Source organism: Acomys minous (genome assembly GCF_964271855.1).
Source record: "Acomys minous genome assembly, chromosome: 2".
Lineage (NCBI taxonomy): Eukaryota > Metazoa > Chordata > Mammalia > Rodentia > Muridae > Acomys > Acomys minous.
This window is the reverse complement of record NC_140484.1, coordinates 77528957-77673135: the sequence shown is the minus strand read 5'-3', so window position 1 is coordinate 77673135 and position 144179 is coordinate 77528957. Positions and strand designations below refer to the sequence as shown.

General features: G+C 44.5%; 1 protein-coding gene across 1 annotated transcript; it reads left to right on the top strand.

The window, feature by feature from the left end:
• Nucleotides 1-27086: 27086 nt before the first annotated feature.
• Nucleotides 27087-142457, top strand: HS3ST2 (heparan sulfate-glucosamine 3-sulfotransferase 2). Its single transcript, XM_084772838.1, has 2 exons — nt 27087-28013; nt 141024-142457. Exons 1-2 carry the CDS (start codon nt 27529-27531, stop codon nt 141640-141642), a joined length of 1104 nt encoding a protein of 367 aa, XP_084628964.1. The 5' UTR covers nt 27087-27528; the 3' UTR covers nt 141643-142457.
• Nucleotides 142458-144179: the final 1722 nt, after the last annotated feature.

Genomic DNA, 144179 nt, shown 5'->3' with positions numbered 1-144179 from the left:
TGCCTTAGGAGCTGGTAGGCAACGGGAGGGCACAGAGACTTCTGTCCTCCATTTTCTGGGAAGATAGTGACTCAACTGCTGAACTGAGAAAGACAGATGCTGAAGATCAATGGGCTGGTTTTGAACCTGATATATCTGGGCGTATGATTTAGTTAGAATATCTATAGCTATGATGGGAGACTGTGACCAAAAAGCAGGTTGGGGAGAAAGGGGTCTATTTGACTTATACTTGCACATCATAGTCCACCATTGAAGGAAGCTAAGACAGGAAGTCAAAAAGAGAAGAAATCTGGAGGCAGGAGCTGACGCAAAAGCCATTGGCAGCGGTGTGCTGCTTACTAGCTTGCTCCTCTTAGCTTGCTCAGCCAGCTTTCCTATAGACCCCAGGACCACCAGGCCAGGGATGGCAGCACCCACAATAGGCTGGGCCTTCCTCCATCAGCCACTATTTAAGTATGTGTCTTATTGGCGTGCCTACAGCCAGATCTTACAGAGGTGTTTTTCTTAATTGAGATTCCCTCCTTTTTAGATAACTCTAGCTTGTGTCAAGTTGGCATAAAAGTATCCAGCACAAAGCAAGACTAAAACTGTGAACTACACTCCTAACTCTACTCTTCTGAACCCCAAACTCACCTCATAGCCCTCAATATCTTCCCATGCCTTTTCCCTAACCTTCTAGAAATGCCATATCAGAGTCAATCAATACCTAGTATTCTCTACTCCCAGACTGACTCCGCCTTAATCTGCCTCATTACAGTGAATGACTTCTCCACACTGGACCCCCTTTATATCTCAGGTAACAGCACCAACCCAAAGCCCCAAAACCTTAACATCCTTACTTATCTTACTTTTTTTTTCTAACATCACGCTCAACTGTCCAATAAATCCAGTGGGGGTCTACGTACCTCACTCAAAATGAAAAGATCTCACAAGCCAAAGTTCAACTCCCTTTCCTCCATCCACGTTGGCTTCTTGTTGTTCTTCAAGGACTCCAGTCACACGCCCACCACAGGACCTTGGCGTCAGCTCTTTCTTCAGTCTGGGACACCTCCCTCCTTAACCTACAGGATTCCTGAGTTCCTCTCATTGTCCTTCAGGTATCATCTGGTCAGCAGAGCACCCTCTGATCCGACATGAAGCCATGCCCACCCCATCCTCATCACCATCTGGCAGTGCTTTTTGTATCTTTGCTTGCTTGTCTGTCCTTGCTGGCTGGCCAGTCCCCCGAGACTGTTGTATTAATTTTGTTCACCGATGTAGCCACAGTCTAGGACAACGCTCAGCTGTGGCAGATGCCAGATCAATATTGTTGCTGGTGACCAGGAGTCAAATGATCTGGAATTTAGTTTTAGTTATTACCTCAGACAATCTCGGTGTTTTAGATGTGAGGCGGGGGCCATAATATCCACTTTGCCTATTTTGTGGGTATCCATAGTGATTAACTGAGCTGCTGTCCCATAATGACTTAACTGACAGACAGAAAGGGTTTGATGTTTCCATAGACTGTGACCCCATGCCAGAAATGCAAAGCAGAGTATGTAATACCCAACAGGAAAATGGGGTAAGGCAGGACTCCTAAAGCAAAGGTATCTGATCTCAAACCTTCGTTATACAAAAGAAGGACGCAAGGGGCCTAGGAAGATAGCTAGTAAAGTGCTTGCTGCAGAGGCATGGGGACCTGAGGTCTGGTCTCTAGCACCAAAGTGAAAAAGTAAGGTGTGGAGCAGGTGTCTATAATCCTAGCACTGGAGATGGGGAGACAGAGAGGTGGAGATGGGGAGATAGTCAGGGGCAGTTCCTGGAGCTCACTGGTCCAGTCAATGAGCTCCAGGGATAGAGAAACCTTTATTAGTATTCAAAGAATAAGGTGGAGTTTATTGAGAAAGACACCTGATATCAATCTCTATTCAAATGTGCGCACACACACACACACACACACACACAGACACATACACACAGACACACACACACAGACACACACACAGACATGCATACACAAAGACACACACACAGACATACACAGACACACAGACACACACACAGACACACACACACACAGATACACAGACACATACAGACACACACACACACAGATACACAGACACATACAGACACACAAACACACACAGACACACAGAAGGACTTAAAAAATGAAAGGTGAAGGCACAACGTTATAAGCATTGGCTCAGAATGGTTACAGGGAGGCTGTGTTAAAAAAAAAAAGAGCTACGGTTTGCAAAAATGTTAGGGACAAGAAAAATTGATTTGAGGGCACATTTGAAGCAAGAAGATAGATGACAGGATTGTGCCAACAGATGACAGATTGGAAGCAGAACTTGGATTTTAGTTGCTTCTAACAAAGAAAATGGCCTTCTGATCTGAAGTAAGAAATTTTACCAAACAAAATCTAAGAGCAAGAGAACACCAGGCACAGTGGTGCATTGTCATGCCAGCACTCAGGGCTGAGGTAATGGAGTCACAGGCTCAAAGACCAGATGAGCTACAAAAAAAAAAAGCCAAGGATCAGAGGAGCAATTTCATAGATGAGCCCTCAGGTAGAGGGCACAAGGCCCTCTGTTCCATTCCCAGCACCACAATGGGTAAGGGAGGTGTGAGAGAGATGGAGTTCTGCCTTGTTAGATGAGGAATTCCCAAGCCCAAACCCAATGTGGTTGTGAACCTGATCTCTTGCACCATCCCATGAATTCCTAGATTCTTCTCCAGCCTTGGACCCATGCTGCCGTCCAGCTGTGGGCACGTTCTCACTGAGTTTACAACTTATTTTGCTGTGAGAGATGGTTGTGGAGCTACTCTTTCCAGCCTTGTACCTGCCATACACATGGGTCGAGACTCTGGGAGACTGGAAAGAGAGGCAAGATTTGGCACACTACTATAATCCTAGCCGAGGCAAAAGGGACCGTGAGTTCAAGGCCAGCCTCAGGGACATAATGAATCCTGCATTCAAGGCAGAAGTTAATGTTTGGTTCTAACAAAAGAAAAATCAGAGCAGCTAAAGAGAGAGTTAAGTGACCAGTCCCTGGGTGCTTTGTGAATAATTGAGAAGGAATTATGTGGTCACCGAGGAAGTCACATGAAATTGACCTCATCCCCGATCCCGAGGGGATTAATCTCAGGAGTGCGATGTAGAACTTGCATAATTCAATTGTTCTGCTGTATAATGAATCTACTTTATATTGCAGCAGAATAAATAAAACATTAAATTTACCTTCCTGGCCATTTTTAAGAGTTCGTTTCAGTGACAGGAAGACAGGCATGCTATTGTACAAACGTCATCACTGCCTATCTCCAGAACATTCTCATCTCTGGAACTGGAACTCCACCCCGGGCATTCCAGACCCTGGTAAACATCATCTTCCTTTTCTTTAAGCATACCTGGTGTGTGTGGACATTCACATCTGGGTATGGGTGCACGTACATCACGGGGCACATGTGAAATCAGAGGACAACACCAGGTATTGGGACCTGCCTTCCACCTTATTTGAGCAGGTCCCTTTGGTTTTCCTGTGTTGGCCAAGCTGGCTGGCCCATGAATTTTTAGGGTATCTCCTGTTTCTTTCCATCTCCCTAGAGCAGTGCTGGGGTTACAGATGCAAATGAGTGTATCTAACTTTACATGTGTTCTGGGGATTTGAACTCAAGTCTTTATATTTTCTTTCATGGCAAAACGTTAGCCACTGAGCCATCTCCTTTCCCCTCCATTCTTGCTTTATGACTATATAGCAACTCTATACAGAGAAAGCCTTCATCTGCCTTTTGAGTAGGGCATAGTTAATTTAACCTAACGTCCTCAAGTTTTTTGTGCCATTAAGGCTGTTCATTTTTGCCTTACACTATTCTGTAGATACACTGTGGGAATGTGGACCAAGGAGTGAGAAGCCAGAGCACCACAGAATCTCTGTTACTTGATCCACGCTGTCTCAGAAGTCCCTCCACACCTTTGTTCAGACTGCTCCTGACTGTGTGTTTCTAACAGTAACTGTAGTGAACACACAGTAGGTAGCCTGAGAATAGTACACCATTGGGCAAAACAGCTCTTCTGTTGACGATGAATATGGGTTCAAAATATGCTGTGCTCTAAAATGACATCCTGAGACCAAGGATGAGACTTAACAACATCAGTGTGTTAGGCTAAAATTAGGCTGGATAGCACACGCACGTGCGGCCACACATGTACACTCACATCAGCCACAGCACAGGATGGAGTGAAAGTAAAAGCTGTGTGAGCAGGGATTGTGGTTCTTAATTGACCACAAGCTCAGTCTGAGACAACAGCGGGATGTGGTCACTGAATAAATGACTAATGCGATCCACGGATGCATTAAGAGTTGCACTGTGCAGGAAGTAGCTCCTCTGTACCCTGGAAGACCACACCTGGAATCCTGTGTCAAGTGGGCTGGCAATCTGGAGGACATTTAGCCGAGGGTGAATGGCACCCAGATCTGGAGACGTAGCACCACTGCAGAGGAGCAAGGAAGATGACTTGGAAACCAGTAAAGCTTGCTTTGCTGTGGGGTCAGAAATCAGAAGCATAACTCAAGGATGAGAGGTGTCAGAAGGGAGGCGTCTACTTACCAGAACAGAGTGTCTTTATGGTCGAACTTCTGAGACAACCTAATGCTGCTTCAGAGTGAGCTCCCTGTCTCTTGAGGCAATTAAGAGTTGTTTTAGGGTTGGCCAGGCGTAGTGGCACATGCCTTTAATTCCAGTATTCAGGAGACAGAGGAAGGCAGACCTCTGTGCGTTTCAGGCTAGCCTGGTCTACATAGTGTGTTTCAGGCCAGACAGGGCTGATGGCTCAGTTAGAAAAGTACTCACTGCACAACATGAGGACCTGAGATTATATTCCCAGTGCTCATTTAAAAGGTAGGTTAGGCAGCAGCACGTATGTATGTGCAGCCCCAGCAATGGCAGGTAGAGACAGGAGGGTGTGGGCTGGCCAGCCAGGCTGACTCTCATTGCCGAGTTGCAGGTTTGGAGAAACCCTGTCAAAAGTAAGACAGAAAGCTAGGTGATGGTGCATGTCTTTAGTCCCAGCATTTGGGAGGCAGAGGCAGGAGACCCTCTGAGAGTTTGAGGCCAGCCTGGTCTATTATAATCTCAAAATTAATTAATTAAATGTGTGTTATAAAAATGGGAAGTGATAAAGGAAGACACCCAGGATGATCTCCGGCTTCCTCAACTCATGTATAAGACATGCAGGCACAAATGCATGCGTGCACATGTGCATACAGAGGTTTTTTGCTTTTTTTTTTTTTAACTTTTATTGAATGTCTATGATTTATACATCATACACCAAAATCCCTCTCCTCCCCCCAGTAAAATAAAACAGACAAACAAAATATCTTGTCACAGAAGCTGTAGTGTATCACGCAGTGTAGCCTTTTGTCCACATATGTTTACTTTCATATGTTCATTGCTACGAGTCATGGGTCTGGTTGGAGGTCTACACTGTCGTTACCGGATCCTCATTGGGACAGCTGTTGGAAATCCCGTTGTTGCTGTGTGTCAAGGAGATTCTTAATCTTTGAATCTGCAGGTCCAGCCCCTTCATGTGTCCCAGCATGCCATACGTGGGGTAGATGTTGGGGTGAGGTTGACTCAGCCCTAGATCATCTCATGTCATCGTGACAGGGCTGGCTCTTCTGCTCCCATATCCTCAGGGTAGGGCCAGCTCTCCTGCTCTCGTGTCCTCAGGGACAGAGTTGTTTTAGAAAGGAAGATGTGAAGGGATTTTTGCATTCCCCCTCCAGAGGATATTTGCCAAGGTTTTCAGACAGTGCTGATAATCTCAACTGGGGGAGGAAAGAAATGATTGGTTTGTAAAGGAAGAAGCCAAGATGTTGTTCAGCACCCTACTATGTGACCATCCACAGCGCTGAACCCGAGAAAGCACAGCTATGGATAGGGGATCATGGAGCTGCTAGAAGTTCTAGAGCGAGGAAACTTAAAGTCCAGTAGGTAGAACTACCTTGAGTCAAATGATGTAAGTAGTCAAACAGGCATCATTCTCCAGAGACCCAAACTTGGGAATATTTAAAATAAACAAAGACTGAGCCAAAGCAGCCATCCATTGTTCCGAGTATGGAGAGACTTTATCCGAGGAGATGGGAGGATCACTTCCAAACGCTCAAACCCAGGTCCCTTCCTAGAAGACTGTAATCCTATAAAACCAGGTGGGGGCTGAGGAGGTATAAGTTAATTTTCTTCCTCCCAGATAATACTGGCTTGTGCTACTCAGGAAGAACCAAGTGAGCTAAATGACCTCCAAAAAGTCTGAAACCTCAACCTTGGCAATGACTCACTCCTGTCCTCAAAAACAAATCTATGTAAATCCTCAAGTACACCCTGAAATAGAAACGGATGACCTGACCGCTGAGGGCTGGGAGCAGCTCCTTACAGGCAGAGATGGGTTACGCTGAAGTGGCAGGCTTCTCCAATTCAAGGGGCGAAAGGAAAGATTTTTCCAGCTCTTTTTCAGATGCAGCCAACATGTGATGTTTGCTTAAACGACCTCAGAAATCAGCTTATGTGCTTGTGTGAGATTTCTTAGCATCAAGCAACAGATACCAAAGCTGCCTGTTTAAGCTGGAAAGAAACCTACTAAATGGATACTGGTACAATGTAAGCGGGTTTAAACTATGCCTGCCTTCCGATGCACCAGTGCGGTGACTTATTAGACAGCACATGGGAACTACCAAACAGATTAAATTTGTATTAGTATACAAAATATATTATACTATCTAATATAACAGCACATATATCTAAATATAAATATTACATATAATAAGATATAATAATGCATAATATAATATAACCATAATATAAAGGTTTATGAGACAATCAGGTTATGCAACAGGATTGGGTTGTGATTGGATTTGCTTTTCTAATACCATACATTTATATTTATTTGTATGGTTAGATACAAGGCAGAATGAAGCATCTCTCTTTATATATAAACTGTAGTTTTACCTACAAAACTCTTAGAACTATTGAAACATGGTCAAAAGAATGACCCATTGAGAACAGTGCCTTGGGGAGCTGTTAGAGAGGCTCCCGGAAAGAGGCTGAGGCCTTTTACCTCAGGTGCATTTTGTTTCCTGGACTGTCCTGGACGTGATTTCATGCCTCCTGTGACAAACACTTCATGCAATCTATAAGACATGCTTATTCATGTTGGATGTCAGAACACAGCTTTAGAACCGTCTGGTCAGTGTGCCCTGAGTCTGGGCCTGGCCTTCTGCCTGGCCTTTGTGCTTTCTGAGGTATGATCTACGGTGCGTGCCCGGTGGTTGTGTTTAAATTGGTCTGTCCTGAGAAAGTTCTGGGAAAGGGCTGCTCTGTTGATATCTAGTGTGTGCTTACTGGCGTTTACTTATGTGTTTTTCTGAACTCAAACCACCTTTCTTAGATCATTGCTTCTCTTGCTACATCCGTGTATACAAGTACACTGAAATGGAAGTAAGATTGTCTACAGCATTAGAGTGGAGTCTGCCCCGTTCCTTCAGGTACGGCAGACACGATCTGCACAGGTCAAGGAAAGTCAGCAAACACCAAGAGCATTTGTCTATAAAAGGAAAAGCTGTTGAGGTTGATCTGCCAAAGTGCCAAAGACTTGCTCTTCAAAAGACTCTAGGAAGGAACTGGAGAGATGGTCCAGCAGTTAAGAGCACTGGCTCTTCTTGCAGAGGATCAGGGTTCAAGTCCCAGCACTTACAGTTGTGTCTAATACTGTAACTCCAGTTCCTTGGGATCAGATACATTCATACTCCTCTGGCCTCCTCCAGCACCGGGAACACCTGAAGTGCAGACACACGTGCAGGCAAAGCTCCAGGCACATAAAATACAAATAAAATAAAAGGCCCCTGGGAAAAGACAAGTTGCAGACACAAAGGGAAAACACGCGCAAACAACCACGTGTCCAGCAAATGACCAGTAAAGAGACTATAAAAAAAAAACTTCTTAACACTACGAGTTAAAAAAAACAAAAACAAAACAAAAAAAACAACAGACTGGAGAATTTAGGAAAACCCTTGAGCATTCCTGACTACAGAGAGGCCAAGAAAGTAAAATGTGACACTTTCCTCTTACAGGACAGGGTGGATTTTGTCTGCTGCCCACATTTGTTGTATGAGGAAGTCCATTCTTAAAGCTGGGCAGCAGGAAATAAGAGGACATGTCCACTGCCGTGGTCCTCACTGGAGCATTATCTGTGGTTCACTCAGAGATTCATGAATAGCAATGACGGCATTGACACCCGGGGGCTAAGCACTCGCTTCTGCCAGAGCTGGGCAATCTCTTGGCCTCCGTCCTTATTTAACTTTCATAACAATTCCAGTATGTAATCCTCATTGTTATTATTACCCCCAGCAGAGATTAAGGTTGAGAACCTAAGAGATTCTATTAATATGGTCAGGTCACCTGGGAAGTAATAACAGACTCTGAACTCCAGTTGGCCAGGCTCCTAGATCCATAGGCAGGACGGCGGGGCAGGGCGGGGAAGGCAATAGATTGGGAGATGACTTTGCTTCTGAACATCAAAATTTATGTCCGTCCCTGAGAACAAATCCTGGCCTCTCATGACACAAATGTCAGGTCTGAGTCAAGCTACCTGCTAGGGAGTTCACTGCATGGTGTGTCCCTTGGGGCAGGTAATCAAGATGAATTCAAGGTTATTTTAACACTGTTGGCTTGCCTGCTTTCCTCTCACCTGGTCCCCCACTCCCAGGATTCACAAAAGTGTAATAGGGCTAGAACTAGGGTTAAGGACTCCCAGGCAACCAGAAACCAGCACGGCAAGAGACTGGCACGAGAGACTCATGTGGCTGTTATGGTAGAGAGAATGCTCTCTCTCTCTCCCTCTCTCTCTCTCTCTCTCCCTCTCTCTCTCTCTCTCTCTCTGTCTCTCTCTGTCTCTCTCTCTGTCTCTCTGTCTCTGTTTCTCTCTGTCTCTCTTTCTGTCTATCTGTCTCTCTCTCTCTGTGTCTATCTGTCTGTCTGTCTGTCTGTCTCTCTCTTTCTTCCTTCCCCCTTTTCCATGCCTCAGGTATAGGTTGAAGGTCAGATGTTTCTTGGGGTCATTAATATTTCAGTTTCCACCATTTACGGCTCAAATACTTCGGACTAATTTGGTCTCATGTAATTATTTCCTCATCTCTGTGACCAAATCCCTGAAAGAGCACAAAGAAGGAGGGCTTAGTTTGCTGAGGTTTCTAGAGAGTCTAGTCCCTGATCACTGGCCCTGTGTACTTGAGCAGGACATCATGGCAAGGAGTGTCCAGCAGAAGACAGCTGTTCACTTTCCTGTGGGCAGGAATCAGGAGAGGATACAGGAAGAGAACTGGGAAGAATCACCCCCTGTGACATACTGTAATGAGGCCACACCTCCTACCTTTCACCATCACAGTACAATATCATCATAGGAATGCACCCTTGGATGCATCTGGTTAGAGCCCTGGGGACCTAACGGACTCAGGAGGTACATTGCAGGCATTAATCTTCTGATTCTCAGTTTCATGATGTCATCTAATCATGACTCACAGTTCCTGGGGCTTTTGAGCCGAGAGCTTCTGGGGAAAGGGAGATGACAGAGGAATGCCTAAGAGAACAGTCGCCTAGCTTGTCCTCACAGCAGGGTACTCTTCAGAAGCTCAGCACTGAGCTGTGGTCCAGGCCTGCAGAATTAGAGCGTTTCATGGAGAGATTTTTTTTGGTGCTAGATGGTTGATTTGGCTTAAAGGCAAAAGAATCCCAGATCCTATTCAGGCATACTTCTGGATACAGCTCAGACAGGGAAATGGGCAGGCAGAGGACCTCACTAGAAAGAGAAGCAAGTATTGGGATGGCGTCTCCAAATATGGAGTGCACCAAACAAACAAACAAACAAACAAACACAAAACCCAAAACAACATCAACAACTAGAACCACAAAACAAAACAAAAAAAACCAAAACCTAAAACAAAACCAAAAAAACAAAAACCAAAAACAAAACAAAAGGAAAAACCAGCCACCAACTGCAAAGAAAGTTGCTCTGTTATAAGCATCTTTCAGTGCTTGATTGCTTCACAAGATATTAACCTGGTACTAAAATATAATTTCTTCCCCCCACCTTTGCTTATCTGCCTTTTAAACAAAGAGAGATAGTTTCAAACCCAGCCCGCAGCAGGCAACAGTGTTTAGAGAATGACACAAGGCTGTTTGGTCTGTATCATATATATTTTTAAACTTACCTTAAAATTTGGGAAATGACACCACTCTTTTGCTTTTACTAATACGCATATTTATGCATCCTAGACAGCTTTAACTGTCAACTTAATAGCTTAGCGTCATGCGAGAAGGGGATCCTAGTTGAGGGAGTACCTACGTCCGATTGGCCTGTCGACATGTTTACCAATGATTGTCTTGATTGTTAATTGATACAGAAGGATCCAGTGCCCTGTGGGCAGCACCATGCCCTGAGTCTGGGATGTACAAGAGAGCTAAGCACAGGTCGCTTACCAAGCCAGCAAGCAGCAGCCTGCAAGTTCTCGCCTTAACTTTCCTCAATGATGGGCTGAAACCTAGTAAGCTGAAACAGACCTTTCCTCCCTAATTACTTTTGGTCAGAGTCTTTTATCGCAGCGGCAGAAATGAAAACAGAACGGCATCTACACATAAAGAATGAGGCAATAGCCAACGGTGGCACAGGCCTGCAACCCCGGCACTCGGAAGCTCAGGAGAGAATTGCCGTGAGCTAAGATAGCTATCTTAGCTACAGTCCTCTAGCTGGTCCACAGGTGGAGCAGCTATGAGGTGCCCTGTGAATGACTGAATTTCGGGGACACTGCCTTGGGATATTGGGATTCCTGCATTCCATTTCCTCTCGCTTGGGGGGGTTTTAGTGAGGCGAAAGTGGCACTGAGCCTTAGACACCACAGTAAGCATCATCCATGTATTTCCCTCTTCTTTTGCTTTGTGTTCAGAAAAGGGCTTGAGATGCTAGTTCACCCTCCTTTAGTGTGATAGTAGCATCTGAAGTGAACCACAGTCTTCCAGCTCACGTCCATGGACAAGGAAAGGCAGGGTGTGTGTGTGTGTGTGTGTGTGTGTGTGTGTGTGTGTGTGTGTGTGTGTGTGTGTAAGGCAGATAGAGATTATGGAATGGATAGCCACTGATGAAAGTAGAGAAGCATTTTCAAGGTCCGAGGCTAAGCCTCAAGCCATCACTATGTGAGCAGGGAGAAGCAGAGAAGTTGTTTGTGTGAAATGGAGTGTAAACTGCCAACTTGTTATTGAGGTGGAGGAGAAGGCAGCAGAGACTGCAGGAAGGTTAGAAATAGACTACAGGGACAGAAGGAGGTACCCACTTAAGGAGAAGTAGCCCCCCACAAGTGGGAGACTCTGGAGGAGTTTGTCTGCCTTTATTTATACAATACCAGATAACGCTGCAGCTCACACTCTGTGTTTGCCGCCGCCACCCCCATCAACAGATGGAGATAATAAAGAGGCTAAAAATGGAAACTCCAAACTGTGTGTAGCTTTGTTATGGCAGTTTGTCACAGAACAGTCAAGAATCCTTCTCTAGTAAGTGTGCCTGTCAAGGTCGCCCATGGCCCTTTTGGTACTAAATCAAATAGACACTTGGCTGGTGGGGCACTAGTGTGTCTGGGGAAGCCAATCTCTTGGGGGATAAGATTGGCCACTGCCCGTTTCTGATCAGCCAGGCTCAAGCAGTGGCCTGCCTTCCCTGGGGTTTCTTGAGGGCTGTTATTTGTAGTGTTGGTCAATAGCCTGTATAATTAATCAACTAAAGGGAGTTCTGGTTAGCAATGGATCTTGACCCTGGCTGCACATAAGAATCATCCAGGGAGTTTTAAAATGAAGACTAACACCCCAGGCCTCCGCTAGGACCAATTGAATCAAAAATCAGTGGAGCCTGGGTTTTTAAAAAACCTCTCCTGGTAATTAAAAAAAATTTTTTTTCTTTTTTCTTTTTAAGTGTGTGTGCATGCATGCCTGTGTGTGTGCGCATGTGTGTGTATGCATATACAAGCATGCCTGTGTGTGTGTGTGTGTGTGCGTGCGTGCGTGCGTGTGTGTGTGTGTGTGTGTGTGTGTGTGTGTGTGTGTACATGGGTGCAAGTGACCACAGTGCCAGTGGATCCCCTAGAGCTGGAGTTACAGAGCATTGTGAGCATCCTGATACCTATTGGGAGCTGAGGAGTCCATGCTCTTATATGTAGAGCCTGCACTCCATGGCTTCTCCAGGCGATTTTAATGTGAAGCCAGCACTGATGACCATGAGGCTGGCCCGTTAAAGGGACAAGTTCAACCGCGCTTGCTGAATACCACTCTCCTTTTGTGTCTAATCTGTGATCTGCTTTTTCATGGTCAACTCTGAACTGGGGAAAAAGAGAGCAATAGACCACAAGTCAGTCAGGTAAAACTCCCCGAATGCAGCAGTACATTAAGCACTAAGATGGCTTCCGATTACACGGGCATGCATATATGACCTGAGAAACCACCCATTTATACACATTTTGTGCATGTTTAGAGCCTGTTTTCTTAGAATTAATTTCTATTCTTGGGTAAAAAGCTGCAGATACTTTCTAAAGTTTGTGGTACTCACAGACAAACTGTCTTCCAGAACCGCTGTTCTGATGTAAATGTCCCTTTCTAAGCACCCCACCCCCACCCCCGTGAGCCTGTTGCTTGTCACTTAAATGACATTAGCCAGCAGGACAACTGATCAGCTCTATCTAACAAGTATTTTGTAAAGTCAGTGCTGCTTCTTTCTACTCATGCGTTAGTCAAAAAAATCAATTCCTGTGTTTTGGCTATTTTTCCCCACTGTGTTTCATTGTTTCATATTCATTTTTAAAGTATATATATTGAGGATATTAGAGCATTGTTTGATATTTATGGCTGTCATGGTTTGGATATAAAGTATTTCCTCAAAAGGCTCAGGTGTTGAAGGCTTGGGCTCCAGTTGGAATTTTAGAAGGTGCGGTGTAGCTGGAGGTCTAGGAGAGGGATCCTTTGAAAGGAAGACCCTGGACTCTGACTTGTTCTCCTCCTCCCTCCCTCCCTCCCTCCCTCCCTCCCCCCTCCCTCCCTCTCCCCACCCCTCAACTTTTCTCCACCATGCCTTTCTTTCACCACAAAAGTGCTTCAGCGCCCCCAAGGCAGGAGCAGCAGAGCCAGGTGACTCCAGAGCCCACATGAATCTTTTCTTCTTTAACTTGTCCCCCTTGGGAGTTTGTCACAGTGACAAAAATATTGAATACATTTGCTTTAAATGTTCATGGGAGGCTTTTTTTTGTATTTACTTTGTTTAAATACACAGATAGAAAACACTCTCTTGGCCAAATATGCCACTTTTATCTTTCACTGCATCTTTAGCTACTGTGTTTACAATGTTCTTCATCACAAAATGTTCTTGAAACTATTTTATGGCTTCGTGGCTTAGTTTTTCATACCAAAGCTTTAATTCAGGTGGGATTTGTTAGGCGGACATGCTGCACCATCTCTAGCTAACCTCTAGCCCATTCCATCCCACACTGAACAGGAAACCCTGTTTCCTTTATAGCTTTGATCTCTCTCTTGTCTTGGTCTAATCACATTGCTTCATTATTGTAACTTTATCCCTGAAAACCTGGTAATAACCACATCATTCTTTTCAGAGGGTTCTTTGATTATTCTTTATAGCACCTATTTGGGTACTTTTTTGGACTCTTGCAAAGATTGCTGTCAAAACAGGTGAAGGCAGTATTATTTGTAAATATTGATGCATAGGGCTTTGGAATCAAAGAGTCAAGGATAAGGCTTGGAGCATTTTCATTCAGTAAAGAGAGATGGTCTTTCAGCAGTTGATCTTGGACAATTGCTTATTCCATTGGAAACAATTGAGACCATCGTCACAGATTGCATGAAAACATAAATTTCGGGAAAATTGGCTGAGTCAGTGAAGAGAAAAATTGCAGACAACCAAATTACAAACATTTAAACACATAAAAATGGCCTTACTTTCAGCAATGGAGGAGTAATAATAAAGCCAGTGATTCCATGTAGACTGTTTTCCACAGGACTGGCATTTGCAGCTCTGGGGATCCAATGAGGAACTTGGCACACTCTTGAACAGAGCACTACCATTGAGCTGTGTCAGGAGGCCTTGATGTTCTGAGACAGTCTCCCTGTGTAGCCCAGGCTTGCCTGAAACTCTGTATGTAGCCGAGGATAGCCTTAAATGTGAACTTTCCTTCCCTTTCTGTTGGATTGCTGAGTTGCAACATGCACCACCACATCCAGCTCAAAATTATATTTTACGTCTAAGTTCTTAATTTTCCGAGTTGAGATTGGATGGCATTGCTGGGGTATTGTGGCTTAACATAGGTACTTTGAGAGAAATGATTTGAAACGTGCACATCACACACTGGGAGCAGTAAATGCGCTTTACTGAGGAAGTGTCTCGTCTATGCCCAGGGCAAGCAGAAGCAGGTCTCCATGAGTAGCGTGACTTCTGTCTGGCTACAGACAGCCCTGCCCTCCTGAATGTGCTCTTCAATCCTTATGTCTCAGGCCACTTTCCTTCAGTCCCAGGTTCTCATGGGACCAGCCCCTATGCTAGTGACCAGCACATAGGGCAAGTCCAGCGCTAGGCAGGGGTCTGGTCTAACTGGCCGAGATCACTTGTCTGATTTCTGTGCCAAAAGAGGTTCCCCAAAGCCTCCTAAGGATTAGAATCTGAAGAAATTGAGACAGAAACTGCCACTTGCTTTCTAAATATCTACTTTCTTTTTTGATCAAACAAACAAACAAACCAGTTGATATTTTTTTCCATCAAAAGAAGCTATATCCTAACATTCAGCCAGGTGTTGCTATGTGATTCTTTAAATTAAGAAAAATACGTTTATGTATCTATGCATCTATCATCTGTGTGTGTGTGTGTGTGTGTGTGTGTGTGTGTGTGTGTGTATGTATGTGTGTAATGGGGATACAAATAAAAAGAGTGATTACATACAAACTATTTTCTATATGACTGGCATTTGCAATTCTGAGGATCAAACCCAGACCCTTGCACACTCTTGGAAAGAGCACTATCATTGAGTTATGTCAGGAGGCCTTGAAGCAAGGAGAGCACCCAGCCTCCAAGCCACCATTGCATTGGAGATGCAGCTTTTGAGAGCCTTGGTGCTTGTCTTCTGTGAGGAGGTGGGATACATCCAAAGCTACAGAGAGCTGGAAGCAGCTTGGGTGGCTGACACCTTTATCAAATTCCACACAGACCCAGACTGCCTCCTATTGGACAATCTTGAAATGAGGCAAAGTTATATCTTATTCAAACTGCTGTTGTTGGGGGTGGGGGTGGTGGCAGTGGCGGGTGTTTCTCAGTCAGATGCAGCTAAATTTCATCCCAATTGTCATCAATTAGAAGCAGCAAATCTGTGGTGGAGTGTCTTTCAGTTTATAGGTGTCAGCAGGCTGTGTGAACAAAACAAGCTGCAGAGCACCATAGCACATGCATGTGTCTCAAAACCCCCCAAACACAGAGATATCATCCCATTTTCTTGTATACAAATTTTTTTAAAAAGCATAATTATGTTACCTAAACTGTGATAATATTAAAAGTTTAGGGGGTGCTGAAGAGAACACATACAAAAAAAATATACCGGTGAATGGTCAAAATTCATCATATCTTTACCTGCACTATTCTACATTTTCACCTAAGGAATGACTCGTGTACTGTTTGTACAGTATGAATTAATTAAGTCTCCAATCTGCCCAACTCCTGACCTCCCTTAACTGTTTTCATACCTGCTGCTTGCCACCTGTGGAGACCATAAAACTCCTAGGGCTGGAGACTTAGATGTGAAAAAGCAACCTCTTTGTTGGCGAAGTTCAAGGCTTTTTTCAGAAGCCCTCTGTCATGTGCATTGTGTTTTCACAATACCACTGTGTCAGAAAAAGGGAAAAGAACGGATTAATCTGCAAGGAAGAAAATTGAGAGGGCACAACCACTAAGACGAGATTACAATGGAAAATTGGAAGCAAGATCGGGGAACAGCAGAGCCAACAAAGCTGCCACCACTACCTGGGACAGGAAATATGTCTTCAGACAATTATCTAAAAGGTTCTGCGCCTCATATGGAAAGCAGAAGAGGTATAGATTGAGAAATGACCAGACTTACCCTTTAAAACTGATAAAAAATTAGTTAAAAAGAAAATACATCCTTGGGCGGGGTGGCCCACACCTACAAGCCCAGTACCTAAGAAGGTAGAGACAGGCAGATCTCTGTGAGTTCAAGGTCTGGTCTACAAAGTGAGCCTGGGACAGCCAAGGCTACACAGGGAAACCCTGTCTCAGAAGAAAGAAGGAAGGAAAGAAAGAAAACCCATCAAAATTCAGTGTATCATTTTTCTTGATACTTATGCTACCTCTCAATTTATACAAAGCTTTATTGATTTTAACTGAGCAGGTAATATTTAGCTTATATAATCTGAAATAAAAGTATCTTAAAAAATATCTTAAAGTGCTTGTGTGTATGTGTGTGTGTGTGTGTGTGTGTGTGTGTGTGTGTGTGTGTGTGTTATGTGCTTTCAAAGGTATGCTGATAGCTCTCTGTATGTATGCAGGTGAGTGTGTTTGTGTATACAGGTGAGTGTGGGGGGGGGTAATAGTGTTGCTCCACAGAAGCCATGCACATTTGTTGTTGCTGTTTGGTTGCTTTGTTTTTTTAATAAGATGGAGTCTCTTACTGGGATCCGTGGCTCTTTGTTTATGCTAGGCTGCTCAGCCAGCAAACTAGAGGGGTCCTCCTGTCTCTGTTTCTCTCCCACTAAGATTAGAAGGACATGGTAGTATACCTGGATTCTCAAAAACGATTACATATGTTAATTTGGTGTGTGTGTGTGTGTGTGTGTGTGTGTGTGTGTGTGTGTGTGTGTTAGCACACAAGATATGACACACATAGGGAGAGTAAAGGACAACTTTTGGAGTTTGCTCTCTCCTTCTACCTCGTAGGTCCTGGGGACCACACTCAAATGGTCAGGCTTGGCTGTAGGTGCCTTTACCTGCTGAGCCATCTTACTAGCCCCACACTGACTTTTATGTGTGTGCTGGGAATGGAAGGCAGGCCCTCACATTTGCATGTTAAACTCTTTACCAACAGAGCCACCTCCCCTGTGCACACTAAGTGTTTTCTGTACCTGTGTAATTCTATTAGCATCAGTAAACTTGATCTTCTTAAAAAACAAAGAGCAAATCATTCTGTTTACTCCTGGGTCTTGTGGCAGGTATTTCTGCTTATTTTTAATTTTTTGATGGAAATGCTTTTGAGTCTGCTAGTTGTCTGGGAGATTGTGGGGACAGAGTAGAAATGGCCTGGGAATCAGGCAGTCCCTTGACTTACTGTATTAGAAGACTTTCAGCCTTACTGGCAAATCTTTAGCTCTAAGAATGGAGTTTCTGAGTGAGCTCAGAAGCCACAGACAGCTTTGAATAGACAAACCCACCTTGCTTTTGAAGTTGGACTTAAGAACTCCCAGGGGCTCTGACACCATCCATCCAGAAAACAGCTCTGGGTACTTCAAACTATAGAGTTCTGTGTGGGGGAGCAAGATCCAAAATGATGGAAGAGTTGGAGGAGTGAAAAGAAAAGTTTGAGTTACTTTAAAAACATTAAGCACTGCAGGAATTACGCCTGGGCTGTGGGAACAGAAAGGAAGGTGATGTTAAAAGCCCACACTGGCAGTAGGACGTGATTGCCGAAGGATACACTACTGTTGCCATGGTCACGCTGTCTGAGGGACTGCTCCACTGATGGAGCTAAGCTTGTGAATTCTGTATGGCTGAGTCTAAAGGTATGCCCATGCTATGTGACCATGAGCGAGAGCCAGTGCTCCATCCCCACTGCTGTTACTGATGATGTCATGTATAAACAAGTCATCCTTCCTCCTGTCTGTCTATTATCCTGTCTCCTTCCAGGAGTTTCTTTTAATGAACCTTATTAGAAACAACCTCACAGTGGATTCTGGGAAATGCAGTTTTCAGAGATGCAGCAACTTTAGAACCAAAGGGCAGCATGGAAGAGTGGGAAAAGGGGAGGAAGAGGGATGATCTTACAGCACTGCCTGTGGAAGTCAGAGAGGAAAGGATGATGGCTTGAGTGGGATGGTAGCAATGGAGGTGGTGATGGTCAGCCATGTTTTGAGGGGAGAATAAATGGCACTTGTGGACAGGTTACATGTGGGGCATGAGAAATAAAAGATTCAACGGTGAGTGGCGTTGTCTTGGCTTCGACAATGAAAAGACGACAGTATCTGTTTACTTAGGTGACCACAACTGAGATAAAGTCAAGTTGTAGACAAGACTAAGAAGACTTCAGTTTGGGACATGCTTAGTTTGAGATGTTTGTTAGAAATGCAAGTGGAGAGCTGGGAAGTTGGCGACTCGGAGGGGAAGGGATGCACGTTTTGGGTTTGTTAAGTACATAGGTGACAGTCGGGTGTGGTGGCACACATCTGTAATCCCAGCACTCTGGGAGGCAGAGGCAGGCAGGTCTCTGTGAGTTTGAGGCCAGCCTGATCTACAAAGCAAGTCCAGAAAAGCCAAAGCTACACAGAGAATCCCTATCTAAAAAAAAAAAAACCTAAAACAAAACAAAGTACATAGGTGCTTATCAAGTCTGGCAACATACACTGTCACTAAAAGTGAGCCTAGATAGAGAAGGAAGTGACACTCCCAAACTAGTCTCTAGGATAATCCAACTTAGAGGTCATGGAAACAAAAGAAAACCACGGATGAATACTTGGAAGGACAAATGGAGAGGATGTCACAGACTGAGCATTCCACAGGACACAGCCAGGGAAAAGAGAGTGCCAGCTGTGCCAGATACAGCTTGTAAGTAGCATCAAAAAAAGACTAATGACAGAGTGGAGGCCTGGGGCAGAGTGCTTGCCTAGCGTGAGGCCCTAGGTTTGATTCCTACCTAGCACTGTAACAGTGAAAAAAAACCTAAAAAGTATTAAATTTATCATTATAAGAGTCACTGGTGACCTTAAAGAGAGCAGTCTTTTAAGACAGGGGCAGGAGCAGTAAATGCTGGACCAGAATGGGCTCCAGGGCCAATGGGAGGAGTCAGTGAGCAGAGATGATTCTAGTAGGAGAGCTGTCCAGGGAGCAGCCCTGGGAAGGAGAGGTGAGGTCAAGACAGGCTAGTTTCTTTTTAAGATGCAATAAATAGCCCCACACTTGAATGCCATTGGGACCAGTCCAGGGCCAAAGGGGGAAAAAATGATGATGCAAAAGAGAAATGGAAAGATGGCTGGGGTCATGTCCTTGGGAAGACAGGAATAGATTGGATGTGTGCACAAGCAGAAGGGTCTTATCTAAAAGCACACAGTAAAATCACATTAACAGGACAGAAAAGAATGTCTCCGGACATAGGCGCTGGCAGGTGGGGTGGGGTGAGGGGACACGTTGTCTTCTGCTTGCTCTGATTTCCCAGGGAAACGGGATCAAGGTCAGCAGCCGCAGGGCACAGGAAAGGAGGTGTCAGGGGTGTGGGGAGAGGGTGGGAGGGCCTAAAGATGTTCTTGCGAGGACTTGAGATTGAATGGGCTAGGAAATGTGGCATGATTGTGAGGAAGTGTTGAGCGGCCACTTGAGACCAGAAATGATGAATTTTAAGTAGGACTAGTCAGGACACTTCTGCACTTGCTGTATTCAACTATTGGTGAAAGCTTCGAGTGGGAAGAGAGGTGATTTCAGCCAGGAAATCCAGCAGAGGGATAGAGGGTCAAAAGAGGGTCAGCCCAAGCAACAAGATGGCTATCTTGCTTATCTGAGATCCACTTATTATCCAGGCTTAGTAAAGAGAGGAGAGGCCCTGAGACGAGGGACAGACAAACAGGCAGCTTAGTCCTTTAATGTAAATGCATCAGGTCCTCGTTGCTAATGCAGTTGTCCTTTCGGCAATGGGCCTTTTGGGGATGTTATTTGCCTCCTTGTCCAGGAAGAACTTACTGAGCACGTGCCATGAGCTGTGTCTAGAGAGGGCATCGGGTTACTTCCATGGGGATATTTAAAGTACTGGGGTTATACAATGGGTCCACGGAAGGAGAGCTTATTAGGTGATTTTGACAGTCAAACTTGAGTTTGTTACTGATACAATTTTCAGGTTGGTTGAAAAGACGCCTGTCTCCCTGAAACATGCATATTTGTATCAATCAAAATAACTCAAGGCAAAAAGAGAAGTTATTGACCTATGTGACTGGCAGCTCTCAGTAGAGTCGCGGCCAGTGTTCACAGAGGCTGCCCGCTAGAGTGATTCCATCCTAAAACCATTGCACTGGTTGTTGTGTTTAACCCAGAAGTGAAGCCGGTGAGTGGTCAAGCTTATGCAGTCTACTCTCAGGGACTTCACTCGCAACCACTGTGCTTTGCTGTCTCTTTAAACGTCAGCTTCAGGCCGAGCAGGATCCAGGGATCCCCACTTTCTCACCGGGACCAGGTCTTTGTTTTCACTTTGCCTGATGCATGTGCAGCTGAGGCTTCATCCATCCACAGCAGCTGCAGGCTCGTGCCATTCCCACACCCAGCATCCCTTAGAGAATTTCCTCTCTCTGAAAGCCTTGTTACATAAATCTGTAGTTAGTGATATGAAAGGGATTCACACAATGCTATGAAGTAAAAGAAAAAGATGTTACAAAGCAGTAGAAAAGACCAGATCCATAAACAAATAGGTAAGTGAATAAATACACCAATGGGAAAGATACAGGCAAAAATCTTAACAAAATCAACAATACACAAAATATTAACAAGTTTCTGGAGGATGTTTTTCCTTCTTGGTTCTTGGCATTTTTATTTGTTTCTATATGTATCACCTAGTAAAAATGATTTTTAAAAAAAGCACAGGAAGTGAAGACAGGAGAACCAGTGTAATGCTGAGGCCAACCTGGGCTACACAGAAAGTTCGAGGCCAGTGTGGGCTCTGTAGTGTGACGTGTCTCAAGAAAAAAAAAAGGAAGGAAGGAAAAAGTTAAAAGAAAGTGTTAAAAATTCAATACAAACTGACAAGTATAAAGAGATCTTTACACTGCTCTCTGGAACTTTCTTGCATTCATTCCTCCTATACAACTGTGGTCTGCATCTTGGAAAATTGGTGGAGTGAGGCTTACCAGTAGTGTCATTTTCATCTTCTTGCATGTTAATGCAAGGGGCCTTTCCTAGTGAGCTGTGTCATACTATTGATCAAATGAGATTTTAGCATCTTCCATGACATTACACTTCAGGTACATTTTGAAATGAAATGTTTAATCCTTGGATTAAATCCTGGACAGAAGTCACATTTAGTGGTTGATCAAAAGGAGAAGAGGCCTGAAGAAACCAAGAATACCTTACCATGAATATGTAGCCCAAATTCTGAGTACCAGGCTGAGTTGGAAGTAGCTGCATAGTTGCAAGAAAGGGAAAGGAGAGAAAAGAGGCTAAATAGGGTAGGACCTGAGAGACAAGGTGCTGAGAAAAGATGCTCAAGTGGGTGGGGCTGGTGCTAACCTCCCCATTCATGCCTCTGTTGTATATTCCCCTGGGCTGCAGCATCTGGGAGAACCCCTTGGAGATTGCTTCCTTATTTTAAAAAAAGGGTCGTAACAATGTCTGTGGTATTGGCTTATTGAAATGATTAAATTAGGGAATGCATCTAAATGCTTAGCCTTGTACCTGGTGCAACAAATGGTGTCTAGTAATAAGAGTCACAAATGTGGGGAATAAAAAAGTGTTTAGAGTCTTAGTTCTTAAGATCATCAGTGTCTCTGGTCTTCTGGATTTTTCTTCTGTTTACAGCACATTCTGTTTAAAGTACCTTGATCTTTGGGGTTTATCCAGACAATGGAGCAAGATTGAAAGTTTCCCTCACCTCCTCCTAAATGTGGGATGTTTATGGCCACCCTCCAGGCTCAAAAGTGAACTTTCTGTCTCCCAGAGGGCAATTGACAGAGCACATGACTCCACTGCACAGCCCATCGCCCCCTAGGAATCACACTCTCTTTGGGGATATATTCTTAACATTTTACAAAATTCAGCTCACAGGGAAAGATTTGAAACCTACTCTCGAACAAAACTGAATAATAAGACTTGATTAGGTCCAAAAATGTAAGGAAAAGAGAACCTCCTTGTTTTATAATTTTAAATTCAAGGTGTTCGATGCAGGGCATGAGCGTGGGAGGGGAGGATCATTACAACAACGATGCAGAGACAGAAGGAAGAGGATCCATCCTGTGCCTGCTGCCGCATTCTAGCCCAGTACCCGACCCTTCTAGTCCCTTCTGACTCTGGGATCTATTCTGAGCGTTTGCCCTGTGGGAAGCTACTCACTTTTAGGCTTGTCTTAGCCAAAGTTGCTTTCTATAACCCTTGCTGAGTACACAGGGAAACAGAGAAGTTGAACAAAACTTCTGGACCCATGATTGTCTCAGATTCATGACAGTTTCAGGTTTTGGGGGGAGTCCTTCAAGACCCTCACCATCTCTGTCAGTTTTTATCAAAGTAGTCCCTAAGTCTTAAGTCTATGTGACATTTTCTTCATTGAGGTAGGAGGGTCCAGCTTGCTGGGGATGGCGTCACCCTTGGGCAGGTGTTCTGAGCAAGCCATGGGGGAGCAAGGCAGTAGGCAGCATCCCTCCATGGTCTCTGCTTCCCGTCCTGCCTCCAGGTTTTGCCTGGCATCCCTTGATGATGGATTGTAATCTGTAAGGTGAAATATTTTCTCTCCTCCCCAAGTTGCTTGTGGTCATCTTGCTTATTGAAGCAATAGAAAGCAAGCCAAGACAGCACCCTTGATAGCACATATGACAAGTGGAATTGAAGCTCTTTTTTTTTTTCCAGTTTCTCATAAAGAAGGAAGGGTTTCCATAAAAATTCTGTGCCTAACTCTCACTGGAAGATTTTGAATTGCTTAAATTTATAGAAATACAATTATAAGACAATGGGGTTGGTCACACATCTTATTAAAATTTATATTCAGCCCACACAAGCTACACAGAAAATTTTTTCAATGTAGTAAAGATGATTATTTGTTTTTTAGGAAGGCACAGTGCTATAGAAGTAGTTGGGAGTTATATTCTGATCCACAAGCAGAGATTGAGACTGGGTCCCCCGACACTTAGTGGCACACTTCCTCCAACAAGGCCACACCCTTTAATCCTTCTAATCCTTTCAAATAGTTCCGTTCCCTGGTGACTAAGCATCCAAATGGGGGCCATTCTTATTCAAACCACTATAGCCCCTGACAATGCTGATCAACTGTTGGAGGCAATAATGCAGATGATCCCCATAGGGATGTCCTTAAAGGGAGATGGCCTTCATTTCCCCATCCTTTTCTTCCTGACTAACAATCAGAATATGAACAAGTTGTCACAGGTGGTTAAGTCATCACAGAATATGGGGTAACTTTATAATGGACAAAACATAGTATCCACATGGTATCCTGGGTCCTGCCATTGAGGAGTTTCCATGCCAGGCCTGAGTCACCTTCATCTGGTCTTGCACATGATAGGGAACCAAAAATGTACCTAAGAGAGCACAATCTTCCTGGGCACTTCTGCGGGAGAATCATGTGCTGCCACCTCCATTTCCTCAGAAACGCTATCACAGTCATGACCATTATTCTGGTTAAGATTTGAAGAAGAAAAAACTCACCTGCTTCTTCTGGTGTGTCTGAACTTTTAGAGTTTATTAAAATATATAAAATAAATTAAAAATGGAAGCAAGCACAAAATGACAAGGACTAACCATGTCCAGGGCTTTTTCCCCCTATGGAAAAAGCATGCCAGGGTAGATTACACTACATTCAACTTGTGGTTTTAACAATGGAGTACAGAAATTTTAACAATGGAGAGCAGGCTGGCAGTATAAAGAACTGTTGAAAGCCTGCATTAGAACTCCTTTCAGCATATCTGTTTTGACATTTTTATTAATGATTTGAGTGAAGAATTAATTAAGTTGTAATCAGATGTGGAGGTGACATGATGCCAAGAGACCAGTTCCTGCTTTGGAAAATGAAATCTTATGACTACAAAATTACAAGAGTAGGAGGAAGAGGCTTTATGGGTTGCTTATAGCTCCCCATTTTACAGATTACAGAAACTGAGGCACTGAGATGGCAAAACGCCTGCCCAAAATACACAAAGAATCAAGAGTAAAAAAAGAGTAAAGGCAAGAGCTGAAATGTAACTCAGTGGTACAGTGCTTTCCTACCTGTACAAAGACCTGGGTTTAATCTCTAAGACCCTCAAAAACAAATAAGTGTGGATTCAACCTTTCTATTTTTCTAGAATATGAAAGCTAAATCATGACTTGAGATTTAAGCAGGCATTTGAAAAAGCATAACCGTAGCCATGAACTGATGAGATGAGATGAAATTTAATCAGGTCAAATGTGTAAAGACCTACATGTCAGGCCTTTTTTTTTAAGTCCACTGTTCAAGCACAGTAGGGAGTAGCTATGCCTCAATCATCAGCACTTGTAGGAAAACACTTAGAGACTCTACTTGGCTGAAAGCTGGAGATGTCGGCAGTGTGAAATAGCTACAAAAAAGACACTGGGGTGTTAGGTGGCATTGCTAGAAACAGAATTTATCAAAGGGGGCGTGTCAAGGACCCTGTTGAACTGCTCATTCTGACCTGGAAATACCACCCAGTCCTGGGTACCAGATTTTAGCAGCGATCTAGATAAGTCCATCCACATCCAGGAGAGGATCTTGGGATGGAATTATGTGAATAATGCTCAAAGGAAGTTTGAAAGCTTCAGAGCTTTATAATTAAAATCTTGAATCTTGGAGCCAGACTGTCTGGGTTTAATCCTAGCTCTGCCAATTACTGGGTATATGTTTGTTTAACCTCTTTTCACTCTCTGTAAATTAGGACTTATAATAATGCCTATAATAATAATACCTATCTCCAAAGATAAATGAGGTAAATCCTTTTAAGTAGTTTGCACATTATAGCACAAAACAAGCACTTGTTACATGTTAGCTATTGCTAGAATTAAGATTCTAAAGTGGAGAGTACACTTGGAGATACAGGCATCCATTTGTGAGGCTCTTAACCTTGGTCTGAGATGGTTTTGTTCTGTTTCAGAAGGCAGCGATTAATACAGAGTCTCCTAATTGGTCAAAGTGTTGGGAATAAGTGACTATGAGTGCTCACTCCTAAAAAGGACATCTATGTCACATGTTTCCCAGGGCTCAGAGAACACTGTGGAAGCAGGGGAGCAAGAACGTAAGAGCAGGAGGGTAAGGAATAGAGCTGTGAAATGACGTTTTCTGAACACACCAGGCCATTGCACTCATGAACTCACATCGGCAGCAGCTATCTGCACAAGCTCTGCCCAAGATGAAGCCAGGCAACACCTCAGCACAGAGGGAGAAGGAGCTCATGAGGCCCCACCCCTGGCTGAGGCACTCTTGGCAGTTAATGGCTGCTGGGGGAGTCCCTGCTCTTTAGAGGTGTGGTCACTGGTAAGTTGATCATACCCCAATGGATGTAAATCACTAATCGAACTCACTGGGTTATTTTATTTTTTGAAGAATGAGAGAAGAAAGAAGAAGAGAAAGGGAAAGAGGAAGAGGAAGAAGAAGAGGAGGAGGAGGGGGAGGGAATGAAATTGGGAGGAAACATATTAGAAGGTTCTGGGAAGAGCTTGGATTGGGAGTAATATGAAATTCTCAGAAGAAATAAAAATACTATTGAAAAATTATCCAAAGAAGTGTGAGAAATGGTAATAATATGGTAGGCATTAACAATTACTAAACATTTTAGCACCTGTTAACTAACTAGTAGCTAGTGCCTACAGTAGAGATTAGACTATGTTTTCTCAGAACTTGGCTTGGAAACAGAATGTATTTCCTAGTTTGAGCAAGACTACACAGACCTTGCCCTGAAGTCATCCCAGTTCAAGGTGAGGGTGAACGTCCTCACTCTGAGAACAGGGGTCCAGGTGATATGGGATGGCACTCCAACCTGGGATGCAGGGTTCTAACCAGAAACTAGTGTGATCTCTAAGGACAGCACGGGTTCCTCGTGCAAGCACGTTCTGTGGATAGTCACTCACCGGGAGCTGTTCTTCCAACAGCCTAGTGGCAATCATTAGAAGTGGAAGTGCTGTGTCCTTTAACTCTCCCTGCCTTGTCTCTGTGAGGAAACCAATTACACCCTGGCCCTTGGAGCGTCTAGTACCCTGGACAGCTCCCTGGGGAGCAGTCTACCGCTAGGGGGCGGCAGCCAAGAGATGAATAAGTCTGTTGCTCTGGGGCTAGATTTCCTTCCAGGCCCCAGCGGGGAGGGGAGATGAGGTGATGTGCGAATCAGGTGGAGGTTTGTGCTCCGTGGGTGCGAGACAGAGCGAGCCTCCTGGGTGTGAGTCAGTGCGCGGGTGCTAGGGGGCTTGGTAACTAACTAGTCACGGAATCTCACTTTCGCTTCGTTCCTCCACCCATCCATTTTACAATGTGCGCCCGCATACCAGGGGTGTGCGCACACTGCATGGTGTCAGATTCCAGCCTGTGTGTATTGGTTCGGAGAGGTGGCTGGCGTTGGGGTGTGTCCTTGTTGTATTCCTATCCTCGGGTCAGGAGTAGTCTTCTCCCCACCCTCTGTGGAGTGTTGGGGTGTGTCTGGATGAGAGTGGGCTTGCTCCTGTGCTAGTGCATGTGTGGATGAGTGTAGTGGAACCGAGTATCAGGCTTGGGTGCTTGCATCAGCACCCGGGTCTATGCCTGAGGTGGGTGTTGGCATAATCTCGACTCAGGTGTTCAGAGACCAGAGTGGTGGGGGTGTCCTGTCTCCCGCAGGAGTTCACGATGTACCTGGCCACCCTTCTCTTGCCGCCCCAAGCTGCTAAGGCTCTGTAGGAAGCACTCCGCATGGGGAGGATCGGGGCGGTGTTGAACCTGAGAGGAATAAGAGAGTGGGGGTGCAAGGGGCGGGCCAGGTCCCCGGGCGCGGCGCGGGCTCGGGGGACCCGCGCGGCTGACGTCAGGCGACTCCTTAAATAGAGCCGGCAGCGCGCTCCACTCGGCATTTCCCGAAGAGCCAGAACGCGGCTGGCGCCAGCGCCACCGTCCGGTCCGCGCATCCTCCCACCCGCACAGCCGCGCGGCCACAGAGCGTCCCCTGAAAGGCGCTCCGAGCATCCGGAATGGGGCTTCGGGCGCTGGGCGCGCTCCGAACCCAACGCGAGTGAAAGCCGAAGAGTGCCGGGAGCCGCCCGGCTGCCCGAAGTCCCCACCACCTAGCACTGAGAGATGCTGGCAATGCATCCACCGGGTCCCAAAGGAGCCACCGTTCCCGGGACCCCTGGGCACGGTGCTTGCCAAAGCCAGCTGCCCCCAGAGGAGACGGCGTCCCCTACGCCCGACCCACACGGAGGGAACAGCGCCACGCGAGCCCTCTAGGCAATCGCAGGGCCACGCAGCATCTCCTCCGCAGGTGCTACCTCTGAAACCATGACCCCCGGCGCGGGCCCATGGAGCTATGGCCTATAGGGTCCTGGGCCGCGCGGGGCCACCTCAGCCGCGGAGAGCGCGCAGGCTGCTCTTCGCCTTCACCCTGTCCTTGTCCTGCACTTACCTGTGTTACAGCTTCCTGTGCTGCTGCGACGGTCTGGGCCAGAGTCGCCTGCTCGGCGCCCCGCGCTGCCTCAGTGGCCCCAGTGCAAGCGGCCAGAAACTTCTCTCGAAGTCCCGCCCGTGTGATCCCCCGGGACCGACGCCCAGTGAGCCCAGCGCTCCCAGCGCGCCTGCCGCCGCCGCGCCAGCACCGCGCCTCTCCGGGTCCAACCACTCAGGCTCCCCGAAGCTGGGCACCAAACGGCTGCCCCAAGCCCTCATTGTGGGCGTCAAGAAAGGGGGAACTCGGGCGGTGCTGGAGTTTATCCGCGTGCACCCGGACGTGCGGGCCTTAGGCACGGAGCCGCACTTCTTCGATAGGAACTACGGCCGAGGGTTGGACTGGTACAGGTAAGAGGACCACTCTGCGCAATGAGTCCGCTCCATCTCTGGAGCCATCCCTTTCCTTTCTTAAGTGGGTAAGTCGGGTATGGGGTGATTACCAGAACTTCCCCGGAGACTAGTTATTCATGAGGTTAGTTGACGAGCAAAAGGAATGGGCATTCACTCTTATTCTTGGGATCCCTCTCGTCCCTGGAAGGTAGGGGACATTTCCAGTCAAACGTAGGTGCTGGCTGGAGGGCTGGCTTCTGTGTCCAGGTTTCAGGGCGGATGGGATTGGTTGTCCAAGGCAGGGGGTTGTCTGACCACAGAACTACTCTAATCTGACCGTAAGCTGGCCTGTGGCACCTGACGCTGCGAAAGGGAAGCCACCACAAAGGCCCTCTGCGGTGGTGTGTGTGTGTGTGTGTGTGTGTGTGTGTGTGTGTGTGTGTGTGTGTGTGTGTGTGTGTGTTCTGCCTGGATAGGTTCCCATACTTAGGACAAAATGAGAGTGTGGCCAGAGTTCCTGCAGTGAGAAAAAGGAACAAGATCTGACCCTTCGAGAGTGCCAGTCTCAGCTACAGATGTTCACTACTATTCTGGGGCTCCCTCAGCCTTTCTAGTCCTGGGTTAGTGAGCTTGAAGTACAGGAAGGAACCTTGGATTTTAGTTGTGCCTCTGCCACTTAGACTGAGCAAGTTCCCCAAACTCTGCCAGCCTCCTTTTCCCCATCCATTACAAAAGGCAGGAAAATAGTTCTTGCCCTGTTTACTTGCCAAGGCTTGTTCAAAGTGTTTGAAAGATGTAAAACATGACACTCAGCATTGGGGGTGCTTTTTAAAATAGTAGCCAACAGGATAGATTTGGAAGACAGGCTGGGACTTTAATGGAAGTCTAGGCAGGATCCTAGGAATAGTCAGACATGCCCAGAAAGCCATTCATTGCTTGGACTTCTGCCAATGAGAGTGCCCCTACCTCAGTGGATGGTGTCTGGACACAGAGCAAGGCTTCATGAGGCGGCAGCCTTCACTCCCAGGTGCCTTCAGTGTCCATTGGTCTTCCCACCCTGTGAGGTGCTGAAGTGCAGGATAGGTCCATAGAGGGTCTGAGTCAGAACCTCAGAGGTGTCACAGGATCTACCTGAAGACAATCTAGACAGTTCTGCACGGTAAGGGGAGTGTGGAGGGATGCCACAGTAGCTGCCACAGTTGCAGGGGCGACTTCTTTTATTTTTCATATAAAAGGAGAAGCTTTAGTCAGCCAAGTCATAAGTGTACTGGATGGACAAAGGATAATTTCATCAGAAAGATCATCCTAATGGACGCATAACCAGGGGTTCTGGATTTTCAGAGAAGGGGGATCCACAGGAATCCTTGTCACCCATTCCAGCTAGCCTGAGCTAGCAGGAGCTATGTCTGTTAGGAGCAAGGGATAGGACGTGTGCTGTCCCCAAGAGGCAGACACATTGTCTGTAGTGGAGGGATGGTTGGCACACAGTCAGATGTGGCCTCATGCCATCGCTGATGGCCCACCATGCTTTCCAAGCTGTGAACCATGAGTGTTCCATCTAGTTGCGTGCAAACGCTGTCTGAAGCAGACTCCAGGGTATGAACTGCAGAAGCATTGTACACCAGCGTCCTGCTCGAGGTCAGCCACAGCCGTGCTCATTGCTCTCCAGGGTTTCCTCGATGGAAAATATGAAGATCCTCGTAGAACCCTTTGCCAGTGTGAAGTGCTTGTTAAGTGCAAAACAGCAAAATTCTGAGCATCCAGCTTTTAGGTAATGCACCTCCCTCTCGCCCCATAAACACCTCTATGTTGAGCCCAGGCTCTCCTTCCCTGTTCCTCCCTCCACCAAACAGCACACCTCAGGCTTCCTTTCTGGAGCCTGTGTCATTCAGGGATGACTGCTTTTTATTTTTAACCTTGGCATGTGTGATTCTAAGCCAGCTTAGCTGTGAACCTTGGAGATGGGAGCCATGCCTTTTTTTTTTTTTTTTACCCTAGCACATTTGGATTCTGCTAAAATTCTCAGCTGAATCTTGGTAGGTTTTATTTAAAATGAAGCACATTGACAGCTCCACTTCTTTCTCTCTCCCTCCCTCTCTCCCCTTTCCTTCTCGATGTTTCTAAAGGAAAGATTAGCATGGAGGTCTGGTCATAACTATGACACCCATCACTTTCTCAGGAAGGCTGGGAAGTCCACAGGACCCAGGAAAGGTCTGTGTATTTTATTCTCTAGGAGGTAAGGCAGGGAGAGGCTGCAAGCCAGTACCCTCTGGGGGCAAGTATTTCACAGGAGGAATGCTGTTTCCACAAACGGTAATATGGTCCCCTACTCGGGCACTGTTTCTCTCCATTTTATGCTTTATCATCACTTGAGTAACACGTAGCAATTGCAGAAACTATGAGGATTCCTGGGACTCCTGACGGTGTGTGTTCAAGAAGGCTTCCACCCACTGTTGTGGCTTGAGCTTCCCAGGGTGGAGCTGCGCAAACTTAGTAGAGTCCTTGATACCCTGCCCATGTGGAAGCCCTGGAGCACTTCTTAGACCAGATTGTCTAAATGCAGATAGACAGTGGGAAAATAAGAATCACCACTGTCCATCCACAGGTGAGACTTCTCCATGAAGGCAGAGTTGATATAGCCAGAGAGACACCATCAGCAAAAGGGACAAGCCTACAGAGCCCTCATCTTCTTTGTTCCTGGATCCTAATCCCTTCTTGGGAGCCACTGAGGCAGGCCACCCTCAGAGCCCAGCTCTCTCTACAGGGAAATCCCTGAGATCTTCTGTGAGCTCATCCCTGGCGCTTACCTCACCTGTATGTCTGACCTGAGTCCACCTCTTCAAATTTCTTCCAAGAGTCAGAATACGGACCCATGGGGATGCAGGGTGGGAGCCACTAGCTGCTTGGAAGAGGAAAAGTGATATTAGGTTGGTGACGGTCACAGGGCGGAACCTACTGTGTCAAAGACCAGAGATGACCTCTTTAGATGCTGTGCATTTTGGAAGAAGGTGATCACCTTGGTCTCAGCTGCCTTCTCATGGAATGAAGCCCATAATAATTATCCTGGGCTTCAAGAAAGCATGAAACATTGCATATGAAAATGCCACGGGGAAAAAATTTTGGTATATAAAGATAAGCCAACGATGTTAGTACCGTTGCCACAATTACTGCTGTTTTGCTACCAACACTCCTATTATTGCCATTAATGCTCCTGCTAACACAACTGTTAGAGCTGCGTCTGCTACACAGCCGCCAAATGGGGCTGGGAAATACAATGCTAAGGAAATAGTCTCAAACTTCCTTTTTTGCCTGTGTTTGGTCTATGTGTGTGTGTGTGTGGGGGGTCTATAGATATATGTGAGTACACATGTGGAAGACAGAATCTAAGTTGTTTTCCTCCTTGTTTTTTGAAACAGAGACTCTCACTGAACCTCACCAATTCCACTAGGGAGGGTGAACAGTAAGCTCCAGAGAAATGCTCCCAGCAAAGAGACAATAGGCACTTGCTATTGGGGACCTGAACTAAGGACCCTCATGCTTGTGTGCACTACAAGCGCTTTAGAAACTGAGCCACTTGCTCATTCCAACATTTTCCTTTATCTGACTTCCTTTCTGCACTCCTTTCTTCCCTCTCTCTCTTCCTTGCTTCTTGCTCTCTCTCCCTCCCTGTTGTCTTCTCTTTTCTAACTTTGATTGATAAATTTTCACCTTATATTTCTGCATCTCTATTTACCCACCTTTAAAAATGAGAATGATGCCTGACCTGGTCTTTTACATCATATGAAAACCATGTATGATACCTTATGTGGAAACACTCAACATACCTAAGATTTTATATATGATACTGGGTTTTTTTTTTTGTTGTTGTTTTTAACCAAAGTTTGCCCCAGACATAGCCTATTCTGTATGCTCGCCATTTATAGAGAAATGTAAGCAGTATTGTGTCCTGGGGTCTTTAGGGTTCAGGAGGGAAGAGGGTTTTGTTCCCAGTGTATCAGTTTTGCCATCACTGAGGCTTGGCCGGGTGCATGTGTCACGAGGAAGGAACTCTTTTCTAAATGCCTTAAGACGCCAACAGGAGGGAGCTAATACATGATCATTTACTCTGCGCTGGTGTCCAAATTTTAGACCCCATCTCACATCTCTGTCTACTTTCTTGCTCAGCATCAGTGTGCTCTTGGGACTGCATAAGACAAGCAGGCACAGGATTTGCCTCGGAGGCAACGGTCTCTGTAAGACAGAGAAGGGAGAGCACAGAATGAAATCTACCACATTATCAAGCTCATCTAAATCAGTGACTCATATGTAACAGCAAAGCCAAACTCTGGCACAGCAAGCCTTAAAAGGAAGCCCACAGGCAGGAGACAGGGGCCTTCTGCATGAGGAAGAGAGAACACAGAAGCCTTTGCCATCTTAGAACAAACCGATTAACATGCAAAACAAACTGACCTATGCTCACCTTGTCTACAAGTGATCCGTGACCCCCCCTTCCCCGACATGTGAGGTCTCCTGCTCATCCTTTTTGCAGACACATCCTTGTAAAGAGTTTTCCTGCGTGGGTCCAGGGGAGTGTGACACACTCTGGTTAAATGAAGCCATTGAGTCTGGAAATCCCCCATCTGTCATCCTCGCAGCACTCAGGAAGTATATTCGTTAGTTCCAACATAAGTACCGTGTTTTTCAGTCACCGAGGAACATTCAAAATGGGCCAGCGGAACTGTTGTTGCTTGGGGGAGGGCTTGGGGGGTGTGCTGGTCTCACTTCTCTCTGGAGCTTCGAGAGAGTGGACGAGCTGGAAACAAAGAATGAGATTTCTTTCAAAGCCTTTGCTGGAGCTTGGGAAGTGAAGAAGACCCCGACAGGCCCTGAGATTTTCACTGAGTTCACACTGTTAATATTGTTTGTGGTGTTAAAAATAGAAAAAAAATATTGCTTAATAGAGAAAGAAAGTAAGAAGCATAGCTTTTTTTTAAAAAAAAACTTTTCTGAGATTAGAATGTCTTGCGATGAATGATGGATGTCCTGGCTTCCATGAAACACTCTGCTTCCACCTTGGTTGCAGAACCGCTCCTCACCAAGCTGCCTTTCACCTTGAGAGTGTGGCTTCACCAGTCACCCTGAAATTCATTAATCTTCCAAAGAACCACTGACTACATAGAAACATCTCCAACACGGCATCTCCATAACCAGCAGCAGGGGCTCTCTGTTAGGAGCTGTACCCATTTTGAAGTTTCAAGGGTTGCCCATGCCATCTCCTTGAATACATCTTTTTTTTTTTACTACTTCGGAAGGTGTGGGGCAGATGCCCACCAGAGATGAGCTGCTGCTGCAATGTGTTCCATGGACATCTGTAAAGAGGCATGTCCTTACGTAGATTGGTAGGCTCGTCCCAAGAGCTCTTATCCATTCTGGTGAGCAGTCAGTGCCAATAGGTGCCATTTCCTGAGGGAGGTATTGTTAATGTTCTCCGCATCCAGTGCTCGGCAGTGTTGAATAGCTTTCTCCCCTTGGCTAGCCCTCCATGAGTCATTTCTGAATGATTGAGTGACAGAGTGGGTGTGGAGGGGCGGAAGCACACAGCTCCCTATTGATCCGGATCTGCTGGAGGACTCGGAGGGGAGGCCAGCTCTCTGTGTGATGGCTCACAGCCAGTGGGCAAGGAAGAGGAAGGCAGAGAAGCAGACACTAGGGCTGTGAGTCAGGCCAGAGGGTTCTAAAAGGTCACGCAGCCAAGCTAAGTCTGTGGCACCCACCATTTCCCCCAGAGCTAACCCTGAGGTGGGTTAATCCATTTATTTGTCAAACGCCCACCATTGGCCAGGCTCAGTGCCAGGCTGCTGTGGGCTGGCTCTGCTGCCACTCTTTTCTCCTAATGGGCTGCACTGATGGGCTGAAGTGCTTTGTAGTCCATGAGCAGCTTGACAAGGTGGGTAAAAGCCACCAGTGAGTGGAAATAACTTAGCATTTCAGAGGTAATTGCTGCCTGTCAGGCTACACAGCTGGGCTGTTGGTCCAATGCTTCACTCCCCAAGGCTTTCTCTGTGGGATGATGGGACAGGGTGAGGAACCGAGGGCTCCGCATGAGCACATCCTCCTGGGAGACATGGCCAGATGGGCTGGTTTGGTCAAGGGGGATTTGGCATCATGTAGGGTTCCTAGGTACACACACATTAGCTGTTGTGTCTTCTCAAACTTCCAACCAGAGGATTTGACAATGGTTGCTGCTCAGTGCCAACAGCTCTTGTCTCTGCTCTAGGTTGAGCCTAGAGGGACTCCCCACTACTCTCTTCCTATCCATAGCAGCGCTCCCATTTTGGAGGGATGAATCCAGCATTTTCTAGACTTCAGTCACTACAGTGTGCAACTTCTACTATGATTTCTTAATATTTGTTGTTCAGTGATATCATTTAAGATCGTAAGGATGTTTAGCTGAGGCTAGGTGGAGTGCAGACGAAGGGGGTTGGGTCGAAGAGCACTAAGTCATAGATAGGAGCACAGGTTCTGATGAGCCAGTGCACTGTAGAGTGAATGAAGATAACAGAAAAAAAAATGGGAGAGCTTCGACTGCTCCACGATAAAGAACTGATAAGTGTTTGAGGAGACAGATATATTAATCTGACATGCGTGTGACTCACTGTTTATGTGTGTTGAGATATCAGGTGGTAATTAATCACTTATGTTAGGCTTTGACCACTGTATCAAAATACCAGAGGGAAGCAACTTTAAAAAGGAAAATGATAGCTGGGCGTGGTGGTGCACGCCTTTAATCCCAGCACTCGGGAGGCAGAGGTTGGCCTGCTCTACAAAGTGAGTCCAGAATAGCCAAGGCTACACATGGAAATCTTGTCTTGAAAAACTAAAACAAAAAACAAAAGAAAAACAAGTTTATTTTGGCTCATAGTTTTAGAGGCTTCAGCTCACTATTGTACCATTCTTAAGGAATGGGGAAGGTGGGGGAAGCCCTAACCTCATGGCTGGGACACATGGCAGGATGGCAGGGACCTTCCACAGAACCCTTTACATTTTTTTCTTTGATATTTTTGAGATTATTCTATAATTATATCATTTCCACTTTTTCTCTTTTCCCTCCAAATACCCTCATATACATGTCTTGCTCTCTTTCAAATTCATAGTCTCCTTTTTCATTATTTGTTGTTACATACATATATGTATACACACATCTATTCCTAAATTCGTAAATACAAACTACACAGTCTGTATAATGTTACTTGTATTATGTTTTTATGGCTCACCATTTGGTATTGGAAAACAACAAAATGTGTTCTTCCCTGGGGAAGACTATTTTTTAGCATTCTTTAGTTGTCTGTAGTGCTTTGTGTAGGACTGAGGCTTCCTGGGTTCTCCCCTGTCTGTGTTAGCATGTCTATGGTGTTGTCCTTGGTCATGTCATGATGGCTAGATTTCACGGGTGTTATTAGGAGACATAATCTCACAGTAAACTCCATGTGCTTACAGTCTTTCCATTGCCTCTTCTACAATGTTTCTTGAGCTTTAGGTGAAAGAGTGTTTGGTAGATGTATCCATTGGGACCAGGAGCCACAACTCTGCATTTTGATTGGTTGAGGCTTTCTGTGATGTTTTTTTTTTTTTGAGGTCTGTGGCAAAGAGAAGTTTCCTTGAGAGGTGAGTGTAAGGACCAATATTTATAATGTAGTTTGGGACAGTGCTGTAGAAGTTGCAGATTCTCCTCCGAGATCCATGACTTCACTAGCTTGTTCTTGTTAATTTAAAAGTATGGCGTAATAAATGTTTATCATTAGGCTTATAATTATTATGGTGGTATTATTAACCCACTTTCACAATCAATGAAGATACACACACCTGACAGATTTCAGAACAGCCTTCTTTTGCCTGGGCCATGGCAGATGTTAACCCCCTAAAACTTCCTTCCTTTATCTTCCAGCCTCTGTCCTGTGCCATCTGCTTTAACCCTTCCGGTCTGTGCTACCTCCCATCCATAATTCTATAAATACCTGCTTATTCCTAGCCACTTTCCTCCATCCAGGCTGATCCTGCCATGGCTCCTCTCTGTGCTAACCCATCATGCTGGCTCTGTTTCCTTCCTCCTCTGATACCTGGCCTTCTTCCTCCCATCCATAATTCTACAAATACTTGCTAATTCTGGGCTGCTTTCCTGCATCCATGCTGATCTGGTCATGAGTTTCTCTCCATGATAACCAATTGCAGTGGTTTGGCTTTCTTCTTTCTCTGATAACCGTCTGCTTCTCCTTCCCAAGATCCTTCTCTTCTCCAAGCTGATGAACCTTCACCATGCCTACTTTTCTCCAGCCCCGCCCAGGTATCTGCTTTGTGTTGGTCAAACAGAAATAATTTCTTAGGCAAGGTTTACACAACAACGGCAGGTATGTGTGAGGATGTTCCTGTCTGGACAGCAACTAGACCTTGGGAACCAGTAATTAGCATCGGAACACGTATCAGCAGACCAACCCCCAACAGTAGCCCTGGGCAGTTGGCTAGGCTTTCAGTAACAGGTGCAATCTGCCTCTTGTTGAGTGGGTCCTAAGTCTAATTAGAGAGCTACTGGTTACCACCGAGTTACGAATGCCACTATGGCACTCTTGGTTTGCTGGCTTTGATGTGGTTCATAGCCATCATTTCTGGGTCGGACTGTTGGTTGCTTCCATCCTTTGGAACCTTACTTTGTGCTTTCTGGAGCCATGGAAGATAGTCCTCTGCAAAACGCCTTTAGGTCGGTTCCAGCCCAAGGGCCTCTGTCTTAAAGTCTCCATCACTTCCAGAAATGCCAAGCCCTGGATACACAGCCTTTGAGTAGCAGTTTTTAGATCCAAATCATGCTGATATATATATATATATATATATATATATATATATATATATATATATATATATATATATATACATTTTATGCATCAATTAAAAATAAATTTAATTTAAAAATTATATAACCTTACAAGGTAGGGAGTAGTGGAAGGAGTTGGAGGAGGGAAATAGGGAGTGGATATGATCACATTTGTTGTATACATGAATAAAAATCTCTAGAGAAAAGAAAATTATAGTCTTTCATAAAGAAAAAGGCTTCATTTTTTTTTAAAGTTCCAATTTTGCAGTAAATAGCATACTCTAATATATGTATGAAATGCAGATCAAAAATGGTGAAGGGGAGTCTTACAGTCCTCATCCCTTGGTCACAGAATTCCTCTTTTGAGAGAGAAGTCCCTGTTCTGTGACTCCCTTGGACAGACGATGTTACCCATTTGTGAAGCTAACACATTGAATGCAAATACATTTCAAACAAATACATTTACAAAGCAGCTTCATTTAAATTCTTAAAATGGAAAGCAGCATTGCCTTCTGAAAGTAATCTCAAAACAGACAGACTGAAAACAAAGCAGTGTTACTGAGGTTTTTACCAAAGAGCACACTGGAATGTTCCAGGCCCACAGCATCCTGTCTCTAGCAGGGGATATCAGGAGAAGCTAATGGACTAAGGAAATATTGGTATCAAGCTGAGACTTTCATCCTTTGCGTGAGCAGCAGTGGCGGAACCACAGTTAAAACGATGGTAAATGTCTCTTTGGTGATACAGTGGTATTTTACAGAGTCTCTGAGGGACACACAGGACTTGGGTGGAATTCCCAAAAAAAAGCAGCTTAAGTGAATGCACTGGTGACTCTGGACTTCTTGGGTTCCTTTAATGTGTTAATGATTGGGACTGAAGAGCAAAAGAAAGCTCAGAACAAATGCAAGTGTTAAGAGAAGTGTTGCAGTGAGCAGTGTCCACAAGGGCATCCAGGCTTTGGAAGAGCCAAGAGTCCGCCAAGAAAGTGTGTGTTAGACATTTAAAGGGAAAAACATATTAAACCACAAGGTTTCCTTGTTAGTCTCACTATTGGGGAATAAACCAAAGTCGCCCCCTCAACACACACACACACACACACACACACACACACACACACACACACACACAGACTGTCACTTCAACCCACTTTGGGCATAACTGCAGTTGTCAGCATAAAAATCAGAGAAAAGCTGGGTTTTTAAAAAGGGAATCAGAAACCTGCAGAATCGGGCTTGGGACTGTTTCTGTATCTATTTTGAGGTTTTCATGAGACAGGGTGTCTCTTTAAAATACATCTCTGCGGCTGGGGAGATGGCTCAGTCAGTAAAGTCCTGATCTGAAGTCCCAGTTTGCAGGTAAAAAGCCAGATGTGGTAATACTTTTGTAATCCCAGTGCTGGGAGGCAGGGACAGGGGGAAGCCCTGGGCCTCATTGGCCAGGCAACCTAGCTTGCTTTGTGAGCCCCAGATCCCAGTGAGACACCCTAACTCAGAAAATACTCCCCAAGAGTGATACCACCAAAGCTGATCTCTGATCTCCACACATAGGGGTGCACTTATGTATGCACACCCACAAAAAAAAAACCCTTCTGTGTGCAGAGTTCTGTCTCTTCCACTCTGCCGTGAGTGACTCTTAGAGTTTGAGTTTAAAAAGATTCCCATGATTCCTGCTTTGAGCACTCAGTCCTGGCTGGTACTGCTGGTTTGGGGACCATGGAGTCTTGAGGAGGTGAGCTTAGATGGTAGGGGTGGGTGAGGAGGGGCTGTTGGTGGTCATCCACTTCCAGTTTTGATCCCATTCCCAGCTTCCAGGTCCAGGTCCAGGGCACTCCCTCACCCCACCTCTGCCATGACAGACTAAACGCTGCTCCTGTAGATCATTTTGGTCACGGCAAAGACGGAGTAAATAACTCATGAAGATTGCATGCGGGGGAGAGCAGAGAGTGAGTTCGGCTTCCCCAGTCTGCTCTCGCCAGAGTGGAAGAGAATGTACACTCCCTGGAGAAAACAGTCCCTGGGACTTTGCCTGTGTTGTCAACAAAGACGTTTGCAGGGTGTCTATGGCAAGACTCCCTGGTCCTGCCTTTAATGGAGAAGTAGTCGCCAGTACAGCAGTGGAAATGGCTTCTTGCTACTGAGTGTTTCCCTCCTCTCTGCCCACTGCCAGGCTAAGAGCCCCGAATCCTGTAAGGCTGGAGTCAAATAAATGGACAATAGAGTTATGCCTCCTGGTTAAGCTGGGAGCCTCAAAAAAGAACAAAAGAAGAGATTGTGTGTGTGTGTGTGTGTGTGTGTGTGTGTGTGTGTGTGTGAGAGAGAGAGAGAGAGAGAGAGAGAGAGAGAGAGAGAGAGAGAGAGGGAGGACCAGATTCAAAGGGTACATGGGATGAACTGAAAAGCAAGAAGGGACCAGAAACTACAGTGGGTCCCCTTAATAGCTTTTCCAACACACTTCCTAGATGCGTAAAACCATGGGTAATGTAAATATACCCACTATTGTTTGTTCCACACACATATAATAAAATTTGATATATAAATTAGACACAGTAAGAGATGAGTAGCAGTAACCATGAAAACAGAGCATGTGTAACAATGTACTACTGTAAGTTGTGTCCTCTCTCTCTCTCTCTCCTTCCTTTTGCACTAGTTACTTTTCCTATGACTGTGACAAAGTACAGAGAGATGAGCCTAAACGGTTTTAGAGATCGTTCGTCCCATGTGTCTGGGTAGAGCATCATGGTGATGAGAGCACGGGTGGGACAGAGGGACTTTCTACCTCATGGATAAGAAAGCTGAGAGGGAGGGAGAAAAGAGGGGAGAAAGATGGAAAGAGGGGAAGAAGAAGAGGGGAAAGAGGAGGGGAGGAGAAGAAGCAGGAAGATCTAGGAACAAGATTTTCCCCAAAAAACTCCCCCCGAGGGTCTATTTCTGGCAGCTAGGCTTTGCTCCCTACAGCCTCCAGACCTGCCACATTAGTGCCACCAGGAGAAATCTAAGCATTCAACATCTGAACCCATGGGAGGCACTTAATACTCAAATAGTAACTTTATGATAGTTCACCTGAGAATGAGGCAGCTCCTGAGTAATGGGTGGGTACCATATATCATGTGGATACTCTGCATAAAGGCATGATTCACTTCCCAGGTAAAATGCATCAGGGTTCAAATGCTATAATGTTATTTATTGTAATGAACAATTAAAACCAACACATTCTTTTATTCTTGGATTTCTTTTTCAATAAGTTTGAATTATACTGCACCACAAACTGCAGAAAGCTTAACTGTAGTCATAGGGCATGGTAGCTGTAAATAGTAATGTAAAACTCAGACCCTGAAATCTGGAGGACAGTGTTGGTCTCTCTGCTCACTGCCTTTCCCTGCCAAGTATGTGTCCACCAGCCAGTTGCTTCACTTCGGCACAGAGGTTCTTTTGCACCCTGGGGCTCAATCATACTGATGTCCAGTAGGACAGCAATGAGGATTCAATGGGCAATAAAAGCACTCTGAGCATTTCTTATACAAATGTGTCCAACAAGTATTAACTGTAATTATTGACCATCGAGCTTTTATTGATTTCAACAGTAATGACATAAATATGAACAGACTGTGAGTCCTGCCTCTGGGCTTCTCATATGTTGGTGGGTTTTTGAGATGCTCATAACAGTTCCGTACACAAGACCGAGAGAGACAACCACAATAGTGGTGCAGGAGAACAAGAGTAGAATGGAGATGGAATTTATCCAGAGGAAGGCTTTCTGGAAGAGATGGTGTGATGAGAGCCAAAGAGCAGATAGCCAGGGATGCTGTCCTGCCCACTGATGGAGAGGTGTCCCTGTGGCGATACATCTGTGTCTAAACATACCCATCACACAAGTTCTCTTCTGGAGACAATGAAATCACAATTTAGGTGCCACCCACTGAGTGATTGATCAATTCGTATGTGTCAAACACACACAAAGCCTCAGAAAGAGGGTCTTGATTTAAGGAACTGACTGGAAAAGGCAAGTCAGGAAGAGAGGAGCAACAGAAACTCCCAGGACCTGGGTGGTCACAGGGGAGAGGCCCCCATTCAGGGAGGGGCAGTGAGCAGCTTTCCAGCTGAGGCCTAAGCTTGAGGGTGCTTGCAGCTGCTACCGCCTCTATTTAGATTCTTCCTTTTCCAGTAGCTACCAGATTTGATTCTTTCTGTAACACAGGTCTCAGTTGACACACATGTCACCTCTTCAAAAGCAAAGGCAAAGAAAACGCAACCCTCCTTTTGCCACATATGAGAAGCCAGCTGACCTTCCTCAGGTTTCTGTAACTTTCTTCAGTGCCTTATTTTTATCTACTTCCTGTTTCTTGCTACTACTCAACTGTATCTTGATCACTCTTCTGACTTTTAAAGCTCTCTGGGTGCAGAGACCTTGCCTGCTTCCTTCATGCTGGCATCCCCTGAGCTCAGAGAGGAGCCTGGCACATAGTAGGTCCTCAAAAAAAATTAGTTGAGTTAATATTCCCAGGTGTGAGGCATGGCTGAGCTCATGAGTTTGTTCTGAAGCTACTAGTAATCTACATCCTTTTATTTGGATTACCTGCTGCGCTCTGACAGACTGGGATAATACAGAATTTGTATGTTTGGGACTTTATCATCATGTCATAAGATGGCTTTTGAATACCTATTATGTACCAGGCTCTGTAGTAGTCACAGGAAAGGGGGGGGGGGGAAGGTAAGAGAGAGAGAGAGAGAGAGACAGAGACAGAGAGAGAGAGAGAGAGAGAGAGAGAGACAGAGAGAGAGAGAGAGAGAGACCCTCTACAGTCAATAAATAAAATGTGTCTGTGTCAGATGATGGTAAGTGTGACCAACCGAGAAAATATGTGGAAGAAGGTTAGAAAGGCGTTGGTGGGGTTGAAGTAATCGAAGCTGTCAAAGGTTAATGGTTAGAACAGGGCTCTCTGAGATGGTGATATCTGAGCTAAAACCTGAAGTAGGCACTGGGACAAAGAATGCTGTAATTTAGTGGAAAGAACCTCTGGCAACGAGAAGAACAAATGCGAAGCTTCTGATGGCCTGGGGCGGGGGGAGTGGTCAGTGGAGTGACAGCGATAACTCTCAGGACCTGAGGACCAGCATGGCCAGAGTGGGACCAGCAAGGAGGAATAACATATAATCAATTCAGGGAGCTGCTCGGGGCAGATCAAACAGGGTCTTAGAGACTCTCACAAGTGTCTTGACTTCTGCTCTGAGTCAAAGAGAAGGAGCAGGCATGGCTGGAGCTCTGGAATCCTGAGATCTGACTTCTGTTTGATTTTGCTCATGTATCTCAGTCTAGCTTTAAACTTGCTATGTACTGTATTTTTTGGACCATAAGATGCACTTCCCCTCCCAAAAGTGTATGTGGGGGAATTAGGGTGCACCTTATGATCTGCTTGCTGTTTTTACTGTCTTTCTTGTTTTACTGCTCTAAAAACTAGGTGTGTCTTATGGTCAGATGAGTCTTATAGTCTGAAAAATATAGTACTTTGGATCTTCCTACCTCCATTTTTCTGAGTACTAGGGTTAAAAGACCACCATGTTTGTTGAAGGCAGAACCAGAGCTTTGTCCACACTAGGCAAGCACTCTAACAACTGTGTTACATCCCTGGCTCCTGCCTTGTATAAACAGGCTCTGCTGAGCTGCTCTGTAGAAAGAGCAAGGTTGGAGCAGGAAAGGAGGCTGCTGCGATGGTGGCAGATGCCCAACATGGTCTGAAAATGCGATGGCAAGATTGCTTGACGAGGGCAAGGTGTGTGGGACGAATCTAGGAAGATGAGGGCTCTGACATTTAGGGTGGTGAAGGTCATGATGCTGTTCGACACAGTGGCTGAGCTGCTGGGAATTTATGGCTTCTCTCTGTTAAACTTTTAAAAATCCATTGCAAGTGAGGCTGAGGTTTGAGTCTCACCATTCCCCAACCAATCCTGGGCCTGACTTTTCAAGCATCCACCCACAGGTGTGGATGTATAAACTAATCAAAGACTACGGTGTGCAACCGTAACCTGGATTCTTCATTCCCAAATAGGTGGACAACGGCAGCACACCCATTCCTAGGGGTCTTTGAGGCCCATTTTAAAACAAAAGAGTGTTTGGATAACATCCTGGTGTTCTTTGAAGGATCATGTTCAGCTCTAAAACGGCACATGTCACTTGCGTGTGTCACCCAACTTCTCCACTGCTCTAGCCCTTCCCACAGACACAGCAAGGTAGCTGTCTTGATGACATTACCAGATTGGAGATGAATCCTGTGATTTCTTTCTGGAAGAACTGAGCACTAGCATGGCTGTAAGAGAGCTGGGCTCCAGCTCTCCAGGACCGCTCTCAGGCTGCTGAAGCATAGGGCATGCTCTCTGCCTTGGCAGCCTCTTTGCAATGTGTTTCTGCTTTGATGGCTTTAATGAAGATATGAAATCACCTAACAGCTTTCATTTTGCTCAGGCGAGATGGCTTAAAGTGGAGGCAGCGTATCCCAGGATCAATCCCCATCTTCAGAAGTGGTTGGTTAAACTCTCTGCAGTTATGGCCACTTCTCACCGGAATGGTGTGGGATCTGAATTATTAATTCTGTGAAAAATGACTTAAGTCGCTGCAGAGTTCTGTAGTGGCGCCAGCCCCGCTCTGGGGCCCTTTCTCATATTTCTCTAGCACAGACATCTCAGTTAAATCCTAGGTAACTTGGCTAGATCTCTCTCTTTGTTAATCATGTTGCCTCAAAAACCAAGGTAAAGGCTGGAGAGATGGCCCAGTGGTTAAGAGCACTGGCTGCTCCTCCAGAGGATCCAGGCTTGATTCCCAGCACCCACATGGCAGCTCAGAGCTATCTATGACTCTAGTTCCAGAGGATCTGATGGCCTCTTCTAGTCTCTGTGGGTACCAGACACGAACATGGTGCACAGGCATGCATGCAAGCAACACCCATACACATAAATAATGATAATTAGTCTTTAGAAACTAATAAGGTGGAGAACAATTGAGAAATATGCATGGCATTGACATCTGGCTTCTACATGCATGTGAATATAAATGCACATGCCCCTGGACTCACGTATACACAATACACATATAAACACACACATACACACATACACACACATAAACATACACACATACACACACACAAACACACACATAAACACACACATAAACATACACACATACACACACATAAACACACACACACGCACACACATAAACACACACATACACATATACATACACATACACACACACACACACACACACACACATACACACAAACATTATATCACCATCCTTGATGACCTTCTTCGCTTTTTGCCAGAAATAGAAAGTAATCAAGAAAACAAACACAGTCATCACCAAATAGTGAGCTCAGTGTTATTCCAACACTGTTGGCTGCCACGCTCTGTTGGCCACCATGCTCTGACTGAGGCAGCCCTTCTCTGTTTAGGAGGAAAATTAAAAAACAATTGGAGATCTGGGAATATAGCTCAATGGCAGAATGCTTGCCTAGCGCGTGGAAGGCCTTAACTAAGTTTAGTTCCCAGAACATGCATGTGTTCTGTGTTCTCTCTCTCTCTCTCTCTCTCTCTCTCTCTCTCTCTCTCTCTCTCTCTCTCTCTCAGCTATCAACAGCATTCTAAGACTTTCTCCATGATGGAAGTAAGAGACTCAAATGTGGTCAAATGGGAAAACTAGTTATTTGCTAATAGCACAACTGAGTGGTAGTAAAGTGGCTGTGTGTACCACCTCTTTTTTTAAGCACTGGAGCCCATCTCCCACACTTTGGAAAGTTCTGACCAACCCCCACCTCTCTGGCTTTGGTGTCACCATATTACTGTATCATCTTTAGCTGTCATGGTCCATCAACAGCTCGGGAGGGATGGGCTGACATTACCAAGTCTGAGTGGTTTAAAAAGCTGTGATTCTGATTTAAATTGCAAATGGATGGGGCATCATGGGAAAGAGAACACAGACGTGAAAAATAGGAGGAAAAGATCCAGCTCGGTAGTATTTTTAGATCTCCCCCCTGATCAGTTTTGCATAATCTGTATCTGGACAGTTCTGATCTTTAACCGCAAGTACGTTCGCCAAGGTCTAACCCAGGTTTTCCTTCCAATCTAGCATGAGATCACCTGTGTAAAACCTTTGTGCAATGCTCCTTAAAAACACAGTGACTTGGACAGGGCTCAAAGGCGTCACGCCATGCTGAGTGAGAAGGTTACGTACTGTGTGTTTCCAATTATACATGACACTTTCAAACAGGCAAACCAACGTGCTAGAGAAAAACTTAGTGCATGCCAGGGCTCAGGACAGTAGAGAGGGGCGCTGAGAAACAGTCATGCTGAGAAACATTCTGTAGGCTTGACCTGAGACAGTGGTTCTCAACCTTCCTTATCTGTCACCCTTTAATGCAATTCCTCACAGTGTGGAGATGCCCAGCCATATAATTATTTTCGTTGCTAGTTCATAACTGTAATTTTGCTACTGTTATGAATTATAGTGTAGATATCTGATGTGGAGGATATCTGAGATGCATCCCCTAAGAAAGCGTTGTTGGATCTCTGGAGGGGCATGTCCCACTGGTTGAGAAGCACTGCTCTAAGAGCTCTGTCCTGTACTCTGACTAGGGTGGTAGTCAAGCCAATCCATGAGTTGGAATTTGTGCATGTGTGGTGGAAGCTGGGTAGGGGGTCTATGTAGGTTCAGAGAAAGGGAAAGTGAAGCTGAGAGGGGCAGGTAGGGGGTTGGGGAAATGTGGATGGGAGGGAATGGAGGTGGGTTTGATAAAAAACACATTGCACACATGTGTGATATGTCAAACAGTAAATTAAAAACTATATCAAAATGCAAATAGCAAGGCCCAGGTTGTAGCTCAGTGGTATAAGCCTGAGCTGGCATGCATGAAGCCTTGGGTTTGAACTTAGCACCATAAAAATAAACAAACAAAAATCACAGCATAGAACACCCACAAAAGTCCATTTTGTAGTATGGTAGTTTCAAAGATAAAAATATAAAAGAAAATTTTGGAAACATCCCTAACTCTAGGACTCGGATTGGTGGACACTCCATACTCAGGAGCGTAGGAGTCCCAATAATCAGTGACTCGTCACTCTTTTTTTCCTTTTGGTTTGCAGGCTTTGCTAATTTTCATCCTTGTCTATTGGCATCGAGGCTGCAGGTGGCATTTAAGTCTTCCTCTTTATCCTACATATACCTTCCAAAACACCACAGAGCTGTGAAGCCAAGGCTGGGGTGAATCTACTGTGGTGAAGCCTCCCCAGCACAGAGCCTAATGGCTGAGCCAGAAGCATCCTCTTGCTCGCTCTACCTTCTGTCATGAGTCCACAAACCCTCTACAACACAAGTCCTGGTCAAAGCACCCCAGGGCCAAGAAGAGCATTGATTTCGGAGTGTAGATGCCCACAGTTTGCCACACACAGTTCGGTCCAACCTTCCTAGAGCCCTGAGGGCCGCATTACTTCTCAGACACTGTGAATCACAGGCCACTAGCCATGTTCTCGCTTTCACAACATCCGGAACTAGATCCAGCGACCACATGCAGCCTGCAGAGCCTACCTTTAAAGTGCTCTACAAGGTGCTCCTGTACCTGTTCAGGGTTCTGTCTATCCATTGGCTTCACTGAAATAGTTTGCTTTTCCTTAAAAAACTAAGTCACCGTTCATATTATTGTTGGCCCCCTCCTCTGTGAAGTGGTTGTGTTCAAACTACCTAGACCAGAGGCTCCCTCTAAAAAGTGCCACATCCTATAGCTGATAGTTACTTAAGAAACTTGCTACAGTGCCTTGCTACAGGACTGTGTACAGAAAAGAAGGGCAAGGTAGGGTGTATCATGAAATAAAATAAGGGAGGGATGGGGGGCCATGACGATGATGCCACTTCCCAGAATACAGAGGAGCAGTCTGTAGGTGGCCAGGCATGGTGGTGTACCTGCCTCCTCAGCATATTTGTCCCACGTGAGTGCCTATGGAAAGGCACCATAGATTTTCACTTTGCCATCCCCTGTGCTGACTCACCTACTTTGTAATCTGTGCTCTGTAGGATCAGCTTGGGGTTTGCAACTTTCAAAAATGATGGCCAGACCAGGTATCAAGACTTTTGAGCCCAGTTGCTCACATCACTGTCCTCAACAAAGAACTATTTTTATTCACATGTGTTAAAGGGAGATTGATCTTATTTTTTTTTGTGATACCCAAATTTATTTATTTATTTATTTTCTCCTTTATTAATTTATTCTTGTTACATCTCAATGGTTATCCCATCCTTGTATCCTCCCATTCTTCCCTCCCTCCCATTTTCCCCTTATTCTCCTCCCCTATGACTGTTCCTGAGGGGGATTACCTCCCCCTGTATATGCTCATAGGGTATCAAGTCTCTTCTTGGTAACTTGCTGTCCTTCCTCTGAGTGCCACCAGGTCTCCCCCTCCAGGGGACATGGTCAAAGGTGAGGCACCAGAGTATGTGAGAAAGTGGGAGATTGATCTTATAAGTAAACAAATAAGCAAAGAAAGGGGCATCCAGCTAGAGTTCAGTACACTGGGTAAAGATAATTTACAAGCATTCTCAGATATGTTGCTCAGTTACTAGAACAGCGTGGCTTGTGGGTGTAACTCAGCAGTAGGGTGCTTGCCTCGTGCGCCCAAGACCCTGGGCTCAATCCCCAATGACATGCACACATGCACCCCAGAGCAGCAAAGTGAAAAAACATGTTATCTTTTGTATAAGAGAAGAAAAACGGATAACATATTCTAGTGTTCTTATTTTTGCATAAATTATGAATGGCTATAGGAAAAAATTCAGCATACTAACAATAGCTTCCTAGGGATAAAATTGCGTGGATGGGGAATGTGGATAGAGGTGAGACTTTTGATAAACCTTTTGTATGATTTATGCTGTATGATTTCAGCCTTTGAAGAACTAACATGGAAATTGTGTGCTGTGGAAAAAAATAGGAAACTGATAAAGGGATAAAAGTCACTTATACAGTCACCAGGGTTCTGATTACTATTAGAATGTTGCTTTTTACTTGCTATTCTGGATAAATCATTGTGTATATACCATTTTACACACAATGCACATACATGTTTATGTGCATGCGTGTGTGCATGCGCGCGCGCGCACACACACACACACACACACACACACACACACCTCCATGTATATAGCACAGTATTGGGCTTCATGGGCCATTTTATAAATTGCAGTTTCATTTACCATTGTGATGTGGTTTTCTTCATGCCGGGAAGTATAGAGCTATACAGCCACATTAAATGCCCGGGCAGTGTTTGGTTGTACACCTAGAGTGTCGCCTGTTTAAACAAACTATTGAGAAGCTCTTCAATAGCCTCCCACCTTTTGTTACTGGAAATTTTAATACAAGGGCAGCAGTTCCCTCTCAAGATAAAAATCTCTTTTGGGGGGTATTTTTACTTTGAAAATAAGTATGCTAAAAACATGAGACATCAGTTTTAATATAAATTTCCAGTTCTTTCTCATTCCAGGCCCCACACCTCAGGAGAGGTACATTTCTTCCTTGGGCATCTGAAAGAGGTTTTTGCTCTATGTCAAAGAGCGAGTTTTACCTTGTCAACAAAATTGCCAATCTAGTTGATCTTTGCAAATCCAATGTGTGAAACTATGTCCTTTGGATTTTTTTTCAAATACACTAAAAGTGTTTTAGTCATTTGCATTTTTTCTTAAAAATTGTTTATTTTTCTCCATTGGATATCTCTTCATCTGGCTTGAGAGAAGACACTTGACCCTTCATGCTAGGCTTGCCTCTGAGCTGACTTTAGTTCTCAATATGTTCCTCATAGTTGAATCTGAATGCTTTGTCTTTATATTAAGCCTGGTGATGATTTTTTAAATTTTCCATTATTTAATTATTTTAATTATTTAATTAATTTATTCAGATTACATCTCAATTGTTTCCTCCTCACTTGTATCTACCCTCCCTCCCATTTTCACCCTACTATTCCCCTTCTCTAGGTCTATGACCAAAAGAGACCTCCTCCCCCACTATATGGTCATAGGCTATCTATCAAGTCTCATCTTGGTAGCCTGCTTCTCCTTTCTCTGAGTGCCACCAGGCCTCCTCACCAAGGGGAAGTGGACAAATATGGGGCACCAGAGTTCATGTCAGAGTCAGTTCCCACTCTCTACATAACAGTGGAGAATGTCCTGTCCGTTGCCTAGATCTGAGTAGAGGTTCAATTTTTACTGCATGTATTACACTTGGTTGGTGCAGTAGTTTGAGCAGACTACCCTGGGTCTAGATCCACCCATCATGATGTTCCTCTTGTGGGTTTCTAGGACCCTCTGGGTCCTTCTATTTTCCCATTCTCCCATACTTCTCTCACCTAAGGTCCCAATAGGATGTCCTCACATCTATCCCAATCTCCTGGTAAGTGAAGACTTTCATGGGACATCCCTTTTGGGCTAGTGTCCAATTATAAGTGAGTATATACCATGTGAATCTTTCTACTTCTGGGTTAACTCACTCATTATGATAATTTCTAATCCCATCCATTTGTCCACAAATTTCAGGATTTCCTTGTTTTTAATAGCTGAGTAGTATTCCATAGTGTAAATGTACCACAGTTTATTTATCTATTCTTCGGCTGAGGGCATTTAGGTTGTTTCCAGGTTCTGGCTATTATGAATAAGGCTGCTATGAACATGTTGAGCATATGTCCTTGTTGTGTGGTGGAGCATCTTCTGGGTATATTCCAAGGAGTAGAATAGCTGGGTCTTGAGGTAACCCTATTCCCATTTTTTGAGAAAGTATCAGATAGATTTCCAAAGTGGTTGTACAAATTTGCATTCCCACCAGCAATGAAGGAGTGTTCCCCTTTCTTCACATCCTTGACAGAATGTGGTTTCACTTGAGTGTGTGATCTTAGCCATTCTGATGGGTGTAAGATGGAATCTCAGAGTTGTTTCGATTTGCACTTCTCTGATGACTAAGGATGTTGACCATTTCTTTAAGTGTTTCTCAGCCGTTCATTATTTCTCTGTTGAGAATTCTCTGTTTAATTCTGAACCCCATTTCTTAATTGGGTTGTTTGGTTTGATGGTGTTTAATTTCTTGAGTTCTTTATATATTTTGGATATTAGACCTTTGTCAGATGTAGGGTTGGTGAAGATCTTTTTCCAGTCTGAAGGCTGTCACTTTGTTCTGTTAACAATGTCTTCTGCTTTACAGAAGCTTCTTGGCCTCATGAGGTCCCATTTATTAATTGTTGACCTTAAGACCTTGACTATTGGTATTCTGTTCAGGAAATTGTCTCCTGTGCCAATGTGTTCCAAGCTCTTCCCCCACTTTTTCTTCTAACCGATTTAGTGTCTCTGGTTTTACGTTGAGGTCTTTGATCCACTTAGACTTTTTTTGTGCATGGTGACAAATGTGGGTCTAATTGCACTTTTCTACATGTAGACATCTAGTTATACCAGCACCATTTGTTGAAGATGCTATCTTTTTTCCATTGACTAGATTTGGCTTCTTTGTCAAAATCAAGTGACCATATGTGTGTGGATTCATTTCTGGGTCTTTGATTCGATTCTATTGATCAACCAGCCTATTGCTGTGCCAATACCATGCTGTTTTAATTATTGTTGCTCTATAGTACAGCTTGAGATAGGGTATGGAGATTCCTCCAGAGGATCTTTTATTGTACAGGATTATTTTAGCTATTCTGGGTTTGTTTGTTTTTTTCCATATGGAGTTGAGAATTGATCTTCCAAGTATTTAAAAAATTGTGTAGGTGTTCTGACAGGGAGTGCATTGAATCTGTAAGTTGCTTTTGGTAAAATGACCATTTTTACTATGTTAATTCTCCCAATCCATGAACAAGAGAGATCATTCCATCTTCAGATGTCATCTTCAGTCTCTTTCTTCAGAGATTGGAAGTTTTTTTTTCAAACAAGTCCTTCACTTGCTTGGTTAGAGTTACTCCTAGATATTTTATATTGCTTGTGGCTATTGTGAAGGGTGGAGTTTCCCTAATTTCTTCCTCTGCTTGATAGTCATTTGTATATAAGAAGACTACTAACTTTTTAAAGTTAATTTTGTTTCCAGCCATTTTGCTGAAGGTGTTTATCAGCTGTAATAGTTCGCTGGTGGAATTTTGGGGATCACTCATGTACACTTTCATATCACTTGCAAATAGGGATAATTTGACTTCTTCCTTTCCCATTTGAATCCCCTTAATCTCCTTTTGTTATCTTATTGCCCTGGCTAGAACTTCAAGAACTATATTGAAGTGATATGGAGAAAATGGGCAGCCTTGCCTGATCCCTGATTTTAAGTGAATTTCCTTGTGTATCTCTCCATTTAATTTGATGTTGGTTATTGGTTTGATTATATAGCCTTTATTATGTTTAAGTATGTGCCTTGTGTCCCTGACCTCTCCAAAACTTTAAACATGAATGGGTGTTGGATTTTACCAAATGCTTTTTCTGCATCTAAGGAGATGATCATGTGGTTTTTTATTTTCAGTTTGTTTATATGGTGATTACATTGATGGATTTCCATATATTAAACCATCCCTGCATGCCTGGAATGAAGCCTACTTGGTCATGGTGAATGACACTTTGATATGTGCTTGTATTTGGGTTACAAGTATTTTATTGAGTATTTTTCCATCAATGTTCATCAGAGAATTTGGTCTAAAATTATCTTTCTTTCTTGGGTCTTTGTGAGGTTTAGATATCAATGTGACTGTGACCTCATAGAAAGAATTTGGCAATGTTCCATCCATTTCTATCTTTTGAAATAGCTTGAAGAGTATTGGTATTAGCTCCTCTTTGAAGGTCTGGTAGAATTCTGTGCTGAAACCAACTGGCCCTGGGCTCTTTTTGGTTGGGAGACTATTAATGACTACTTCTATTTCTGTTGGAGAAATAGGACTATTTAATTTGTTTATCTGATGTTGATTCAATTGTGGCAAGTGAAATCAGTCAAGAAAATTGTCCATTGCCCTTAGATTTTCAAATTTTGTGGCATATATGTCTTTAAAGTAGGATCTTACAATTCTTTGTATTTCTTCAGTGTCTCTTGTTATATCTCCCTTTTCATTTCTGATTTTGTTAATTTGGATACTGTCTCTCTGCTTTTTAGTTAGTTTGGCTAACGGTTTGTCAATCTTGTTGTTTTTCTCAAAGAACCAGATCCTGGTTTTGTTGATTCTTTGAAATGTTCTCTTTGTTTCTAATTTTTTTATTTCAGCCTGGAGTTTGATTATTTCCAGATGTCTACTCCTCTTGGGTGTTTCTGTTTCTTTTTTTTTCTAGGGCTTCCAGATGTGTCATTAACTTGCTTACATGGGATGTTTCCAATTTCTTTATAAAGGGGCTTAGTGCTTTGAATTTTACTCTTAGCACTGCTTTCAATGTGTCCCACACATTTGAGTATGTTATTCTTTCATTTTCATTGTATTTCAGAAAGTCCTTAATTTCTTTCTTTATTTCTTCCCTGACCCAGTTGTCATTAAGTAGAAAGTTGTTTAGTTTCCATGTGAGTGTAGGCTTTTTGTAATTTCTGTTGTTGTTGAAGTCCAGCTTTAGATCATGGTTATCTGATAGGATACAAGGTATTATTTCAATGTTTTTGTATCTGTTGAGGCTTGCTTTGTGACCTACTATGTGATCAATTTTGGAGAAGGTTCCATGGGGTGCTGAGAAGAAGGTATAATCCTTTGTGTTTGGGTGAAAAGTTCTGTAGATATCTCTTAGATCCATTTGATTCATGATATTGGTCAGTGTCATTATTTCTTGGTTTAGTTTGTTTCAATAGCCAATCCTTCGGCGAAAGTGGGGTGTTGAAGTCTCCCACTATTAATGTGTGGGTATTGATGTGTTGTTTAAGTGTTGTTAATAGTTCTTTTACAAATGTGGGTGCTGTTGTATTGGGAGCATAGATGTTTAGAATTGTGATGTCATCTTGGTTGACTTTACCTTTGATGAGTATGAAGTGACCATCTTCATCTCTTTTGATTAATTTCGCTTAGAAGTCTATTTTATTAGATATTAAAATGGCTACCTCCGCTTTCTTCTTGTGTTCGTTTGCTTGGAGTACCTTTTTCCAGTCTTTTACCCTGAAGTAATGTCTGTCCTTATGGCTGAGATGTGTTTCTTGAATGCAGAGGAATGTTGGATCTTGTTTATGCATCCATTCAGTCAGTCTGTGTCTTTTTATTGGAGATTTGAGACCATTGATGTTGAGAGATATTAATGAGCAGTGACTGATAAGTCTCTTGATTTTGATGTTGTTGCACTAGAGTATTTATGTGGTTATGTTTTTCTGATGGTGTAGTTATCTATTTCCTGTGTAATTTTGGTTGTAGCTCGTCACTTTGGGTTAGAGGTTTCCTTCTAGTAACTTCTGTAAGGTCAGATTTGTGGAAAGGAACTGTTTGGATTTGTTTTTGTCATGGAATATCTTGTTTTCTCCATCAATGGTTATTGATAGTATTGCTGGGTGTAGTAGTCTGGCCTGGCATCTGTGGTCTCTTAGTGTTTGCAAGACCTCTGTCCAGGCCCTTCTGGCTTTTATGGTCTTTGCTGAGAAGCTGGGTGTAATTCTGATAGGTTTGCCATTATATGTTACTTGGTCTTTTTCTCTTGTCACTTTTAATATTTTTTCTTTGTTTTGTATATTTTGTGGTTTGATTATTATATGATGGGAAGATTTTCTTTTCTGGTCTATTCTATTTGGTGTTCTGTAGGCCTCCTGTATGTTTATATGCATCTCCTCCTTTAAATTGGGGAAATTTTCTTTTATAATTTTGTTGAAGATATTTTCTGGGCCTTGGAGTCAGGCGTCTTCTCTTTCCTAAATGTCTGTTATCCTCAGGTTTTGTCTTTTCATGGTGTCATTGATTTCTTGGATGTATTGTTTCATGAATTTTTTAGATTTAGCATTCTCTTAGTTGGTTGCTTCAAGATCTACAATTGTATCTTCAAGTCCAGAGATTCGTTCCTCCATTTCTTGGATTCTGTTATAGAAGCTCACCACTATGTTGCTTGCTTTCTTCTCTAAGATCTCCCATTCCTGTCTTTTTTTCTGTGTGTGCCTTTATCATTATTTCCATTTTCATCTTCAGATCTTGAACTGTTTTATTGACGTCATTCATCTGATTGTATTATCCTGAATTTCTTCCAGTGCCTCTCTTTATGCCTTCTTTATGTCTTCAACCTATTTGACTGTATCCTCCTGCATTTGTTTATGGCTTTTATTCATTTCTTCCACTATCATCTTCATTACTAATTATTTGATGTCATTTTCCTGTATTTAGTTTGTGTTTGAGTTCTTGGGGTTGCTTTCTTTTGTATACCTGAAGATGCTGAGTTGTTTTGGTTTTTGTTGTTTGCATTCTTACGCTGACCCTTAGTCATCTTGTTGTCTCTGATGTTGGGAGGTAGCTCTGGCGTCCTTCACTGGTCTAGTGTTCTCCAGTTCTTGCAGTCTGTGGCTCCCTGTCAGGTCCCTGGTCTCCATGAGGTAGATCAGATATAGTGCATGATAGATGCCGCCATCTTGGAATTCTGATTTTCTTTTTCTTTAATTAAAAAAAAATGTGTGGTGTTGTGGATTGAACTCAGGGTCTGGGGTCTGCTGGGAAAGCACTCTATCACTGAGCTGCAGCCTCAGCAATTTTCACTTTTTAGTTTGAGAGTCTCATTAAATTGCCTGTGCTGGCCTTGGACTTGCTGTAAAGTATTGGGAGGCCCTAAACCTGTGATCCTCCTTCTTCAGCTTCCTGAGGGTAGCTGCAATTCTAGCTCCATGCCTGCAGGTATGGCTCCATCTTGATCATTTTCAGCTTCAACTATAAAAGCTTTAAGTTTTATGTGCTCTACTGATTAAAATAGCTGGATTTTGAAAATTTCTCTTATTGTGTTCTTTATCTTTGTTTGTTTTGAGACAGGATCTTGTATGTAGCCCAGGCTAGGCTTAGCTTCACAGAGATCTTCCATCCCCAGTCTCCTTAGTGCTGGGATTATATGGATGCCCCTATTTAAGTTTTTGCAGCTGCCCCTCCCCTTATCCTCCAGCATCTCCAAGTTACTGAGGTTTCCTTTCTTCTTCTGGGGTGAAAGTTGTGTTATCCATATCTCTGTTTTCAATAAGTGACTTTATAGCTGATCAAACACTTACTAAAGAGTAATTCAGAACAGTGAATGCAAATCAGTGCATCCCCTACCCTGTCCATAGCCAGGCATTTGACTCCACTTTGCTTTTGTGATGTTAACATTGTGTCAACATGGTTTAAACAGTTAAACAATGCCATGATTCTTGTGGTGATGCTTACTAGGCAACAGCAGCCTGACTTCTGCGGATTCTGATTTCTGGCTATGGAAGCAATTCTAGCTTGCTACCACTAGGTTCTGCATACTACTAAATGATGTGTTTATGTGGCTGTGTCATATAAATCATACAAAGGCTAACCTTAGGAATTAAGGCAGCACCTGCTAGTCACTCAGTTAAAAAATCAGTGTCATAACTGCATAATATGTAGCAAGCAATGATAATAAATACAATGTCTGCAGAAACCAGACAGATGTGGCCAAAGCACCATTTAACAGCAGCTAGGCGTTGTTATTAACTAGAGAAAAGATATTAGTAAGGTGTTAGAGAAAAGAAGAGACAGCTTAAGAAACCAAGGAACTCATTCAGAGAGGCAAAGAAATTAACAAATGAATAAAAACAGTAGCATTGATTAAAAAAAATAAACACGTGGTGGTGCACACCTTTAATCCCAGCACTCGGGAGGCAGAGGCAGGTGGATCACTGTGAGTTTGAGGCCAGCTTGGTCTACAAAGTGAGTCCAGAATAGCCAAGGCTACACAGAGAAGCCCTATCTCAAAAAACAAAAAAGTAAACAAACAAAAAAAATCTGTGAAAGGCTCAAACTTTATGATACTGAGAAATAACTGGGTAAAATCAAACATTTAATCCTCTTGAAGCATCTCCTAAAGATATTTTATAAATATAGTTTCAAAAATAATTTTCAGTGAAGAGAGACATGGGTATGATCTGAACTGATGTGAGTGACACTTCCCCACAAACTTTCCTGATATAACACACAGACGTGCCACACAGTTTTTATCACTATTGCTCTGTAGTACACCTTGAAATCTGGGGTGGAAATACTTTTAGAAGGTCTTTTGTTATATAGGATTGTTTTAGCAATTCTGGGTTTTTTGTTTGTCTTCCCATATGAAATTTAGAATTCTTCTTTCAAGGTCTGTAAAGAATTTTGTTGGTATTTTAATGGGAATTGCATTGAATCTGTAGATTGCTTTTGGCGAGATGGCCATTTTTACTATGCTAATCCTACCAATCCATGGATATGAGATCTCTCCATCTTCTGATATCTTCATCTTTTTCTTTCTTTAGAGACTTGATGTTCTTGTCATACAAGTCTTTCATTTGCTTGGCTACAGTTAACCAAGATACTTTATATTACTTGTGGCTATTGTGAAGGGTGTTGTTTCCCTGATTTCTTTCTCAGCCCATTTGTCATTTGTGTACAGGAGGCTACTGATTTTTAAAAATTTTGTGTCTAGCCACTTTCTTGAAGGTATTTATCAGCTGTAGGAGTTCTAGAATTGTTGGACTCACTTATGTATGATATGACATCATCTACAAATAGAGAGACTTTAACTTCTTGCTAATTTGTACCTCCTTTGTCTCCTTTAGTTGTATTATTGTCCTGGCTAGGACTTCAAGTACTTTATAGAAGATATACAGAATAGGTGGGCAGCCTTGTCTTGTCCCTGATTTCAGTGGGATTGTTTTACATTTCTCTCCATTTAATTTGATGTTGGCTATTAGCTTGCTGTATATAACCTTTATTATGTTTAGGTATGGACCTTGTATCACTGGTCTCTCCAAGACTTTCATCATGAAGGGACATTGTATTTTGTCAAAGACTTTTTCTTGTATCTAATGAGATGATTCTGTGGTTTTTTTTCCTTTTAGTGTGTTTATATGGTAGATCACATCGATAGATTTTCATATATTGAACCACGCCTGCATGCCTGGGATAAATCCTACTTGATCATGGTGGATGATATTTTTGATGTTTTTCTTGGATTTTGTTTCTGAGTATTTTGTTGAGTATTTTTTGCAGCAATGTTCATAAGGAAAATTGGCCTGAAATTCTCTTTCTTTGTTCGATCTTTATGTGATTTAGGTGTCAGGATGACTAGAAAATATCATCCTGAGTTGAGGTAACCCAGACTCAGAAAGATACACATGGTATGTACTCCCTTATAAACAGATTTTGTGATATAGTACAGCATAACCATGCTACAGTTCACAGACCCAAAGAAGATAAGTAACAAGGAGGACCCAAGGGAGGATGCTTAAATCTCACTCAGAAGGGGCAAATAGAATACACAGCAGAAGTAGATGGAAAGAGGGAAGAAGGTAGGAGAGGGAGTGTAGAGAGAAATAAGGGTGGAAACCTCACCTGGGGAGAGCAGGGGCCGGAGGGACAGAGGGCTAGCCGAGAAGAGAAACCATGGGCAAAGGCAACTCGGTGACAAGCTGGAGACCTACAACAGAGTGGGCTATTGGAAGGATATAGGGGCAACTCTAGCTAAGACTCCTTGTATTATGGGTCATGAAGACTGAAGAGGCCACCCTCTAACTAGACAGGACCCCTAGTGGAGGAAGGGGAACACTAACCCACCCACAAAAAGTTTGACCCAAAATTTACCGTGCCTACAAGATGTGCAGGGATAAAAATAGGGCAGAGATTGAGGGAATGTCCAACAAATGCCTGGCCCAACCTGAGACCCACCCCATAGTAGAGAACCAACTCCTGACACTATTAATGATACTCTGCTAAGCTTGCAGATGGGAGCCTAAAAAGAGATGTTCTCTGAGAGGCTCCACCCATCACCAGACCAAAACAGTTGCTGAGACTCAAGGCCAATTGAGTGGAGTGCAAGGAGTCTGGTGAGGTGGGAGGAAGGACAGAAGGACCCTGAGGGGAAGGAACACCACAAGAAGACCAACAGAGCCAACTAACCAGGGCCCAGGGGCCTTTCAGTGACTGAAGCACCAACCAAGACCATATATTAACTGTACCTAGCCCCCCACAGATGTAGCAGATGGGCAGCTCAGGCTTCATGTGGGTCTCCTTGTAATGGGAGCAAGAGGTTGTCTCTGACATGGTCTCTGTTGCCTGCATTTTGATCACTTCTCCCCCCCCCCCCCATCGGGGCTGCCTCACTAGGCCACAGAGGAAGAGGCTGTGCTCAGTCCTGATGTGACTTGATGTACTGGGATGGGTGGGTGGGTGGGAGAATCCATTTTTCTGAGGAGTAAGGGAGGGAGGGGAGAAGAGGAAGGGAGGATGGGACCAGGAGGAGAGGAGGGGGCTATGATTGGGATGTAGAGTGAATAAATAAACAAACAAATAAATAAACACACACAGAGAAGTGCTGAGGTGTGCATTAGAGATGAGAACCAATGCACTATAACAAATAAACACAGAATTCTTGACCCAGAACTAAAGAAAGAGGAGTCCATAGAGAGCAGGGGGTAAAATTCAGTAGTCATCTGAGAGTCCCACTTCTTTATGAAGCTACTGACATCTCCTGTCACTTGTTTTATGTTTCAAATTTGAAGTGGTACCTAAACTCCACAACCATGTTTTTGTTTTATTGATTTTTGGTTTTGTTTTGGTTTGGTTTGGTTAGGTTGTTGTTTGGTTTTTGAGACAAGGCCTTACACAAGCTCAGGATATAGCCAGGATGTAGCCAAGAATAACCTTGAACGTCTACATCTCCTGTCCCTGCGTCCTGCACACCAGGATCGCAGGTGTGGGTGACCACACTGGGTTTCTGTGGTGCTGAGGATTGGACCAGGGCTTCCTCACTCTACCACCTGAGCAATAGATGGGCCCTCTGTGAGTGTTACTAGCCACTCCAGTTTTTTATTGGCTTTGATTCTCTACTTTTTCTTCTAATCTACAATTTAAAAAATTAGTTTTCATTTCTTATTCAATTTTTAAAAGGTGTGGGTGGGTGGGTGGGTGGGTGTGCGCGCAGGCACGCACGCACGCACGCACACCTTTATAAGCTTATATACACAATGGGAATGCAGGTGCCTCAGAGGCCAGAGAGAGCATTTGATACCCTGGAACTGGAGCCATTCAGTATGGGTGCTGGGAACTAAGCCCAGGTCCTCTGCATGAGCAGCCACCTTCACAGCTGAGCTCTCTCTCTCTCCAGCACCATGTTAGTGTTTCAACCTGGGCCTCTTGCAGACTAAAAAAAAAATGTTTTTCTGTTTCTTTTCCATATGATAGCTTGGCTGGCTTGGAATTCTTAGGGCAAAAATCTTTTTTAACATCTCTGAAAATATGATCTGATTGTCACAAGGCTTCTGTGTGTGTGTGTGTGTGTGTAGCAGAGGAGAATCTGATGTCATCTGGATCTCTTTTCTCTTTGCCTAAGATGCTTACATAATTTTTCTTTTACTTAAATTAAAAACACAGCCTTCAAGCCACGCTGCCCTTGGTCCAAGTCCAGACTCCTCTACTCACAGGCTGTGTCCCTTTGTGAAGCTCACTTCCCTGCTCTCCTGGCTGCCACACGCGTGATGTATATACTGGCTGCATAGGGACAGTATGAGGCCCAGCTTGAATTAATGTGTGCACAGTGCTTAGAAGCAGAACCAAGCCCACAGCAAGGACTACACAGGGATTTCTACTTTAATATTATTTTATCATTGTAATCACTATTACTAAATATTTAGGTCCTATATTGCTATTGATTGTATTTCTCCTATAAGTAGTCATGGTTTCCAGCACCTTTCATGGAATTTCCCATAGTTCCCTGTAAGCATATCACCTCCCAAATTGGCTTTCTCTTTTTGCTTTTGGGACACATGACAGATGGCTGTCTCTGGACTTGGTGTGATAAGTATTTTTGTGAGATCTTTGTTCTCCGGGGCTTCTGCTATCTGGATATCATAAGACTGCGATTTGTACCACCCCAATCTGTGCTCTGAGAGCCCTTCCCTCAGCCTGGTTTTGACTCCAGGAGTGCCCTCTCTCTGATCCTGTTGAAGCTTTCCCACACACCTCAGGCACACTGTGACAGCCATGTTGCCATTCTCAGGTTGGTTGGGTCTTCACTCTGGTTTCATCTTCATCTTTTAGAAATGACTCTGCTTATGGTACGTCAGCTTGAAGCATCTCTAGTCCCCAGCACAGACACAGACTTCTACTTGTCACTACTAAGAGGGACCCAGAAGGCTGAGGGCTCAAGGAGCCCTTTCAATCTGGAGCTGGCCTTTTTGCTTGTTTGAGACACAGTCTCAAATGGTCTAGGTTGGCTTTGAACTCCACATGTAGCTGAGGGTGGTCTCCTGCCTCTACCTCCCAAGGGCTGGGATTGCACATATGGACGAGCATGTCCAGTTTACATGGTGCTGGGTCTCAAACCCAAGGCTTCGTGCATGCCAGTCAAGCATTCTGTGAGCCAAGCTGCATCCCTGCTCTTGCATCAACTTTATTATCATGGTTCACCACCTGGAACTGTGGGGTTTCTTCAGAGTGGAACCCAGATTTTAAATCTAGCCTTCTTCCTCGGTCTGTGGTTTGTTCCTCTTCATTCTTCTACATTGCTGTGCATTAGATGTTTTCTCTCCAAGGTAGGGTACCCCTTTGTCCAAAAGGACAGGATCTTGTCCCTTCTAGTCAGTCCCTAATACTGTAACCCTTCCAATAGTGCATGCCTTGGGGATATATCTAAATCACACGAGATGCTGACATATTTAATTTTCTTACATTGTGAAGCCAATGATACACAGATGCCTTCAGGCTGTTTATTTAGGAGGTGGTTCCTCAGAGCAACAAAGAAAAACGAGTTAGAGACAGCTACTCGTCAGTCCAGCGAGTCAGACTCAATCCTGCTACAGCCAGCTGCCTGCCATTTCTAGGGCACTGGTGCTCAACAGTGCTGAGGAGAGCTGTCACAGACCTATGAGAGACAGTAGAGCCTCAGCACACTGAGGACCTCAGCCTGCTTCTCCCAACGCTCAGGGAGTCTGTGTCAGGTGGAGAGGTCAGGTGCAAGAGCTTTGATGTTTGGCCAGTAACTTGGATATTTTTTGTAGAATCTTTGTCCCCTTGCATTTATAGAATTAGAAGGATCCACTGATAGCTCTACTACAGGAAGAGTACCAGCCTGGTTGGTGTTTAACCTTTGCAGTCTCTTTGCATTCACTTTCTTTATCTACTGTTGAAGGCAAGAGGTGCTGGGTTTCTAGTTAGACCCTCCAGCAGAGTTTTAGGAGGAAAAAAAAAGACCCAACTTATCTAACTAAACACTAATTTAAAGAGAAACCCAAAGGGGGAAAACTGTGCAAAAATGCAGAATTTGGAGAGATGCGTGTGAATGCTTAACTGGAGGGAAGTGAGCTTCATCTTGCTCTAGAATCTCTTGGAGGTGAAGTCGTCCACACAATCAGGGTGGAATGGCTCAAGGTTTTGAAGGGTCATTTTTGGAATCCTTCTGGAGTAAGCTCATAGCTGGTGTTGTGGGGGCAGCATCCTTCCGGTGCGGCCTTTCTGGGACACTGCATCATCAAGAAAGCTTTTCTGACAGTTGGTGGGGCCCTCTCTCCTACAGCAGCCACAGAGCAAGTGCTTAGAAAAAGAATCATAAATGACAAATTGCTTCTGTGGCTGCCTTGACGTCCTTGCTTAGTGCAGCCCAGGTGTGTTGTGGCCGAATAGTTGGTCCAGAGTCCGGGCTGGGGAGAAAATCATTATGAAGAGCTATTGATTAGGTGTCCACAGTTGCTGAAGCTTGGCGGCGGAAACTTCTGGAGCCGCATTTATGAAAGGGCGTGGGGTCATGGAGAAGGGCAAGGATGTGAGGAAGTGAGGGGGTGATTTGTTTAAAGGACAATGGTGTGTGAAGGCAGGTCGACCTGGGCTCAACTCCTCCTGCACTGCTGGGGCAGGCCTCCATGCGTCCACTGGGTGCATCTTTCGCCTTCTTGCAGACAGAAGAAGCATCTGCAGATGCTGTATCTTTCCTGGGAAATCTTTCTTTGACTCTCAGTATTTTCTATTTTTATATTGTGTGTATGTGTCTGTTGTGTGATCATGTAGAGACAAGTACATATGTTTGCACATGCATGCAAAGGCCAGAGGACAACCTTGGAGGTTATTCCTTGGGTGCCACCTACTTGTTTTGTTTGTTTCCTTGTGTTTTTTAAAAAATATATATTCTTATCTCATACAATATGTCCCAACTATAGTTTTCCTTCTCTTCACTCCTACATCCCTCTCTCCCCCAGATCCACACATCCCCTGCTTCCTTTTCAGAAAAGAGCAAGGCCTCCAAAAGACAACAGCCAACCAGGAGAAAACAACAAACAACAAAGCAACCCAAAATGTCTCATATTGAGGCTGTGCAAGGCAACCCGATAGGAGGAAAAGAGTCTCAAGAGCAAGAAAGAGAGCCAGAGACACACCCACCCCCACTGGGAGGAATCCCACAAAAACACCAAGCTAACCGCCGTAATATATATGCAGAGGACCTGGTGCAAGCAAACCCGTGCGGGCCCCAAGCTTGCCATTTCAGTCTTTGTGAGGTCGCGTGAGCTTTGCTTAGCTGATTTGATGGACCTGGTTTTCCCTCCATCCCATCTCAGTTCTATTATCTTTCCTCCTCCTCTTCTGCAGGATGTCTGACCTCTGACGGGGGGGGGGCGGGGGGACCCAATGGGGACCTCCAATTTAGACTCTCAGCACAATGTCTGGCTATGGGTCTCTGCACACACTCCTTCTGCCATCAGAGGAAGCATCTCTGATAATGACAGCATCAATCTATGAGTATAGCAGAATATCATTAGGAATCATAGGGAGACAAAGTCTTTTATTGGCCTGGAACTAAATGACTAGCTTAGGCTAGCTGGCTAACCTGAGGACCCACCTGTTTCCACCTCTGTTGCACTGGGATTATAAGTATGAGCGACCGCATCTGGATTTCCTGCATGTGTTCTGGAGAGCCAACTCAGGTCTTTGTGCTTGAAAGACAAGCACTTTATCAATTAATCTCTCCCCAGTCTTGTGTTCCTTTTTGTTTGCACGGGCGGGGAGGCATGTGTGCATGTGTATTCTCATGTGTGTAAGTGTGCATGTGGGTGCAGTACTGTGAGCATGTGGATGTGAGGTGTTGATGTTGAGGGTCTTCCTGCTCGCTTTTCACCTAACAGACTGAGGAAGGGTCTCTCACTTGAACCCAGAGCTTGCTCTAATTTGACTAGTCTAGCTAGCCAACTTGATCTGGGGATCGCCAATCTCCACCCGCCCCGAGTTCTGGGATTACAGGGAGGCTGTCATGTCCTCTAGCATTTATGTGGGTTCCGGGAATATCCTTAATGCCTCACTTGCGTCAAGCCATTTCAGCCCTGGCTCATGCTGCCTTTTCTTACCCAGCCTCAAAGATCCAGTCTGTACTGCTCAGCTGAACTCAGCCTGCAGAACACAAACAACTGTTGCTTCCTCAGCTATAAACTGCACCAACCAGTGATTAACATGGTACATCCCTCGTAGCCTTTGGCAAACCTGTGTAAGACATGCCTCACTGTACTGAGATTCCTCAAACACCTGTGTGTGCCTGTGAATGGAAGTGCATCCTTGTCCGTGTTTCTGTCTCCCACGAGCCTCACGAAGTATCTGGGCTCATAATAAGATTAATAAATGCTTGTTGAATGAATGCACGAGATCAGGGCTGAGAAAAACTCGTGGACACCACTGAAGGCCCTTTGGACTGTTGGCTCCTGGTTGCAAATTTGCAGAGAGAGAGAGAGAGAGAGAGAGAGAGAGAGAGAGAGAGAGAGAGAGAGAGAGAGAGAAGAGAGAGAGAGAGAGTGGAGCTATGCTCAGGAAACCCGGAAGGAGCTCTTGGCGAGAACAAAAGTGTAAAGAGTGAAGGAGAGGGCATAACAATGTTCCTTCCTGCCTGGAGCTTTGAAATGGTTGTAATTTGGAATGATCTGTCAATCACTCTTGATAAATTAAATCATACCTTTAAGCAGCACTTCTTAATGTGTTTTCTTCTTGGCACAAAAGCTGAAGTATAGGTAACTTCTGTGACTTGTGGGGACTTTCTTTCCTTGGTAGCTGTAAGCTCATGCATTTTCTCAGTGCAAGGCAGCAGACTGTATTTTCTCTTAAGAAGACACATAATCTCCTCCCATTTTCAGCTGTGATTCTGGTACACCGCCTCTTCTCTCACCGTCCCCACTCTTGCTGGCCTCTTGCTCTCATTTTTTGTTGTTGTTGTTCAAAAGCTTTTCTGAGAATGTGATGGAAACTAGCCCCACCCCTCAAGTTCCCAGATCCACGAACACCACAGTTTTCCCAGAGATCATCTGATTTCAGTGGGTACGTCAAGGTCATGTAATATGGATGTGATCTTTAATAAAGAAGAATTAGGCTTTCTCACTTCAACTTGCGTATGTGAAAATAAATGATAATTTTTCTGGGCAAATATATAAACTTGAAATTGGGCAACCTAAGACAAAAACTAGCTTTAACGTGGGAAAGAAATTTTAATAATGCCATAGTTGTGCTGTGCAGCTTACACGGTCTTTGACAGCCATGGACGTTGATTTGGATGGGTACCCAGCCACAAAGGTAAACTGAAGCAGATGAAGCAGAAATGTTCATACGCTATGGGCAGCTTTACACAATAAGGCTTGCCTGAAGTCAGAGGTAACATAATTTTCCTCTGCTCCTCCAGTGAAGTTCATATCCCATCATGCTCTTGGACTTTCTCACCGGGAAGGCCAAGCTCATCTGCATACCCTGTGCCTGGCTGAGAACCTTCATTACTTCAGAGGCATCACTTGCTTTTTGAAATTCACCACAAGAAGAAGCTTACAAAATCTGGTGGTCAGGTTGCACATAAGAAGAGAAAATGGTCCCGCTGGAAGATGGAAGTAGTTCATCTAGCAGCATGCTAGAGTGCAAGGCATAGAGATAATTTTCCCATGATCCATCACCAATAGGAGAAAATAAGCTGCTCCTAGCAAAGAGGACACATTTTACAGCATCTCACAGCGGCCCTGTTGACTGTTCTCCTCTGCTAGGAGCCACAAGCCAGCTCACCAGCCGCGTGGGCTTTGGAAATATGCTGTCTGTCTTTTCTACAGTGAAGTTGATTTGATCTAGAAAGGATCAAAATTTTATCTTTTTCCTGAAAAACATGGTAGTTTCACACAAGAGTACTCATACTAGTGCCTGCCCCTCACCAGGTAACTATCTGGTATTTGAGTTACACCATCGGTGCTGCAACACAAATCACATGATCACCGTTTGTTCTGTCTGAAAAACAGCAAGATATGGAGTTGCAGGATGGGGCATTTTCCTTGCTTTGCTCCCTTTATTCCTTGCTGTGCCCTGTTTCTTCCTTTTTTGTTTTTGTTTTTCAACACAGGGTTTCTCTGTGTAGACGTGGCTGTCCTGGACTCACTTTGTAGACCAGGCTGGCCTCAAACTCACAGAGATCCCCCTGCCTCTGCCTCTCAAGTGCTGGGATTAAAGGTGTGCACCACCACATTCGGCCTCCGTTCCTCCCTTTTGTGATGGGGATGTGTGACGTTGTACACTGAAAGCATGTAAATTGTTGTTCTTGTTATTTATTTTCTAGATGCTCACAGTTAAGAGATTGCTTTGAGTCTGAAAGGAGATTCTGGACTTTTAAAAATGCTAAAACTGTTTAGACAATGAAGACTTTTGAAGTTATGAGCTGGCCATGAGGGGGGGGATGGGCGGGGGGATGGGGGGGATGGGTGGGGCGGGGGGATGGGCGGGGGATGTAATGGTAAAGTAACATGTTTGGGTGTGAGATTGATGAGGTGGAGACTTGTGATGGTTAATTTCAGTCGCCAAAGTGACTGGACTGAGAAACACTTACTGCATTCGTGGTGGATACCTCTGGGCGTGTCTGTGATGGTGTCTCCGGAGAGAATTGACTGAGGTGGGAGCGCCCAGCATGAATGTTAATGCCACCCTAGGCTGGGACGCTAGGCTGAATAAAAGGGGAGAAAAGAGAAAGCAATCTAAGGGCTGGCCTTCCCCTTTCTCTGCTTCCTGGCTGGTGCCATGAGCCAAGTGGCTCCCACCAGCATGCCTTCCCCATCCTGGTGGGCTGTGGTCCTCTGAGCAGTAAGTCAAAATGAGCCATCCATTGCCTAAAGAGGGCTAATACAGAAAACATGTCTAATGTTGGTCAGAAGCTTTCCTAATTTCATCGGTCACTAAGGCTTCTTTCAGTGACATCCTGCTGAGTTTCATTTGCCTGTTGTCTCTGTCTTGGACTGAGGATGTAGCTCAGTGGGACAGTGCAAGTTCCTGAGTTCAAAGCTCAGCACCCAACAAATAAACTTTCTGTTTGTTGCTCACTTTAGTGAAGGTTACTTAAGGACAGAATTCTATTCTTTTGCCTTCTAGACTTTACTGAAAGTTTGTACCCCTGGCTCCATATCTTGCCCCAGACTCTAGTTAGCCACCATTCCCCTTATTTATTTTTTGATCAGGACTCATGTTGCTTCCACATTCTAGAGATTAATGTCTTTTGTCACTTCGGAAACATTCTCAGCCACCATTTCTGAATGCTTCTTTTCCATTCTACACCCTCCTTATAGGGCCTCCTGTTAGACACAAGTTGTACCTTCTGATCTATTTCTCCCATCTCTGGTCACTTCTTCTTCTTCTTTTTTATTCCTTCAACTTCTCTTTGCTGACCTATAGAAAACTTCTTCTGTGTTTCTTCATGTGCTCAGGATACCACTGACAAGAGAAAAGGCCGGTCCGGAAGGACTGAGATGGGCCAGGGTTACCTGTTTTCCCATGATGCTTTTCTACGTGCTTCAATTTCTTTGAGCTCCTTCAATTATGTTAAGCAATTTCTGTGTAAATTGTTCTTATTGGCTTTGTCCTTTCAAAAGTGCTTTCTTGTATGGAGTCTTGGGAAGCTTGTGCCCTTTTTGCCATACGCCCTTACTGTCTATTATGGTGAATTATTTTTGGTGTGTTTTAATATATATATATATATTTTTTTTTAACATTTTGAGTTTGTTTTAGCTGTGGTTGCTTTTGCCTTAATGATGCCATGCTGACTCGGGTGTGGAAGCCAGAGTGGCTTTGCATTTCTCCCTGCTGTACTGAGACACACGTTTGTTTTCCCTTCCTCTCTCTGTTCATTTCTCTTCCCTCTTTTGAGACAGGGTCTTGATATGGAACCCAATCTGGGTTTCAACCTTTCCTGTAATCAAGACTAGCTTCAAGCTTGAGAGGCTCATGACCCAGTCTCCTGAGCATTAGGACTGTAGGCATGCTGTTCGCGCCTGGCTAATTGTGCTCCTTTCTTGCTTTACGATTCATGCACCATATGTGTGACCTCTGGGCTTTATTTTATTGCCTAAGGCTTTTCCCTTTGATCTCAGAGTTCCTTATCATTTCCCAGGTTGTTGGGGAAGAGTTTCTCTAGTTTTCCTCTTATAGAGCTATAACTGGCATAAGTTTCCTAGCTGTACACTGGGTCTCAGTTCCAGATAAGACTTCATGTGCACACGGGACCACACCATCTGTCCCTCTGCAGCATTATAATTCTACCTACAAAGGCCTGCGCTTGTCCTAGCTGAAATTCACGTGAAAACTCATTTGTCAGTGTGAGAGTAACGGGAGGTAGAACCTTTTGGAGGTGGTTCAGCATGTGAAAGGGATTAAGCCCCTTCTGCAGGCCTGGGTGAGTGACCACTGAGTGGACCGCTACAAAGCAAAGACAGTCTGTGTTCTTCTCCTGCCTGCCTCTGTTAGGATGCAGCAGGGTACCCTGGCTAAATGGAGCTGATCTGTCTTGAAACTTCAACTCTCAGACTTGTGACTGAGTCTTTATAGATGAACTAACCTCAAGTATTCTGTAATGGCAACAAAAAAAAAGTAACAGGGCCTATATAAAGACTATCTATGTAGGGTATAGTGGCAGAATTCCAACTACAAATGTTCTCATTATTTTGAGTGTTCAAGAATTTCTTTTCCTTTTTTTTGTGAATTTATATATGTATTTTTCCTGTGATATTTTATTTGTCATTTCTATAATCCTTGAATTATAACAACCTACTTTTTTTTTGATACCGGGCTTCTTTGTGTAGCCTTGGCTGTCCTGTAGTCACTCTGTAGACCAGGCTGGCCTCAAACTCATAGATCTGCCTGCCTCTGCCTGCCAAGTGCTGGGATTAAAGTCATGCGCCACCACCACCTGGCATAATGTACTCACTTAGAAAGACATTAATCCCTTTCGGGGACTCAATCTCCCCACCCCTAGTACCATCATTTAAAAATCAAAGATCAACCAGAGGAAACAGCACTGCAGCCATAGCTTGATTCACTGGATGGAGTTACAGTGTTACCAGAAGGAATGAGAGTGTGGCATGGGCTTATGCGAGATTACCTGAGATTGAGATCCAACACAGAACGTGACGTTTTATAAAAGTTGTTATAAATGTCAATCTCTTTCCTTTCAGTCCATGGAAATAGCTAGGGTTATGTTTCTGGGGCCTTTATACTTCTCTTTATTGATGGTAACTTGTGTTTTGTGGCACAATAGACAATTTAGCAAGATAGTAAATGTAAGTTGCAGCTTTTAGTGAAGTTCCAGTCTTTGCAATTTGAGTTTTGGTTTCCTTAACAAAAGATTCTTATAGTCTAATGTCATTCCCAGTGTACAGACAGGAGTTGGCCTTTTAGATGGTTGCTGTGCTGGACCAGTTAACACTTAGGCATCATCTTGATCTATGTATAATGATATTACCAGCAGGGCTCACTGCGAGCCCTGTGTGTGGCCTCATCTTTCATGTCCCCCTGTTTTATAATTTGGTTACTTTGTTTCTTCCTGTAAATTCCCTGAGGGCCGGGACCAAGTCAGATAACTTGCCTTGTAATCACCCATGCTATCAAGCACACAGTAGGCACACTAACAATCTATATACCAGAGATATTAAATTGACCATGGTCTGGGATGTTGTTTCATACCCGCTTAGCAGGCAGAGGGTTAGAGAACTGACATGCAGTGCTGATGAGATGGATGCATTGTCTTAACTAGGCTATCACATCTCAGAGTTCTCCTCTTGGCTGGGCAACCCGAGGCATCTGTAATGCCTGATCTTGTTTGTCTACTTGACAACTTCTGAAATCAACTAAAACCAAGCATCTGGGCTGGATCATTACTTGCCTGGATCATCTGAGGTGGGAGCATCCACCCTGAGTCTAGGATACATCTTCCAGTGGTCCACATTAAAGGACATGGAAAAAGGAAGTGTTTGCGTTTTGCCTCCTTGCCCTTACTCTTTCTAGTAAGCTCAGCTATCCTGCTGCTGAGGCATGCCACCTCACGGACTGAACAACTATAGCATTCTTGTCCTTGCCATTGAGAGACAGCCATTGCTGGACTAGCAGGACCACAGTGTAGCCAGGCCTTTTGACTACTTTATTTGGGTTCCTGTATCTACCATTCTTCTCTACCCCAATCCCTTCTAGTCCCCCAACACTAGGTGGGCAAGACAGAAGGCTAAAGGGGAAAGGGGGCATAGACCTCTTTAGACTGCTTCCTGTTGATTAGGGATGTCAATTTCCTTGGAGCAAATCCAGTCTTTGTCATCAGAATACCAGCAATCCAACAATCCAGCAATCCAGCAAACCAATAATCCAGCAATGTAGCAATGCAGCAATCCTGCAATCCAGCAATCCAGCATTCCAGCAATCCAGCAACAGCAAATGCAGCAGCAGCAGGCAGCAGTTGCCACTGTAGGTGTTCTCTGGGGCTCTCAAAATTATACCCTCTCAAGAGTCCCCAGAATTCCAAACATAAACTATCCGCAGCTGACAAAATCACACCCCTCCTAGAGATGAGATAAATCATAGTTAGTGGCTGTGAAACAGCCCCATATCCCACACCTGGGATTAAAATAAAAACATATTCACATGTGAATGTTTAAAGAAACCAACATTCTCACCACACTACAGCCTGTAAATTATTTTAATAAGTGTCCTTTTAGCCTCCACCACCCCCACACATGCACACACTATAGGTTCTGCTCCTCTAGAGATCCCTGACTAATAATACAGCATCCTCACAAGGCTTCCTAAGAGTACATGGACAAAGACAACCATTGTAGGGTAGTCATGATAAAGGGAGAGGATATTGTGGATCATCTTGATGCTCATTTCTGGCAATCGGTGGGCAAAACACAGCCCTGAATTCTCGGGAGCTCCTAGAACTGGTAGGCTAGAGCACACAGAACAAGGAAAGACTGTAAAAGCACAGCAGTGAGTTTAAAAATGTAAGTAAGGGAGAGCTTTAGCACAATAATACTTATGTAGATTTTTTTGAACCCACATGCAGAACAATATACATATTGCAAGAAGAGATCCGGCCAAAAGATAAACATTAAATATGTGAGAATAGATTCCCTGTGGGAGAGGGGGAGGACATAGACAACACATTAATAAATAAACACAGAAGAGAGATGCTGAGAAAAGACCAATGTTGATGACAAGCCAGAGTCAGGAAGATAGTTAACTTCAAACACACGATGCCGAAAAACTAAGGAGAAGGAGGCCAGGTATGGGGGTGCACACCAGTGGTTCAATGCCTGGAAGACTGAGGCAGGAGGCCAAGATTTTGAGGCCAGACTGAGCTGCACCACCACAAAATAATAATAATAATAATAATCATCGTCATCATCATCATCATCATCATCATCATCACCATCACCATCATCATCATCATCAAAAGGAACAACAACAGGTAACAGTAACATAAAAGGAGGAAGAGACTTTACCTAGTTGTGCGCATACAGCCTTAAGTACTTTCTTATTAATTAGCATCATATTCATGGCTAGTTGGCTACAGCCAGATGTAACAGATTGTGATTTTGGGGGCCAGATGCAGATGAGCACCTTCTATTCATTGGTTATTTGATCTTGGCTGCCAGATCACTTCATCTTCTGGGCCCCAGTTTCCTCATTTCTAAAGGGCCAAGACCCACGAGGATTGTTACAGGAGTGAAATGGGGAAATACAAATTTTGTGCAGGACTGTGGTGAGTGTAACAGTCCACAAGCATGGCTGTCCTCTCCTTGGTTGTATTGCCCGTGGTTTCAGACCATAGTGTTCAGTCAAGATTTCTTGAGTGGAAATTTGCTGATTTTTTCACCATAAACCGGTGCAAAAGGTGCTGTTGTTGGCTCTAGTTTTAAATAATAAAAAAAAGAACATTCACGGAGGATTTTTCTGAAGCACCAAGGTTGTTTCTGAGTGCCCGTGAATACCTTTAAGGACTTGTTGCTTTTAGCTCAGGCCTCCGCCATCACCTCCCAGCAGTTTTTCTGCCTCCCTTCTAGACTTCTCACTCGACTCCCCCTCTCAGGGAGAAGTCCCCTCAGTACTCAAGTTGATTTCTCTCTTGCTTTTGTTCTCTGCTGTCTGTTAGAGAGACCATGGCTTACACCGGGCTGTGTGATTATTCCCACGCCTGCTGTCAGTGAAGAAACCCTGACATCGTAGCATGGACGGTGGTGATTTTCTGAGGCCTTTAGATTGATTGCATTCATCTTAACAGCGGGTTATACACAGTATAAAATTATCCAGCTGTTCCCTGAAATCTCCCATTCAACCTGTGAGAGTCTTTAAAAGCTTTCACGTTTTGAACGTTTTCAATACCAGCAGATTTGGACAATGCAACTGCCTCACCACATTTAGAGCCTTGCTTTTCTCATCTAGGAAACGGGAATGATCTTTAGCATGGTGTATTTAAACACCCAGAGGGCAGGAGAGCAGGTAATGGTTTTAAATAACTGGGTTTGCACGTGTAGCCACATACGGGCAGAATTGGCTCTCCCACCTTCTAGGGAAGACTTCCTCTTTGCTACTCCTGTTCTTACCTCTGATAGAATCCAGCCAATCTTCTCTTTAAAAATCAGCCATCCCCATCAGAATCTGCGAGCATAAATTACAGAAACGCACTGCTTGTGGATCATTTTAATTTCCAATTTGGCAGGATCTAGCATCACCTAGGGGACCAGCCCCTTGGTGTGTCTTTGAATGATTTCCTAGGGTTTGATTTGGTGCCCAGTTGGTGGCGCTGTTTTGGGGAGGTTGTGGGAATTTCCAGAGATGTGTCCATGTAGAAACCATGTAAATTCAGAGTTTCCAGCATCCTGGACATTTTGAAGTGATGGTTATGGATCAGGGAATACAGTGCTTTATTGGCTTAGTATAACTCATCCCCACTCCTGGAAGTAGAGTTGTTCCTATACAATAAAGTGTAGATTGCCTATTAAGTTGGATTTCAATATGTCATATATGTATATATATATGTGTGTGTGTGTGTGTGTGTGTGTGTGTGTGTGTGTGTGTGTGTGATATTATATGTAATCTATAGAAAGTAGTGTTCAGCCATAAGGAGTTAGATGTAAAAACAAAATTAAAAACAAAACAAACCATAATAAATGAAAATAAAAGAGAAAGCGAAGAAAGAAAAAAGAAAGGTTGGCTTAGAAGCATAAGAGGGATTACTGGGGACTAGGAAAGGTTCTGGAATGTGATGTGTGTGCGTGGGGGGGTAGATGTAGAGTATGTTGAGAGCTGAATTTGGATACAGAGTGGATAGACATGGCCAGTGCACCTTGTATGTCCATATGGAAATCTCATTGGGAATCCCATTCATCGGTCCAATTAATAATATGTTTGTAGGGTAATGGTTCATTTTAATTTCCAATTTGACAGGATTTAGCATCACCTAGAAAACCAGCCTCTGAGTGTGTCTTTGAATGGTTTCCTAGGAAAAGTTAATTAAGGTAGGAAGACCCACCAAGAGTGTAGGTGGCACCATCTCCTAGCCTGGGATTCCCGATGAATCAAAAAGAGAAAAGAAGTGGAGCACAGCATTCACCTCTCTCTGCTTCCTGAGTGCAGCTGCGATGTGATCAACCACCATGACTCCCGACCATGATGGACTCCGGTTGTGAGCCCAGATAAGCCCTCCTTCCTTAATTGCTTTTATTGGATATTTTGTCATAGCAGTGAGAAAACTAGCTAAGAAAATAATAACAAAAATTTAAATTTTTTAGAGATGTATTTATTAGGTATACAGTGTTCTGCCTGCATGCCAGAAGAGGGCACCAGATCTCACTACAGATATCTATGAGCCACCATGTGGTTGCTGGGAACTGAAGTCAGGACCTCTGGAAGAACAGCCAACGCTCTAAATACTTTTTAGTGTATTATTTAGTTAAGTTCAATTTTTTTTCATGTGTTATACTTACACTAAAAATCTATTGCTTCTCTTAAATTCAAATTTAGCTGGGTGTTCTATAATTTTATTTGGAACAAAAAGGCAACTCCTGACTGGAATCTATGTCCAAACCACATGCAGGGAAAGGCTGGTTTCTCCAACTTGACACATGCGAGAGTCCGATGGGAAGAGGAAACTCAGCCGAGGAAACTTCCATCAGATTGCCTGCCTGTGGAGTATTTTCTTGATTAAGGATTGCTATGGGAGAGTCCAGCTCACAGTAGGCAGTGCCACCCCTGGGCAGGTGGTCCTGGGTTGTACAAAAAACCTAAGAAGGTCACAAGGAGCAAACCATAAGCAATCTTTGTCCTTGGCCCAGTTCATCTCCAGGTTAGTCCCTGCCTTGGCTTCCCCCTGCGATGGGCATGCAAGCCAAGCACATTATTTCCTCCAAAAGCTGCCTTTGGTCATGACACTTATCATAGCAATAGAATGCAAATTAGGACAGATACCATATTCAGAGATGGAGGAGCTGTATCTGAGCAGCACAGACCTCAGGTGTTCACGCTGAGGATGAAAGGACATGATATTCCTCCCAGGTGTGACCAAGTCCTAGAAATAATAGTTTACAATGGCATGGCAGTGTCCTGGTTACCAAACACCAAGCTGCCTCAAAATTCAGCTAAGCAAACCAATAATTCATTATCTCTCATGCCTCTGAGGAGTGTGGGAGCCCGTCTGGGCAGTTAGTTCTTGCATCGTCTCTCTCCTACCACTGCAGTCCAGTCAGGTGTTAGCTGGGGCTATAAACACCTGAAATCTCCAATATGGCCTCCATTTTCTTGATTCACAGGAGTTACACATCCCTTACTTGCTTTTCTTTTGTGTGTGTCAGGGTAGTGTGTGTGTGTGTTCGTTTGTGTGTGTGTGTGTGTGTGTGTGTGTGTGTGTGTGTGTGTGTGTGTGTGTGTAGGCTAGAGGTCTTTTCAGGAGCCATCAACCTTGTTTTTAGAAGCAAGGTCTCTCTCACAGGCCTGTTACTCACCTCAGGCTCAGCTGGCTGGCTAGGGACCCTAGAGATCAGCCCTGTCCTCAGCTCTAAGCACTGGACTTAGAAGCCTTCACTGCTGTGACAGGCTTTCCATCCTCTGTGTGGTATATTATGTTTCTTGAGTTCTCGCTACCATGGTTTAAGATTAAAGATAAAGAACTACCCAGACCAGTGTAATTTAATGTCAATTATAATTCTGATGGTCTGGTCATTATCCAGCAGTATTGGCAGGTCCCTATTCATCCTCCTGAGGCCTGTAGTGTGCTTCCTTCACCAGCACAGGCCTTGACCGTGTGGCATACTTCACTTAAATGATGATAGCTGATCATGATCAATGATCTATATACTATGTCTATGGAGAAGATTTCTCTGAGGCCTCTGACTGAAGTTGCCCATGAGAAAAGCACATCCAGGTAACTAGTTAGTTCAAAGCATGATAAAACACTGGAAACAACCTTAGCCCACAGGAGCTCATGCCAAGCTTAGCCTGTCACACCAGTGGCTGTCAGCCAAATGTGATTTCTTTTTCTTATTGGGAAATATGTGACAGTGTCCACAATTGCCTTTGGTTGCCACAGCCACAACCTTTGGTAGCTACTATAGGCACCTAATGTGTTGAAGTCAGGGATGCTGGTAAGTATCCTCCACTGTGCAGGACAATCCCCACAATGAATAAGTATCTGACCTCAGATGCAGTAGTAGGAATGGGGAAATGTCTCAGCCGGTAAGGTGCTTACCATGCAAGCACAAGGACCCAAGTTCAATTCCCAGCATCTGCATTTAAAAAAATCTGGGTATGGTGATGCATGGCTGTAATCCAAGCTTTGGGGAAATGAAACCAATCACTGGCCAGACAGCCTCACCTACTTAGTGAGTTCCAGGCAAGTGAGAGACTCTGCATCAAAGAAAAGCAAAGCTGGATGCTGCCTGAAGAGCAATACCCAACATTGTCCTCTGTCCCCCACATGCACGAACACTAATATGTACACCTACACACATGTGGGCATGCACACACATGTGCGAACAAAAATCAAATGTCAGTGGTGCTGAGGGTGAGACACTCCCCAATGAAGCTCTACCCCAATGAAACTCCAGTCTGCCTAGAGACACACGAGTACAAGGAAGCGATTGCTGTTTGAAGCCTGAGTTTTGTGAGAGGTTTTCAATGCAGCATGATTGTGGTAATAAATGGCAGCAGTAATGGCAACTGTGAGAACCATGCTTTATGAGGCGAGATCAATAAAGCATTCTTTCCAGCTTAACTTTGCACTCTCTTTGCTGGCCCTGGTGCCTGGTCATTCTCTCTGAGAAGGGGGAGGCCGGAGGATTCTCTGTAGTTCATTGTCTCCTGGGAGAGGGGACCTCTTAGTTTTCTCCTTCATATGTTATGTCCTCTCTCTTTCCTTATGAAGCCCTGTCTTGGTTACTTTTCTCATTTGCTGTGATAAAAAGAAATATCCTAGAAAAGAAAACCAACTTAATGGAGAAAGAGTTTATTCTGGCTTGCAGCTCAAGGACACAGTCCATCTTGGCGGTTAAGCCAAAGCAGCAGGTGCTGGGAGCAGCTTGTCAAATCCACCCCAAACTGTGAACCAAGTGATGGATGCACACTGTGGCTCAGCCCCCTTTCTCCAGTCACACGGTCCAGGATCCTTGCCAGGAATGATGCTGCCCATGGTGGGCCAGTCTTCCCACCTCAAGGAACACAATCCAGATAATCTCCTATGGGGATTCCCAGAGGTTCATTTCCTAAGCGATTCTATGTTCTGTCAAGGTGACAGCTAACTGTAACCACCGTGAGCCCTTAATGAGCCTCGTCCTCCTCTCTATCACTTTCTATTTAAGATTTCCCTCCAGATGGCAGAATGATGGTTTTTCTCCTGCAGAAAACATCACATACTCTCTCCTCCCTGCAGCCCAGACTCTCCAGCACTGAGGACCACCTGCTGCAGTGGTAATGGTGTTCCTAAAGGAACCTAATCTTTTCTGTATTTTTCCAGACCAGATGACAAATGTTCCTAGTGCTCCTTCATAAAATCCCCACAAGCTTTCCATCCTTTTTAGCACCTTAGTTCCCAAATTGAGAAAAGAATCAGATTTTGACTAATTCACACACACACACACACACACACACACACACACACACACACACACACATACACACACACACACACACTACAGAATTTTCAAAAAAATTACTTAACATGCCATTATATTTTATGTCAGATATGTTTTCATACATTGTGGAAGATTTTTTTAATTGACATGTAACTGTTCAAAGTACAGAGAATAAGTGTCTGTGAACTGCTCAGCCACTAATGGGACATCAGTCTCACACCCCTCCCACTAAAGCTCAGGGACCATCCTTAATGAGGGGACGAAAGATTATAATGGCCAGAGGTCAGAAGGACTGGCATGAAGCAGTTTCTCTGGACATGGTGGGACTGCTGCACACCTGAACCCATGGCATCTGCATTGCCTCACAAGACCTCCACAAAATGAAGCCAGTCAAGGCCAGCACAGTGGAGGAAGGAGCTCATGAGGCCCCACTCCTGGATGAGGAGCTGATGGCAGCTGGTGGCTTCTGAGGAAGGAGAGTCAATTTTCTTTGAGGGTGTGGATGGTGGTGGATCAACTGTGTTCCTATGTTCCTATGAATGGCCTCATATTTGGGACTCTGTGTGTGTGTGTGTGTGTGTGTGTGTGTGTGTGTGTGTGTGTGTGTGTTTGGTGTTTCAAGACAGGGTTTCTCTTTGTAGCCTTGGTTGTCCTGGACTCACCTTGTAGACCAGGTTGGCCTCAAACGCGTAGAGATCCACCTGCCTCTGCCTCCCTGAGTGCTGGGATTATAAGCATGTGCCACTGCACCCAGCTGACTATATTTTTAAGGGGAGGGAGAGAGAGAGAGAGAGAGAGAGAGAGAATGAGAGAGAGAGAGATCAGGGTTGGTGATTGATGGGGAGCCTGGAAGGAATGGGTTTTGGAGAGAGGGGTAAAAATGATGAAAAGACACTGTACATGTGTGTGAAATTCTCAAAAAAGGAAATATATATTTATTTAAATATATGTGTAAATTTTCAGTTTGTAAAATGCAGAAATATGAAGCATGAAAGCTTGACAAATTCTTACATCCGTGTAATGGTTTCTCAGTGGATCCATTATCCATTACTAGAATATTCTACTGCCTCTAAAGATTCCTTGTAGCCATTTCCACAACATCACTGCCCTGACAAAGGCAATCTCTATTATACCTCCTATCACTTTCTGTTGCTGTGAGAAAATACCTGAGTTAAACAAACTAAAGAGGAAAACTATCTCGTCCTGTGATTTCAGAGACTGTCGGAAGCACATGGTGGAACAAAGCCATTCAACTTCTGACAGCTAGGCATGGGGGAAGGGAGGGAGAAAGGGAGAGGACCAGGGAGACACAGAGGACAGGTAGATGAACGGGTGAGAACACATACCCTTCCAGGGTAAACCCTCGATATCTCACTCCCTCCAAGGGGCCCCACCATCACAAAGTTCCCAGTGCCTCTCAACACCCATCTGCTTTTAACCAGCAGATTAACAGTCTCCTGCTGCCCGGGGAGGCTGAGCCTTCAACGCATGGCCCTTCCGGGGACACTCTGATCCAAGCAGAGTAATCAGCAATGGTTAATTTTGCCTGCTGTTGAACGTCGCATAGGGTGCATCTGTAATAAATCATCCATGGTGTCCTCATTCGCTTTGTTTTTTTTTCCCCCCTGAACATGTTTTAAAACATCTATGCTGATAGGACTGTGCATTAAAGAGTTCTAAATGGCTTCTTCCGCAGAGAAGGGGAAATATTTCTACCGTTGCTAGCTCATGAGTCCGTGGATAGATGAAAAGAGGACTTAAGGACTTCTGAGAAGAATGACCATTTGACACAGACATCTGACTGATCCCTCCACCTCCTGTCACCCCTCAGTAAGAACCAACACAGCCCGGCAGGAGGGCATTGTGCAGAGGGGCATAGACATAGTTTGGGCATTCCTAATCCAAGTGTCCCAAATCCCAAATGCTGCAAGATCCAAAACTGTTTGAAGGCTGACTCCATGCTACAAATGGAAAATTACATACGTGATCTTATATTATGGCTCATAGTCAAAGCACTGATCCACTGAAAATCCTCTATTAGATTACCTTCCTGTTTTGCAGTAAGGTGTGTGTGAAATTTATTGTATTGTGCTTAAACTTGGGTCCTGTCTATAAAATATCTCATTGTATGTATGCAAATGTCCCATAACAAAAAATTAAGAATATGATATATTACTGGTCCTCAGTACTTTCTGTAAGGAAAATTGAACTTGAACTAAGCATGTGTCACCTGCATGACAGTTACTTGCACAGCTGCAATCCCAGCTAGTCAAGACGCTGAGGCAGGAGGACTAAGAAAGGCCAAGGAATTTGTGCTAGACCCATGAGAGTCTAAATCTGCCACAGTCAGAGACACAACTCCTCACCTTCAGCCCACCCCCACCCCCACCGCCAACATGCTACCCAACCCCGCGCCCCCCCAACACCCGCAGCCTGAATGAACACAGGGCAGGCAGAGGTACTAAAGCAGGTGACTGGGCTTCCCCCAACACAGGAAGGCTGCCACACATACAATTATGGAAAGCCCCCCCAACCCCGCCCCCAGCAACAGTTCCCAGTGCCAGAAGCCAAAATAAATAACCCACTCTGAGATGGGGCTTCCTCTAAGGCTGGTTGTCTGATCACGCAAGAAGTCTGGCACAGTTACTGGTCTAAGTAGGTTAATTCTTCATTAGTCAGTTTTGATGAGGTTTTTTTTTTTCCCTCTAGAAAAGCACCCAGGTTTTCAATTTAAGCTATGAGTCTCGCAGCCGTGCTTTGAACCAGCTGAGGGACAGCAGCCATCTGATTTCAATCCTGTAGCATGGGGGTATTGGGGTTTCGGGGCTCCTGAAGCCTAGTGAATGCCCTCCCGTTGCTGGAGTCCATGGAATGGCAGTGGGGCTGTGTGTGCAGAGTCCTGGGGTACAGGCTTCAGAACCCTCAAATCGTGCTGTTGTCTTTGATGTTTCCTGCCATGGTGTGGGATGTGAGGCTGGGCGGCCCCCTCTCCTTTACAAGCTTCCCCCTGGGTATTTATAGAGATCTTTCCCTTGAAGTCAGAGCTTCACCAGAATGCATGTCTCTTTTCATGAATTTTTTTTTTCTGATTTGATTTGTATTCTGAAACACAGACCCAGGTTTTTGTTTAACTCAGAAACATTTTCCCCTCATATTGAATATTATTATTTCTGTTACATCTACTTCACCTCATTCTTGCACAAAGCATACATTTCCTCCTCTCTCCCTCTCCCCCCCCCTGCCATGTGCCCTCTCCCCCATTTCTCCCTTTCTCCTGGGGTTCAAACCCAGAGGCTTGCACATGTCCAGCAAGTCCTAGGGTAAGTTTTTTATGTTTTTGTGATTTATTTTTAATAATTCTTTGAAATTTTCATACATTATATTCTGATCATATTCACCCCCTCCCCTCAATCCTCCCTCATCCACTTCCCTCCCTCACCCACCCAACTTGTGTACTCCCCAAAACAAAACAACAGACAAAACACCTATGTGTGACGTACAATTGGTGCTGCCACTATACTTTCAGGTATAGGGCTGCCCGCTGGAGCATGGTCAACTCAGCAGGGACCACGCCCTTCAGAGAACTGCCTCTCCCCTCCCTCTTCCCCTCCCCCCTCCTCCCCCTCCCCCTTTTCCCCTCCCTCACCTCTTCCCCCTCCCCTCCCCCTCCCTCTTTCCCTCCCTCTCTGCCTCCCTTTCCCTCTCCTTCTTCCCTCTCCCAGTTTCTCTGTCAGTTTCCACTGGCCCCTGGGCTAGGAGTGGGACTTCATGCCCACCTCCCTCCTCCATGCTGGGATTGTGTCTGGTCTGAGCTTGCACAAGTCTTGCACACGCGGTCACGACTGCTGTGAGTTGCTATGTGCAAGCGCCCTGCTGGGTCTGAAAAGCAGTTTTGTTGTAGTCATCCACCACTTCTGGCTCTGGCTCTTACAGTCTTTCCACGCCCCTCTTCTGAAATGATCCTTGGGAGGACTGGTGTGTATAGATGTCCAATTTAAGTCTGAGAACTCTGCAATCTCTCACTCTCTGTACCCTGAGCAGTTGTCGACCTCTGTGTTAGCTCCCAGGTACCGCAAAAAGAGGCTTGTCCGCTGAGTAGTGACAGATGTACTGACCTATGTGTATTAAGTTATTAACAGGTGTTTTACCGTTTTTGTCTACATTGCAGAACAACAGTGGCAGGCTCTCCTTCAGGACCTAGGACCTGTCTAGACACAGGTCTTGGCCCTGATAATGGTGCATGGTATGAGTTCCTTCTTGTGGAGTGGGTCTTACGGCCAATCAGGAAGTGGCTGGTTATTACCTTAGCATCAATGTCACTATTACACCACTGGGCATGTCTTGCCAGGATGGTTGTTACTGTAGCTCACTAGGTTCACAGTCAGGTAAGACTGATGATTATTTTTCTCCTCTCATAGTATACACCGTGCCTTCACGCACCATGAAAGCTACCCAGAAGGGACGCAGCTTCCATGTGCATATGCGCTAGATCTCTCAAAGTTCTGACTCAAGTGTGGTGATCTTTAGCGCTCAGGTCTTACAGCACGCTCTAAAGTTTAAGCCAGAGGATAAGTGGCCTATAGTATTGGGGCATCACTGGCCAGCGTCTCCAATAGGGGTAACCCATTTTTGGCACTGAGATTTTTGTCTGTTAGCCTGTGGCGTCTGTGGGAATCATTGTCTTACTTTATAGGGTAATATACATTATATTAATATATTATATGTATGTTATATACATATATTATATATAATTTTTAGACAGCTTCTACAGTAGTGAGTTTCCATATGACTTTGAACACCATATGATTTCTTTTGCCTCCGCTTCCGCAATGCTGTGGTTACAGGCACATTACAACCCTGTGCCACCAAACCCAACCACAAATACACACTTGCTCTGCTGTATCACACTGTCGGTCTTCAACACGTCCTCTTGTCCCCGTCTGTCCCTCTAGTCCTGTGACACTTGCTTCAGTTGGCTAACGTGCTCTGAGACACTTTTCTACTTTGCTAATTTAGCTGTTACTGTATCAAATGCATTTTAAATAGTCCAATTTCTCTCTGCCTTAAAAGCATAATTATTTTTTCTTTGCCTTCTCCTCACATCCATATTTTAGTTTCTTAGAGTCTGCATTTCTCAAAGCAATTTTTTTTTGATAGTACAAAGAAGTGCTGTTGGAATTTGTTTCTGCTTCCTGCAGTAGATTGTTCTGGGAAGAATATTTTTCCTCTTCCCTTTTATGACAGACATTTTTCACAGACTTCCCTTTTTTCCCTTTCTGTTGTTTTCAGCTGATGAAACTTCCATTTAGGTCTGGTAATTTTTTTCTTTTTAAAAATATTTATTTTAGTATGTGTGTGTGTGTGTGTGTGTGCGCGCGCGCGTGCGCGCACGCACATGTCTGCACAGATGTGCCTGGTTGTATGTATATATACTATTTGCGTGTAGGGACTGTGGAGGTCAGGCGGGGTATCGGGTCTCCTGGGACTGGAGCTGTAGACAGCTGCTAGCCTCCATCTGGGTGCTGGAAGCTGAACCCGAGTCCTCTGTAAGAACAAGTGCTCTGAGCCACTGAACCCCTGCTCTGGCCCATTTTCCTCCCCAGTAGAATTTTCTATCAGTTCTCTACATGTGGGCCTTCATGTGAGAGATTTTCCAATTTAGAGACTGTGGTGGTTTGAATGAAAATATCTCCCACAAGCTCGGGTATTTGAACACTTGGACCCACTTGGTGGCAGCGCTGTTTGAAGAGGTGATGCATTCCCTGCCATGGTGGACTCTGTCCCTCTGAATTCACAAGCCCAAATAAACCCTCTCCTCCTTAAGTTGTTTCCAGTCATGCCATTTTATGAGTAATTAATATAGAGATTGAGACTCAGAAGAAAGGTGAAGTTAGTGTCGCCCCTGGCTCTGGGATAACCCTTCACAGTGGTAAGGCCACCACAGCAGTTTCAAACACTCTAAGTGTCCACACCTAGTGGTGTGGCACATTCTTGCCTGCTCCTGTGACACCCACTGTTGAGGAGAAGACTTTTCACCTTCCTGCTGACCACTGCCAAGGCCCAGCTGCCTTCAGAGCACATTGCTGAAGTACAGGAGTGGAACTGGCCTTTGAGTTATCAGGACACCTCTCTCTCTTACACACACACACACACACACACACACACACACACACACACACACACTGCTGAGAATGGTGGTGCATGTCCTCAAACCAAGTACTCAGGAGTCTGAGGCAGGAGGATTTCCATGAGATGTGGCCCACCTGGGTTGCAGGAGATCCCGCTCACCTATCCTCCCCTCAAACAAACAAACGAATGAATAAATGAATAATTCAGGGCCTCACTCTCCTGACAAGACTAGAGAGTTCGTGATGAGTAGGGAGATGAAGATAATGTCGTACATTTCCACATTTTTAACATCTGGGGGAAGGACGATGTCAGGTTGTTTCACGGGAGGTCCCCTGTGTCTTTCTGCAGGCCTGTGAAGCACCACCTTCCTCTTTTAAGTGAGAAGGCATCAGACGGTTGCTTTAAAGAGACCGCCCCCATCCATAGCCCCTTGATGGGTATTTGAGGTAGTTTTTAAAGCACAAACAGTGGAAAATTTGTTAATATAATTTCTTTTCCAGCCCCATTGCAAAATGAAAGGGAAAATGCGTTTAGGGAAAAAAATTCACTTACAAATTTGGCCAGATGCCCGAGTGCAGAAAGGAGCCTGACAAACTGAACAAAGTTGAACACTCTCTACATAAAATGCCCCGTATTCCTCCCGGTTCTGTGCTGGGGGGGGGGGAGCCCTCCCAGCGACCCCTTTGCTAATGATAGCGCTGGCATCAATAATGGAATGTGAAAGACAATCTTCTAATCAATTCCTCTTTTTTCCTGCTGGTTTAGATTAAAGCACAGAAAATGCCCAAATGCTCCATCTGCTTCCTCTAAGATTTCTGGTAGGCTGGAGCCCAATTATGTCTGCCTTATCCATTTTTAATAATCTACTTATGATCATGCAAACACAGGGTGTGATTATACCCACATCAGCTTCTGTTTCAGAGCTTCCAGCCTCATCCATAATTAATAAGCCCCTCAGTGCACTGGAGGGGAGCTGAAGGAGAGATGGGAGGCAGTCCTCGGGAGCACCGCTCTTTCGGCGCCTGTTCATTCATTCATTTTTACAAACCTTTACTTGTGTCTACAGAATGCAGGAGCCTCACTAGACCCAAAGGTAACGGGGAAGCGCATGCCTTCGCAGAGAGCCCTCGGCTGTGTGCGGAGGCAGATGCACAAGCACACGGGCACACATTTGTGGTGTGGTCTGTGCTTGTGCGCTGGCAGCCAACTTCAGCTGCTTCGACAGCCCAAATGTTTTCTGTTCTCGAATGATGAAGAGTGGGATAATTAGATCACTAAGCTATCACAAACACAATCCTAGGGAAAGCCTGTGTGGGGCCAGCTTCTTTTGTTTGAGGGTGAGTGAGCTATTCTGGGGAGGCAGTTAATTCAATAAGGAGGTCTGAGAAGAAAGTGCTGAACTTGCAGCAGACATCCAGGTTACAAGTCCCAGCTTTTGCGCTGTGTGACCTTATACAAATCGATCCACGTCTCTGAGCCTATTTCTTTTAACGTTGGGGAATGACTTTTCACTGGGCATCTCTGGGATCCCGTGTGTGAACTCACCAGGCGGGTGACCAAGCATTCCTACCAGCAACAGAGAAAATTCAAACTCATCTGAAGTATCTTGAGGCCACGCTGGCCTTGTTTCTCTGATCCAGGCTCCTGTGGGTTCTCCCAGTATCTCCCACAGTAGGCTGATCAGCGCCTTCACAAAGGCAGCAAATGTGGAGTATTTCAAAGTACCCACCGTGTAAACTGTTCTTGCTTGCAAACAATGCAAACTGCCTGTAGTCATTCTCAATACAGAGGGGAAGGTGCCAGGGGACCCCCCAGTTTGCAGAAGGTGGGATAACTGAGAGGTGTGTGTGTGTTGTGTCGGTATTCACAGGAAATGTCAATAATTTGCTGCCCATTTTCATTCTGGCATGGCAGCCTCAGCCCCCCCCCCTCACTTAAAGAACAAATTTATTGAATATATGAAACCTATTCCTCTAATACTGAGGTTTCCATAAAATGGGACTCACATCAAGCCTGTACCCGGACCACCAATGGTCTCTAAGTCCCCCTCATTGGGCTAGACTGGGCCCGCCTGAACCAGTCACTCCCTGGCCTATCCTTGAGGAACTCTTTGCCGTCAGAATCTCTACTCTTAGCCTTGATGGGAAACCCAGAAACTGCAGCCCATGATTTCCACTCAGTGCAACCTGCACACATTGATCTCCAGCAGCACTGAGAGACCAGTAAGGACGCCGTCCACAAGCACACTGCTGAGGGTGGAGGCTGCGCACTTAATTAAGCTGGTCTGGCCTGAGAATGTTTCCCAGGGAAGGCGGCAGTAGAGCTGAGACCCGAGGGGAGGGGAGATTGGGTAGACATGACCCCCTTCCTCGGCACACCACCGTGAAGCTTCTGTACCTACATGTGCATGTCTTGCTAGGCTCCCCTCCCCCCAGTTACCACCATGGCTTACTACTCCCCTGGGTTACAAAACCCCTGCTTCAGTGCCTACCTAACCATCCTACTTAAAACTGCCACTGTCATCCCCTGCCCATACACACCAGAACCCCATCTAATTTGGGTATTTTAATTTCCTTGGCCCCATTGGTGCAGCAGTTTCCTCCATCTGTAGCATTTGCTTTTCTGTGGGGCCTCAGCACTTCCCACCCCATCCCAGACAAGTTTCTATTTCATTCACTAGTGCAACCCAAGGCCATCTCAGGCTACCGCAGGCTCTGAACAAATGTTTGTGGAAGGAAGAAAATTGAACACCCGTGTCCTGTACTTACAGCTTGCTTTTATACATCATGACTCCTCAGGACTATATGGCATATGTGACTATGAGGTATAACACATACATTTGCTATTAGGACGCGAGCATCTGGGAAGGGGAAATCTCAGGTGAGAAGTTGCCTCCATCACGTGGCTCGTGGCGTGTCTGTGGGGCATGGTCTTGGCTGATTTGTCTCACATGACTGATGAGAAAGGACCTGGCCCACTGCGGGCAGTGCCACCCCTAACCAGGCAGGCCTGGTTGTATCCACTGAACGTAAGTGTGAGAGCAGGACAGTAAACAGCCTTTGTCTGTGGCTTCCTTCTCCCACCTTGAGCTCCCGTTCTGCAGTCCCTTGATGATGGACAGTAAGCTATAAGCTGAAATAAACCCTTTCCTTCCCACATTGCTTTTGGTCATGGTGTTTGTTGCCACAACAGAAGTCTAATTAGAACACATCTGCATTTCGAGCATGCCTATGAGGTGATAGGACACTGATCACTGATGAGCCAGTCCCAGGACCAGCTTTAGCCTTGTCCTCTCCTCCCCCCATAGGCCTCAGCCATCACCTAAAAAGTAAATAATACACAAAGACCTTGGCAACAACAAACTTTTTGGAACACCACCAGAAGTATATCGTCTAACCTAAAGATGGAGTTGGGAACACTTTGTAGACTCATGGGTGACTATAACTCTATAAAATGGAGCCACAGAGATAGCTCAGAGGTTAGGGGCTTGCTGTACAAGCGTTGGTACTCACAGAAATGCCCCCTGAGCATGGAGGCCCACCTGCAATGCCAGCCTCAATGTGGAGACAGAGGATCTCCTTGTCAATGAGCTGTGAGTTTGACTGAGATGCAGCATCGATGAGTAAAATGGAAGACTGATCAAGGATGACTCCTGATTTCAACCTAGGAACATGCACACACACACACACACACACACACACACACACACACCACCACCACCACCACCACCAACAACAACAACAACAACAACAACAGAATAATAAAACACAAAGACTCCAACAGTGGCCTCTTTGACTGTTTATAATGGCCACTTTAGACTCATCCATGGGCCTCTCTGGCTCTTGAATCTACCTCGGGGCCTCTTCACTTGTTTCCTAGAATTCTCTGTTGCCTAAGCTTGTCTTTCTCTTCATTCAAACCTCAACCCAGTGTGTTCAGGACAAGACCTTTCCTGTCTGAAATAGCCATTTCCTGCATCCTTCCTCTGTAGTGAGATGACAAATGTCTTGCTCCCTTGCCACTTTGGGAAAGTGTGTGCTTTGTGTGAGCATGGCTACCCTTCCCAGGTTCACTTACCAATGTAGCCTCAATCCTGAGGAATGTAGCACCCCACGTTGCCTAGGTACTCACTATACATTTATTGAATGAATAAATCAATAAAGGCACCAACAAGCCACTAGGCGTTGCTGTATTAGGATCCAAAGGCAACTGTGTGGGTGTTTCATTCACAAGGCAGGATTTGAAGAGAATCAGAGCAAGACTGCAAACTGGGAGGCCCTGGGCTCCAGGAGACAGCAGGTTAGTGGGAGAAGGCTTGATTGGCACCCATAGTGGTCTAGAGGCACCTGTTAAGCTTGCAGCCCGTACCGCTCCCTTCACACACATCTCTGTCTGCTCCTGTTGCATTTCAGCTCGCTGACTCTGGACCTGAAACCATCAGAACTCAGAACAAAGCTGTGGTTTTCCCATCCTTTTCAGTCCATTCATAGGGATCTGGCTGAAGAATCAGCCTTCTCACTCACCCAGGATGCCAGTCCTGGACATGTGTACAAACGTCGCCAGGCCCAGGGGGTTAGATAAGATGTGGCTAATGGTTCTGGAGAGGGAAACCAAGGCCAAAAACCAAGAGGGAAGAAGCCTGGGGTAAAGGATGAAGTCTCCCCCAGAAGGAGCCAGAAGCATCCCATGAGAGGAGAGCCAGGCCTGTTTTATCTGCTGCTTGCACCCTTAGCATCCAGCAGAGGTTACAACCAAGCGGCCACTGAAGACTCCAGCACACCTGCAAAGACTTTCTCTCAAAGAAGATACAGCTCTCAGGGGTTAAAACACAGTGCATTGGGCCATCACCCTAGCAATTCTATACAGACTTTCTTATCATGCTGGGAGCAGGAGTTTCACTAGAAGTGGAAAGAGAGCATCTTCTGGGTCGTCTGCCTCGCGGGGGCCTCCAGAAGCACAGAACTCAGAATGAGTGTTTGAGAACGCTATGCCCTAGAATCCTGCCCTCTGAGCTGTCTATCATAAACGTCATTGCCAACTTGTCCCCTCGGGGCCATAGGACAGTTCTTGCGCTCGTGGATGCATCCATTAAAATTAGGCGTTCCACTTGCTGTAGTCATTTTACACACATCTCCAGATTCAATACCACTCTTTTCTCAAAAAAAAAAAAATCTGACCTAGATGCTGGTTAAGCACTTGTTGCTCTCCCCTGAGGACCTACACTCATGAAGGCTGCCTCATCATGTAACTGTAGATCCAAGATATCTGATGATCTCTTCTGGCATCCATGAGCACTGCGTGCATACGCATGCGCACACATAGGACTTTTATTTTGTTTCCCCCTAAAGTCTCCTGCCACGGCAAATCACCTCAGCTCACAGGGCTTGCATACATGAAATATCTAGAAGGCTCAGTGATGATGTGGCTAGCTTCCACTCTTCATTCTTGTGTAGCTCCCAGCACCCAGTGGTCCACAGTTTCTTCCCTTGTTGCGTTTACACTGTCTGAAAGGTCCTGGCCTGGAGCTCATATGACTGCAGTCATTTCTGATGTACAAAACCAAAGTTTTCATGGCAGTTATGTGGAGATTTACATTTCAAGGTAACAGAGGGGCTGACATTCATACAACCCTTGTGGTTTCATTGGTTAAAGCTATGACAATATGGCACTGTCACATCCTGGGCATGTTGATAGGACTGCCTAGCCCTCAGTAACTGTCTCATTTAAGTATCATCTGGTTATGAATAGCAGGGACATATGCAAATCATCTACATAAGAGTCCGTGGATTTGCTACAAAGTTATGAGGCCATTTCACAAAGTAGAGGAAATTTCAGCCTTCTTACAGAACTGTAGACAGGAACCAAGTTGGTAATCATCCATCTGAGGGAAAAAAATGGATACATTCAATTATCATCTCTGATTCTAAATGCCAAGTCATGAGGACAAATGCTTTGGCTTGCATGGTGTGAGGCAAGTGTCCACAGGTGAGCTAGTCCATGTCAGAACTTTTAGGTTGTTTGGTAGAAGTGTGGCTCAGGGGATATTCCTGAGGGCAACCGGGCTTCACACAGGAAGTGGGCCTGACAGCCTCAAAATAAACCCATATGAATGAATGACTACACACAAGTCACATATTTACTATGCTTTGAGGTCTATGACCCTCAAGACATACATATATACAGACAGACAGACAGACAGACAGACAGACAGACAGACAGACAGACAGACAGCCCTAAGAAGGGCTGTTTTCAGAAAATAAAGTAAACAGATCTCTGCCTAGGCAAATAAAAGGAAGGAAGAGAGGGAGTGTGAACTCAAACATTTAATGTTAGAAAGACAAAATGGCAAAGTATTTTAAATTTTATGTTTACAAAGCAGCAAAATAATACTCAAGAAATAGTTTCTAGAGAAACTTACAAGAAAAGGTAGTAAAACTAACGTCCAACAACAATGGAAATATTTTTTAAAAACCTGATAGGCCCAAAAGGTTTTGTGATAGAGTTCAGTCATACCTTCAAGAATCTAGGCTGTGCATACTGTTTTAGACACTAAAAAAAAATCTTCTCTGTTTTTTTATTTGGCTATCAGGCAACTGTATTACATTGATTATAAGATATGGAAACTGAATAATATAGAAGCTCAATATTTAGCAAATTTAGCAAAGGGAAATAAATACCTAGAGAATTTACGGGAAATGTGCTCCACCAAACCAAGTAAAATTTCTTCCAAGAATGTTTTGCTTTTTTTTTTTTTTTTTTGCTTAAAAATTAGTCTATTCACTGTACATCCTGACTGTAGCCCCCTCCCTCATCTCCTCCCAGTCTCACCTTCCCTGTCTTCCCCCCAATCCCTGTCCCCTGGCCCTCAGAAATGGGGGACCCTCCTCCCTTGCCACTGATCCTGGACTATCAAGTCTCTTCAGGACTGCCTGTATCCTCTTCCTCTGTGGCCTGGCAAAGCCACAGTGTTTTGCTTTTAGGAAGCCTGATAATGCAATTAAATAACTACAGTGGCCAGGAGAAAGGAAAGTGCACCGTCAGCTAGAGAGCTTCTAAATCAGGCACTGATGGATGTCAGTGGTCACATCTAAAAACAAAAATCTTAACTGGGATTGCAGGTTAGGCTTTCATATTATAGAGGACATCTTGCTACCTCTTGTAGTTTCCTTGGCACAGAATTTAGATCCTGGAAATGCCAATAATTCTTTAGTGCTGCTGTGGAAAGTATAGCCAATGCAAGAAGATGAGGGGGGGAGGGAGGGAGAGAGAGAGACTATATGAATTCTGGAATGAGTTGGGTTTGGTTTGTCCATGACTACCAGAGGGTAGTATTGTCTGCTCAAAATCTTAAGGAAATGAACTAGAGGGAAGGATGGACAGACAGATGGACACACACACACACACACACACACACACACACACACACACACACACACACCAAATGTGGGGAGGGACACAAAAATATAACAAGTACAAAAAGTACAAGTATTTTTCAGAAGGAATTTATATGAAGAAAATTCTAAACTATTGCTAGATGGTATATACAAAACACCTGGGTGCTGGAGGTGAGACGTGTCCCTGGATATTAGTAATCTTCAAAGTCGTCTATTTCTTTTGCTCTGTTAGAAGGAAAGTTTTAAGTTCATTTGAGGATCAATTAGAATAACATTACATATTTATTTGGACACAGAGATTAAGACTATTCCATTAAATGCTCTGTGTAGTGGTGGTGCACACCTTTAATCCCAGCACTCAGGAGGCAGAGACAGACAGATCTCCATGAGTTCATGGCCAGCAGGCTCTACAGAGCAAGTTCCAGGACAGCCAGAGCTACACAGGGAAACCCTGTCTTGAAAAACAAACAAAAATAATAACACTGCATTGAATTCAATGAAAATATATAATAATTAAAAATAATGACATTAGAAGGAAAAACAATGAATAAGAGAATACATTAACATGTTTGGAATTAATATGCAATATGGTGTCATTTAAGTTAGTAGGATACACTTATTTAGTTGGTAGTGCTGAGACAACTGTCTAGCCATTAGGTGAAGGATTCCTTCCTCATGTATACTGAAGATTAATCTTAAAGCGATTGCAGATTTACACGTTAAAAATAAAACCATTTTACATTAACAGTATGGTGGGGGAAATGTAAGTACAGTGCCCATGACAGGATATATGAAGAAAAAAAAAACTAAGAAATTGGGTCAGATAAGTAGAACTATATCATCTCTTTAAACATGGGACATCTTATAACCAACTCCCAATGAAAATAAACATCTACAGTCCAAGGAAGCAACCAAAAATTTACCCAATCCCTTTAAGGGAAATGGGGCATCATTCTCTTAAGGTTTCTTCCAGTTGATTTGGGATGAATAATACCTTTGTCGGGGTCCAAATAAAATCGGGGAAAATGGTTAAACAAGTTAGGAATAGCATTTGTGGTCCAGTTTCTAAATGTTGAGAAATTCCAGGTTTAGTTAAAGTCCTGAGTGGGACAGTCTGAATTGATGGACCAATTGGGAATGGAAGCTTTCTTCGACGCTGTCCTGGAAGCTGTCCTGTTCTGATGAGGAACAGCAACTGAAGCACTTGGTGCTGGAACATGGAGGATGCAGGATGTCGGTGTTCAGCATGCTGAGAGGAATGACTTCTGTCAGGTCTGATCCAATGTCAGTGTCTAGTTCTTTTGTTCTGAAAATATATAATTTCTCACAAGCATTATGCAGTCCAAAAATTATAGATATATAGGGTGTATGTGATGCTGGTACTCCACTTTTTGTAGGACCATAAGAAAGACATCTGTAAACCTTCATTCATGCCATATGAAGAATGGAATCTAAAAATAAATCACAGGGATTCTGTAACCAGCAAGAAACATTGTCTAGGCCAGGTATTAGCATGTAGTGGGATTAGCAATATAAGTTACCTGCTTGTTCCGCAATTTGAATTCTTCACATCCAGATTGTAGCCCCCTCTCACATCACCTCCTGCTCCCCCTCCCTCCCTTATCCCCTCTCCCTCCTTTTCCTAGTCCTCAGGTTGGACTGAGGGATATCTCTCTTTTCCTTTATCTTTCTTTCTTAGGTCTGGAGATGAAGGTTGAAAAGAAAGAAGGGGTAATATAGAAATATATAGGTATGATAGAACAAAAGGTAGATTATTGAATCTACTCCTCAAATTAATGCCTTAATTGTTACTCACTGGTCAATTGTTAATTCACTGGTATAGAATTTTGTATGTTGATGCAAAGTAAGTTTAATTTTGATACATTGGTATAGAATTTAAATTTAAGATTATTATTCACACACATTATATATTTCCTACTCTAATATGAAGTATTGTACCCATACTCAACTATAATACAAAGTATTACTTTCAGTACTTTAAAAGTGCTACTGCAGGCTGTTTAGGATAATTAAGTAATACAAGCCAATTATTAGTTGATAAAATCATGGTCATGTCAATTACTAGTCTATTTTTATCACAAGAATATTCATCCTAGGTTTAGCAGATAGATATGATTCTATAGATAGATGAGGTAAAATAGTTAGATAAGGTCTTCAAAAACCTCAGAGACCTACAGAATATGGCATTTGAAGATTTTTTTGAAATTATTTTTAAAATTCTTTGACAATAAGATAGGTTAACTTCTGGTAACACCCAGCCTACCTCAAAGAAGATGATGAGCATCAATGAACCTCTTTATGGAGATGGCTTCAAATGTGGTAAACAAGCTACTGGGAAAAATGTTCTCATTTCTGCCATAGACAGAATTCTGCCTAAAAATGTGCAAGCTTGGATGTAGGCAGAGTCAACTGCCAAACTCTGCCAAGACAGGGTAAGCAAGTCCTCAGTAGTTCCTGCTTCACAAATATGTCTGCCAGATATATTGGGCCAGAAGGCTGAAGATGATACTCCAACCTTATAGAGAGTTTTGATTGACTGTTCTGGCAGCAAACTGTCTCTGTCATTTTCTCATTTTGGAAGCTGCTAACCTGCATTTCCTGTCTACTCAGATAATTAATCTTATTCCTTCTCAAGTCTTTGATGGGGTTGAAGACTAGATAGTTTAGTTTTACAATTAAGCTTAGTTGTTTAGGGGTTAAGATGTTTTCAGGTCTAGATAGATATTTTAAATTGATAGAGATGAGATATCATAGATATTGATTTACATTCAGAATTTTAGAGGCACCAAGATAGGAAAGATGTTTCCTTCAAGATTGCCAAATACAAATAGCCAAAACACTATGAACATAATATTTATATAATTCTTGATTGTTTCATGGTTCTTCTTGCTGTAGGCAGTTTATTGTATGTATGTGTAATAATATAAATGTATATGTTTAAAAAAGAAAAATAATAAAAAATAAAAATAAACATGGGACACCTTACTTTTTTAAAACAAAGAAGACAATAAAGTGGGCAGCAGGATCCTGAATGCATGAAGTCAGGAATTAGCAGCTTAACAAGTAAAGAGTTACCACAAACAAACAAGAAAATCTCATACTGGACATTAGCAAGGGAATTCAAGTAAAAACCAACAAAGCAAGGAAGAAATGGTCAACTCATTCATCAGGAAGAATACAGGGAAGCAATAGGAGAAATGTTTTGCCTGCAAAGCTGGAGACATAGCAAAAAGCCTTTAGGAACACTGCACAGTGACAGTACTGCAGCCATCTGGAAGATTTGATGACTTGACTAAGTCGTGTCCGAAGATTCTTCCAGAAAAGAATTTCAAGCGTATGTGCTTTCTTAACCCCGGCACTGTTTAGTACAGCTTTGCTGAGCATTAAAAACACAAACAGATGCCGATATGAGAGATGGGCATGGAATACTATACAGCTATTTAAAAATCAAGAAAGAATATTATCCACAGTACGTGATCACATGCAAAATGATTATAGAGTATAACAACTGTTTGGTTTGACTCTGTTTCTATTTTAAAAATTACTGCTTGGGCACCAAATCACATTCACAAATGGAAACATAAATGTCCGGAAGGATATACAACACACCGTTAATAGTGTTAATCTCTGCGTGTGAGGGTTATGTAAGGTCCCTTTTCCCTCTTACTCTTCTTTTGATGTGTCGTTTCTGTGCATACTAACCAGAGAAGGCAAAGTTGGGAACTAAAGTCTATAGTGCTTAAGTCTCAGATCTATTTCCAAGCCAGGACGCTGTTCATCTCTGATGAGTTCATACACACCCGTGCTCCATCTTCCATGTTCAGGCACCGATCTGTTTCTTCTTGGAGTTAATTTTGCTTCTGCAGCTTGCTCAGGCCCCTGGAGCTGGGGCACGTGCTTAACTCCCAGTTCTTTCTGTCCCTCTCCAGATTTATTTCATGATTTCTCAAGTGTTTTTCCTAATTGAATATAACTTATAATTTCATTTTTAAATACATGGACCCATTAGTGTCAGTAATTAGACATTAACAAGTATGAAGATGGCCCATTAATGAAACAGCAGCCTTAGGAACCTCTGATGCTAGACTCGGTGGGGGAGAATTGCCTATAAATGCCGTCCCTGGAGGATTTATGATGGACCTGTTTGTGAACATCTGAACAGCAGTGGGACCAACAATGAAATTAGCGTCTTACTAAGAGGTAGGTGCTAACTCAAGGGCTGCACGAACAGCCCAGATGCCCAGCCGAGCTGGAAACAGAGGCCTCTGTAAGCCTAGTCCTAGGAGACAGAGCTGACTCTGACAGATCCCTCCTCAACTGGGCTGCTAGATCAGTCTCCACGGCTATCTCCCAGCACACCTAGGAGACAACTCAATTGTCATGATTTGAGATGCAGCATTAGGTCTCTGTGAGTTCAAGTTCCCTTCCCCAAGAACCCCAGATTCTTAATTGGGGGGGCAGGATTTTGTTGTTGTTTTAGAAACAGAGAATGCATTCGTTGATTGCTATCAACAAATAAAACCTCAGACTGACTGAAATGGGAGTTGGACGGGGTCTTGCAAATTATGATCTTTAGCCATTTGTTACCTTAGAGCACATGTTCAAAATAAGCCCTTGACTAGCCCTGTGGCTCAAGCCAGATTGAAATCAAAGACTCAGAGCCACGATCTTACTGGAGACATCCTCCTTGAGAAGACAGTATAAAAACAGCCATGTACACCGCACACCCTATCAGGAGGTGCCACACAGTCATAACCTGAAACGCTAGCAACTGACTTACAAAGCTGTATGATTGTGGCCCTTCCTGAACTTGTAGGTGGGGAAGCTGAGGAGTTCTAGGAGCTCTGAAATATTGTCTGTGCTTATGGAGAGCTCACGCCAACATGAAATGAACTTGAGTCACTTGAATGCACCACCCGACTATTGACTTCGGGAGTATTGTGCCCTGGGCTGACCGGCTCACATATGAGCCATAGACATCACAGCACTTCCATGAAGCCTGTGACAGTTAATATTGATTGTCAACCTCACAGGTTCCATGACCACCTCGAAGAGAGGCCTGTAACTGATTATGTAGATAGATTGAGTCAACAAGCTGGAAAGACCCACTTTAACTGGACCGAGGTCCTGGACTGAGTGAAAAGAAGAAAACGAGCCGAGCACCAGCATCTAACCGTCCCTGTTCCCTGCCTGCGCTGTGGACGCAATGGGACCAGCCACTTGGTGCTCCTGTACTCCTGTCCTGCAGGGATGGACTTGACTCTTGAGAAAACAAACCCTCTGTCTGTTAAACTGTTTTTGTCCTTTGTTTTGTTGAAAAACTAGCCAGGTAGCTAATACATGGCTTCCCAGGAAGGCCAAGACAATAACGTTATGGCAGTGATGGTCCAGAGTTTAGTGATGGTGGTCAAAGCCTCCTAACTGATTCTTCCTTCTGTCCTAACCTAACTTCTATCCTTCTCCTCACAGTGTCCCACTGTATCTATCTGTAAGACATACATGGAAAAGACTAGATTCCAACCCACCTCTGTTTCCTGTCACATTTGACATAAACGCTATCCTTTCATTTGTCTTTTTAAATCTCTCCTACAGCCCCCTCTTTCCTGTCTTTCCCAGCAACAGTGGCTTCCTTGTTAGTGGTGAAACACACTGGGACATATTTAGGGTATTGCACATCTATTCAGACCAACACCATCCCCCCAACCCCCTGAACACCTTTACTCCAACATCTTCTGAATGAAGCCTTCTCTGGCACCTTTCTCAAAATCTCAGCCTCCTTAGCCCTTCGTCCCCCTCTTCTCTGGTTTAGCTTCCTGTTCAGGACTTGGGCCCTCTGAGATGGCTTACTTGTCAAACACATCCTGTGCCCATCACCCTGCACCTCAGAGACTTTGGCTTTTTCAGCCAAACAATCTATGTTTGGGCTTTGCACCAGGACCAAACACATAGTAGATGCTCAATAAATATTTGATAAATGTATGGCTTATCCCCACCCCCTTTTATCCACAAGGGTCAGGGGTTTGGGGACCAAAGTCCTAGGGAACTGTGTAAGACTACAGCAGTAGTGGCTGCTAGAGTTTTTGGTTTATGGGCTACCAATGTGCACAGGTCAGGCACTGATGTTGGCAGGGAAAAGGATCCAAGGTAGGCTCAGCTTGGAGGTGTAAATGGTCTGAAATTGCCCCATGGGGAAGTGACCAGGCATATGAATATTTGCTAGGGTACCAGCCACAACAACTGCAGATGGCCCCTCTTCTCCAGACTGCTTATCGTCGATGGAAATGAGATCCTGTGTACTTTAGTTGCCCAAACAAAGCCAGCAGCAGAGCAGACACTCTGAGATGAATGTTCCAGAAGCTGGCCTGTAAATCTCTCTGCACAGAAAGGGGACAGCCCTGTGATCTGTCAGCAGAGCATCCGGACGGCAAGTAGCAGCCTGGAGATAAACCCAGGAAGGAATGACTTAATAATCTGCCCTTCACTTCTCATATCGACCCGAAACATGATGACTTCCGACTTATTTTCCAGGAGATAAGTTCCTCCTTAAACATATCCTGATTTTTATTGTCATTTGCCCTGCGCTTCATCTCCTGTGTCAAATACAGTCAATGCTGTTCCTGGGCTGCTGTTGCTCCACAAATTTTGTTTGGCTCACATGGTATTTTGAGGGAAAAAAATATTGGATGCTTACTTAAAAATGAAAACATACCAAAACAAAAACACAACCAAAACACATATGGCTTTTCTTGGAAAATGGGAGGTTTGGGCAGCATCAGACACTTATTCCTGTTTGTTAACAGTTACCTGGAAAACAGTGGGGTTCCTCTGAAACGGAGTGGGTATTTTGGGGGTTCTCACCTACGCTGCTCAGCCCACTATATTCATCGCTGCCTACATAATCACACAAATACTTGAACTAGAAAACTTGGCTTCTACCCTTAGGTGGTGTCTATTCTTCTGAGAAGGAGGGAGCAGCCCTGGGTCCCACAATATGGGAGTTTTCCAACTGTAGGCCTGAAGTGCAAAGATGAACCTGTCGAACAGTCTGTTCCATGTAGCTCAAACATACAGCAAAAACCTTATTAAGGGCAAAAATAGGAAAGAATTTTTTTATTTTAATTTAATGTTTTGAGATAACTGCTCACTGTGTAGCCCAGAATGGCCTGAAACTCACTAGATAGCCCAGGCTAGCCTCACACTTTGGTTCCTCTCACTGTTGCCTTGTCAGTGTTGGAATTATGGATACATACCACCACACTCAGCTGCAAAGGAGATACTTATATAGAGACTTCAAAAGCTGGATGCACTTGTGACCTCAGAACTTAAGAAGCTGAGGCAGGAGGATTGTGAGTCACAGGCTAGCCTGGGACTCACAGTGAAATCTTGTCTCAGGAGAAGAAAGAGGAGGAAGGGATGGAGGAAGGAGGAAAAGAATGGGGAGGAGGAGAAGGGGCATCTGCTGAGCTAGCAGAATGGAGTTCAAAGCCTGGAGTCCTTGCTTCTTCTGTGGCTTGACTCCCTCAAGTCCAGAAACAGAATCTATGCCATAGACCATGGAGTGGAAAAGTTGGAGGCGAACAAGACCAGCAACCTCTAAAAGAGCAAATTCAAGACCTGGAACACAGCAGATATTTAAATATTCATTAAGTCTTGTCTCACTTTCGTGGTAAGTTTCTTGGACCACTTTTCTGTTGACCTCTACTAAACATACATCTGAAAACATTAGGAGACAAATATCCCAGGCTGGAAGAGAACAGTGGGAGACAGATGCTTTGTCTTGGCACAGCTAATTTTGAACATATAATTAATTACTCTCTTTGAAGCAAACACCTTATTAATAAATGCATTTAATAACACTGTGGGAGGTTGTAGACAGTTATCCAAGTCTTGTTGGATTAAAAGGTCATGCACTCTAGTTGGCTTTCATATACCAAGCCATTGTAACACTTAGCTTAAAGCAATCACCAGGCACTGAATCTAACCACTCTCGAGACTGCTGTTTCAGTTCTAGGTCACCTGGTGGTTCTTCCAGTCTGGGTCAGACTTAGCTGAGCTCCATTGGACTCATCCTTGCATCTGTGGCCATCTTTCTGGTCAACTGGGCCTAATTGACATGTGGAAACTTGGTCTAGAAATAATGGGAGCCATGTCTCCACATGGTATGGTCAACCATTCTCCTGTAAGATTTTGATCTTACTCAATGGTAGCCAAGGGGTTCAGGGCCCACAGAAGGGCAAACTTTGGTGCTCAAGAGTGTTTCAAGTGTTTACACGTGTTACACGTATTATGATCTGTTGGTCAAAACAAGTCATATGGCCAAGGTTTGAGTCATTGTGAGAAGGCACCATTGAGGGGTCAGCAGCAGAAAGGAGGCGTTTCTTTAGACATTTTTGCAAGTGATAGACACTCCTGCAACTGTAAGCTAAGTTAAAAAACTTCCAAGGTCCATTAGCGAGTTGTCCTTCTCCACACACCATTTGCAAATTTTGGGACTGGTAAGGAGTTTTCTCCAGAAAGACTAGAGCTAGGCTCTTCTCCAGCCTATATACAGAGATTCCACCTGAGCCCTCCAAACCTTGCTTTCTGGTATGGCCTGACTTGACCACAGCAGCTTAGGCAGCAGGGCCATATGGCTGTGAGTCTGTGTCTCTAGAACACCAGATTCTGCCAGTACCAGATGCTGTCTGGGAAAAGCCATCGCTCACTGAAGCATCATTGTTGAGAACCAGCAGAGACATCTGCTGAGGCTGGAACCTGTCAGGACCCAGTGTACCTCCAGGCCCCAGGAAGCTGAAACAGATAACTAATGACAGGTCTCCTGGCTCTCCTGGGATCTTTCTTCTGGTTCCTGGTTCCGTCACTGGTTCCAAAAGCGGCCAGTGTTCTGTGTCTTCTAATTTCTCAAAACTTAAGCCTTAAGCTTGTACCCTTTGCTAGAATCTGAGAATATTGGAACTTGTCTTATCCTTCTCTGCTACAGGAATACACTGGGGGCTACATCACCCTGTCTGGCTCCCTCAGAGTTGGTTTACCCTACTGGTATGGACTCTTAACTGCAACGAGGCTTAGAATTTTAGGGTCATACCAAATTGCCTATAAGAGGCTGGAGGAGGGATCAAGCCTGCAGAGCTATCCTGCCTGAAGCAGCAATCAACACTGAGAGAGCACTTATTATATACTCTAGCACTAAGTACTGAACTCTGTGAAGTTTGTATTGTTATTACTATTTATTGTTGTTGTTGTTGTTATCATCATCATCATCATCATCATATTATTATTATTATTATTATTATTATTATTATTATTATTAGTAGTAGTAGTAGTAGTAGTAGTAGTAGTAGCAGCAGCAGCAGTAGTACAACCCATGGAAGTTTCTTATACCCATGGGACGGTAAATGGGGAGAAAACACTGAAGGTCTATCCATGTGTCCTACTCCAGAGACCACATCCTTGACTTTGACACCAGATCACAGAGGCTAGGGAAGCTGGTAGAGCCATTGGAAGTATGGGTACTTGGGTTCTGACTGCAAATTCAATGCCAGGATAACGCCAATCCAGGCTCTGCTTTCTGAGCAGCTGAACAGTTTGAATGATTGCCCTCTTGGATTCCTACAAATCCACTACATGTTTTGATGCCTTGTAGACCATCTCCAGAGATTTCCTATACCTAATGTCCTACAGGAAGGACTGCTGTTGCAGTGAGCCCTCATGTCTTTGACACTGTTACGGAGTCCCATCAGAAAGCAATTGATCCCCTTTGTGGACTGTGTCCTTGCCAGGTGTCCTGTGTCCTAGAAAGGGCAAAGACAGATGGCAGACAAGGCAGGGAGTTCAGTACCCTCTTCTGGGTTGACAACCCTGTTGGGAAGCCACCCCAGGGACCTGACATCATGAACACATGGCCCAGGTGATCTGGCCCCATTTTACCTGAGATTAGCTGTGTCTATGGTGTGATGAGGAAAGGGTGGTGACTTAGAGCTAATGAGCTGAGGCCATGGCGGCATTAATGTGGCTGTACACCCAGCAGGCATTGTCATCCATCAGTCTGGGGACTGCTGTGGTGTAAATTAATCTGAAAGTAGCAACTCCACCTCCAAATTCTTCTTGCTTGTCTGTTTGTGTCTGAAATCTTCCTCTGAACTTGTGGAGAGAATGAGGCACTCGATTGGCTTCCTACCATTAAAGCATGGGATTCTTCCATGGTCACAAAGCCCGACAAGGCTCAGGGGCCATTCATTGGCCTGGGAAGAAATCCCTAATTGTCAACCAGAGACTTAGTGAGTCATGATAAGAAAGGATAGGAAGTCTCCAGTGGCCCACAAAGCTGTGTGAGACATGGAGTCCAGCCTATGGAAATGTTTAAGGACTCTCTTCTGAGGTATAAGGGAGCAATCAAATGACTTAAGATGTCACTCATGTTTGCTACATATTCTATCTTGGTTTTTCTTTTCTTCAATAGTGATGTGGAGAAAAATAATTTGACACTGCAAAACATAGATAATATCTGTTGGTTTCACCTGCTCAGCATCCATTACCATTTCGGCTGGTACCAGCTCCCTCCCCCCTTTTTTACCACTGTGAAACAGCTTCTGTGATTTGTAGTCCTGGCTGAGGCGTGCAATGCTTCCATGAAGGTGAACCTGTAGCCTGGGCTGACCAATCAGGAACCTCCCTGTCTGCTAGCCATTGTGATTTGTTCAGAGATGGCATGTGACTCAAGCCTAGTTAACCCTTTATTCCCTAACATTTGGAGTAGGCATGCTGGTAGAAGTAAATTGCTCTCTCCCTGATATCTCAAGCTGTAAATATTATGTAATAAAATGCAGACTGACATCTCTGCCAAACACACCAAGGAAATGGTCTTAAAAGTAAGGCCAAGACACAGAGCACAGCAGAACCAGGCAAGTATGGTGGCACACACCTGTGATGCCAGCACTCATGAGGCTGCACCACTAGGGGGTCCTCTCACTCCTCCTTCTGTGTGGTGCTAATGTAGACCCCAGGGACTTATTCTTGCTAAGAAAGTGAAAGGCCTGCTCAGTGACAAGCTGGTCATGCCCCCTCTCTGGCTAGTTCAGACCCTGGCACTGTTGGAAGAAGACACAGTAGAATCTGTGCGAAAGCAGCAAGTGATCACAAATTCAAAAGCAGTCTAGGTGACATAGTGAGTCCAAGGCCAATCAGAACAATTTAGTGAGACTTTGTCTCAAAATACAAAGGGGCTGCTGGGAATGTAGCTCAGTATTTGATGAGATTGTACAGGGGCCTGGAGTACATACCTGGTGCTATACAGAAAAAGAGAGGAGCAGAGGAGGACCACTAACTGATAAAGACAGAGGACACCAAGGACACTGTTTGATCCCTGGCTCCAAAGGAGCCAAATGAATCCCTGAGCTTCCAGGGTGCGACCATCAATTCCCCTGTGGTTGAGTTTCTGTCACTTAAGACCACATAGCTAAACTCACTCTAACTCTATCTCTACCATCTGCTGGTTCTATGGTCTTGGGAAAATCTGCCAGAATAATAGCGCATATCTTGAGAGGCTAATGAGAAGACTGACAAGAGCACCTGTAGATGCGCCTGGCCATCTCTTGACCTGAGCACATGCTCAGGGACAGGCTCAACCTCGTCCTTCCCTGTGCCTCTCTATGGCTGGTGTAGATGTTGGGTACTGTTGGGGAAAGATAGAGTAGAATCCATGTAAACACAGCAAGCTCCAAAGCCTATTCTCAGATCTTGCTTTTTGCACTTTCTCTCATTTTCTGATTTCCACTCCCTTCATCCACAAGCCACTCCATTCTCTAGAGAAGCTCTCAGTGCTCACATGTGAGCATTGCGTCTGCCATGTTGGAATTGCAAGACCTAAAGGAGGCCAACTGAGAGAAGCCAGAGCCCACCAGGTGTTGATGGGGTTAGGAACAAATGGATGGAATGGATTGTAAATTGTGGAGTAGAATGTAAAAATGTGTGATGTCTCTGACAGAACCCAACTTCCTTGGCAGAACTGGACACAAAGGTTTCCAGTGGCCTTGGAAAGCTGGAGAAGATGCTTCATAGCATTAAAAAAATGTTTCCTGAAAAGATGTCTCAGCCAGTGTAATGTCTCCATGAAAACATGATGCCCCAGAACCCAATAAGAAGCCAGGTGTGGCAGCTCAAGCCTGTAATCCCAGTGCTGGGGAGGTGGAAGATCCATAGGTCTTGCTGGCCAGCCAGGATACCAAATTGGCAGGGTCCAGGTTAAGGGAGAGTCCTTGTGTATTATTCAGTGTTCTCTGAAGAAACAGGACTGATAGAATGATATATGATTTATTAGAGTGTCTTACAGGCTGTGATCAGAGTAGTCCAGCAATGGTTGTCTCCCTGTGGAGACCAAGGCCAAGAGTCTGGGGTTGTTCAGGTCACAAGACTGGATATCTCAGCAATCACTACCTGGTGCGGGATTCCCCAGAATGCCCTAGAGAGCCACCAGTCTTCGATCTATGCTAGAATTCAACAAAACAAAACAACAGTAGGCTTTAATACCAGCAAAGGATGACTCAGTGGCTAGACAAATGAACTTGCCAGCAAGAATGAAAGCAAGCAGGCAAAGGGAAGACGCTTCCTTCTTCCTTGTCTTTTTATGTGGGCTGCCATCAGAAAATGTAGCTCTGATTTAGGGTGTGTCTTCTTACCTCAAGTGATCCAATCAATAAAATCCTTCACAGGCTTGACCAGTTGCTTGGGTTTCATTTTATTTGATATTTAAACAAGATTAGTCTTCATACTTGGTCTCAATAGATGCTAAGGAAGGCTCGGTAGGAAGAGAGCCAAAGGACACAGGTGACAGGAAAGAGAAAATGAGGCTGAGGTTAGGTTACAAGGGTGATGGGGATGGGAGAGACAAAGAGGTGGAAGAGGATTACTAAAATACAGTCTAAAATGGCATAACGATATTTAATACCCTGTATGCTAATTCAAAATAAAGCTAAGCATTTAATAAATAAGATGGAGAAGTGATTGAAGAAGATAATTGGTGGCTACCTCAGGACTCTGCACATACTCAGTAAGAGGAAGAAGAAGAAAGATAGATAGAGGGGGAGGAAGGGGAAGGAAGGAAGGAAAGGGGAGGGAAGAGGAGGGAGGACTGTATGCTAACAGTTCTCAGCCCCATTTGTTTGCAAGCTCTTTGGGAGCAAGCACTGTGGACCTCCTGCTTGTTCTTCTTGAAGAATCTCCTCAAGTCTCTTGCACTTTAATAGTCATTAATAAACATCAGTAAAAGAAAAAGAAATAAATATGATGTCAAAGACATGCAAGCTGCTTACTGGCAGCCAGTAGAATGCAGCAACCAAGACATGGCTCATTTGAGCCTCATCATGTGTCTTGTAGTTCTTAGTATTAAGAAGAAGAAGAAGAAGAAGAAGAAGAAGAAGAAGAAGAAGAAGAAGAAGAAGAAGAAGAAGAAGAAGATTATTTTAAAACTGAGAAATTCTGCATGGGAAAAGATTTCTTTCTAATTTCATGTTTTAGAAACCAGCATACATGGAGATTTCCAATGAGATCCTATGGGATCAGCAAGGGAGGCGAACTTGGCTGCACTGAATTTCTCAGACCACAGCAATATCCTAGATATCCATAGGCTCCATTTGGGGGAAAATCTAGATCTCCTTATGAGAGTATTATCAACTTAATGGACTCCAGCTTCAGAGGACACTGAAGTCCCATCTCTGAAAGCCACGGGGCAGAAGGTGACAGCTGAGGAACTCGGAGTCTCACTAGCCAAGCTGTACCAGCAACAGGCGTCCAACAACGCAACCTGAAAACCCAATGCCCCATAAAAGAAGGTCAGAGAGACTGGAGAGACCAAGAAAATTAAAGAAATTGCCTGAAGGAATAGGAGCTGTTCTGCCTGGATAGACACTAGCTAAGGTGGAAGGTCTGTGCTGTGTAGAGTGAATTGGAAGTTTGGGGAATCAGAGACAGCCCTATCTAAACAAATGGAACGTGCTTAGAAAGACACCACACTGTGGGGGCAGCAGGTTGGCTCAGCAGGTGAAGGTGCTTATTACCAAGCCCGACAGGCTGAGGTTGGTCCCATGTAGTGGTAGGAAAGAACTGACTCCTACAGGTTGCCCACTGACCTCCGAGCGCGTGCCTTGGCATGCAGGAACCCACGAACATGCACCCCTCCCACAGACAATAGCTAGATAAATATGCAACAGGAAAAATTTTGAACAGATACTAGTCATAGCAACCTGCATGAGTTTGGGGTTTTGTTTGGCTTTCTGTTGTTTCTCTTGTTTGGCTGAACTGTATCCTTATTCCCTTCTCCTGGGGTGAGCAATTCATTACAGCCCTCCTCACTTCCTGGTTCTAAATTTAAAATTAAGGATAGCAGGCTACCAAAGAGACTTGATACCCTATGAGTATATACAGGGGGAGGAAGTCCCCCTCAGTCACAGTCATAGGGGAGGGGAGTAAGGGGAAAATGGGAGGGAGGGAGGAATGGGAGGATACAAGGGAGGGGATAACCATTGAGATGTAATATGAATAAATTAATAAAATTAAAAATAAATAAATTAATTAAATTAAGGAAAATGTATAGATACAGGGAGAAATTGAAATGTTACTTCTGTTTGTATTTGTGGTCATACTAGACTGAACCATGGTCTTCAATATAAGCCTACAGTGATGCTGGGTCGTGTTTTTGCAGGAAATTGAGGGACATACCCATCCAGTCACAGGGAGAGACCAGACTGTAGGAAAGTAGGGGCACTCGCCCAACCAGTCACAGTGTGACACCAGACCATGGGAACCCACACAGGCAGACATGGGGAGACATCAGACCATGAGAAAGCTGGAGCACCAACCTAGCCAGTCACAGGAGAGCATCGGACTGGCTTTAAGATCTAATGAAAGGATGTCAGAGGGTGACTGTCAGAGGCTCTAGAAGGGCCATAACTTAGCTGTGATGGTCAAGTCACAGAAACAGAGAGAAGGAGGAAGAAAGTAGAGTGTCAATAAGAAGCAAAGACACTCTTGGCCCAGATTCCACACCGCTAGCTCTGACATCTAACACTGGCATCACGCTTATTCTGTTTCATGGATCGTTCTAAAAGCTTCACAGCACTGTAGTAGTCTTTGCATCAGCCCTATGAAGCGGTACTATCAATGTCGCCATTTTATAGACAGGAGACTGAAGGAACAGAGGCACAGCAGCTGCCTAAGAGCACCCTGGTAGGAGGAGGAACAAGCCCTCAAATGCAGGTTCATTTGCCTCAGGATGGAAAAGAAGGAAGAGCAATGCTTCAGTCTCAATAGTGTTCGAGGAATGTGCAAACGCTGACCCGGAAGCATCCTCACACCATGGTTTTCCCTGGGTCCTGGGGATCATTCCAGAATCTCAAATTCCAACACAGACACTACAGAAGCAACCTGATAGGTTTGAACCTCTACTTGGTCATGTTTAAGTTGGGGTAACCTTGGATACCTTCCTTAACATCAGTTTTTCCATCTGTAAAATGGAGGGAGGATATATTTGTGGTCACCTTTATCCCCTATGAAGCCAGGCAGGTTTTGATTCCACCTAGGCACCTACCTCAACCATCACTCCTTATTGCCAGATAAGTCTTTTGCCCCAAACCATTGCATTTTTTCACTCTCAGACTACACATATCTGACATCACAAATCTCAGAACAAACAGAGCAAAAGCTCCCTCAGGTATGGACTGGAAGAAGAAGGCTTCTCAGCCTACACTCCCTCGAGCCTTCAATACAGGAAGACCGCCCAGCCACTAATGGAACCCATAGTCTTTGGAGATGCAGTTGAAAAAGTCAAGAAGATGCTTGGAAGAAGAGAGCATTTGAGCTTGGAGCTACTGCTCTCAAATCTCACTTCCTCCTAGAGTGGCCTCAGCATGTGTCCTTGTGAATTCTTTACTGTTCTAGTTCTTTTTAATGCCAGAAATGCCCCTCTACCAGGGACAAAGTGGGTTCTGAGAGTGAACACATCAGGAATCAATATTTAGGGCTGGAGAGATACTCAGTTGGTGTAGTTCTTGCTGCTCAAGCATGAAGTCCTAAGCTTGGATCCCCAGCACCAACATAGGAGACAAGAATGACATCACAGCCCTGTAATACCACCAGCCCTGGGGAGATGGAGACAGAAAGATCCCTGGGGCTTGCTGGCCAGCCATTCAAGTTTAGTCTTACAAAAGTAAGATGAGTAGTAGTTGTAGAATATATCCAATGTCAATCTCTGGCCTCTATTCATGTGCACATGAGTCCACACACATAGAGAAACCAATTTTTCATGTCTGCTGTGATGGTACATGCCCATAATCCTAGCACTTACTTACTTGGGAGGAAGAAACAGAAAGATTGTAAATTCAGGCCAGTTTGGCTACACAGCAAGACCCTGTCTTGAGAGAAACATGTGCAAGAGAGAGAGGCAGAGGCAGAGGGAGGGGATGCGGAGTGGGGAGGGAGAGAGAAGGAGAGGGAGAGAGAGTGGGAGGGAATGTAGGAGAGAGAGCGAGTAGGGAAGAGGGAGCGAGGGAAAGAAAGAGCGCAGCCTTCCTTTATCGGCACCTACAGTGGGCGTACTCCCTCACATCCCAAGACTGATAGCTGAACGTGTGTTGCTTTTGGGTGGGTATGCTTAACACTTGGATTTTCCTCGAAGCAAAGGAGTCCTGTGGGCTCACTTGCTTCTCCCTCAAACTCCTCTCCAGACAGCCACGAATTCTCCTTTATAGCTCCAGTTAGCTGTACAATTAAACTCAAAGCAACGTGTTTATGAATATGAGATGCCAAGTTTCCTTGCAAAACATAGCAAAGTAGCAGATGCTTCCCGCAGTAAACAAATTGATATACAGCTTTGTGTTTCTCTTCTTGGTACTTGCAGCACAGAGCCTTCCCAGGAAGTACAATTTAGGGACAATGTACTGTAGGGTGACTGTGCGTCTAGATCACTCCACTGCACATGGAGCCTTCAGAAGCCCCACCTTGTCCCAAACTCCAGTAAAGGAACCATCATATGAAACCCAGGGCCACTGCTAGCCTGTTCAGGACAGAAAAGTGTGTCACTCCTGGGCAAGCCCAGCCCAGTAAACTCGATGGACGTTTGATTTGTGCTCCATTTTTTTTCTTGGATGCATCTGGATAAAAGACAGTCCATGCAACTTTAAATAGCGAGCCCAAGTCAGGTGTTTTTTGTTGTTGTTGTTGGTGGTGGTGGTGGTTTTTTGGTTTTTGTTTTTGTTTTGTTGTTGTTGTTGTTTTTTGTTTGTTTTTGTTTTTGTTTTTAACCTTTTGGAGTGCAATGGGCCAGACTCAGGGCCCAGCATATGCTAGGCAAGGACACCATTGAGCCACATTACAACACACAAAAATCAGCCCCAGCTTCATAGAGTTGAAAATAAATCACCCAGGCTGAAGGACCTTCAGAGGGTGCCAGTAGACTCACTCTCCTTGGCTTGTTTGTACCTGACAGTTACACTGCAGCACGGCTCACACATTGAAACAAGTGGGCCCGATTCACCCGAGTCCCTGGTGTTCTTGAGCGTGTGTGTGTGTGTGTGTGTGTGTGTGTGTGTGTGTGTGTGTGTGTGTGAGTGTGTGTGAGTGTGTGTGTGTGTGTGTGTGTGTGTGTGTGTGTGTGTGTGTGTGAAGTATGCACCACCTCACACTTCTATTCTTCCACTGGCATCGTTAAAACCATTTATTTCACCTTAAATATTTGGGGCCATTCTTGGAAGCCCTTTAACAGGTAACCTTGCTCTATAAACATGTCACTAGCCAACGCCATAATCTATTCAAATTGATACAACAAAGTACCATAAACTGGGTGAGTTGTGGCCACTGCTCACAGTGGGACCCAAGTCTAAGATCAGAGCAACAGCTTCTAACCCATAGATCTGTATTCTCACTGGGGCCTCCCATGGTATAACAGATAAGGGGGTTCTGGAAAGACCCCGGTAAAGACACTAATCCAAGTCACTAGGGCTTTGACCTTGTAACCCAGTCACTTCCCCATTCCCACCCCCACTTGCCATCAACATGGAGACTCATTTCAGCACCAGTGCTTTGGAGCAACACAACCTTCAACACACAGTGCATCCCAACCTGTGCACACATATGCGTGGACCCACTGCAGGACTCACGTGTTCCAGCTCAGAGATGCCTTAGTCCTCATCCCTACATGCTGGTGGATGTCATTTGACAGTAACAATCCTGGCCAAAGTTCTCGGGGTTCATATCTCTAGAAACTTCCTTTAACTGAGTGTAGGCAAGGGCTTGTGGGTACCCACACTAGACTTGGTTGGGACAGCTCTCACTTGTGCTCTGTGCTTTCTCTTGACCTTCACTTCTCCCAATGGTAACTGGCTTGCTTACACAGCTGTGACAGGCTTCCTTTCTGTCCACACCTTCTGCTAGTTTCTAAAATCACCTTCCAAATAAGGGATTGCATGGAAATCCCATCTCAGAGTCTGCTTCTTGGAGAAGGGGGCAAAATCTAGACTCCACGCCAATTCCTGGTCATCTCTCTCTCTCTCTCTCTCTCTCTCTCTCTCTCTCTCTCTCTCTCTCTGTGTGTGTGTGTGTGTGTGTGTGTGTGTGTGTGTGTGTGCTGGTGTTCAGATCTGAACTCTTACCCTCATTTCCCTATCCAGGACTGCCCATGATCTCATCGACACAGGGCTAGTTGTCGAGAGCCTTTAGCTTGTCTGCAGCATCAGATACCACTGACAGTTTTGGTGCATGCTGGCAAACACATTCTCCTTTCTACTTCATGGTATTAAGAAACATACTTCTCTGAGTAATACTGGCTTCATGAACACATCCCAGCACTCTCTGGAATCAAGTTAGGTGACTACCTTGAATGAATCTCCACTTTTAGCATTTCTCCTTCCTTTGCAGGCATTTGTCTTCTCTGTTAGAGAAGAGGATTTAAAATACTTGGTTTCATCACCAAGGGCAGTGTACAGCATATACTATCTAGTGAATCGGTTAACAACATTGTACAGTAGCCACTGCATCGTGAAAATCAATACCAACCCACCTTCCTCTATGTTCTGGCTACATGAGGATATGGCCAGCTGAAAAGACAAAAGCAAAAATATGGATATATACACAAATCCAAATCATTTTATAAATTCTTGGAATGAAACAGACCAGTAACCTCTGAGAACAACAGAACCTTCTGACTCAAGAATTTTGGTGATAAATGTACAATCAAAACCCAACTTGGTTGCCATGACAACAAGAAGAGATGGAGGCAGTACAGGGTGTCATTCCGTCATCCTTGTGCAGGGCAGTGTGCTGACATCGCCTATGCATTTTATTTAACCCTTGCGAATGCTTGCAGAGTGTATTTTCCTTTCTTCATCTCACAAGCGTGGGAGCTGAGACCCAGAGAGATTGAGACTTACCGAGTACCCTAATCTTCGAGTGACGGAGACTGGATCACAACTCGGGGCCGCTTTCCACACACTTAAACAGTGTAGTGGGGGTTATGCGTAAACACACCCAATTGCTTTTTGGGGTTGTTTGTTTGGTTGGTTGGTTGGTTGTTTGTTTTTTTTTAACCACAATTAGGAGGTGAGATGAAACTTGAGATTTGGGGAGCCACCTGTCAGTTTTTGGGAACTAGTGGGTTTTTGAGAGAAAGGCAGTGTTTGTTCTTGAGGCTGACTGATGAGTCAGCAGTTGTTAAGTAGTAATGGTTTTAAGAGTTTTGATCCAATGAGGAAGAGCCGGGGGTTGTTGCAGGCCCCTCTTGCACAACAAGAAGAGAAGCAAATCTCCCTCCTCTGACATCCTAGCTAATCAGAAACGACTTTCTATACAAGGAGTTAGGGGGTAGATAAGACCTGCTTACATTTATATGAGAGCTCTGGAAAAACTGGACCTCTGCAACTCCATTTACAGCAACTACACCAGGTGTGGGGGTTCTAAAGAAAATCCCTGCCTAAAAGAGAATTCATGTATTTATTTTTTGTGAAACCCATTGAAATGTTTTTTTACCTTAATAGAACCGAACTTTTTAATAGTTTTTTTTACATTTCTGTTTCAGAATATCTAATAAACCAGTTTTTATATGCTAACACAAAGGACAACATCGACATCCTTTGCCTTTTTTTTTTTCTGGTTGTTAAAGTTTCTTAAAGAAATCTCAATACAGGGCCGGGGAGATGGCTCCATGGACAAGCATGAGGACTTGAGCTTGGATCCAGACACACATGTAGAAGCTGGGAGTGGTAGCCTGTGTTAAGGCAAGGCTGGACACAGGCAAAGCCTGATCCTCACTGACGGAGCTCCAGACACGAGAGACCTGGCTGGGGAAGACATCCTGATGTCAGTCTGTGGCCTCCACTGCACACCTGCAGGAGCAAAAGCACCTGTGAGTGCATGTGCATTCACACATGAACACACACACACACACACACACACACACACACACACACACACACACACACACACACGAGACAACCCCATCCATACAGACAGATCTCGGCTATATGCATCTTTCTGCGACCCATTTCTAGATCCTTCTCTCTAGATCATCTTCATGAGGACATTTTTCAAGTACCCTTCAGGTCTTCCTGCCAGACGGTCAGTTGGAAGGCTATGGAGAAACAGGAGGCAAACACATGAGTATCTTTGGGTTTCGTTCCATTTTGCCTCAGCTGTGGCAAGTACAAAGCAGTTTCTTCTTTCCTTCCTTTCTCTCTGTTGCTCTGTCTGTCTGTCTGTCTCTCCCACCCCCTCTCTCTGTCTGTCTCTGTCTCTCTGTGTCTCTGTCTGTGTCTGTGTCTCTGTCTGTCTCTGTCTGTCTGTCTGTCTGTCTGTCTGTCTGTCTGTCTGTCTCTCTCTCTCTCTCTCTCTCTCTCTCTCAGAGTGAGAGGAAGACACAAGCAAGTGCTCTATGGCTGAGCTATATCTCTTTTTATTGTTGAGTTTGTGACTGTCACAATAACCTGCCAAGCGTGTCTTGAATTCACCCAGGCAGGCCTTGAACTTGGGGCCCTCCTGCCTCTCCATAGCCTTCCAACTGACTAGCTCTGCTTGCTGCCATCCCCATGGACTACACAAACTACCTTTCCTCAGGTAGCTCTCACCCTCCTTACATCTATTATTACACTCTATTTAGTAAATGGGAAATCTAAGGCTGAGGTTAAATAACTTATATGTGATTACTCAGCCGGGATGTGAATAAACAGGATTGGAAGCTATGTCAGACGTATCTTTTAATCTGTATAAAATATGTGCAGTATACTGTGCCTCCCTGATTTAAAGAGCCATCAAACTGACCTACTATATCAGAAACGCCTGTCAAGAGGGCTAAGTAAAAGTTACCTTTAACTGTCCAATTCCCTGGCACTTGGTGTCTTGCCAGGGGCACTGTTATGTAGTAGAAATCACTGGTGTTTTACAGGAAAAAGCCTAATGTTTAGTTAATCCACATGGACGTGGCTGGTGAGAAGACTGGTTAATTAGTTGTGGAATCTTTTTTAAAAAACAAGCAGATATGTCATGTGAAATGTATTTTGCATCCCAAGCCCATGCCCCCACCTGTGCATACTCTGGTGTCTTGGTTGAGCAGTCGGCTGTGTGTTTTGCAGCGTGGGTATCCTGGCTTTGTTCCAGTGTGGATACCTGCGTTCTGCTCGGTCCTCCCGCCAGCCCCGGGGAGGTACAAAGTGACTGATAGTAACTGCAGCTAACAGAAGCCCACTAAGCACAGAAACATACAGGGTACTTCGACATATTGCTCCCAATCCTTTCCACAGTTCTGTAGAGTCTGTTTTATTTAATTTTTTTCCATGGGGAAACTGAGGCTCGTGGGCGAAGTGGCTTGCCAATGACTACACAATGTTACATATCAAGACCGAGACTCAAACTTTCAATTTCTACATTTATTTGGGGGAAAGAGGGTATTTGAGGGGAAAAAAATTAAAGGTATAGAAAGATGTAATCTGTATTACGAAGGTAAAAGTACAAAGTGTTGATTTTACATTAAATTGATTTTTAATCCAACTAGTTTAAATTTAACTATAAAACTCAAATTACAAGGGATTTAAATTATATCTCTTTGTATCTAATAAATTTGAGTGATGTGCTGATTTTAGATCATTCAGGAATCATACTTCATGATGAGAAACAAGTTTCCTTCCAGGTGCGAACCTCCAATTTTCCTTCCCAGAGGCTCACCCTAATGTCTCCTTGCATCTCATCCAATATATTTTAGCATCTACAGCTTATTTTCTCTTTGAAGTTGTTGTTATAACTTGTTTGGCAGAAATGGACTATAACTGTTTTTTATTTAGAATTTATAAGTGTGTTGGGAGTGAGGAAGTGTGGAAGTTTATATGATATTAGGCAAGGAGCAGCATGTTCTGCAGGGAGTGGAGAGGATGTGAAACTAGCTCCTTTCTTTGGTTATCCAAATACACGTGGGGGAGTAGGTAGAAAATATTTCCTAAATCATTCTTTAATTCTACCAAACACCAGCCTTTTCCCATCTGAAACATTCGCTAAAGTACAGTTTGTAATCAAAGCATAACACTTCATTAAAACAATCACACCAGGTTGGATACACTTAGGTTACCTTTAGTATTTTTACCACTTACGTGTGCTAAGTGGCCTTGAACACTTTTCCACGACTGTCTCAGTATTTTGACATGATACATTCAGTGGGTGCCTTCCATAACATTTGAATGTATTTGCAGCCCCTAATAATTATATAGAGCACAATAAATAATTTTTAACATTCTGAGAAGTCAAAACATTATCTTTTTTGCATTTATTTTGTATTTGATAGCTACTGAATTTGAATGTTTTACCAATTTTATATCATCTTTGAGTAATTATATTGTTCTTCAGTTTTCTAGTAAGGTGTTTTTTTCTTCACATTTTATTTTATGTGTATGGGTGTTTTACCTCAGTGCACGTCTATGCATCTTGTGTGTTCAGTGCCTTAGAAGGCCAAAAGAGGGTGTGGGAGGCCCCAGGGCTCGAGTTATAGTGAGTTGTGTGGGAGCTGGGAACCGAACCCAGGTCTTCTGCAAGAGCAGCCAGTGTTCTTAACAGCTGAGCCATCTCTCCGACCCTTAGGGTGTTTCTCTTCATTATTTATAAAGATATTGTGTGCTGACATTAGCTGAGCTGTATACTTGCTTGTCTTCTGCACTTTCCTCCTCTTTAGATTTTTTTGTCATGTATTATTGTTTTCTACTGTAAAACGTGGAAATGTTGTGGTCAGAACCAAAGTCCCCCTTTTTGCTTTTTTCTCACATAGTCTGGTTATAAGCCTTTTCCAGTTCACTGATTGTTTATGCCTGTGTGTGTGTGTGTGTGTGTGTGTGTGTGTGTGTGTGTGTGTGTGGTGTTGAGGAGGGTATGCTCCACTACATGTGGATGTCAGAGGATAACTTATGGGAGTCCGTTGTCAGTTTTCTCCTTCCACCATGCAGATTGTAGAAATTAAACTCAGATCATCAGACTTGGCAGCAAGCGCCTTTACCTACTGACCTATTTCACTGCTTTCTTCTTAACATTGAATTATTCTGCTCATTTTGAGGGTGCTACTGAGATGATCTGTGAATAAAGAAATCTAAGCCCACCACACCATAAACTATTAACTAATTGTCTACCAAAATATCCAATTACCCGGATTTTCTCAGGTAACTGGAACCTCTACCCTGGGGCTGGGAGTGGAGCTCAGTCATGGGGTGCTTGCCTTGTATGCGCAAGACCCTGGTTTTGACTTCCAACACTACAAAAAGAAAAAAAAGAGGAAAAGGAAGAAAGAGAGAAGAAAAGAGACAGGCTACATAAAGAAAGGAAGTAAGAAAAAGAAAGAAGGGAAAGAGGGCTATTGAAGCAAAGTTTCAGGCTGTTTTTCCACAGCTGTGTATTTCTGAATTGTTTTTATTCACACTCCATTTATACACTCCTGAGCCACAGCCACACTGTTTTAATTACGGCAGCTTTCATACATGTATTCATATGGGATATGGCAATTTTCTGCCTCTATCACTTTTACTTCTAATAAAATGAACTGGCTCTTTTCATTAATTTATTAATCCAATAGAAACTTTATAATTATTTTGTCAAATTCAATTTTTCAGTCCTTTTGGGATTTGGGTTGGAATTACACTTGACTTATAGATTCATTTGAAAAGAATTGATGTCTTACTAACATTACGAGTTCCCATCTCTCCATTTATTAAAGTTTTAATTGAGTTGTCCATAAATTATAGAGCAATGTTAAATATTAATTGTGTTAGTGGGCATCTTTGTCTTGCCTGGCTTTAATGAGGCTCCCAGCCTGGAGGGGCTTCAATGAGGCACCGAGTGGAAATGCTGGGGTCCCTGTTGCTGCTTCCACTTTCCAGTACCTTAGGCGGGTTCTTTTTGTGCACCTAATTTCCTAAGTGAAAAATAAGGTCACAAGTTAATAGTGGCACATACCTGGTGCTGCTGAGAGATTTAAATGAGCTAGCCATGAACCTCCCAGGAACTGCCAGCTGTGGATCGAATCTCAGTGTCTTCCTGCTCCAGTGTCTAGGAATTAAGATGGGCACTTTGCTTTGTTGTTGTTGTTGAAGATGTAGCTTTCTGCCTTTTTAAGTTTATTTTTTTCTCAATTAGTAATGGGTGTTAAATTTACTATGTACTAATCTATGGAGATGTTAATTTTCTTTTGACCTATTTCTGTACTGAGTTATAACTCTGTGTTTAATGGAATGATACTGAACTCATTGCAGCCCGGCAGCTTTTAAGACGTGCTTTGAGAGGTAGGATTTGTCAGCCGGTTTGTTTTGAGGGAGGGTCCTCCCCTGTCGCCCCAAGTAGATCGACCTGCCTGCTGCCAGCATCAGTGCCTAGCTCAGTGTCATTGAGTCTGGCAGCCCTGTTTCTCATCTTCAGAGGACAAGCTCCCATTGTCTGTCTTGACAGGTGGGCCCTGCCGCCTCGACCCCAAGCTTCTGCACACTGTGTCAGAACCCACTTGCTGTTGGCAATGTAGCTTTGTGCTCCATGCCTAGCAAGCAGGAGGCACAGTGCCACCAAACCAAAATGAATGATGGAAGATCATTCCATGAAAGAAAATGAAAGGAAGGAAAGAGAAAAGAATACATTTTCTCTTTGTTATATTTTTATTAATTTACTTATTTATTCACTTTACGTCTCAGTCACACCCCCTCTCTCCTCCTAGTCCCACCCTCCCTCGCCTCTTCCTCCCTCCCCGCCCCCCTATTCCTCAGAAAAGGGGAGGCTCCCTACGCACCCACCCACGCCAGTTCATCAAGCTACATCAGGACTGAGTTCCTCCTCTTCTCCTGTGGCCTGGCAAGGCAGTCCCATCAGGAGGAAGTGATCAAAAAGCAGACAACAGAGTTCATATCAGAAACAGCCTCCCTAGTCCACTTACTAGTGGACCCACATGAAGCCTGAGTTGCCCATCGGCTACATCTATGTGGAAGACCTAGGTCCGGTCCATACCAGCCCCTCTGATGCCTGGTTAGTTGGCTCTGCTGTCTTCTTGTGGAGCTCTTGGCATTGCTGGGTCCTTTTATCTTTCCCCTCCACTCTTCCACTAAGCTTTGCCCAATGTTTGGTTGTGAGTCTCAGCATCTGTTTCAAACTGCTTCTTGCTAGGGCCCCTCAGGGGACAACCCTTGATAGGCTCCTGTCTGTAAGCCTAGCAAGCATTGTTAATAGTGTCAGGGGTTGGCCCTCTTCCTTGGAGTGGGTCTTGGATTGGGCCAGGCATTAGCTGAACATTCCATCAATCTCTGCTCTATCTGTTCTTGTTGGCAGGGTAAGTTTTGGATCAAAGTTTTTGTAGGTGGATTGGTGCTCTGCTTCCGCTAGGAGTCCTGTCTAGTTGGAGGGCGTCCTCTTCAGTCTCTATAGCCCCTGCTACTACGAGTCTCAGCTATAGTGTCCCTTATATCCTCCCAGAGGTCTACGCCGCCTTAGGTCTCCAGCTTGTCACAGAGAAGCCCCCACCCACAGTCTCTCTTTTCTCTGCAGGACTTATGTCCTCCCACCCCCAACCCACTCTCCCCAGGCCTGATCTCTACCCTTATTTCTCTCTGTGCTCCCTCTGATCCCTTATTCTCTCTCTTCAACCACTACCTAGGTCCATTCTATTTCCCCTTCTGAGTGAGATTTAAGCATCTTCCCTTGGATCTTCCTTGTTACTTGTGTTCTTTGGGCCTGTGCATTGTAGTATGTTAATCCTGCACTATACGACTAAAATCCTCTTATAAGTGAGTACGTGCCATGTGTGTCTTTCTGTGTCTGGATTACCTCACTCAGGATGGTCTTACCTATTTCCTTCCATTTGCCTACAAATTTCACGATTTCTTTGTTTCAATGACTGAGTAGCATTCCATTGTGTAAATGTATGAGTTTCTTTACCCATTCTTTGGCTGAGAGATATCTGGATAGTTTCCAGTTTCTGGCTATTACAAATAAAGCTGCTATGAAGATAGCTAAGCAAATGTCATTGTGGTATGATGGAGCATCTTTTGGGTGTATGCCCAGGAGTGGTATAGCTGGGTCTTGAAGTAGCACTATGCCCAATTTTCTGTAAAACTACCAGAGTGATTTCCAACGTGGTTGTACAAGTTTGCACTCCCATCTGCAATGGAGGAGTGTTCCCCTTTCTCTGCATCCTTGCCAGCATGTGCTGTCACTTGAGTTTTTTGTCTTAGCCATTCTGACAGGTGCAAGATGGAATCTCAGAGTTGTTTTGATTTGCATTTCCCCAATTACTAAGGATACTGAGCATTTATTTAAGTGTTTCTTGGCCATTCAATACTCTTCTGCTGATAATTCTCTGTTTAGTTCTGTGCCCACTTCTTAATTGGGTTATTTTATTTGTTGATGTTTCCTTTTTTGAGTTCCTTATATATTTTCGATATTAACCCTTTCTCGGATGTAGGGTTGGTGAAGATCTTTTCCCAATCTATAGACTACCTTTTCATTTTATTGACAGTGTCCTTCACCTTACAGAAGCTTTTCAGTTTTATGAGGTCCCATTTATTAATTGCTGATCTTAGAGCCTGAGCTGTTGGTTTTCTGCTCAGGAAGTTGTCTTCTATGCCAATGAGCTCAAAGCTCTTCCCCCATTTTTTCTTCTAATAGATTTAGTATAACTGGTTTTATGGTAGGTCTTTGATCCACTTGGACTTGAGTTTTGTGCAGGGTATAAATATTAGATCTATTTGCATTTTTCTACATATAGACATCCAGTTAGACCAGCACCATTTGTTCAAGATGCTGTCTTCTTTCCATTGTATGGTTTTGACTCCTTTGTCAAAAATCAAGTGTCCATAAGTGTGTGGGTTTATTTCTGGGTCTTTGACTTGATTCTATTGATCAACCAGTCTGTTTCTATGCCAGTACTATACAGTTTTTATTACTATTTCTCTGCAGTGTAGCTTGAAGTCAGGGATAGAGATACCTCCTGAAGTTATATTATCGTATAGGACTGTTTTAGCTATTCTGAGATTTTTGTTTTTCCATGTGAAGTTTAGAATTGTTCTTTCTAGATCTGTAAAAGTTGTGTAGGTATTTTGATGGGGATTGCATTGAAATTGTAGATTGCTTTAGATAAGATGGCCATTTTATTATGTTAATCCTACCAATTCATGAACATGTGAGATCTTTCCATCTTCTGATATCTTCTTCAACTTCTTTCTTCAGAGACTTGAAGTTTTTTTCATACATGTCTTTGATTTGCTTGGTTAGAGTTACACCAAGATACTTTATATTATTTGTGGCTATTGTGAAGGGTGTGATTTCCTAAATTTCTCTCTCAGCCCATACGACATTAGTATACAGAAGGGCTACTGATTTTTTAAAATTTATCTTGTATGCAGCCACTTTGCTGAAGGTGTTTATCAGCTGTAGGAGTTCTCTGGTAGAAGTTTTGGGTCACTTATGTATACTATCATATCGTCTGTGAATAGCAATACTTTAACTTCTCCCCTTCCGATTTGTATCCCCTTGATTTCCCTTAGTTGTCTTATTTCTCTAGCTAGAATTTCTAGTACTATATTGAAGAGATATGGAAAGAGTGGGCAGCCTTGTCTTGTCCCTGATTTTAGTAGTATTGTTTTGAGATTCTCTCCATTTAATTTGATGTTGGCTATCAGCTTGCTGTATATAGCCTTTATTGTATTTAGGCATGGGCCTTGTATCCCTGGTCTTTCCAAGACTTTTATGATAAAGGGGATTTTGTCATTGGATTTTGGCAAAGGCTTTTTCTGTATCTAATGAGATGATCATGTGATTTTTTTTTCTTTCAGTTTGTTTATATGGTGTCTTATGTTGGTGGATTTTCATATGTTGAACCATCCCTGAATCCCTGGAATGAAGCTTATTTGATCATGGTAGATGATGTCTTTGCTATGTTCTTGGATTCAGTTTGTGAGTATTTTATTGAGTATTTTGTTCATGAGCAAAATTGTCTGAAATCCTCTTTCTTTGTTGTCTCTTTCTGTGTTTTAGACAAACTCATACAATGAGTTTGGCAATGTCCCTTCTGTTTCTGCTTTGTGGAATAGTTTTAGGAGTATCAGTATTAGCTCTTCTTTGAAAGCCTGGTAGAGTTCTGTGTTGAATCCATCTGGCCCTGGGCTTTTTTGATTGGGAGAATTTTGATGACTGCTGCAATTTCCTTAGGGGATATAGGACTGTTTAACCTGTTTGTGTGACCTTGATTTAATTTTTGTAGGTTTAATCTATCAAGAAAACTGTTCATTTCCCTTAAAATTTCCAATGTTGTGGAATCAGGCCTTTAAAGTAAGGCCTAATGCTTCTTTGGATTTTCTCAGTGTCTGTTCTTATTTCCCCCTTTTCATTTCTGATTTTGTTAATTTTGGTACTGTGTCTCTGCCTTTTAGTTTGGTTAGAGGTTTGCCTATCTTGTTGGTTTTCTCAAAGAACCAATTCTTGGTTTCATTGATTCTTTATATTATACTCTTTGTTTCTAATTTATTGATTTTTTTTTTTTTAGCCCTTAGTTTGATTATTTTCTACCATCTACTCACTCCTCTTGAGCGTATTTGCTTCTTTTTTCTGAAGTTTTCAGGAGTATGGGATCTCTCCAATTTCTTTGTGAAGGCTCTTAGTGCTATGAACTTTCTTAGCACTGCTTTCATGGTACCCCATAAGTATGGGTATGTTGTGCTTTCATTTTCATTGAATTTTAGGAAGTCTTTAATTTCTTTCTTTGTTTCTTCCCTGACTCAGATGTCATTGAGCAGGGAGTTGTTCAGTTTCCATGAGAGTATAGGCTTCTTTTTATTTCTGTTGAGGTCCAGCTTTAATCTATAGTGATTTGATAAAAAAAAAAAAAACCAATGCATTAATTCAATTTTCTTTCATCAATTAAGGTATACTTTGTTGCCAACTATATGGCCAGTTTTGGAAAAGGTTCTGTGTGGTGCTGAAAAAAAAAGTATATTCTTTTGTGTTTTGGTGAAAAGTTCTGTAGACATCTATTAGATCCATTTGAGAATGAAGTTCTTCCCCATTTCTTTTTATTAATTTTGGTTGAAAGTCTACTTTATTAGCTATTAGGATGGCTACTCCATCTTGCTTCTTGAGGTTATTTGTTTGGAAAACCTTTTTCCAGCCTTTTACTCTGAGGTAACATCTATCTTTGTTGCTGGGGTGTGTTTCTTGTATGCAGCAGAATGCTGGATCCTATTTACTCATGTATTCCTTTAGCCTGTGTATTCTTATTGGAGAGTTGAGTTCACTGATGTTGATAGATATTAGTGACCAATGATTGTTAGTTATTATGGTGGTGTAATGATGGTGTGTTTATATGCTTGTCTTCTTTTGGTTTTTCTGTTGTGAAGTTATCTGTATCTTGGTTTTCTTGAGTGTAGTTGACCTCTTTGGGTTGGAGTTCCCTTCATTATTGCTATCCCTTCTAAAGCCACTCAAGTCTTAACCATCTACTTATATTAATTTCTTTGTATTTAGAGAGTTCTTTGAGGGAAATTCTCTATTTGTCACCCCAACTAGATATACCTATATGTCTGCCAGTGTCCTGGTTCCTAATTTCTGTGCCCAGTGTCTTTGAGTCTAGAGATCCTGTTCACTACTGCAAAGAACGAGCTCCTCTCCTCTTATTTGAAGCCTCCATAGTACCTTTAAAAACACATGGCTGATTGCTGCCATCCTTGGTCATCCTCACTTCAAAGCAGAGGAGCCTCTACCCCTCCTGTCCGATCACATCCCTGTATCACCAGCCACCCTCTCCCCCAGCCCCCATGCCTCTGTTTGATTCCCCCTGTTCTACTCTCTGCCTCTACAAGACCTGCTAGTTTTCAGCTTCACATGTAAATGAGAGCATATGGCATTTGTTAGAAGAATAATTTTGACAGTGGAAGCTAAAAGCATTACTTATTGGCCTCAGTACAGTTTAACCCTAATTACTGTCCTTTTATGCAAAATTTCTGTAGTCTCAAACTTTGTCACCCTGCCACTTCGGCAGCTGTTGTTCTTTCCAGGGTATGCTTTGGAGGGTGGGATGTGATGATTTTAGCTCTTGGAACATCCGACAATGCTTTTCTTTTGCTCTCATAAGCAAACTGACAAAATAATAAATATTAGGAGTAATTTTCTCTACAAACTTTTGCAGGCTGTAATCTGTGTGTTGTTTTTGTTGTTCTTCTCAGAATTTGATGCAGCTAAGATGTTCATATCCAGCTTGTCTTTGTAGAAACTTTTACATATGCCTGTAATGCTTGCAAAAACACTTGGCTTTTACTTGTAATTTAAGATGTTTGAACCGATGTGTTTCTATAGGATAGATGATGGTTGGGTGGATAGGTGGGTATGTGGGCGCATAAATTTGTGTTTGTGTGGCTTATTTCATTAGGAGTAAGTTAGCAGCCTTTCTGCCTACCCATGTAGCCATCTTATCTCCCTGGAAATGTCTGTTTATGAAATATGTCCTGACACTTCTGGCCAATTTGTTTGAGGTCTCTCTTTTCTTTCTTCTTTCTTTCTTTCTTTCTTTCTTTCTTTCTTTTCTTTTCTTTTCTTTTCTTTTTTTTCTCTCTTTTAATTCTACCCACAAATTTTGCATTGCTGCAACTACTTTACACTTTGTCTCCTGCAGCAAAGCCTCTCAGGTCAGTTCTTTTGTAGACTGTTGTAGACTGTGACACTAGAATTAAAATATCAGGTTCAAGTTTGTTCTTACTTTAATTTTTGTATCACTAACACTGCTATTGATGGCTATGGATTTGGGTGCTTGGGAACTTTTAGATTTTCTACAGTGATGTCTTACCTCATTGCCCCCAACCCCGTGTGTGTGTGTGTGTGTGTGTGTGTGTGTGTGTGTGTGTGTGTGTGTGTCTGTGTGTCCAGGAACATTCCATGTCCATGACATGTCATATGTGTGGAGGTCAGGACAGCATCAGATGTCAGTCCTCACCTTCCAACACTTATTGTTCAGGTTCAGGGTATTCTGGATATGGTTGGTCCAAAAGAGGAGTACTAAATAAAGTTAACCATTTCAAGAGTATTTAATAACCATTTCTGTGAAGTTGGGAAGAGGGCTCCTCTCTTGGAAAGAACAAAAAAATCCTTTTGAATTGGCTTGCCTTTTAAACATAATCACTGCAATGGTTCATGTCTTAGGTGGACATGGAAACATAGGAGGACACAGGAGAGCTGGGATTACCGACACACACCACCATGACTGGCTTTCACGTGGGGTCTTGGATGCTTACCCAGCAAGCACTTTGCCCACTGGACCATCTCCATAGCCTACCCTGCATTTTCTTATTCTCTCATCTTTCTCATCTGGATTTCTGCATCTAAGCATGTGTTCATGGCCTGACTTTCTGTCCCCTTCAGTGTTTCTCTGAGTACTTCATTACATGTTTCCTCTTTTTCCTTTTTCACAAGTTGTGATGAAATACTTTCTTTTGCACTTTAGGACCTCCACCAAACCTGTAGCTTCACAAGGGCAAGCCCTATGTCCATTTTATTTACAGCTATTTACCTCAGAGCTGCTGGCAGATAGTGGGTGTTCAGTAAATGACTATTGCATGAATATTACCATGTATCTTCCTTACAATGTTCTGGCAATTTCCTAGAATATGCTAAAATAGACACCTAACTGCAAAACAAAACAAAACAAAACAAAAAACCCAGTCCACCTCATGCCTGGATCAATTGTGTGCTGACATATGAATACCCTTTGGGAAATCCCTTGTAAAGATCGTCAGCAGATCTCTTTCCTCCAGGAGCCCATGTCATTTTGATTTAAGTCTTGATTTCTTCCCCTCCTGTTCTTTTGACAAGCTAGGTGTTGGGTGGCTATAATCCATGCCCATTTGCTTGGCTATGATGAGATTGGCCCTGAGACAAGGATTAAAGATACACAGAGACGAGGCTGACACCAGGTTTAGTGGGAAGGGGACTCACTGAGGAGAAATACGCTATATAAACAGATATGTAAAGTCATTGCATGCCTGTGCTTACGGCTATGAGAGAAAGCAACTGTGGGACTAGAAAGTCATATTGAAATGTGATGACGTTAGATACGAGGATGAGAAAGAGTAAGCCACGGAAAGAGCTAGGGTTACCTATCGCAGACAGGAATAATACTAAAGTCTTAGGGATATGTTGGACAGGACTGGAGGATTTAAGAGAAGAGGTATCTGAGCCTGCTGAGGGCATTTGCTGAGTGCCTTCTAGAACAACAACAACAACAAAAAGCAAGGGGAGTGGTTCTACACCAAAGCTATCTGGGAATCCATACTTGTACAGTGTAGGCAAGTCTTGAGCTCAGCAAGAAACGCTGGGGACCCAACAGCCAACATGTGCAGCATCAAGTACATCAGAGCCTGGACTGTGTGGGGGAGTGACGGCTCAGTGGGCTCGGCAGCAGTAACTACTCTCCTTGCTCCCTGCATGACCAGAAAGCCAGACTATGATGACCTTTGTAACCATGGCGTTAATTCAGGAGTTGATGCGCTTACAACTTTTGAGAGACAAGACAGAAAGGCTCTTGCTTTATTAGCAGTCAACTTCTCCCAAAGCTGAGTACCTGAGACACTTCCCTGTGTCTACTCCGTCAGCTGTAGCAGCACCACTCCCCACTAGGGGGCACTGTTGGGCTGCAGACAGTTGGACCAGCTTGCAGCCCTCATCCTTGCAAATCCATTTATATCTCTGGAGACACTGTGTGAGACTGTAAAGCTTGGGCGGGGGCAAAAAAAAAAACTAAACTTAATGATTCATCTAGTCATTGGTTGGAGAGTTTGCAAGTGCTTGGGTAGCATTCAGAGTTCTTGGGTACTGATTGGTCCTTATTCAGTGGATCTGAGCACACACAGTAGGAGGTGAGGGGAGTTGTATGGGCATCTCAGGTAGGAGACACAATGTGGTGAAGTTAAAGATGCTCCAGCTAAGTAGAGTGGTAGCCAAAGCTGCTCCATTTTTATCCCAGTGTTTCCCACTCCCTCTGGAATATGATCCAAGCTCTTCTGCAATGAGCAGGCTTTAGTGATTTGAAAAGCATGGGAAAGGGCTAAAGTCACATTTGTGTGGAGGAGGAGAGTCAGTTGGCCAGAGGAGCATGGTAGACTAGCCATGTGCGTGCTAATGTCCTTCATGTTGGCAGCCAGAAGTCTGTGGTGGAAGGCACCTGGTGACTAAGGTGCTTTTGGACAGACCTCCTTTTTAGATGGGGAGAGGATGAGGGCAGCCAGCTTCAGGCCCCAGCTGCCGCTTGCAAGGTACATGGCGCTCACTCGTCTCCTTCGGTCTTTACAGATGACCTGCCTTTCCATGGGAAGAGGACAGGAGGAGGGACCAAGCTGTGAAAGGAGGGGAAAAAATCTGCTTACTGTTTCAGACCAACTTGGGGGAACCACGGAGGGGATAATGACATGTCCCCTGTGCCAATTGGAAGTATCACTGCCCCCCATGTGCTGTTTCGCTTCCTGGTTGCTGATGTCACCAGGAAATGTCATCAGCTGCATCAGAAGGAATTTGAGTAGGTTGGCCCCAGCTAGAGAAAGGCCATGAAGCTATGGCTTGTAAGAGGAGATGAGACAGTTCTGAGCTGGCTGTGAAGAAAGTCAGAGGTGAGAGGTTACCAGTTGACTCTGCTTATAGTTCACACCCTGATGTCGCTTAGCAACAGGTGACTGATGAGCCACTCATTGAGACATTCGGAGATTGATGCAAAGTGCTAGAGAAATTCACATGACATAGACATGGAGACCAGGAACATGTATTCCCAAAGTCAAGGAGAAAACATTTTAGGGAATAAGGGTTGGGTAGACTCTCCAGATGCCACAGAAAGGTGAAATAAAACAGGAGTCAAGTTGGAATTGGGGGCTGAGATTGTGGCTCAGTTGGTAGAATGATTGCCCGATTTAATCCCCCGCATTAGATTAATTGAGTGTGGTGACTTGTGCTTGTAAGTCCAGGACTCCGGAGGTGGAGTTATGAGGATCAGAAAATCAAAGTCATCACTATACAATGAATGAAGCCAGTGGAGCTACATGGGGCCCTGTCTACAACCAAAATAAAACAATACACACACACACACACACACACACACACACACACACACACACTCTAGCAGGAGATGGATGGAAACGTGGAAACCAGAGGCACTGGGATGAGGAAGGATAGGACTAATGGAGAAAGTGGAAGCACTAAGCTCTAGTTTAGGACCCCAGCTGGAAAAAGCAGTAGACATGGATGTCTGCAGCAGGAGAGAGAGCAGGCACCAGTCTCCCCAAAGGGACTTGAATCCAAGCCAGGAAGTACAAATAAATTAGGAAATCCAATAGAAAACAGGAAGCCTGTTTAAGGATGCGGGCGGTGTTTCATGACTGGCACAGGCTCTCACCTGCTCACCTCTCTTAGACTGCAGGCTAGTTCAGGAAGTCTGAGCCATCCACCCGCTGCCAGTGAGGAAGCCAGTGGGAGTGTCCCAGAGCCAGGAAATGGAACTCCTCTGACTCCAATCCTCATTGTTGTTTTTACTAATCATGATCATGTGCAGCCCCCTTATCTGACATCAGTTACTCAACTGCTGACTACAAATTAGCCTTCATCAAATCCCTACCTTGCACAGGCATGGCCCAGGTTGTCTTAATAACACCAGGCTACACCAATGGCAAAGACCAGCAAGTCAGCTCCCCAGGAAGTCAGATAGAGACGTGCAGACTCTGGGCCCCTTCCTGACACCTACTGAGTTTGAACACTGTTGAATCCCAGAGGCCAGGATTTTACTGGCTTAACCCAGGAAGAAGAGCAGAGGCTGGGGGGGGGGGGGGGGAGGGCAGGCGGCGACGGGGGGGGGGGGGGGGGGGGGAGAGGGTTGAGAAGATAAACCCAGAGGAGACAGGCAGATATGCAGTTACCTCCCCCTGGTGTCCCCAAGCTCAGTCACAGATGGAGCCTGAGAAATTGAGGTCCACTTGCCAGGAAATTTCTCAGGGCTGCTCAAGCAGTTGCAAAAACGCTCAACACCCACGGTCCCTCAGCTTCCCATCCACACCAACATCCAAGGATGCCTGCCGTGTCCTCGCCACCCACCCACACTGCAGCCACTCCAAACAACCTTCCTTCCCTCAGACTGCAGTGCAACACAGCCATCTTCCTAAAAAAAATAATAATAACAATATCAATGGGGACTTTTATAAATAGTTTTTAATAAACTACAGTTTCTTAATGACCAAGAACATGTGCTCAGGGTCAAGAAGAGAAGCAAGTCCATACGCACATAAAGCTCAAGGTGAAAATAAATTCCCGTTGTACAGCGCCTTCCACTGCAGAGCTCCCAAGGTCATTCCCGGAATGTAAGCAGTGCTAACACCATCCTGTGCTTCCTTCCAGCAGAGGTGCAAGCATAGACACTCCAGCCTATGTGTGTAGATTCTGAAACGCAAATAGGGTCACATTAACCTGACTGCAACTTACCTCTCTCACTTAATAATACACCCTGGGCTCACTTCCCATGTCTATCTTTAAATAGATCCGTCTTGCTTTTAAGGGCCGCTTTATAATCCATGGCACAGCCTTGTTAGAATTTACTTAAACCACATCCTACTAATGGCCACATGGCTTGTTCCTAGTCTTTACCACAAGATGTGTGATAGTTAGGTTCATGATCGCTGCTATAATAATACTATAACAACAAACACACAAATGCTTGTTCCTGGCTCACAGGGGAGGCAAGGGGGGCGTTTCCCAGTTGTAGGAGACCCTTCCTCCCGTCCTTTCTTGTACTTATTGAAGAGCCACAGAATCTTCTGCTCCGAGGTCCCCAAGAAGTGAGGAGAGGGGATCTCTGTTGGATGCCTCTCCATCTCTACCACAATTACTGCAGAGAGCATCCCCATCCCCCACACAAGTCTCTACACATTTGTGCAGATACATTCCCAGAAGTGCGATGGCCGTGCCCAGAGGATGTGCATTTCAGACATGATAGGCAATGCCTAACTGCCCTCACAAGGGTGCATGGATCTGTGTTCCTGCTGTGTCAAGAAGGCTTTCATTCTTCACACACTCTTGTTAAAATGTGTCACCATTTATATATCCTAAGGCTGGGGAGATGGCTCAGCAGGTGTTGAGCAAGTGCAAGGCCCTGAGTTTAGACCCTCAGAACCCACACAAAGCCAGAAGCAGGCACAGCAGAGCACATCTGTAACCCTGGTACTCCTACTGGGAAAGAAGGAAAGTGAAGACAAAAGACTCCCCAGAAGCAAGACAGCTAGTCTGCCATACAGCTGTGAACAAGAGATCTCATCTCAGGCAAGGTGGAAGTGAGGACTGAGGTTGTCCTCTGACTGCCACAAATACATCGTGACATGCATGTATGCATATGTTCCCCTGCCTCTCTCTCTGTCTCTGTCTCTCTGTCTCTCTGTCTCTGTCTCTCTCTCTCCCCCTCTACACACACACACACACACACACACACACACACACACACACATACACACACTCACACACACACACACATACACACACACACTCACACATACACACACACTCACACACACTACATTATAAGTAAATAAATGATCCATGTTATAGGTGAATTAGGATCTCATCATGACTTTAATTTGCATTCCTTTAAGTGAGTGTATTGAGAGATTATTTTTATGTATTTATTTTCCATCTGTGGCCTTTTCTATTAGTTCTTTTCTCATGACCTGTGCCCCTTTGTTCTACTAGATGTTTCTCTATTACTTTTTTTTTTATGAGGAGTCAGAGAAAAATAATAAAATATGTTAATGAAAAAAGATGAAGCCGGCCCTCCGTGTTCCGAGGTGACATGCTATGTTCCTTTCACTCATGATGCTTTCCCATTGCAGAGACATATTTTACTAGTGTGCTTTCACTTTCCCATGGTTTTGTCTCATGCCTAGAAAGGCTGTCCTGGTGCCAAGATGAATTTTTCATGTTCTCACGTTTTCCTCCAGTGCTGCAGCCACACTTGAAGCCAGACAGTGTTGCGTTGGTGATTTCCCTCAGTTCTCGCTGCCCTACTTTCCACAGCCCCAAACAGGAACTGTGAGAGCCTGTAGGTAGGCTTATTCTGAAGTTGGAGTGAGATGATTCTGTCCTTGAGCTTAGAACAGATTTTGGCTGAGACACAGTATGCCAAGTGTCAGCTATCGGCTTGTTCTTATCTGGGTTTGTGGTATCCGGCCCTGTACATGGCTGATATCTGCTGCGTACTCACTCCTTATAATGAACAAGTTATGGAAACTTTGTAAAAATAGAATTTAAAAGTCCATTGGATTCTAAAATATATGCATGACTGGTCATTAAAGTGAAAAATAAAAATAAAATGAAAATAAAACTAAACAAATCCATAACTGAGCCACATTTGAAAAATGAATAAATCTTTTAAAATTAAAGAGATAGAAGCCACGGTTCTCTATATGGCTGTTTCACGTGGTATCTACCTGCACAACAGATCCCAAGACAAGTCCCACAATGCTCAAGGTGTAGATTTACTAGGGACCTTTAGAATCTGAGAGTGAGTACAGAAAGACTAGGCATGGCTGTCTTCTCCCAATAACTAAGAGCAGCCTGCCAAGGGCTGGACCTTCCAGGGTTTTAGCCCAGGGAAAGATGGATCCCTTCCCTCCACACCTCCACCAGCTTTCTTTCTTTAAAAAAAAAAAAGTAATGGTTCTTTGAGACAAACAGTACGTTTATCATAGTCCCTCTTCTTCTAACCCTCCCTAGATCCACCCCCTTGCTTTCCCACCCAGCTTTGTGTCCCTTTTTCCCCTACCAAGGCTAATTTGTTCTGCCCAAATTTTCTTGGGTGTGTGATCTCCCACTTGAGAGTGGCTGACTTTCCAGGGCCTGCACTCTTAGAGAAAACTCTCTCTTTCCTGCTGCCAACAATTGCTAATAGCTCCACAGCTAGCATGGGGCTTCATGCCCAGCCCCCGCCCCATGCTGAGACTTGGTCTGGCGTGGGCTTGCTTAGGTCCCACACTTGCTGTACAATCACTGTGCAGTCGTGTGTGCAGTCGCCCTGCTGTGTCTGGAAAGCACTGTTTCCTTGGGGTCGCCCACTGTCTCTGGCTCTTATACTTTTTCTGCCCCTGTTCTGACATGATCCCTGAGCCTTTGTAGGAAGGGGCAAGGTATACATGTTCCTCTTAGGGCTGAGCATCCCATAGCCTCTTATTCACTGTGCCATGGCCAGCTGTGAGTCCGTGTGCTGATCATCATCGACGTCCTGTCATTAGGGCAAATGAAGAGAGCAGCCTTGTCAGTTTGGAGGTAATCAGATAACTGGTTGAGTGCCAACAAGAGTGATTTGGGGACTTTGGGGACCTATAGGAAACTGGTTTCAGACATAGACCCTTCTGCCAGAGAACAAAGTGGCCGGTTTTGGGGGGAAGCTAAGATCTTATGTGGCCCCCTCTCCAATCTCAGTTTGCCTACAAAGCTGTTAACTCAAGGGAAAAAAAGTATGCTTGACATATCTTTGTATCCCTGGAATACCACAGATGCTAAACAAATGCATGTTTAATCAGTGACTACCTGAATTGCATACCAGCCACAGGACCAGGCCGAATTGATACAGAAAAGTCCCTGGCAAGGCTCCTGCCTTTGGGGACTATGACACTAGTGGATGCTCGACTCGGGTAATGTGTTAAAAATGGGCTATGTCTATATTGGATACCATGCAACCATAAAAAAACAAAAACAAAAAACAAATGCCTCACTTCTCTAGGCAAAGGAAATGACAGATAAATCAGGGAAGGCTTCATGGTAAAGGCAACAAGCTTCTAGACAGGTTAAGAAACGTTTCCTGCAGAGGACACATGTCAGAGTCCACTGAGCATGAAACAGCCCAGGGAAGCACAGACTGGACTTTGAATAGTCCACTCTGGCTGTGGCCCAGCAGTGGCCACAGACGCGCTGTCCAGTTCAATATCATGTCAGCAATAGAGCACAACTGGTAGAGTTTAAACTGGAATTTAGTATTTTGCTCCTGGGTCACTTATTAGTAAGGGTTTACTGCTGTAGACACGGAAGGAAGGGGCCTCTTGACCCAGGCTGGACCTACCTCAGCCAAAGGGCAAATGGCCACAGGTGTCAGGAGCTGGGCCCAGCACGGAGATTTAGAGGGTTTGCTTTCAGAATCAGCTCTTTGCAAAGAGGCCTCGCCCCTCCACCTCGACTGCTAATTATCCCTCTGGAGACTGCGGTGCTTTTCAAGGAGCCTCTTTGCCCACTTAGGAGCTAATAAATCACAAAGTCCCCCAGGCAGCTGGGCCTTCCAGAATGCAATTGCACAACACACAAAAAGAAGCCTTCCAGAGACTCTGTCTGTAACAATCAGAGGCGTGCCCACTCTGTGTTCCCAATAATGCCCAGCTCCAGCAGGCCTCCTGTGTGTGCGAGATGTATCATGTGTGGACAGTGGAGGCTGCGGGAGCCTTCTGTGTTCCACAAGGTAGCCAACATGAGTCAGAAACGTAATTTCCAGAGAGCCCCAGGATGCTGAAAACCTCTCATGGTTTGGATAGGAATTATCCTGGAAAGGCTAACACTTTGAGGGCCTGGTCTGCAGACGGTCGTGCTACAGAGTGGACACAGAGTAAAGCTGGCACTTCTGTCATCAGGGAGTTTGTGAATTCATTGTTGAGTTCACACTGAATGGCTGGGAAGACGGGGAACCCTGTTGGGGGAAACTACCTCACTGGGGTCTTCTTTTTTTTAAAGATTTATTTATTTATCATATATACACAGTGTTCTGCCTGCATATACACCAGAAGAGGCCACCAGATCTCATTATAGATGGTTGTGAGATACCATGTGGTTGCTGGGAACTGAACTCAGGACCTTTGGAAGAACAGCCAGTGCTCTTGACCTGTGAGCCATCTCTCCAGCCCTCCTCACTGGGGTCTTAATTTTGAAGATCATATCTTGTCCCTGCAGCCCCCTCTACATTTATATATTAATTGGGGAGGCATTTACTTAGCACCTATTATATGCCACGTATATAAATATACGTGAGGTGGCTTACTTCTTCAAGGTGTTAGCAGCTTTGTGGGCCAATGAAGTCTCCCATTTCCCATTTTGGGATCTGCACCTAAACTCAGCTTCCCACAAACTCTGGTGGCTTCCTGCTCCGGCAGAGAGGTCTACGCCTGAGTTTAGTTTCCTATAGGTCTTTGAGGTCCCTAGCCACTCAGCTGTTGAGCAGCTCTGCCCTGTGTCCTCCTCCCACCATGGTGGCTCTGCTTCAACATAGGCACAGGAAGAGTGGAGCCAGTTGGCCGCACACTGAACCCTCTATAACCATGAGCGAAAATAACCCCTTCCTTGCAACCTTAAGGTGGTCTCCTGAACATCTTTTCATGTCTGTAAAAAAAGGGGACATCTAGATTTGTTCCTCTCCAGTAAGCTCTGTGGGAAATGTGACTTTTCCCTTTAGATGACACAGCACAGAATTCTGAGGTGTGGGACAATGTCGTAATCCATGATCCTCCTGCCTCATTCTCCCCAGATGAAAGCCCTCACTGCCTCTTGCTCTCCTCAATGCATATTTTCAGAAACCCACTAAGAGTCACCTCCTTCCCAGTGCTGAGAATACAGCAGTGGACAAAGAGAACAATGCAAACTCTGAGTGTTTACAGCCCTATCATGGTAGTAGGGACTCTAAACACAGTATTAGAAATGAGCTGGGGACTAGAGCTCATATGACTCAGTTGACACAATGCTTGCCTAGTGTGCACACCCTGGGTTTGATCCCCAGAGCCACATAAAACTCACGTGATAGCACAAACCTGTGATCCCTGAACTTGTGAGGTAGAGGCAAGAAAATTAGAAGTTCAAGGTCAGCCTTGACTGCAAAGCAAATTTGAGGCCAGCCTGAAACACATGAGACTTTGTCAAAATACAAAACAAAACTGAAAATACCCATTTATAGACCCTTACCAAAAATCTCACTGAGTGGGGATGTGTGAGGAGCACCAGGGGCACATTGCGGACATGACTCATGAACAGCTCTAGTGAAGGCTGTGGGGCACAGGAATGTGTAATCTGTACCAGCAGTTCTCAACCTGTGCAGAGAGACTCCTTTGGGGGGATGTTGCCTAAGACCATCAGAAAACACAGATATTTTCATTGTGATTCATAATTGTAGCAAAATTACAGTTATGAAGTAGCAACAAAATAATTTTATGGTTGGGGCCACCACAACATGAGGAACTGTATTAAAGTGCTGCAGCATTGAGAAGGTTGAGAACCACTGATCTATATGATCCTTTCTTGCCCACTAGAAAAATCAACATTCACATAGAGGCTCCTAGGCCCCATGCTCAGGGACTCTGGTAAATTAATCTAGCTTGGGATGTAGGTGAAGTACTTCTTCAGGAACCCCCAGGGTGGTCACCAGGTACAGTTCTGATACTTGAGCTAGGGAGCAAATGGAAAAAGCAACCCTGGAATACTGTGGGAAGTGCTCCTTTAAGCCTTCTTTTCTTCCTATGTAATGGGAGCAGAGCTTGGGTTTCCTGTTCAGTCTATGGCACCTATGGCCACAATAACATCTTTAGAAAAATAAAAACACTGTTTCCATGATACTCTGCCAAGGCCTTCTTCTGCCAGAATGCTAAGGGACTGCTAAGCTTTGTAGTAGGGTACATGTGTTTCCTCCTGGCCTCAAATTCCCAGAGTAACGATTCATGAGACTCAAAATATATTTACAAATACATAGGCCATATAGCTAGGCTCTTCTCTGATTAGCTTATAATTTAAAATAACCCATTTATACTAATCTAACATTTATACTAATTCCACCAAGTGACTGGTTACCTCTGTTCAGGTACCATGTGTCTGTCCTCATCTCATCTTCCCAGGTGAATCTCCCTCACCTGACTCTATCCCAGAATCCTTTCTGCCTGCCAGATGTCTCCTTCTACTGTCCCTTTCCTATAGGTCATATCTTTTTCTTAATTGACAGGTAATGCATCTACACAATACCAGTGCTGATAGCTGAGGACTCACAAGCAACATTGTGGTTTGTAACTGTGTCCTCTGAAGGCCAATATATTGTCTCCAGCCTGTGGTGCTATTAGGAAGTGTTGGAACCTTTAAGAGGTGGGGCCCAGTTGGGACACCCTTTGGTCATTAGAAGAGAGTATTAGAGCTGGCTTCTTTTGTGCTTCCTCCTGTGAAGTAGATGTCTTCCTCAACCACATGTTCTCTTACACGCTTACCACAGGCTCCAAACAATGGAGGCCGTTAGCCACAGCCTGGATCATAGAACACTGTGAGCCAAAATAAACCTGTTTCCACGTAAGTGATTATGTAGAGCATCATGTTGTTGTTACAGCAGCAGACTGCTGACTAACACAGGCTGCTTCCCAACAGGCCTGTTTCTAAGAATGAATCTTGGAATCATGATTCCACTGAGCAATCATGGTGAGCCATGTTACATGCCAAAGGCAAAAAGAGACAAGAGGCATGTCCAAACAGCTAATAGTCTTTGGTAATAAGAAGAGACATAAAAGATAATTACCAAAAGATAGGATGATGCTAATAAATATAAAATACCAGGAGACGACAAGGAAGGGACACAGACTGTGAGACTTCAACTTAGACTTATAAAAATGAGGAAGCAGTCTTTAGAGCAGGCAAAACAAAAGCCAGTATCGAGTCTTGAAATGTTAAAAAAATCTAGGCATGTGAAGAGAGCTCAGCCAGCAAAGTGCTTGCCACACATGAGAGAGGTTTCAGCCTCCGAATCTACACAGAGAGCTGAGCATGGTGGCACATACTTGTCACCTCCACATGGAAGACTGAAAATGGCAGCTCCCTGGGCCTCAATGGCCATCAGTCTAGCTGAATTGGCAAGCTCCAAGCCAATGAGAGAGAGAGAGACCCAGTCTTTTAAAAACAAACAAAGTAGACAGATGTATGAGGAATAACAGCTGAGGTTGACTTCTGACCTCCACATGCAAGTCTACACACACAGGTGCACATGTTCCCCCCAAAATAAATTCAGCAAAGGAAAGACACATATAAAAACCACTTGTGTTTGGAAAGTGGGTTTTACATTCAGTGTGGCGCGACCAACGGGTTACCAGGGAGTCATGGGGATTGATTCTAGAAAGGTAGGCAGGGAAGTCATATTCCATGGAATATCAGCTTTACTCTACGGAACCACTGGGGCTTGAGTTGGTTGGATTTGCTTCAGAGCGTTTCCCCTGGTGGCAGAAGGGACTGAAGCCAGCTGAAGCACGTACATCAGAGGGTGAGCCACCATAGGAGATCCATCGCAGGAGAGCCCTGTAGCTAGGCGAGGAAGACAGAGGCTTGGGAAGGCGGGGAAGGCAAGTGTTCCAAGGAAAAATGACAGATATGCTGTCTTTACAGCAACATGATTTGAGGAGAAAAATGATGAGTCCAGTTGTTGAGGTGAAATGTTTGGTCCACGGACAGTCAGATACTGTAGTTTAGGACACAGGAAAGCTGAAGTTACAGATTCCATTACCAACTTATGAAGAACTTCCCAGGTGATGACTATAGGCTGGGAGAGGAAGTAGGTCACTCAGGAAGATTGTGTAGAAGGAGAGAAACGAAAGATAGCCTATTGAGAAGACCCAGGATAGATTGCAGAGAGTTGAGAATTTGAGAGAAGCTGAGGAATTCAAAGCATACCCAGACTGGAGGGGTTGTTGACTCCACTTAAATCTCAAATATATAGAGAGGGCTGGAGAGAGGCTCAGCAGTTAAGAGCACTGGTTGTTCTTCCAGAGGACCCAGGTTCAACCAGCACCGACATGGGGGTTTATAATCATCGGCAACTCCAGTTCTAGAGGATCCAATGCTCCTTTTTGGACCCCACGGGCACTGAAAACAACAGTGCACAGACATACATGCAGGAAGACAACACATACACAAATATAAATAAATAAGTAAATGAATAAATAAATAGACAGATAATAGACAGACAGACACATACATACATACATACATACTTACATACATACATGGCTCTTTTTAACAATATGTTGGAGATGTCCCTTGTGCCACACTTTGTGGGCACATCCACACATGTGCTGCACCCTACCCCACCCTCATGGGGTTTATCATCAGGAGTCGGGGTAGCTTCCACAGAAAAGAAGAAGAAGCCAGATTACAAAAGTCAGAGTTGCAAGCAGCAGGAGCCACCTGTCACTTAAGAGACAGTCATTTATTGGCACAGTGTGTGCCACCTGAGAAAGGGTAAGATCCCAGAGAGCCAGGGGAAGCTACTGGCACGCACTCCAGGACCCTGTGTCTGGTTCATAGAACTATCCTCAGTCCTTATGACACAATTTCCATCTTAGGACACTAGACAGGCATTCATTTGCCTGACTTCCAGCACATGCCCACTCTTTAACCCATCATGACTTTGTCCAAAGCAAGAGTGTGGCAGTTCCACAAAGGAAAATCCAGGCTGTGACTGCCTGTAGGAGAAAAACCCTTGCCAAGCAAGATAAAACAGCGGGTGGAGGGTAAGTCCAAACAGCAAGTGTATAAATAGTCTCCTGGTTTTAGTTTTGGTTTGGTTTGGGAGACTGAGACTGAGAGACGTATTATGGGTGAAGCAGTGTTTGCTGGCAACTGTAAACAAGCAAATTTCTGTGTGTGACATAAGGAGAAAAGGCAGCCTTCAAGGCGCAGTCTCAGGTCCCCGTGTGTGTGTGTGTGTGTGTGTGTGTGTGTGTGTGTGTGTGTGTGTGTGTGTGTACCTGTGTGTGCCAAAGCCAAAGGAGGACCTTGGGAATCCTACTTTATCACATACACCTCACCCCTTATTCCCTTGAGATGGAGTCTCTCACTGCACTTGGAGCTAGGGTGGCAGTCAGCAAGCCCCAGCAATCCTCCTGTCTCAGCACTGGTGTTGCTCACATGCTCAGCACACCTGGCTAATTTTGTGGTTACCAGAATCCAAACTGAGCCACCTCTCCAGCCCGTAATGTGGTCCCTTTATTTTAGCACAGCTCCTGTTGGTTTTGCAACTGATGTGCCTATTAGAAATTAGAATGGTAGAGCCTTTGTTAGCGTCCAGCTGGGGGATGCTGTGCTACTCTGGAGGTCACCAGAATTGATCGGAATTTTCCAAACTAGTAAAAGGGAAGATGTTAATGGATGCTGAGGGCGAAAGTTCACAGTTGGCCTGCTAAAGCTCCAGAAGTGCTGCTGCCACCGCTCCCCTCTCAAACCGTCCTCATTGTACCAAAGAATTTTACAAAGAAATAGATTTCATGGCCAGCCAAGCACCAAGCTTCTGTGGCAGGGAAGACCTTTGCAGCAATAACACTGAGCTTGGAAAACCCTTAGAGGTTTTCCATATATGCAGTTGTGTTACTCTCATCCTAAACCCCTACTAGTCTAGTTATAATGTACACCAAGTTTATGCCTAAGAAACTCTAGCCAAAGAATTCTATTGAAATGCATTTGGGGTTGTTTTAATTCTTTCTCTTTGTCTCTCTTCTTTTGAGACAGTGTGGAGGTCTTACTACGTAACCCAGGACAACCTCAAATTAATAATCCTCTTGCTTTCCAAGTTCTAGGATTAAAGACATCCTACCATACCTGGCTTCGCCCACTCGATATGACTTTCTCACATACTCTGGTGCCTCACCTTTGACCATGTCCCCTGGAGGGGGAGACCTGGTGGCACTCAGAGGAAGGACAGCAGGTTACCAAGAAGAGACTTGATACCCTATGAGCATATACAGGGGGAGGAAATCCCCCTCAGGAACAGTCTTGGGGAGGGGAATAAGGGAAAAATGGGAGGGAGGGAAGAATGGGAGGATACAAGGAATGGGATAACCATTGAGATGTAACAAGAATAAATTAATAAAAAAAAACTGGCCCACTCCAAACTAGGAGCAACTATTAAAACTTCCAGCTCAAGCAATGTGGTACAGACTTTGGGTTTTGAAACAAAGATATCAGTTGCATCAGATGACTGTGCAATGACTGTGGAGCCTCAGGATGGGTATTCAGAAAATTCTGAGGAAGTGAGCTGAGCACAGGTGGACCATGAGCCCAGCATACTTTGTTCTCACAGGTGGACCATAAGCCCAGCACATCTTGTTCTCACAGGTGGACCATAAGCCCAGCACACCTTGTTCTCACACAGGTGGACCATGAGCCCAGCACACCTTGTTCTCACACAAGTGGACCATGAGCCCAGCACACCTTGTTCTCACACAAGTGGACCATGAGCCCAGCACACCTTGTTCTCACAGGTGGACCATGAGCCCAGCACACCTTGTTCTCACACAGGTGGACCACGAGCCCAGCACACCTTGTTCTCACACAGGTGGACCATGAGCCCAGCACACCTTGTCCTCACAGGTGGACCATGACCCCAGCACACCTTGTTCTCACACAAGTGGACCACGAGCCCAGCACACCTTGTTCTCACACAGGTGGACCATGAGCCCAGCACACCTTGTTCTCACACAGGTGGACCATGAGCCCAGCACACCTTGTCCTCACACAGGTGGACCATGACCCCAGCACACCTTGTCCTCACACAGGTGGACCATGAGCCCAGCACACCTTGTTCTCACACAGGTGGACCATGAGCCCAGCACACCTTGTCCTCACACAGGTGGACCATGAGCCCAGCACACCTTGTCCTCACAGGTGGACCATGAGCCCAGCACACCTTGTTCTCACACAGGTGGACCATGAGCCCAGCACACCTTGTTCTCACACAGGTGGACCATGAGCCCAGCACACCTTGTTCTCACAGGTGGACCATGAGCCCAGCACACCTTGTTCTCACACAGGTGGACCATGAGCCCAGCACACCTTGTTCTCACACAGGTGGACCATGAGCCCAGCACACCTTGTTCTCACACAGGTGGACCATGACCCCAGCACACCTTGTTCTCACACAGGTGGACCATGAGCCCAGCACACCTTATTCTCACACAGGTGGACCATGAGCCCAGCACACCTTGTTCTCACACAGGTGGACCATGAGCCCAGCACACCTTGTCCTCACACAGGTGGACCATGACCCCAGCACACCTTGTCCTCACACAGGTGGACCATGAGCCCAGCACACCTTGTTCTCACACAGGTGGACCATGAGCCCAGCACACCTTGTTCTCACACAGGTGGACCATGAGCCCAGCACACCTTGTTCTCACAGGTGGACCATAAACCCAGCACACCTTGTTCTCACAGGTGGACCATGAGCCCAGCACACCTGGTTCTCACAGGTGGACCATGAGCCCAGCACACCTTGTTCTCACAGGTGGACCATGAGCCCAGCACACCTTGTTCTCACAGGTGGACCATGAGCCCAGCACACCTGGTTCTCACAGGTGGACCATGAGCCCAGCACACCTTGTCCTCACAGGTGGACCATGAGCCCAGCGCACCTTGTTCTCACACAGGTGGACCATGAGCCCAGCATACCTTATTCTCTGCAACTAGCAAGAGAGCCTGGGGATGGGCTCAGATAAAGGCCAAATTCAAGACTGAATAGGAGGAAACTGAAGGAATTAGAATATGAGAGCCTATACCTCCCTTACGTGTGGGAGACTAGTCTCTGTCATGGGTGGGTAAGAGCAGCAGTGTTGAGAGCCTACAGTGAGAATTTGAAACAATGAAGAATAATATGGGGTGCTGTAAAAACCGATGTAACACATAGCTGAAGACTCACTGTCTGAAGTCTCGGGGCGGGGGGGGGGTGTGTCTTCTGGGTGGACATGGGTGCAGAATTGGAAAGGATAAACAGTTGGGATGCTGCACTGCTAGATGCTGAGAGACCATGTGAGACATGATGACGACGTTGAAATTACTGTCCACTGGGTCCAGAAAATGGAAGGAGGTGAAATCAAGAGGCTCGTAGATAAATTTGAGGACAGGAATAGTGAGTTTGGAACTGTGGTAAAGGTGAAAAGAGTCAGAGTTGTAACCTGTCATTTCCCGCGGCTTCCATAGCAAGTGACCAGGAAACAGGTACCATTAAAACAACAGATGATTCTTTCTTCAGTTTTGGAGGTGAGATTGCTAACAGGGCTGGTCTCCTGTGCATGCTAGGAAGGAGCAGCGCTCTGTGCCCGTCCCATAGCCTCTGGTGACAGCCATGTTGTTCTTGGCCGTCAGGCTTACTACTTTACAGTCTAGGCGGATCATCTTCCCTGCGTGTCTAAGGTTGCTGCTGTGGATTTGAGTCCCACATACCCGGGTTGTGGGACTTTACCTGTACATACTCATGGGCTCTTTCCCCACTAAAGCCATGCTCGAAGGCTCTACGTGGATGCGTCTTTGGGAGATTCCTCATTAAACCCGTTTCCCGGCCCTAGAATAAATTTCAGGGCAAAACAGTTTAGAGTCCTGACAGTGTCAATGACAAGGCTGTGAGTGAGAGTATCAAGAGGAAAGAAAAGAACAGGTGGCAGGGCAGAAGCTGGAAAGCTATGGGGCCAGGTGGAGGTGGGGCCAGGTGGAGGTGGGGCCAGGTGGAGGTGGGGCCAAGTGGAGGTGGGGCCAGGTGGAGGTGGGGCCAGGCGGAAGGTGGGGCCAGGCGGAGGTGGGGCCAGCTGCAGGTGCCAGGATGTAGGGAGAATGCTGGGAATGGTAACTCTGTGTCCCAGTGGTGTGTGAGAGCCATGCTTCCGGGATGGTGATGCAGAGCTGGGGACACGGTATGTCTAACTCCGGTTTCTCCTTGACCTCGCCTAACTAAGTGTAAACCTCTAAAACAAGCTTCAAAACAGACCTAGCCCCAAATATTTTTGAATTGATTAGTTTAGGGTCTTTATTTAAGTAAAAGTGTAGGGGAGAAAGAAACAAGCTAAGCAAGAGAGAACCAGAAAAAAAGGAAGAAAGATAGGAAGAAAAGAATCTTCCCTTAGGCAGTGCCCATGCGCAGCTGGCAATAAGAAGTCATGGGTTAAAGACAAAACAGGACCTTCAGAAAAAAGTAGCAACAGGGAACGGGAAGGAGGGGGTGCTCTGCATCAAGGCTGGAGAGAGGGACATCTGGATGGGAGATTGCAGAGCTGCTGCCTTCATCCCCTGAAGTCCCAAGCAGAGGCAGAAAATAAAAAGGGGGCAGGGGAAAGAGGGTTGCATTGCCCGGCTCTGGCTGGGGTTGCCACCAGCCTAGAGAGATCTGTGTTTCGTGCAGCCTACACAAAGGATATAATTCCGATTTTTTTTTTCCACAGAAGACGTCAGAACTCATTTCTATAGCAGTTGCTATTCTTGCAAAAAACAAGCCTTTTGCTTCTCAAGAAAAAAAAAAGATTTTAATATATCTGAAGAAAAAAAATTTTTGGCCGGGATAATACTCAACGGCTTACTTTGTATTTTTGAATACATAATAAACACATTAAAAATTTCAAGCAGCGTAAAAGATTATACAATCAAATGTAATTCTCATTTATCCCCGATTGCCTACCTCTCCCCACCCACATACAGTTCTCCCCACAGCACTAACTATGGTTACCAGAGCCCTGTGTCTCCCTCCTGTGGTAAGATGGCCTTTCTTCGTTATAAAGGTTAGCGTCATTCTTGTCCCTACAACACCAATAAGTCCCCACAGTTCCAAACCCTGTGGGTGTTGAAGTCCCTTATATGCGGTGGTATGGTGTTTGCGTGCGTACCACAGTTGCCCTCATGTAGTCTTTGAATCATCTCTAGATGGCTGACTTATAGTCCACAATGCAATAATATTGTATACAAAGAAACAGCTGTATAGATTTAGTACATATGCGTTTTCCTAAAGTATTTTTAATTTGCGTGTGTGCATTGTGTGTACAGTGTGTGTGTCTGTGTGTACAGTGTATGTGTGTGAATGTGTGTGTGTGCACGTGTGTAGCATGTCATGAGTGTGGACATGAGAGGACGGACTCGGGTATTGTTCCTTGTTTTCCACCTTGCTTGAGGCAACGTCTCTTCTCTGTTTCTCTGTGCGGGGAGGCCCCATGGCTTGGGTTCTCTTTGGTTCTAGAACAAGGTAGGCTAAGTTCATGTCTCTGTCTTCCTACTTCCCAGTGAAGTGGACAGGTCAGCACTAGGTACATACCAAGCTAGGTGGCCAGGAGCGTCCGCAGATTCCCTATCTTTGCTCACCTTGCACAGGAGTGCTAGTATTTACAGACACATAGATACACATCTTTACATGGATTCTGGGGACACAAACTCAGACCATCCCACTTGCCTGGCCTCCCCCAATATTTTCAATCCACAGCTGGTCTAATCTCTGGCTGTAGAACCCGTAGAGACAGAGGCTTACTGTATGTTGGAGATCATTGCATATTAATACATATAGATTTACTGGGCTCTACGGTTTGGTTAAACAATTCATTTTAACCTGTAGTGACAGATATTTAGTTTGTTTCTTTCTTAAAGAACTCCTTGTTAAATATATTTTTAAAAGATTCAACATTAGTCGGAGTGATTTTCTCACCAAGTAAGAACCTCAACTGGGGTAGGAGAGAGGCCTGCATGGGTCACCAAGTGGAGAGAGCTAACAGCAGCACGCCCAAAACAGCCACACTCTGATGATGTGTTGCTTCCCTCCCCTCCCTTCCCCCCTCCCCCAGGAGCCTGATGCCAAGGACTTTGGAGACCCAGATCACACTAGAGAAGACACCCAGCTATTTTGTCACTCAAGAAGCCCCTCGACGGATCTTCAACATGTCGCGAGACACGAAGCTCATCGTGGTGGTGCGGAACCCGGTGACCCGAGCCATCTCTGACTACACGCAGACCCTTTCCAAGAAGCCAGACATCCCCACCTTTGAGGGCCTGTCCTTCCGCAACCGCAGCCTGGGTCTGGTGGACGTGTCTTGGAACGCCATCCGCATCGGCATGTATGCGCTACACCTGGAGAGCTGGCTGCGGTACTTTCCCCTGGCTCAGATCCACTTCGTCAGTGGCGAGCGACTCATCACCGACCCAGCTGGTGAGATGGGGCGCATTCAGGACTTCCTGGGCATCAAGAGGTTCATCACAGACAAGCACTTCTACTTCAACAAGACCAAAGGATTCCCTTGTTTGAAAAAGCCCGAGTCGACCCTCCTGCCTCGATGCCTGGGCAAATCAAAAGGGAGAACTCATGTACAGATCGACCCCGAGGTCATAGACCAGCTCCGGGAATTTTATAGACCTTATAATATTAAATTTTATGAAACTGTTGGGCAGGACTTCCGGTGGGAGTGATTCTCTGAGGTACAAGGGCTCTACTCTTGTCTCTTCCACGAGGTTTGCTCTCAGAGTCCATGATCCTCATCTCCAGCCCCTCTTCCCGTCTTGAACCCCATGATAGATCATCTTGGAAGCAGGAAGCTAAGTAAAGACCAAGAGACTGGTGGCCCCTGCTCCATCCAGGAAAAGTCTACCTGCTTCAGGCATATCCATCCAGTTCTAGAATCTGCTCTTACCTGCCCATGAGAGGTGTCCGGGAATTGCTGTAAGAAGAGTGGATCTCCCAGTATCGGGGGAGATGTTCTGCGTGGAGATGGTTCTGTTGCTGTGAAAACATCAGACCGTCTCATCACTGTGCATCAACCATGGGCATCTTAATTCCAAGTGGCATGTACCTACCCCCTGAGCTTAGTTTCCCCCAGCAGCCCTAACTGGTGGGATGGGGGAATGCCCTCCATCCTCTTCAGGACACAGCTCATCAACAATGTACAGAGCCAAAAACACCTCTCTGGCCACTCCAGGAGATGGACTCTGTGATGACAAAATGAGCCAGTGACTTCAAAGCCGGTGGTCTCCACTGTGCTTGGAGGATGCTGTCTTTGAAAAGCACTCTGTGACTCTCCCTGCTCCCTGTGGACAAAAAAAAAAAAGCACATAATTCTGCTGTTACGGGTACTTTCTTCACACGAGCTTTCATGTTCAGCATGCACGGAATCATGCTTGTCCATGTGAAATAAATATGGCTCTCTCGTGTCCTTAGCGTTGAGTCTTTCTATCTAAGCCAGGCCTTCAATTCATCAGTCAACCCCAGTGTAAGAAGCAGTCAGTGATGGGAAGGACTTGGGGGGACAGCTAAGGGTGGCTGGGGGTGTGAAGACTAAGCTGGGGAGAAGCAGGTGTGGAGAGGGGGAGGTGTTCCGGCTGTTAGAGGCTGGTACAGACACACTGCATAGAGATCTGTAAGGAGTGAGTCTTATTCATTATTTATTTATTTATTTATTTATTTATTTATTTATTCATTTATTTATTTATTTCTCTTCAGTGCTAGCTATTAAATCCAGACCACTGTACATGCTAGGCAAGTGTTTTGCATTTATTTTCTTATTGTGTTAGCGTATTGTGTACATGCGCGCAGGAGAGTGTGTGTGTGTTTGTGTGGATGCACCTACAGTGTGCACATGCATACGGAGTCCAGCGGTCAGTCTCAGGGGCCATTCATTAAATAGGCCATCCACACTGCTTTTTTGAGACAGAGTCTCTCACTAGCTCAAGACTTACCAGTAAAGATATTGTTTCTCAGGTAGATTGTTGTTGTTGTTGTCTGTCTGTCTGTCTGTTTGTTTGTTTGTTTGAGGCAGAGTCTCTTAGGCCTGGAGTTTGCCAGTCAGGCTTAGTTGGCTAAGGAAGAGGCCCAGGGATCTTCCTGTGTCCACTTCCACCCAGTGTTAGGATTGCAAAGACATGGCGCCAAGTCCAGCTTTTACCTTGGGTGCAGGTGACCAAACCCAGGCTCTCACGCTTCCTCAGGAAGGTCTACTAACTCTGCTCTCTCCCCTGCCCTTGTAGTTTTTCACTTTGAGTAGAGCTTCGTTAAGTAAGTTGCCCGGGCTGGCCTTGAGCTTAATGTCCTGCGGCCTCAGCTTCCTGAGCATCTGGGGTTGAAGCCATGCACTGCGGGCCCATCTTCTCTGAAGCATAATTTTGATTGTATCCTATCTCTGCTGAGATACTTCCAATTGAAAATATCAAACTGAAGGGCCAAGGACTGAGGAAGCATCAGATATGATTTTGCTTGGCCAGTGTGATGCTTTGAAACAGCTGACAATCAAAGTGTGGGGTTTCAGCTTCTTTAAAAAGAAAAATGAAAACTTGGCTACAAGAGACCAATACTCTGCCATGAGAATTGGCCACTTTTGGGTGGGGCCTGAATTTTTGGGCTTTCCAGTTCCTACACAGCCCCCTTCCCTGATATGTGTAATCTTCTTGGCCCAGCAAGACTTCACTCAAGTACCACTTGCTTGGCATTTGTAAGGCAATCTCCCTCTGGTGACGTCATCTTCCCACTCTTCTGACTTTATTCGGTAGTTTGTCAGTAACAGATTTTATTACACCAGATAACACTTAGGCATTTAAATGTGTTTCAAAATAGACCATGAACTCTCTGAAGATCAAGACTATTTTATGCTAACCTTCAGCAGTCTCACAGCAAATGTTTAATAGATAGATGTGTAGGTGTGTGGGTAGATACTGAAGACAGGACCTTGGATAATGATGTGCCAAGGAGGCAAACTGCTGCTGAATGTTCCCTGAATGACTCCATGGTCTCAGAGCCAGGGAGCACTGCAGAACCTCCAAGGGCCTTTGCATTCATGTGTTATGCTAGACATTTATAGAGGTGTTAACAGAGTTTTAGGGCAAAATCCCCAGCAGGCTCACACTCAGCCTCCTGTCCCAAAAATTAATTAAGATGAATAATGATGAAAATCAGAGAGAGGAGTTTTGGTCCATATTTACATTAGGAAGAGGAACAGAAAAAGGGACCACATGATCCC

Bases quoted from the DNA above. Each gene is read 5' to 3' on its own strand.
- HS3ST2 (XM_084772838.1), top strand. From the start codon at position 27,529: ATGGCCTATAGGGTCCTGGGCCGCGCGGGGCCACCTCAGCCGCGGAGA. The intron at 28,014-141,023 runs GTAAGAGGACCA...CCCCTCCCCCAG, and splicing joins CGAGGGTTGGACTGGTACAG to GAGCCTGATGCCAAGGACTT.